The sequence below is a fragment of the Lepus europaeus genome, chromosome 10, assembly GCF_033115175.1.
Source record: "Lepus europaeus isolate LE1 chromosome 10, mLepTim1.pri, whole genome shotgun sequence".
NCBI lineage: Eukaryota > Metazoa > Chordata > Mammalia > Lagomorpha > Leporidae > Lepus > Lepus europaeus.
This window is the reverse complement of record NC_084836.1, coordinates 62,510,633-62,654,811: the sequence shown is the minus strand read 5'-3', so window position 1 is coordinate 62,654,811 and position 144,179 is coordinate 62,510,633.

Sequence of the window (144,179 nt, the reverse complement as noted above, 5' to 3'; positions counted from 1 at the left end):
TTCCAATCTTCTCTTAGCCTTGTAAGCAGAAGCCTAATGAGGTGATTTCACTCCTGGAGCTGGTTGCTGTAAGGGCATCCTTCTCCGCACACATCCTACTCTGCTCCAAGGCTCAATCAAATGGGCAAATGGAAGAAGAGACCAAGAGAAAAAGACAGGTAGCAATAGCAGAAGCCACGTGTGGGCAGGTGCATGTGTTTCATCGTGACTTATCCCTTGTCATAGAGTGGGTGTGTGTGTGTGCACACTTACACATGTGCATATGCCTATATGATGATGCTTGTCTCTCTTCGTTGGTGTCTTTGTGTACTGATGGCTTCCTACCTTTAAACATTCGACTTTAATTTAATCAATATCTGTTTACTGAGTTCTACTTTCTCTGGGGAACTGTGGTGGTGATCAGTGACTTGGTCATGGACAAAACAAAATGAATCTTACTCTCAGTTCTCAATTATGTAAAAAGATTTGCTTGCTTATTTTATTTTTTGCTTGTTTATTGTGATCACTTTAAAGCTGGCAAAAAAATGATAAAATGAAGTTTAATTTAGCAGTTATCCATATTAAAAAAATGACCAACAAATGGACAATCTTGTTTCATATCTACCATTATCTACTACTTGTCCATTCCTCACCACACATGTGTACACAACACACACACACGCACACACACACATGATTATGAAGCAAATCTGAGACATCAGATCACTCAGGCAGGGAAGTTCCAACTTCCCCAACTAGAGTATGACATCAGAACTCTTGTCTTCCCCATGCTCTTCTGTGGGTGTCTTGGTGGTTTTCAGACACTGTAGTGGGTTCCTTTAAGAGCTTTCTCACAGCTAATGCTTATGTTATTGCAAATCCCCATCTCCCCAACAAATTGCGAGATTCAAAAAAGGAAATGGAATAGGGTCTGGGTCTGGGTCTGGGTGTGTGTTGAGACAGACTTAATGATTACTATGGCCTGGTGTGTGTGCCCAAGAGGGCTGCTTTGCATGGCCAATTGTCCATGATTCCTCCCACTTTCCCTCCAGTTATCTCTCTGTACCCTGGAGCTCATGCTTAACTAAAAGTCTCTGGTCCATCTCTCTCTCTCTCTCTCTCTCTCTCTCTCTCTCTAGAGAGAGAGAGAGAGAATGATCCCATTTGCTGATTCATTCCCCAAGTGCTAGGACTAGAGCCTGAAGTCAGGAACTCAATCCAGGTCTCCTATGAGATTGCAGGAACCCAATTGTTTGAGCCATCACTGCTGTCTCTTGGGGTCAGGAGTCTGAGCTGAGTAGCAAATCCAGGTATTCCAATGCAGGACACAGGCATCTTAGCCACCAGGGTAAAACCCAGTCCTGAACCCACATTTTCATTTCTAGCATTATATTGGCAGGATAAAGAGATGTTCCCAAAGTTTGACAAAAACATCTCTGTTGAGAATGACTTGAAGGAATGCCTGCTTGCTCCCATCATAGTCCATATTTGCATACGTTGTTGAGGGTGGGGTCAATGTGAATATGCACTAGGGTTAGTGTGAACAGTGTGGATTTTAAAGCAGGATTCTCTCCTCAGGCATTTTGATGACTAAGACAAAGTTGTCCTGTTCCCCATAATTATTGACTTAACACTTTTATGTTTTACTTGTAAGAAAAGTGGGTTATTGTGTAATAATTCCTTTTTCTGGTTTTCCTTGGGGCTAATATAACTAAGGGCTGAGAAATTTGGATTACAGAACCGTACGTAAGAGAATAGATATTCCCTAAAGCAGTTAGAGACTGATTTTTCTTATCTGCGTGACCCAAAGAGGAGCTCATGCCTGACCTGAGTAGTGGCAGCGTGCTTTTTACTTAGTGATTAGTTCACCTTTTATGAGTAGATTTTAAACCACAGGGAAGAACTTTGACATCTTCATTCACTTTTACAGTTCTGTGTAGTCTGTGCTTAATAAATAATGAAGACAACACTGCTCAATTTATAAAAATAGATCTTACTACACAGAGGGCATTTAGGAACAATGAGAATTAAGTTGCAGTTTGTTCTGTAACTTGTGATTCAGTCATTTCTCAGAAAGTTTAGCTGTTGGAAATTGTTATAACTATGAAAGCAAAAAGCTACCCCCTTTTCCTTTACCGACTTTGAGGAATATGAAAAAATCAAAACAAGGGGGAAATTAAGCTCACGTGTTTCTCACCCCATGACTTTTTTGTTGTTGTTGTAAGCATGAGGTCTCAAACTTGAACTGTCTTCATCATGTATGAAAACACTAATATATGGTGCTTATAATTTTTCAAGCATTACTCAATCCTCACAATGACCCGATGAAGAAAATGTTATAATCTCCCCATTTTGTACATGAGAAAATTGAATGACATATGGTTTATTAACTTGCCCAGCATCACATAGTTAAGTGCCAAGATCATGATTCAGAGCAGATTGTCTGACACTGGAGACCGTGATTTGACTTCTGTGCTTCCTTGATGAGGCTGATGTGACCTGTGCAGAAATGTGGGAGCCAAGAGTTTGTGATACTCATATGCGAACAGATGCTCTGCTAGAACATGCACCTTGGCTTGCGGAAGGGGAGCCAGTGTGCTTCATGAAGATACCAAGAGGGTGGGGACGTGGAGTTTTTCATAATCTCTCAATCTCTCCCAACCTATGCCAAATGAATAGGCAATCCAAGGAAAAGGAATGCGCTTGCTATGACAAGTTTCATCAAAAGGATTTCTTGTGCTCCATTCCAAAAGATTGCTGCCCAAAGCTCTCCTTTGTAAAAATTCCAGAGCCCTCTCCGTTTGGCTGCATAGCAGTTTCAAGGGTTACAGACAATCCCTCTAAAAATAAATCTATTGTGGATCTTTGAAATGTGAAACCAGACCATCTCTAGTTGTACTTTCCTTTAACATTTTTGATTAATGGATTCATGAAAGCCACGTAAAAATCAGCTTCTGAAGAGAAGCATCTTTGATTAATATTGAATTTAGGCACTTGCCTAGTTCTTCATTTGTGGGACACATTTTTAACTTCTGAGGAAAACTTCTGCAACTTTTTGTGTCAGATCCTTCAAGACAAGTTCAAAGCCAAAACAGGTAGCAGCAGTATTAGACTATGGTAATGAAAAAAAGAACACATACACAATGAATCATTCATTCCATAAACCCACTGGCATCCATCAACTTTCCTTGGAAATGAGTTTGATATCACAACTCAGGCTTGTCTCAATTAATAGTCTTTTTGGGAAAGCTAAAGTAAAAGTGAGTATTCGTGGAATGTTCTGACTCTTTGTGTTTGTGTTGTAAATGCCAGGGTGAATTCTCCAAGTCTGAGAGTGACTCTTTCAACGTTTATTTATTTTAGATTTAACAATTTTTTAACTTTATGCCATATTCACATAATTCATATAATATTCATATAATTCATATAATATACACACATACATAATATTTTGGAAAGCAGGGAATATCACATGGGATTCATGATAAGGATCACAAAGTAGGGAAAGAAGGGTACGTCGTTATGTACAGGGAATAAGCCATAATTTATAACTATCGATTTACCAAATAAGGTGGCATCCACACATATTTTATACTCCATATATTAACTTCCACATATGAGAGAAAACATGTGAATTTGTCTTTCTGTTTCTGGCTTTTTCAGAGTAGACTTTCTGGCTTCTGAGTCTATATCCTTTCATATATCCAACTTTCTCTACTTCATGCATTATTTATGAACTATCATATTCTACACAATCCCTGGGGACTTAGCAGGCCTGCAACCCACTGATTGATTCCACATCATGCTACATATTACAACTAATAGGTTTGTCTCACAGTTATCAATAAAAATGTGTAATTTGTGTAATTTGGAAATTTAGAGTGATCTTTTCAGTGATATGGAAAGAGTGTGTGTTTGCAGGTATATACCCATATGCGTCCAACATCTTACAAGTTTTTTTATAGCACTGCCACAGTCTATGAACTAAAAAAGGTTTACCAAGCAAATGGCTGGCCCTGTGTAATACAATAAAGGACAATTTCTTTTTCTTACTGAGTGTTACTAGCATATTGAAGTACAATAAAATTGAGTTTGGCATGTGACACAGTGTTAAGCTACTGCATGTGACACTGGCATTCCATATCAGAGTGCTGGTTTGAGTCCTGGCTGCTCCACTTCATATCTCACTTCCTGTTATTGTGCCCGGGAAAGCAGCAACTGGTGGTTTAAGTACTTGGGTCCCTATTACTCATGTAGGAGATGGATGGAGTTTCCAGCTTCCAGCTTCAGCCAGGCCCAGCCCTGGTTGTCATAGCCATTTGGAGAGTGAAGCAGTGGATAAAAGATTCTCTCTCTCTCTCTCTCTCTGTATCTCATTCTTTGTCGTTCCCTCTGTTTCTGATGTTCTTTCAAATAAATAAATAAACAAAGAGTTTAAAACATTATTGCTGGGCCGGCGCCGTGGCTCACTAGGCTAATCCTCCGCCTTGCGGCGCCGGCACACCGGGTTCTAGTCCCGGTCGGGGCACCGATCCTGTCCCGGTTGCCCCTCTTCCAGGCCAGCTCTCTGCTGTGGCCAGGGAGTGCAGTGGAGGATGGCCCAAGTACTTGGGTCCTGCACCCCATGGGAGACCAGGAGAAGTACCTGGCTCCTGCCAACGGATCAGCGTGGTGCGATGGCCGCAGCGCGCTACCGCGGCGGCCATTGGAGGGTGAACCAACGGCAAAAGGAAGACCTTTCTCTCTGTCTCTCTCTCACTGTCCACTCTGCCTGTCAAAAATAAAAAAAAAAAAAAAAAAATTATTGCTGGTGATTCCTGCACAGAAACACATCTACACAATCAAAAGTTAATTGTTTTTCCTTTGTTGACTTTTAACTTTCATTTGTTTTATTTTTCATCCTTAAAAATCATTTACTTCATGATCTTTGACAAATGGCCTTCATATAATTTGGTTAGGCATATATTTGCCTATACAGACAGTTAGCTTTATTTTTTGAAACAAATTTATTTATTAATTTCAAAGATTGACAGAGAGAGAGAGAGAGAGAGAGAGAGAGAAACAAAGAGAAAGAAATCTTCCATCCTCTTGTTTACTACCCAAATGGCCTCAATTGCCACAGCTGGTTCAGGCTGGAGCCAAGGAGCCCAGAACTCTATCCAGGTCTCCCATGTAGGTACCAGGACACAAAATACTTGAATCATCCTCTGTTGTTTCCCTAGGCACATTAGCATGGACTTGGATCAGAAGCAGAACAGTCAGGACTTGAACCAGTACTCTATCATGGGGCTCTTGTATCGCAGGCAGCAGTTTAACCCACTATGAAACCACACCAGCCCCATAATTTTTCCTTAGTGGATAGCATAGGGTATATCACCATTTACAGGAAGATGATCAGTCATGAATTAATGAAATAGCAATAGTTGAGAGTGGAAATGTCAATAAGCCCACTCTACTGACAAGTTGACGCTGTTGGCTGAGACCTGGATTCATATACATCATGCAGGCTGTTCCTGAAATCTATTTTTATTTCCATTCAGGTAAAGTTGACAAGAAAATTGTGAAATAATATAATATTGCAATTTTAATAATTGCATTCGCTTGGAAAAATATAATTGATCATAACAGCCATTCATTGATAAAATTATGCCCATATTGAATTCTTCCAGTAGATGCCTACATATCATGAAGTGGCATGGAGAAAAACAGTCTCTGGCTGTCGGGAAATTCACAGAGCTCTGATTTAAAAAGTGATCAATTTGAGTCATCCTCTGCTGCCTTTAAGCAGGCTCTTGCCTCAGCTCAGAACTGAATCTTTTCAGGGTTTTGCTAAGGGAGTTTTATTTCCCGCTGTTAGTGGCTGCACTATTATTTTCATTGGAATTTTATTACCCAAAACTGGCTTTCTGGACATTTGCTTGATGACGCACTCTGCCTTCTTATACCCTGGGGTCAGCGTTCCGGCTTCTTGTGCTTCATGTGTAGCCTACTCCTGGGTTCTGGTCCTTGGGGAATTTTATTCTGCCTTCTTTGGTGGCTGAGTGACTTCCTGTGTGGGGTCAGAAGTGAAAATAAATTACCCAGGGATGTGTGAGGATACAAAGTCATTAAGTGTCTCTTTCATTCCACCCAAACCCCAGAGATTCAGTGTCCATGCTTTTACTCATTTCCTCTCCATAAAATGGTAGCCTCATCAAGGCTCTGCAGCTGCTTCTTCAATTGCTTAAGCGGGCGTTCTACTAAGTGAGTGGTCATTAAGTCAGGCCTGTCCACGCAAGGTACACTTCTTTGGGAGGATAAAGAGAATACTACACTTCCTCTTACTATTTTTGTTCAGATTGGCAATGCAAAATTCTCCAGTATGAAACAGAAAAAAAATGCTCAAACTGGTAAGTGTATAGAAATAAAATATTTACAAAGAAAATTATCCACCATAAATATATACAAACTTTTATATGTTTTTGTTTTCAAGTAACAAGTCAAGTTTAAGCAGGTAAATTTTTTAAAAGATTTGTTTATTTATTTGAAAGGTAAAGTTGAGAGAGAGAGAGAGAGAGAGAGAGAGAGGTGAGAGAGAGAGAATCTTCTATCTGCTGGTTTACTCCCCAAATGGCTGCAATGGCCTGAGCTGGGCTGGTCCAAAGCCAAGAGCCATGAACTTCCTCTGGGTCCCCCATGTGGGTCCAGGGGCTCAAGAACTTGGGGCATCCTCTGCTGCTTTCCCAGGCACAGCAACAGGGAGCTGGATCTGAAGTAGATTGGATGCCGGTGGTGCAGGTAAGGCTTTACCCACTAAACCACAATGCTGTCTCCAAGGAGGTAATTTTAGAACAAAAAACACAAAAAATGTTGGAAATATTAATTGATTGGTTTGATTTCATTTTAAAGTATACAATGCTACCAAGAATAGCTTCAGCAAGGGTGGTGTAGTGATGAAGACCTTGCTTAGGGCATCCACATCCCACATTGAAGTGCCTGGTTCAAGCCTCAGCTCCAGCTCCTGAATTCAGATTCCTGCGAATGCACACTCTGGGAGGCAGCAGTTAATGGATCATGTAGTTTGGTCCCAACCACAAACATGGGAGACCTAGACTGAATTCCCAGATCCCAGACTGGTCTTGTACCAGGAGTAAATCCATGGATGGAGGACCTCTGTCTGTCTCTGTATGTATTCCTGCCTTTCCAAAAGAAAAAAAATAAAGAATTATTTCAGAAAAGCATCCTTTTTTTTAAGATTTATTTTTATTTCTTTGAAAGACAGAGTTACTGAGAGAGAGATCATCCATCCACTGGTTCATTCCCTAAATGGCTGCAACAGCTGGGACTGGGCCAGGCTGAAGCCAGGAGCCAGGAAATGCATCTGGGTCTGGCATGTGAGTTCAGGGATCCAAGCACTTGGATGGCCTTTTACTATTTTCCTCATCACATTAGCAGAGAGCTGAAACAGAAGTAGAGCAGCTGGGATTCAAACCACCTTCACAGCAGCTTAACCCATTGTGCCACACCACCAGCTCCTTCCTTTCCATTTTAAAAATTGCGTTCAAACAGATTGGTTAACCATCCTGGCAAGTTACATAACTTAGGAGCTTTTGAATTAATAGAAGTTGTGCTAGTGGTGATTTTTTAAAAAAATAAATAACAAGTGAGCATTTTCCACCTTAGCCACCAACCCTTTCTATGGATTTCTGGGCTAGCAGAGGTCAAATCATTGACTCATATTTCACAACTTCTTTAGGTTTGACTCATAAATCTTAAGTTTCCTTAATTGCCATTTGGTAATGATAATTTTAGAGAGCCATTTCCCTAATGATGGAAAATTTTCCTGATAAATTAAGTGTCAAAACTTGGTAAAAGTTCTTGTATTATCATGGAAGATGAGTAAGGCATTTAAATAAATGTGTTCATGGAGGAGTGAAGATACCGTCAGGTACACATTAGAACTTGGGGATTGATTTTTGAGCCAAAACCATTCTTGAAAGGACAAGAATACTTGAAAAGAAGCTTTGTTTTATTTTTAAACCTGAAAACCAGAAGTGGTTTATACAATGGTACTGCAGGCCCCTTGGTGAATGAACACAATGATAGGGAGCTGGTACTTTTGTAAAGAGTCGCCAATTGTGTAACATCTTCATGCCTATTTGCTTAACATTTACTCAGCACTGAAACAGTCACCCAGCTTATTACTTCATGCTTTGCATGCACAAGGGCTGATCTCCTGTAAACAAAGATGCTTATATCAGAAGTACAACAGAAAACAGGAGAGTGCAAAGACTCTTCGTTGCTGTGTTCTGATGTTATAAACACATTTGGATTGCTATAAAGGACTCTGGAGCTACATAATACCTCCCGAGGGAATGAAAGGCAACTGAGGAAGCAGTGAGCTGCTCTGTGGGGGCCCAGGAGTGCCCTTCAACTTTTACCCTTCGTGGCCCTCAACTTTCCTTTATTTTGTCCTGCTCCTGTCTATTTGCTGCACCATCGTGGGCTGTTCCTGGTTTGACTCCTTTCGGCATTCCAGCTTCTGTGACTGGATTTCTCTTTTTTGGTCAGAAACTCTCATTCCAGGACTTACTTCTTGGTTCTTGCTTTCTGCACTTGACGTCCCTTCTTTCTGGTGTTGGCCCATTTTGTACTGGCTCACAGCCCAGCTCCACTGTTGATGCCAACCGTTCCTGCCTGCCCAGTCCTCGGGGCACACACAGCAATGTAATTGTGGAGGGAACTGAGTTGTAAAGTCCTGAATGGGGAGGACAGTTCAAGAAGTGTTTTACAGCAATTTGTTCTTTACTTATTTTTCAAGGCAGAGTGGGGGAGAGAGAGAGATCTCCTATCCATGGGTTTTCTCTCCAGATAAAACAACTGGGGCTCCGTCAGGCTGAAGCCAGGAGCTGCGAACCCAACCTTATTCTCCAATGTGCACAGCAGCAGCCTACTACATGAGCTACTATCTTCTTTCTCCCATAGTGTGTGTTATCAGGAAGCTAGAATTAGGAGCCAAACTGGGCACTCTGTTATGGGGTGTGGACATCTCAAGCAGTATCTTAACAGCTATGCCAAAGTCTGCCTTGTGTGGTATTTCAAAAACAAAGAAAAATACATAATATTCTTTTTAATTGACATATTTTAAATAAATAGAGCAAATATGTGTGTGTGTGTATATATATATATATATATATATATCTTAGCAAGATTCTCTCTCTCTCTCTCTCTTTCTTGAGATTTAAAAAGATTTATTAGAGTCAAAGACCTCCAGCCAGAGCAGCATGGAGGGGGACTCCCAAGAGAGGAAAAAACCCAAAGGGCCCCTTAGCACTGGGATTTTTTAAGTACAATTTTGAAGGAAAAAAAAAACTTAATAATCAGATTAGCATTAAGTTAACAGGCAGGGACAAAACCCATCAAAAGACCTGATTTACAATTCTTCATCCTGTCTGGCCGGCTCATGGGTAAACAAAAAACCATCCAGAAAGGTGGGATAGGTAACTTGTTTTTACAATAAGCTGTGAGCTCAGGAAAAGCTCCCTTGCTAGTCTTATGGTGAATTTGGAGATTCTTAAGGAAGGAGGGCAGCCTGTTTGTTCTTGCAAAAGATAAAGTTTTTTGAGGGAGAGTCACTGATTAAAAAGGAGATGCTGTTGTTTTTAAATAGATTTTTAACACTTTTTCAGAATATGTGCTAACGTATATGCATTGCAAAAACCTCATTGCTTTAACAGAGGATCATATTCTAATTCTATCTCAAATAGACTAATAGCTTTTGTGAGACCACCACAAAACACACCAAACACCAGAGTAAGGGAAAAGGTTTACTGGAGGAAACCCAATGGACCAGAGGGAAGGGGTGGAGAAGGAGAAAGAGAGAGGTCAAGAGACAGAGAGAGAGGCAGAGACCAGGAGACTGAGAGAGAGAGAAAGACATGTGTTCAGGAACAGGCCCTTTCCAAAAAAGGAAGTTGACTTGGACTAAACCAACATTCCCAGAGCTGTGATGAGAAGTATGAAGAGTGGAGCCTCTGGCTTTACAGCTCTTGAGGACTCCAAAAGGGCAGGGGACTTGCTCCCTACTGGAAACTGCATTTCTTGGCCAATAGCTTTCCAGCAGTGGGTGTCTGGTGCCCAGCCAAGAGACCTTTTGGAAACATTGGGATGTAGCCCTAGCCAGAATCCATCAGTTGTCTCAAGGCCTTCTTTCAGTCCCATGCTAAGGGCTGATCCAAGCAAGAGGGAGGTGTTAGGATAAATGTCAGCTCCAGGGGATTGATCTAGCCTTAATCAGCAAGCCTCGCCCCTGAATCTTAAGACTGGCAGCCATGCTAATTACTTTTAACTGGCTGACAGGGACCTGGTGTTTTTGAGAAAATGCTAGTTACCATGAAGGAGAGCAAGACTCTCCAAAAAAAAAAAAAAAAACAGTGGTCCACACGCTCTAGCGGGATGATCTGACGCGAGCAGAATCCACGTTACATTGGAGTTGCAATGCGAGTCTCAACACCAAAATGTTATGGGAAAATGGTGGTAGAGGAATTATAACCTGGGTTCTTTGTCTCACATGGAAGAAGAATTTCCAAGTGGACAAACAGAGAGATTTAAAAAGATTTATTAGAATCAATGACCTCCAGCCAGAGCGGCATGGAGGAGGGCTTCTAAGAGAGGAAAAAACTCCAAGATTCTCTTCTTTTTTTTTTTTTTTAATTAAACTTTTATTTAATGAATATAAATTTCCAAAGTACAGCTTATGGGTTACAATGGCTTCCCCCTCCCAAAACTTCCCTCCCACCCGCAACCCTCCCCTTTCCCGCTCCCTCTCCCCTTCCAATCACATCATGATTCATTTTCAATTCTCTTTATATACAGAAGATCAGTTTAGTATATATTAGGTAACGATTTCAACAGTTTGCCGCCATATAGCAACACATAGTGAAAAAAAAATACTGTTGGCGTACTAGTTATAGCATTAAATAAGAGTGTACACCACATTAAAGACAGAGATTCTCTTCTAAGGATTATTAATGACTAGTACTTTGATGAAATAATATCTTTAGTCAAAAAACTAATAGGACTTAAGGAAGGAAGAGCACCAAACTTTGATTGGTTTTAAAGACAGTCATGAAGTCCTAACTTCATACATAGCTTAATAAGGCAGAATTCTTAATTAGAGATATTTGCTAAGTTCTATTAGGAAAAAAGTTGTTTTAGATGGTTTAAGTTTGACAAGATGGTAAAAATTTAAAGCATGTTTTCTACCTTTGAAGAGCATCTTCTTTCTTTGGGGAAGATAAGATATAGGCTAGGTAAATGATAAACCAGAAATGAGACATCATATTTAAATCATATACAACTAGAACAAATTTTGGCCTCTTAATTTAAAGACCTTCTTTTTTCATTAAGGCCAAGTAATATATCTTTTCATTCTGTTCCATTTAATCACTAAGTTAAACCACTAGTTTTTATTCTAGGCTTTTGGGAGAGTAAGCACTAAGCTGTTTATAACGTGATTGAAGCTCACTTGTAAGATTTCGGCTAGTGAGTTAGTTAATCCATTTGCTATTCAGACTTGGCATTTTTATGATTGCCATAGGTGTAGGAATGACTAACACATATATATAAAATCAAGAACCATCTATATTACATAGCTGTTTTAATAACACTCATTATGCTACTTAACCTTTATTATGTAATTAGAAAAAGGATGCATTGGATACCACTTATGATTGTGTGATTTCTAGTAACACCCAAGGAAGATAGGCTGAGGAGCTATGAGTAAAAAACAGAAATCAAAGAGGTGCTGCAAAACATGAAGGCTCCTGGTCAGGAAAATGATGTCATTGTAATTCTAAAAGTTAAGAGGTAGAACCAGATTGTCAAGGATGTCACGCACAAATTGATTTTGTGACCCCAAGAGAAGATGAAAGGAAGACTGAGATATGTCAGCAGGATATAAGGGAATCAAGGGCAAATTTACATGGGCACCATAGGAGGGATGCCTTGGTCCTGCTCATTTCATTGTACATTTTGTGCACCTTTCTTGAATAATAAAAGTGGAAATAAACTCATTTTGGAAGCAACTCTCTTGATCTCCATGTAGACAAATTGCAAAGCTTCATCTTAGAATTTATGTTTTAAGTAAGTTAGAATTACAACTTTCCTAGACTTGAGGAATAGCTTGTCTACCAAACAAGTTTGCTTTGAATAAAGCCTCCAAATGCTCTAAACCAAGAGCTGGTATTGCCGGCTCATGTTTTAGAGGACACATTGTTACATCTCACCATAGCCTCTTTTTAGAGGAGGTGAGGACCTTTTAAAGTGGCTGGTTGAGAAGATATTTTGATTTGTCCTCTCCTCCATCTTCCTAATTCCTAGGAAATATGAAAGACTTTTTATGTAGTAACACTAATATCCATTCAATTCACCTATGTCAGATGCATTCACAACTCTGCAGTACAAAATAGCATATAAATTACAAAGGAAATAGTGTGCTTTCTCATTTATATTCTTATCTTCAAATTCTGGCTATCAGCACAAGTTTAAATGTAGAATTGAAAACTGAATGAGACTGTAAGATCACCTCATTCTATGTTTCTTATTTTACAGATGAGGAAACAAGCTTGCGAATGACCTGTCCAAGGTTACAGGCATTAATGATGGAGCCCTGACCAAGGGCTTGTGACTGTCAGCTCAGTTCTCTCTTTATATCACACATCCTCTCAGGCTAAACCATGGAAGAGAAAACTGTCCTAGATCAGGCAAACAGAGCTATTTTCTGCTTGTTGTTTATTTATTTATTTAAAAGTTTTAAATTTATTTATTATTCAGGTTCAAGAGTACATGCGGCCATGTAACAAAACAAATGGCATGTCCATGTGAGAATTAAACCAATTTTTAAAGTTTTTAAAATTTTATTTGTTATACAAGTTTCATGTATTGCATACATACAGATTTAGGAACATAGTGATATTTCCTACCCCACCCTCCCTCCCAAACATGTGCCAAACCTTCTTCCTCCTCCCACTCTCACTCTTAATTTTTACAAAGATCAATTTTATCCCCAAAGAAAATTTTATTTAAGGAATACAAGCTTCATGAATTTCATAAGTACAACTTTAGGAAGATAGTGATTCTTCTCACCATACCTGCCCTTCAACCCCACTCCCTCCCACTCCTCCTTCAACCCCACTCCCTCCCACTCCTCCTTCTCCTCCCTCTTCCATTCCCAGTCCCATTCTCTACTAAGATTTATTTTTGATTGACTTATACCAATTTTTAATTTTCATGAGTAGGGTCAAACTTTTAGTAAGCTTTGGAGAAGGGATAGTACAAGCTGAAAATATGAGTATCAAGTAGGCTTCAAATAATTTGTGGTTATCAGTTCCTTAGTGCATTTAGGGCACGTTAGACATATTTTGAGGCATTGCAATGATACTTTGACAAAGTATAGTAGTTAAAGAATCCAGACTGCCTGGATTAAAATGACGGCTTCACCATTTTCCAGTGGTGTAAAGTTAACTACTCTGTTTGCAAAACAGGGATAAAGGAATAAAGAAACTACCAACCTCATGGGATAGTTGTTGGGGGTTACATGCGTTTCTACAATGGTACTCCAGAAGTTAATGGAAAATAGAATTAAAAGACAAGTTTGAGCAGGCATTGTGGTGAAGTGGTTAAGAATCCACTTGGAATGTCTGCATCCTATATTGGAGTGCCTGGGTTTAAATCCTGGCACCACTTCCAATCCAGCTTCCTGCTAATGTGCAATCTTGTAGGGATGATTCAAGTTCTTGGGTCCCTGCCACCCATAATGGAGAACCAGATGGAGTTCCTTTCTTTCGACTTTGGCCTTGCCCAGCTCTGGCAGTTGCAGGCATTTGGGAAATGAGCCAACAGGTGGGAGATCTTGTGGTGGAATGAGGTGAAAAGGTCATATCAAGATGGCTGCTGAGGTGAAAAGTTCATGCCAAAATGGCCACTGAGGTGAAAAGGTCATGCTAAGATGGCCGCTGACAACAGAAACTGCCTGGCAACAGGCCGTGATTGGATGGCTTCGGAAACCACATGACAACAGAGCCTGACTGACGGCAGGCCGTGATTGGATGGTTTCAGAAACTGCCTGGCAACAAGAGCCTGACTGGCAACAGGCTGTGATTGGATGGCTTTGGAAACTGCCTGGCAACAGGCTGTGATTGGTTGGGGCATAGACAGCCCCTTGATCGGATTGGCTGGTCTTGGCTATATAAGCTGTTGTACCAACTGTAATAAACGAGTCTGCGGGCTGCTTGCCTCAAGCCTGCTTTCACCCGGAGTCTGTGTGGTGACTCTGCGCCTCTTGCCCCCACCACGCTGCTCCTCTCAGAAATGAACCCACTGCAACATTGTTGAGAAATCAATGGCAACAAGATCTCTCTCTATGTCTGTCTCTATCTCTCTGTGTTTCAAACAAATAAAAGTTTTGAAAAACAAATTTAGCTTGGCACAAAATAATTTTGAAATTCATGTATAGTTTTCCCAGATTATATAGTTCCTTTTTTAAAGGAAGACTGTATCTTTTAAAAAAATGTATTTGTTTATTTGACAGAGTTATAAATAGAGAGAAGGAGAGAAACAGAGAGGGATTCCATCTGCTGGTTCGCTTCCCAAATGGCTGTAAGTTCTGGGGCTGGACAAGGCCAAAGACAGGAGCCAGGAACTTCTTCCAGGTCTCCTATGTAATTGGCAGGGGACCAAGCAGTTGGGCCATCTTCTGCTGCTTTCCCGGGAGCATTAGCAGGGAGTTCAATCAGAAGTGGAGCAGCCAGGACACCAACTAACATTCATATGGGGTGCTGGCCTCAAAGTGGCAGCTTTCCCTGCTACTCCACAACACCAGCTCAAATATTATGCATTTTCCATAAGCTTTTTGTAGATCCCTTAAATAAATAAAAATGTTTAGCACATAAATGTTCAATAATGCTAGCTGGTACTCTTATTGAGAACGTAGAAAGTAAACATTTTCTCAAGATATCTGTTGGGAAGGTAGTATGATTTTATAGCAAGAATGTTGGATTTTTTTGTCCGGAAATTTTCAAATTGTATTCCTCTATTTACTGGCTTGTGTTGGACAAGCCATTCAGTTCTCTGGAATCTTATCTCTACCCTGAACATACTGGTAATATTGTTCTTTCTGTTTGTTTCAAGTGGGTAGTTGTGAGAAACTGATGAGTTGATGACTCTTTCTGAAGAGTAGGGCAATTGACAATTGGCCATTGGTATTTTTATTCTTTTCTATTGCATCCTTTATAAGAGATACGACTTGGCTGGACAATGCTCTAACTCAGTGTGAAAATTCAGGGATCCTATATACGCCATATTTCTTGTAGATTCACAATTTTCAGCGATGGGTAGTGGAGATTTGCTCATTAAGTTAGCAACAATGGTTGAGTACTTACTCTCTGTAAGGCACTATGGAAAAAAAGAAATCGCATAGGTTCTGAAGTCTCTGTCACTAAAGAGAAAGCTGTATATAAAAATGCTATTCAAGAATGTTCCCATAATAACTGTTATCAGCTCTGACTTTAATTTTTGTGAGTACTGTGCCATGGGATACAATCTCTAAGATGCTCACATGTATCTCTGTATGTGCCTTCTGCTACATACATCATAGAAGACATGGAGTCAACATCTCTTGCAATTGAATGTGGACTGGGTAATTTCTTGGGTCAGGTTAATATAGCATGCATGAGTGGAACTTCTGAAACACACCATAAGGAAGCTTTTAGCTTCTTATTGAATCTCTTGCAACACTCTTGGGGCATTATCTGTAGAACTTACATGCAGAGGCTACATATATGAGTTTTAGCTGTTAGCTCCAGCTGAGCTTCAAATCAAAAGCCAACAGCAACTGCCAGGCATGTGTGAATGAGCATTTTGGATGTCCAGCCTAGTCAAGCCTTCAGGTGACTCCATTTAACTGCAGTTGCCTGAGAGATTCCAGATGAGATCTGCCTCAGTTAAGCCCAGCCAACACTCAGAAGGTGATAAAGTGTTGTTTTAAGGTAGTAATTTTTAGGGAAGTTTCTTTTACAGCTGTAGATAACTGAAACACACATTATTTTCTTCTGAGGGAATTTATACATTCAATGCAAAAGTAAGTAATGTTCCTGTTGTTGTTCTTAATGCATTTATAACAGCATAGAAAACAGACAAAAGGTCCACTCCCTTCCAGAACTCTCCTATCATCATAGTGCTCCTTGTTCACTCTACTTTGCCCACACTGTTCTTCCTGCTGTTTTACTAAATCACTTGTCATGCTCCTGCCTCAAAGCTTTTGTGTAAGAGGGTCTCTCTGCTCATTCAGATCTCCAAGCAAATGTAAGGGAGGTGCTTCTTGACCACTCTTTAAAAACATACCATTACTCCTACTGCCTAGCTTCCTTACACTGTTTTATTTTTCCATTATTGTACATATTGTCATCTGGCATAGTGTATGTGGGCTTTTTAGTCCCTTTATTAGAATGTAAACCCCGCATGGACTGGGACTTGGTTTTGGTTACTGTTGTATTTTCAGCACCAAGGACAGTATCCCATGTGACAGTAACCAAGTGAGTGTAATATTATTGAATGAATAGATATCCACAATTCTGTTGTTGAGTTGGAGGACAGAAATGTTGACAACAATACAGGAAGAAGGCTTTCCATTATGTTTAGGTTGGGGATATTGCTTCATATTTTATGCTACGTCATAAAGAGAAGAAAAGCAACGATGTTGGGAAATTTCCAGTAGCATATTCTGGAAACAGATGGTCATCAATTGAGCTTAGCTTGGACAAAATGCTGACAATGATCTTTGCTGCAGAGTTGGCCAGGAGCGCTAAGCCCCACATATATCCCTTGTGAGGAGTGACGATTGCTGGGCAGGTGAGAGATAATCAAAATAAAGTCTACAGACTAGAATTAAGTGAGATTCCATTGTAAGAAATTACAGCTAGTGGTTTGTAAAAATGAGACTAAATTCCATGCATGTATTTCTCAGTACTTTGGCTTCATGATTACTCTGTTTGTATTTTTTCAAAAAAAACACAGCTATTTTGATGAGCACTAATTTTTATAAAAATGGGTCAAATCTGTGTTTCTTACAGTAACTATATTCTTGGATATGCCTAATGACTTGAATCAAATTTCTACCCACAGACATCACCACCTCCTAGAAGTGTGCTGAATTGAAAACTATCTGAGAGCAAAAGTGCACAAGATACAAGGTTAGAAATCTCAAGTCATAAAGTCATGGCAATCATAATAGTAATGATGTAAATAAAGCAGAATTTCTGTGTGGGGCAAAATGAGGCACAACAGAAGTTGTTTAGTCCTGCACTTCCAGAATCAGTCCATCTTTTATGCAATGTGAATATTGTATTGGAAGAATGTGGGTTGCTATAATGTTTAGTACCCCAGGCAGAAATATACTTTGTTAATAAGTCATTCAGATGCACTGTTTATCTGCATTTTGAAATTATATGCCTGAAACCCTTGACTGTAATCAAGAGAATTCAAGCTTACACAGCTCAGGGCTATGTTGCTCTCTATCATGCTGATCACTCTCTAATTACTAATTCACTACATCTTAAAAAGGTCAAAGTGGACTCCAAATACTTATAGGTTGGGGTCAAGGAAGGTCATTTTCTCAGATATGCTGTGCAGAATGCCGGCTGCTTATTTTACTTGTCTAGACACCTGGCGAGGAGCACAGATTTTGCTCAGGATTTACAGGCTGGCACTGCCACTAATGCAGTGACCTTGGATGAACTACCTCACCTCTTAGCTCCTTGGTTTTCTTATCTGCAAAATGGAACATCAGTATCATCCCCAAAGAACTTCTGTGTGGGTTAGATCACATAATGCATTATGCTCACTTATCTTATTTCTTGGCATATATTAATTCTTCAATGTATACTTTAAAAAAGAGAGAGTTTTCTGGAGTGGCTGCTGTCTTTTTAGGTCTGTAGCCATCTTTCTTCATCCCATGAAGAAACTTACCTTTCATTACCAGTGGCTCTTCCAATGGTTTCATAAGGTTACTCTCTTGTCACTACTAGACTTATCTCTGCTATTGATAACTCAGAGATTTTACAGTTTTGTCACTTCATGGTCCAAGTGTTCACCTGCAGAGGTAGGCCTACTGTGAAATTTTTTATTATTAAAGATTTATTTTTATTTATTTTAAAGGGAGAGAGAGAGAGAGAGATCTTCCATCCACTAGTTCATTATCTAAATGACTTCAACAGCCAGGGCTGGGACAGGTTGAAGCCAGGAGCCAAGAGCTTCATTTGGTTCTCCTACATGAGCCATCTTCTGCTTCTTTGCTGGGTGCATTAGCAGGGAGCTGGATTGGAAGTGGAGCACAAATAGGATGCTGGCATTTCAGGTGATGGCTTAACCTGTTAAGCTACGATGCTGGCCCCATGCTATGACATCTTAAGAAATCCCTACTTTGCCTCATCTGGTTGTCCCTGCCTCTGGTTGTCTGAAAGTTTCATTTTTTAATAATTTTATTTAAGTTTTACAAGCTTCATGTATTTCATATATACAGATTTAGGAACATAGAGATACTTCCCACCCTACCTTCCCTCCCACCTACTCTACAACTCTTCTTCTTCCTCTCTCTCCCATTCCCACTCTTAAATTTTATAAAGATCTATTTTCAATTTACTTAATGATCATAAAACTAACACTAAACTAAGTAAAAGAGTTCAACAAATAGTATGAAGAAAAAAAACACTGTTCTTCAATGGAAGAGACAAGGGCTTTAAACAATCATTGAACCTCAAAATGTCCATTTCACTCCAATACATTAAATTTTAGGGTCTCTATTAGTTACCTCAGGTCAGGAAAAACATATAATATGTCTCTTTGGGACTGGCTCATTTCACTAAGTATAATGGTTTCCAGTTGCATCCATATGTTGCAAGACAGGACTTATTTATTTATTTATTTATTTTACAGCTGTGTAGTACTCCATAGTGTATGTATACCATAATTTCTGCATCCAGTCAACAGCTGATGGACATCTGGATTTACTGATTTGTAAACTCAGGCGCCTACGACTGACACACAGAGATGAGTGTTTAACATGTTTGCCTCTAATTCTTTAAAATTCCATGTGAATAATTCTGTGGGTCTTATTCAGTGTTTTGTGGGCATGAAAATTGATTATTCTGTCACTTGGCACATGCTCATCATATACTGATAACCTAATATCATGCTATCTAAAGTATAAAGGCGAGCAAAACTTCACCAAGAAAAAGAGCCAAACTTTAAATGTAATATGGTAAACCTAGGTTTATAAGAAAGCAGAAGCAAATGTTATTAGAAGACTCATGGTGCTGTATCTCTTTCTGTTTATGGATAATGAGGACCTTAATAAGATGTGTAAGTGCGGAGATGTGAAGGAAACCTGTGATCATGCAGCTCCTGTGAAAACTACATTATGTCATTAGGGGAGAAAAACACAAAATTCTCACACAAAGAGTAAGCTGAAAGTAAATTGAGCTTTCTAAATTATTAAAGGGACTTGACACAGAGTTTGATCCTGGCTAAGATTGCAGAATATGTAAACAAACAGAACCAGATAAGAAAGTGTAAATGGCCTAATCAATCAAGTAACAGATAACATCATCAAATGAACAGAGCTGATCATCCCTCAGAGAACTTATCAGAGTGTAAAGGAAAGATTGTTGAAGGTTTTATGCATGCCCAGGACACAGTCTCTTACCCTCTCACTAACCAGCCTAGTAATTTCACACCACCTGACAGATAACAGGGAAAATTTTTTAAAAAGCAACTTTACAAACTACCAACAATAATATAAAAACCAGAGTAAAGCAAGGTTTGAATTGGAAATAGAAGATTTCAATGTGAGAGAGACTCATCCTTTGAGTGATAATAGAAAGAAAAATGAATGTTAGGTTGTAGAGATGCAGAAAATGAACACTTGTGTCAGTACCATTGCATTGAGTTCTGTTATCTTGTTCTGTAGCAAATGCACTAATAATCCAACAACTCGAAAAATTTGTGATAATCAAGAGATTGAATCTTTAATTCACTCTGAATCTCCAGTGTGCCAGGTGATATAATAGACATGGGAGATGGTGAGATAAACAGAAGTTCTTGCTTTAAAGGAGCTCTGGTTTATTTGGGAGAGAAAAGTGAATAAATTATAATACAGGGCTATAGGTGCTATGATATATATATATATATATATATATGTGTGTGTGTGTGGAATATATATCTATGAAAAAATACATGTATATATGTATTAGAAAAACATGTTAGATTCTGCAAGGTTTGGCTGTGATTTCTGAATTATGAAGAAATATGGAATTATTTTTAGAAGAGTTTTAGCTGAAGTATTATATTGATATTTGAAATCTATGATAATTTAACATTAAACATATTCTAACAAGGAGAACTAAAGGTTAAATATATATATGAATAAATATTTGAATATATATTTGAGTACAATGCTCATCTTCCCATCCTTTCAGAGAGAAGGGGAGAGAGAGAGAGTGAGAGAGAGAGAGAAAGAGAGAGAAATGCCATTTCTAACCTGGCAAATTCCCCCCTCCTAGAACTCTTTCCTTATTGTGCTTCCCTACCTATCATCTAGGGCTGGGGAACCTTTTCTATATGCGTTTTCTTTCTCTGAAGATCTCTTTAATAAGCCAGCTATAAACTCCAGTGAAGAACTTTAATAGATTAGGTTTACCAATACAAACTTTTTTCCCTAGGCTAGTCATACTTTAATGTCAAACCAAAGCAGAACTCTGGTTCTGAGAGTCCTCAGCAGTAGAGATACTATGAATCCCCAACAAGGATGGATATCAATAAAAACAAGAGTGGGAATAAGAGAGAGAGGAGGAAGTTTGTAACTGTAAAGCTGCATAGTTCTGCATACATTCCTACAGACTTACTTCTAAGGGTACAGTTTAAAAACTTGTCATGGGACCATAAATCTCATTAATCTGGGTGGTAAAAATGCCATCTGAAGTGTAAAAGTGATCATTTAAGTGTTAAAGTGAACATATAAATAGGAGAAAGTGTCTGGTAATAATAATAGAATTAAAAAGTAGAGAATGTTTCAACATGGGAAGCAGTCCACACAGCAGACTCATAGCATAACAATCACTTTAAGTAACACTCTGACCTCAGAAACAGCACTTAAGACTTCCTGGTCTGGCTGAAAAGCCTGTGAGAATTTCAGGAATGAGAATCCAAGACACTGTGGCAAAAAATGCCCTACATGAAGGATCTCTGTGAGTGAGGCCCCAGTGGAAAGAAGACGCTATTTAAGAAGGATGTACTTTTCTCTAAGGGAGGAGAGAACTTCCACTTTGCTTATGGCTTTGTCTGAATACCGATAGAGTTTGTGAATTCAAAAGGCTTCTATAGCCTAGGCAGCTCATGTCAAGGGCCTTGGGTGGTAACTAATGATATACATAAGAGTAATTGTTAAATTAACAATAGGAGTCACTGTGCACTAACTCCCCATGCAGGACCTCTGTACTCAATGAGTTGTATTATGTTAGCTGTAAAACTAGTTCTCAGTTTTTTTTTGTATGTGTGTGTGCATGCGTGTGAAAATTGTTGAAATCTTTACTTAGTATTGAGTTGGTCTTATGTGTACAAAGTTAATTGAAAATGTATCTTAATGGAGAATGGGACTGGGAAGGAGAGAGGGAGGAGGTGGATGGGTGGGATTGTGGGTGGGATGGCAGGTATGGAGAGAAGAATAACTATATTGCTAAAGTTGTACTTATGAAATTTGTATTCCTCAGAAAACAGTATAATTAAATAATGAATAAATAAAATTTAAAAAAATTGAATGGGCATAAATACATTTTTAAATTAACTGTTTTACAACCACTTATTTCTTTTATTCATAATTTTTTTTATCTTTTCAATTAATTTCTTTGCTTCTAACACTCTCATAGTTTAGGATGTTTCTGCAAGCAGAAAAATAAAATCCAGGAAGGAATTAACTAGTCATGTGGTGGTCCCTACCATAGAATTTAGATAGTCTTGAACACTTAGGTTATATATTCCAGGAACACACTCCAAAACTGGATAGAAATATCAACTATCCCTATGTGGGAAGCAATGGGAGTCAAAAGGTAAAATTAGGCTTTCAGAACGCTTCTATTTCTGATTCCACACTTTTTTTTGCTTCATCACATAGACACACTGTGCAGTTCCTATTTGTATCTTTTGCACACAGTTAGCATTATAGCCTTTTTAAACTATATGAGATTGGGCCTCTATCTATATATTTTCTATTGCAAAGTAGGCAATGTAATTGCTGCCTAATAAGCATTTATTGAATAATGGTGAATTTATAAGAAGCTATTTATTGTAGAATTGGAAAAAGTTGAAGTTGGATGTAAAACCTAAATTGGATTCGCTAGCCTTAGAGCACATTGCTTTTGTTCTTGCCTTTGAGGGGTAAAATGGCATCTCAAGTTTTGCATTATTATATGTATTCTTCAGATAGGTTCTATTTGCAGAGATTGACAAGGCTCCACAGATATCTATTGAAAAGACATCACCCAAATCATCAGCGATTTCTCTTTCTGTGGATTGAGTTATACATAATGAATGTTCTCTGATGGTTGCAGGAGCTGTGTGCCTATAATTAATGTTATGGAACCCTGTGGAGTTCATTTAATCAAATCTGTAATGATGGTATTGACTGTAAAATCTAATGAAGTGATACTAAACATAGTTGGTTTGAGATTAGAATGTGAGTGTTCAAAGACATGTTTGGCCCCATTTGTAGCCAAAAATATTGTTAAGGACAAAAGCTTAAAAAGGACAATGGGGAGCTTCTTTGTTTTCATGGATAGAGTGGATTTCCACTATTTTTGATTTGAGTAAATTTTGAAAAGTTACTATTCAAAATCCGTTTATTTTTTACTGCAAACAGGGAAATTTTATGTTCTAAAGAGTTAAAAACAAACTTGGAACCTTAGGGCTCATGTGGGATTTGAAAAACAAACTCTTGTAAAGTCTATCTGCCAATACTGAACATTTTATCGTAAAATGAAAATAAATGACTGGGTATGATAATAAGGGTTGAAAAGGTATATGCAACACACAGAGGAGAAAAAGGAAATGATTCTGAGGAATTTTTCAGAAGACTTAAGAAAGGTGCTAGAATTTCTTTAGCAATAAGATAAAAAGCAAAACAAAATGTTAACAAAGACAGCATGTGCTTGCTGTAAATGTAACTGGGAAAATATATGGTATATTAGCTCAGGAGACAAGATGAGCATTGTTAGTCTAGCCGTTGCACTCACTGGAACTTTTAGAAGTGAATGACCTTGGTAGAAATTCTAATCAGTAATCTGAATCTCCGCATAAGGAAAATATTGAAACTAAAATCAAGGGAATAGAATGAGAGGTATGGAATAAGATGACTCAATACTTTGACCCATAAAGTGGTTATCTGCAAATATTAGTATACGAAATAGGTAGCTTGAAAAGGTTCATTGAAGTGGAGAAAGTATTGGGAAGACAATATCAGCATGGAGTATGATAGCTTATTTCCACGTTATTAAAGGATTCTCATAACCTTAACATCCAATTCCATTAATATAAACAAAATTGCATAAACATTTGCAGAGGCTGAAAAAACAAGGAGGAATAAAGAGCTTAGACATAAGATTTCTCCATCTCCTCAAGCCAACATTTCTCTGATAAAAAAAAAGTCTTTGTTTAAAGAATACAGAATTAGAATAAAGGTACATGTGCCTCTTTTCTGCTCCCTATTCTTTGAACTAGCTACTTATCCCCAGATCATCCAACCAGGTCAAATTTGTATTTGGAAATATAACACTTTTACTTACTTTTTCAATTTGAATTCTCTTATTTATTTGGGAGTCAGAAAGACAGACAGACACACACACACATACACACACACATAGGTGGGAGGGAGATGGAGAGAGGGAGAGAGAGATTGGGTGAGCCCTGGTTCACTCCCCAAATGCCCATAACAGCCAGAACTGGACAGGTTGAAGCCAGGAGCCTGAAACTCAGTCTGGGTGTCCTGTGGCAGGAATCTAACCACTTGAGCCATAACCTGCTGCCTCCCAAGGTGTACATTGGCAGGAAGTTGGATTGGAAGCAGAGCTGGGACTCAAACCCAGGCACTCCAATACTGGATGTGGGTAACCCAAACCATGATTTAATTGTTGCACCACAACACCTGCCCCCACTTCCCTCATTGGAGTTTTAACTGTAGGCCAAATACCCATTCCAAAATATACTTTTTAAAGCCTTGACTAGGTTTTCCATAAGTGTTCAAGTTACAGAGCCAGATAGAGCTTCTCCTGTCTTTCAAGCAGGAGAAGAAATAGCAAACCCATCTCCGGGAAACGTCCTCAGCTTTCCTAATTTCTTTCTGGATGTTTTCATTTTGTTTGCTTGCTTTTATTTACCCCACATCAGAGTCCCATTGAAGAAAAAATATTGCCTCTTTTCTATGGTGAGAAGGATGAATAAGTTACTTACACGCCACTTTAGGCCAAAGTTAACCATTTGTTAGTTTTTAACAAATAAAGGAGTAAAACTATTTGAGGTGTTAACCCTTGATTTTAGTGATATTTTATCTGTTATTTGAAATCTGATCTATTTAACTTTAGTTTAAAAGTTGTAACCTTTGATCTTTTAATTTTAGCTTTTTTAGCCTTTTTTTCTCATATCTTTTATTTTCCTTTATTTATCTTTTGTATTGAGTCTCCCAAAGTTTCCAATACATTGAAAATTACGAATGCTTTTCTCCTTCATTCTAGGATTCTCCTATATTTTATTGATTTCTGATTTGTTTTTATGTTGGTCATCAAGAAACACAATCTGGGGCTGGCATTGGGACTCAGCAGGTGAAGCCATTGCTTGTGCCACCAACATCCCAGGGAGAGCTCTGGTTTGAGCCCTGGCTGCTCTCATTCAAATCCAGTTCCTGCTGATGCACCTGGGAAAGCAGAGGACGATGGCTCAAGTGCTTGAGACCTTGCCAGCCACACGTGAGACCCAGATGGAGTTCCTGTCTCCAGGCTTTGACTTCACTGAGCCTTGAATTTTGTGGCCATTTGGAAGTGAATCAGAGGATGAATGATCTCTCGCCCCTAACTCCCCCCATAGTCACTCTGGCTTTCTAAATAATCTCTCTCTCTCTCTCTGTCTCTCCCTCAAAGCACAACCTGGTGGTGGCAACAAAGAGAAAACCTTCCCCACCAATCAAGCAAAGCAGGACCCTTTTTGCTCAGCTGGACCCCTGGGTCCTTCCAGATGCCACTCCAAGACCTTTCAAGGTTGAGTTGTCAAGATGTCTCATTTCAGAGGATCAAGGACTCCCACAGCCTCCCTCTTCCCAGGGCTGTAACTCTAGTAGTATGGGCCAGTGTTTCACAATGTCCTCATCTTATGTAAACATTTGCTGATTTAAAATTTCTACATTCCTCTCTCCTGCTTTTTCTGAACTTGCAGACAGATGGACACACACACACACACACATATATGCACACACACATACACCATGCTCTCTCAGAAAATTGGGCTTGGGGATGAGAAAAGCACTCTGCTGCACTTCCCTCTCTTTCTTAGGTCTCACCCTTCCTCCCAACTTTGGTGCTCACACCATAAGATTATATATATATATATATTTTTTTGACAGGCAGAGTGGACAGTGAGAGAGAGACAGAGAGAGAAAGGTCTTCCTTTTGCCGTTGGCTCACCCTCCAATGGCCGCCGCGGTAGGTGCGCTGCGGCCGGCGCACCGCGCTGATCCGATGGCAGGAGCCAGGTGCTTATCCTGGTCTCCCATGCAGGTTCAGGGCCCAAGCACTTGGGCCATCCTCCACTGCACTCCCTGGCCACAGCAGAGAGCTGGCCTGGAAGAGGGGCAACCGGGACAGGATCGGTGACCCGACTGGGACTAGAACCCAGTGTGCCGGCACCACAAGGCGGAGGATTAGCCTAGTGAGCTGCGGCGCCGGCCAAGAATATATTTTTATCAGTATTCATTTGGTTGTTGTCATCTACTAGCTCTAGTGTCCATTTCCCTCAAGTCCAGACAAATTTTTCTACAGCTCATTGTCACTTTATTTGATGCTATTCTTGTCTTAATTCTTGGTTGCAGGACTCACTATATAATTTGTGTGGCTTAGTGCAAAATGAGAATGCAGGTCTTTGTTCAAAAATTGTTGAGAGTTTCAGGATGACAACACAGAGTATTAAACCAAGCACAGGATCCTTCTGAGCACAGGTTGCACATCCATAAAGTTGTCCTTGCTTGGTTGGGAACCATGATTCTACATCCTTCTGATGTTCATAGACGAGAAAACATCTGCCCCTTTTATGAATGTGGAGTATTGTAGTGAAGGCGTCCTGCCTCTCTCTGGACTCCTTGTACGTACTTTCTCTTGCCTGAGTAAAGGAGAAAGGAGTAGCCTTGTTGATTAGCAGGAATCTATATCTGCTAACTGTGTTTCATCAGTGGCTGCACTAACCTATTATCTCATGTGAGGATTTATGGCTGGGCTCAGGGAAATCACTTTTCATTTTCAGTTTTCATGGCATGAACCAGATCTTTGTTCCTTGTCCCAACATTTCAAGGCAACGATTTGGGCTACATTCAGTGGAGAGGGCTTATGATACCCCTCTCTGTCCTAAGGTTCACACTCTGCATGGTCACAGTTTACTCAACAGTTCTGTACAAGGGCACCTGTTATTATGTGCATCATCCATAAACAAGCTAGCACTCTGATCTTCATGTGGCTCCTACTTTTTGGGGTTGCATCCAAAATTAACTATTAGGGGTGGGGGTTTGGTGTAGCCTGTAAGACATCATTTGGCATACTTGCATCCCATATCAGAGTTCCTGGGTTTGAGTCCCAACCCCATTTCTCATTCTAATTGCTTGCTAATGAGCACTCTGTGAGGCAGCCAACAATGGCTCAAGTACTTGGGTCCCTACCACCTATGTGGGAGATCATGGATGGAGTTCCAGACTCCTGGCTTTGGTCTGTTCCAACCCTGGTTGTTGTGGCTATTTGGAGAATGAATTAGTGTATGGAAGATCTCTTTCTCTCTGCCTTTCAAATAAATTTTTAAAAAATGAAGTGTTATATATATATATATATATATATATATATATATATTGACAGGCAGAGTGGATAGTGAGAGAGAGAGACAGAGAGAAAGGTCTTCCTTTTTGCCGTTGGTTCACCCTCCAATGGCCGCTGCGGCCGGCGCATCGCGCTGATCCGAAGCCAGGAGCCAGGTGCTTCTCCTGGTCTCCCATGCGGGTGCAGGGGCCAAGCACTTGGGCCATCCTCCACTGCACTCCTGGGCCATAACAGAGAGCTGGCCTGGAAGAGGGGCAACCAGAACAGAATCCGGCGCCCCGACCGGGACTAGAACCCGGTGTGCCAGCACCACAAGGTGGAGGATTAACCTGTTAAGCCACGGCGCCGGCTGAAGTAATATATTTTTTAAAAAATTAAAGACTTAAAAAAAAACCTGATAAGAGCACCTAAGTCTACAAGATGATGTTTTCAGTGTGGGCTTCACTGATGTGAGGTATTGTCCTGAAATATCTAAAATTCAGTTCCTTATTTCTGTTGCTTTTCTCCTTCTTGATTGGAAGTACTTTCCTTCAAGAAACTAGAGTGTAGGGAAAAAAACCCATATGTGCCCATGTTTTAGTTTTAGATCTTCTTATCTCTGACTGGCAAGGAAAACAATTTTGGCAGAGGTGACTATGAATTGACCCCTTTTGTTTCTGACAACCTCAGAGAAGGAAAAACATGACCGATAATAAGAGGTGGTTGCTGCAGGGCCAGCCAAGCTGACAGTCCCAGTCACGTAGTGACCTGGAGCTCAGGGTCTTTTTGACAAGTAATATTCTCTGAGTAAGCAGTGAGGACAACACCAGCAGTTTGTGATTTTAGAAAGCAATATATATAGTTTTGTAGTGGGGAGAGAAGAAGGATGGATACTGCGTACCAAATCAGAGTTAGAAGGAGTAAGTGCTTAGTGTTACACAGGATAGTGGGGTGGCTACAGCTCACAATAACCTGCTATGTATTTTCTCAGCATATAAGAGAGGAGCTCCAAGGCTCCAAACATAAACTAATGACAAAGAAAGGAAAATGGTGATTACCCTGATTTGACCAGTACACATGAATTGAAATGTCATATTGTGCCCCATACATACATACAATTATTATCAATCAAAGAACTTTAGGAGGTATGCTCATTTGGTGTAGCCATTCAGATACCTGCCTTCCATATTGCTGTGCCTGGGTTTGTGTCCCATACTTGCTCCTGCTTCCAGTTTTCTGCTAATGTACACCTTGGGAAGAGCAGGGGATGGCTGAAGTAGTTGGGTCCCTGCCATCCATGAGGGAAAGCCAGATTGAGTTCCCAGCTCCTTAGATTCAGACTTAGCCCTAGCCCTGGCTACTCTAGGCATTTGGGGAGTGAACCAGGAGATGAGAACTCTCTCTCTCTCTCTCATAAATAAATAAAAATGAAGAAACTACCAAAAAAAATGTTTTAAAGGGTCAATAAATAATGAGAGGAAAAAGAAAAAACAAGGAAATACTTTGTGTTATTATTTCCTAAAATTCCAGTGTACCCTCTAGATCGAGGCACTTTAAAAAAGCCATGCTCAGACATGGTACCTGCACTCGCTGGCTGTTGTGAGGTGGCAGCTCAGTATAGCACAGATGGTCTTTCCATGTACATGCAGAAGAGCAATTTCTGGCATCAAAATCATTGATGATTGCATTCCTTTTTTATTGTGGACACTGCTGGTCTCTTTGCTTTGCCACAAGAAAGCAATGTTCCAGAATCTGTATCTCCACTCTCAAAAAGACAAACATAAGGGTCTTTTTTGCTCATATTTACTGTGTGAGCAAATTTAATTCTGACGTTATCTTACTTTTGTCCTCAATTTCCCCTTTTCTCATATTGAGCATCTTATTTTATATTTTATACCGTTGGGTATTGCTTTTCAAAAATAAGTCACTTTAAATCCTTAGTAGAGTAGGAAAAGGTACATGTAAATAAATAGAAAAGAAATTATAAAAACACGGCATGGGATCAGTTGATCTCTACACATAGTTCAGCCAAAGAATTTAAATCACAGGGATTTGAAATCATGTAGAGGTTAGACAAGGCTTGGAAAATTCAAATTTTTATTCCCAAGCTCCATCACTTGTCATTTATGCGTGGCCTTGTGCCTGTCTTGGAAATACACATTTCTGTTCTGAAGAAACTGAGGAACTTGACCTGATGTTCAGAAGCCATGTGAGGGCCAGTTTGGTCAGGTGCAGCATAAATTTTAAAGGTTGGATTCATGGAGAGGAAATTAGTAATGTTAAGTATGTCTTTGGGAGACAGGCAGGCTGGTGTTCCATGCAAAACCATGAGTTGAATATTAAAGCTGCCCCAGTAAGAGTTCCCCAACTGCCTACACATCACTTCTCTCCACTTCAAGCCCTGTTAGAATGGATACTATCACCAATGCTGGGCTTTGCTGACCCAATTAAAAAGTACAATAACTTTCACCCAAGTTTTCTGTTTTCATCTTTTGCTCTACTTCAAGGAAAGTTGCACCCCTGATTTTAACCATAGTGCTTAAATACACAGAGGATGTTCACTGACATTTTGTTTGAAACCATTCCTTTTCAATTCGTTGTCCATGAGAGACCCTCTCTGTCCAACTGGAGCTAGGTCATTCTCGATGCTCCAGCTTTTCTTCCATCCTGTGGGCTCCAGGGCATTGAGATGGTTCTGCTTCCCTCCATCCAGAAAGGTAGTGACATCCACTCTGCTTCACTTAACATTTACATTTTTGACTGTATAAACTGTTTAACTCATTCAACTCCTTGTAACCTAGCTCAGCAAGGGTGAAGCGGGTCTGCTAAAAATATAACATGTAGAAACCAGGACCATAGGTACCATGCATGTGGTAGGTTCATTCCCTTGCCAGAATCAATACCCATTTACTCATATTAATCCCTTGCACATGAACTAAGTTTCTACAAAGTGAATAATGGACAGTGGACTGAATGTTTTGTTTCCCTAAAAATGCAGTCAAGACCTAATCTCCACTGGATGGTGTTTGGAGGTGGGGCCTTTGGATGGTGATTAGAGTTAGTTACATAATAAATGTGAGGCCCTCATGATGAGATTAATGTCCCCTAAAGAGGAGATACAAGATCTCCCTCCCTCTCTTTCTCTCTCTCTCTCTCTCTGCATGAACCAAGGAAAGGCCAAATGAGGAGATAAGAATGAGGCCATCAGCTAATCAGGAAGAGAGGCCTCATGGATATTCAAACTGCCTGCATCTTGATCTTGAACTTCCTAGCCCTAGAACTATAAAAATCAATGATGTTTAAGCAGGTCAGTCTATGGTGTTTTATTATAGTGACACAGGCACACTAACACAGACCAGATTTGCTTATTTATCAGAGCTACCAGAGGCTTATGTAAGAAGAGGAGCGTCTTGAAAGGGTCAAAAAGAAGTGACATTAGGGGCTGGTGTTATGGTGTAATGGGTGAAGTTGCCACCTACAATGCTGGCATCCCATATGGGGGCTGGTTTGTGTCCAAACTATTCTACTTCTGATCCAGCTTCCTGCTAATGCACCTGAGAAAGCAGCAGAAGATGCTCCAAATGTCCCTGCACCCATGGGGGAGATCTGGAAGCAGTTCCTGGCTCCTGGCTTCTGCCTGTTCCAGCCCTGGCCATTGCAGCCATTTGGGGAATGGACCAGAGGATGGAAGATCTCACTCTTTCTCTCTCTCTCCCTCCCACCCTCTGTCTGCAACTTTGTCTCTCAAGTAAATAAAATAAATCTTAAAACAAGAAAAGGATAACTCTATTTTGCCTGTATTTGCATAAACTTGGCCAATTGAGGACAGCACCCTAAGGACCACTTGGCCTGTTGGAACAGCACTGTGTACACAATGGTCTTTAACATGCAGGCTTTTAGTTAGGAAACTAAATGTAGCAAATATGTATAGCATCTTTATTTTTCAAAAGATCTTCAGTACTCTAGTGATAAATAGCTTGTTTTATAAGGGTTGAAATAAACTTCCATAAACTAGCATTCTATTCATTATTTATTATGTAAAATGATTACAATTTTTTTGTGTGTGATGTCCTCAGGAAGTGTGCTATAATGTACTCCTATGTGGGTGCTCAAAAATGAGTAAATATTTTTCTTAAAATTGGGGAAAAATAATAAAAATTGATATTATTTTTCCTAAAATATTTGGAAATATTTATTGGTTTCTTTGGGAATGGATTTATTTTGAGGAGATACTTTTTTTTAATAAAAATTATTTTATTTATTTGAAAAGCACAGTTACAGAGATAGGGCGACACACACACGCAGGAGAGAGAGAGAGAGGGAGAGAGAAAGAGTGAGAGAGAGAGAGAGAGAACCTTCTGTTTTCTGGTTTACTCCCTAGTTGTCTGCAATGGTCAGGAGTGGGCCAGGCTGCAGACAGGAGCCTAGAATTCCATCCAGGTTTCCCATGTGGGTGGCAGGGGCTCAAGTACTTGGGCCATCTTCTGCTGCTTTCCAAGGTGCAGGGAACTGGATTAGAAGTGGAGCAGCTGGCACTCTAACCTGTGCTCATATGGAATGACAGCATTGCAAAAGCTGCTGCACTCAAATGCCAAGCCAAGGTGCATTTTCTTCTTTGTTTTTATTTTTGACACAGAGGAACTATCAACTAAAGAAAGCACACATCTTATAAACATAGTCAGTATACAATATTTAAAACAAAAATGAGTGGAGATATTTCTAGAACTTGCTGTGAATATGTATATATATATGTATATAGATATTCGTCATTAATTTAATTTATTCAGTCACAATTGGAAGGCCCAGGCTCTGAAGAATCAGTGATGATTAAAAAAAAAAAAAAGATTTGAGAAACAGTGACAAACAGATCTCTCATCTGCTGCTTCATTTCCCAAATGTCCGGAGCTGGGAACTCAATCCTGGTCTCCCAGGTGGGGAACAGGGATCCTATTACATGAGCCATCGCCACTGCTTCCCACAGACTGCAATAGCAGGAAGCTGGAATCAGGAGCCAGAGTCAGGAATCAAACCCAGGCATGCTGCTAGGGGATGCGGGTGTCCCAACTGTATCTTACCTGCCAAGCCAAGTGCCTACCTGATTGAAGATTTTTACACATTTTTTTTTAATTTTCATTTTCATTTTGAAAGGCAGAGAGAGAGAGAGCAATTCCATCTGCTAATTCATTTCCCAAATGTCAACAATAGCCAGGGCTGGGATGGGCTGATGCTAGGAGACCAGAACTGAATCTGTCTCTCACATGATTGGCAGAGACCTAGGTACTTTAATTATCACCTGCTGCCTCCTAGTGTGTGCATTAGCAGAAAGTTGGAATCCGAAGTGGAGCCACCGATCAAACCATATTCTGATAACGGCATGTGGTCATCAGAAGCAGCAACGTAACTGTTGCAACAAACAACTGCCTCTTACGTCAGTGATTTGTGATCAAGAATGTGAAGTGTTAAAAGAATTTTTATTGTAGGTTAATTTTGCTGTAGGTTAATTTGATAGTTGGAAAGGGTAGAATTTTGTGACAGAAAGACCAGTGGGAGGCTCTTGTTATAACATAGACACAAAGCACCAAGTGCTTGACTTTAGATAAAAATTGTAAGATTACTAGGCAGAGAGATATTCAGTAATGGAGGAAGCAATGGGATGTATTGGCTGATTGAAAGTCAAGGGTGAGAAGGAGAGAGTCCAGCCTGACAAGAAGTTTTAAGTTTGGGTGATAGGAAATCAAGAAGGTATAAAGGAGTCTCCAAGACATGATGGAAATAGAGCTCTTTTATGGGGATACATATTTTTTTCTCTTAAAAATATTTATTTATTTGAAAGGCAGAGAGAGAGAGAGAGAGAGAGAGAGGGAGAGAGAGAGAGAGAGAAGGTGAGCTCTTCCATCTGCTGGTTCACCTCCCAGATGGCTGCAAATACAGGGACTTGGTAAGCCAGGAGCTTCCTCTTAGTTTCCCATATGGGTGCAGGAGCCTAAGTACTTGGGCCGTCTTCTGTTGTTTTCCCAGGTGCATTAGAGGAAGTGGAGCAGCTGGGAAACGAACCATTACCACTTGGGATACCAGCGTTGCAGGCAGCAGCTTAACCTGCTATGCCACAGTGCCTGCCTTGACTCATATTTCTTAATTTTCATAAAGTTGATGTTGTTAATCAAACCACATTCTCTGCATTTCCTTGCTGTTTATGTTGATTTCACTGCTTCAGTACCAGACCTAGAATTTCAGCCTTAGAACCTAGGCCCTTGTACGCTCCAGCAGGGAGATGCTGCCTTGTAACAAAAGCAGGTGGGCCAGACTATGTGCAAGGCAATCACCCTTTTAACTGTCATTTAATTCTGAGCTTCACAGGCAGAAGTCATTAATAGCTTATCTCCTTCACATGGCTGTGCAAAGGAAGAAAAACTGATAAAAATTTAAAATTGTGGTCAGCTAATTATAGTAACTAACTTTGGAAAAGGTAATTAAAATTCATGTAACAGAGCAAACATCAAAATGGAATTGCAAATGGGTGTGAATATGTTGAAAAGAAATCAATTCATCTGGAACATCGTGTAATCATAAGAAAGAATAATAAAGAGATTTAGCCTGTATTTAGAATCTAAATTTGTTTACTTGAGTCATAAATATTGACCAATGACTAACTCATGTCAATATTTTGTGTTTCTCAGTTTGTAATACTTTGACACTAGCTGTTGAAAAAGTGTTATAAGACTGCATGATCTATCATGTCTTCTTGAGGGGCATGATACCAATATATAAAGAGAAAAACTATGAAGACTGGGATTATCATTAATTTACTGCCTGTCCAGAATGAGCATTCTCTAACAAATGAGACATCATGATGTCTACCCTACTCTGTAAGAAGTTCTCACATACTAGCTTAAGTTAAAATAATACTGTTTATTCAGCATTTACCACGCTACCTAGTCCTCTACATGGTAATTTCACTTATGCGTCAAAAAGACCTGATTTTTCAGTTAAGGCAGGCCTGCATAGTTTGCTCATTCTCCTTGCCTGGGAAAGGCAAGAGGAATGATTGAAAACTGGTTTTCTCAACTCCAGAGCCTGTGTGTTCACCGTGTTTACTTCCACACCATAACCATGCTTCTGTAAGGTCAGTGTTTAAAATGAACACTTGTTCTCACTTTCGTGTTATGGTTATAGGCTTCCTGAGGGTGGGGCCATATCCTATTCATCTATGTAACTTGGAAGTGTGGTGTTGGGTATTAGGTGTTGGTGTTGGGCCCAATCTATGTACCTCCTGTGAGTTCAGGAAAGACTGACAGCTGGTGGCAAAAAGATAGGCTGTGACTCAAGACATTGTGTCTCTGAGTAGGAGTCACCAGGTAGAATCTTGGAAGCTTCTCATTCTATGAGAAAGGACGATGAAGGATTCTAAGCTTGTCCCAGGGACAATAACAGTGGAGACACTATTCAGATCGTGTCAAGGGCTGTGTTACTTAGATTGTTTCTAACTCGGCATGGCTCAGGGCCACTTACCTCTTCCTGGAAAACTCTGAGGAAAGAAAATTGCATCAAAGCCGAGAGCTGCATTTGAATTTCTGAGAAATCTGAAAGTATAGGGTGATGATAATAATAATAACACAGTGGTAGTTAGCTGTGGATATTAGTAGTAGTTATTTGTTTTCCTGCCATGTAAAATAGGAAAAAATGCATCTTACAGTTTTTGAAATTTCATTTTATCTATTTAAGAGGCAGAAAGAGAAAAACAGTGAAAGAGACAGAGAGATAGTCACACAGAAAGAGAATCTCCCATCTGCTGATTTACTTCCCAAAGGCCTGCAACATCAGAACTCGGCCAGAACAAAATCAGGAACCAGGAACTCAGTCTGGGCCTCCCACATGCATGGCAAGGACCCAGTTACATTTGAGTCCTAGTCCATTTCCTCCTAGGCTATACATTAGCAGGAAGCTGGTTTGGGAATCACAGTGGAGCTGGGACTCAAACCCAACCCTTCAGATATGGGATACAGGTGTCCCAACTAGCATCTCAACCACTAGTCTGAATGCCAGCCCTCATCTTATAATTTTGATCGGAATCAAATCTATGGAAATGCCTAGCACATAACCTGGTAGGTACAAAATGAGTATTTAAATATTAACTGTAATTATATACTAGGTATGAAGGTACTTGAAAAAGTTCATGGAAAATAAAATTAAAAGATGTTTATTTCATACAAAAGAATCTTTAAAATCTATGCATATGGGGGTATCTAAAAAGTTCATGGAAATGTTTATTATGAGAAAAACTATGCAAGGATTTCACAAGTTTTTGACCAATACAAACTTACCTTTTATTTTCATTTTCCAGGAGCTTTTTGAAACACCTTCATGTATTCAATCTACCAAACATTGCATATATGTAAAATGGATTGAATGTTTGTGTCCCTCACCCTGAAAATTCATGTGCTGAAATCCTAAACCTCACTGTGATGGTATTAGGATTTAGAGCCTTAGGAGAAAATTAGTTCATGAGGATGGAACCCTCATGAGGGGCATGTACACTCTTTAGAAAAGACACAGAACCTGCTCCTTTTGTATTCTCTGTCATGCAATAAGGCAGTCATCCATGAATCAGGAAGAGGATCCTATTCAGACATTGGATCTTCTGGTACCTTGACCTTGGTCTTCCCACCCTCCAGAACTGTGAGAAATAAATGCTTGTGTTTAAGTCAGCTAGTCTATGATATTCTACCACAGCAGCCTGAACTAAGCTATTACTTCACTTAGTCCTCAAAACGTCCTTGCAGAATAGCTGTGTTTGGTTCTGTTCTACTGCTGAGGGAACACGTTTAAACACGTTTCTTAAACCCCCACAACCATCCATTGGTAGCTGAGTTCATGGCCTGGCTGTTTTCTGCCCTGCTGATCTGAGTGCTGACTTAGTCTCTGGAGTACAATGTAAGTGGGAATGAAGAGTGTTTACTTTTCCCTGGGGAGAGGAGTGGCAGATAAACACTTATTGTGGAAGGTGGTGGATGTCACAGCTCCACTCTGGTACTGCATCAATTCTTGGCCTGTGTTGGGAACAGCAAATATGCTGTTCTGTAGTTGCGACTGGTCCTGGGGAAGAAAAGGCGGCCAATTGGAAATACAGGATAACACTGGGAAGCACATGTGAGACAGCCAGTGGAGCTCTCTTGAATCATGAGGTGTTGACTCTCAAAACTCTGCAGAAGGGATTGATCTGGAGAGACTCATGCTATTAAACCTGTTGTACATTCGCTTTTGTAGCAAACTCCTATTAAATCAAAGAGAAAGCCACTCAACTTCTCAGGTCCAATGTATACATCCAAAAATGAAGGTAATAACATACTTCACCACAGCTGTTGTTGGGATAAGGCAAAATGAGTAAAGGGTGAATAAACTAAAAAATAGCATATTCAAAAGTGTGATTCATCAATCCAATCAATACTTATGTTTCAGGAATATGAGATCATCATTACACAAAATAGACAGAATGCCCACCCTACACATCTTAATTTCAAGTGGGGAAAGAGAGATAGCAAAACTAAATAATATTAAGAAGTCAGGGGTGGATGCTGTGGCATGGTAGGCTAGGTCACCTCCTGGGGCTCTGCCATTCCATACGGGCGCTGGTTCCTGTCTTTGCTGCTTCTCTTCCAGCTCTCTGCCTATAGCCTGAGAAAGCAGTGGAAGATGGCCCAAGTGCTGGGCCCCTGCACTGACGCTGGTACTCAGAGGAGGCCCCTGGCTCCTAGCTTTGGCTAGACCCAGCTCTGGCAGTTGTGGCCATTTGGGAAGTGAACAAGCAGATGGAAAATCTCTCTTTCTGTCTCTCCCTCTCTCTGTCTGTAACTCTACCTCTCATAGAAATATATAAAAATCTTAAAAACGAAGCCAATTACATAGTATTTTAGAAAAAGAAAGGTTATGAGGGATGTGGGGAAGAGCGCAGGTGGGGAGTGCTGGAGTGAGGGTAGCAGGTTGCTGAGTCAAACAGGGTGGCAGGCAGTCTTGTTGGGAAGATGAGATTTGAGCAAAGACTTGGAGAGGTGCAAGAGTGAGCCAAAGGAATGCTGGGAAAATATTGGGAAGGGTTCAGCAAAGGCCTCAGGGAGGCTGCCTGCCTTCTTGTTAGAAAAAAATAAATCCAGGAAGTCTCCATGGCTGGAGAGAGGAGAACAAACGGGAGAGTACCAGGAGATGGGGCCAGAGCTGGGCGCTGGGTCACAGTGGGGCTTGTGGGCCACTGCAAGTACTTGAGCTCCTCTCTCAGATCTGAAGCATTTGGAGAATTCTGAGTAGAGAAACCATGGCCCTACTCACGTTTTAAAGGATTGCTCTGGCTGCTGAGTGTGCTCAGACACACACCCTCATCACACTAATGGATACTAACATAGTCATCAACGCATTTTTGTCTAGCAAATGCTTGTTAAGAATTCTTATGTGCCAGTCATGGAGCTCTGTGCTGGAGTAGCAGTAGATCAGCACGATCAATGTCAGCTCCTCTGGTGAGGTTTAACTTGTGACAAGAATTCCCCTGAACCTGTGGGACCAAAGTACTGGAGCCATAAAATGTTTTGTGTTTGTGGGAGGAGTATGGAGGAAGGGACGGAGACTGCATTAGCAAAACTATAGTGATAAGTCAAATACTATCCCAGAGGTAGCAAAATTTCCTGGAAAAAAAATCCCATATGTGTATATATCAATATGGTAAAGAATACTTAAACTACTAAGTGACAAATTTTGAGTAGTGTCAAATTTGAATGAGAGCTCTACTTAGCTATGAACTGATTTTCAATGGACTGAGCTAGAAAACGAATAGAATACTCCCATGATTGTCAATTCATTAGGCAATTATGACATAGGATTAGCTGAAGATTATAAAGGAAAAATTATATTTGCTAACCCATCAGGTGGTACAGCAGCACTGCTGTGGCATTGCCCGTCTGCCATTATCATCCTTCAGGTTTACTCTGCAATTATCTAATTGCATGATTTCTACTCTCTCAGTAATCTTATCTTATACGATTTTATCAACCACACTTACCCTGCCTCAGCCATTTGAGATAATTATTATGTCTCAATATATGCCTTGCATAACAGCCAGACTCATCAACAGCCCTTCCCTCTTCATCTCTGGAGTTCATTCTTTTCTATAGAACCCTTATTTTTAGTCACAAGAATACAAGGTTTGATTAATCAATCTTTGTGCTAAATCATCCTTTTCCCACAAAAAAAACTTAATTTAGAACATCTAGGCTTAAATAGCCTTTAAAGTACAAATAAATATTGGATGGGTATAGGACTGGGCTCAGAGGTATTTGGAAGTTTTGTTTTCTTTTACATCATTTCCGTGACGTGAGCTCCTCTAGTTAGATTAGATGAAGTCAGACCCAGGCTTTGTTGTGGGGGAGGTATCAGACAGTGGTCTGGAAAGCTGAGCATTATTAAAACAGCAAATACTAGGAGTACTATTACTCTAGTATTGCTCCACTGATGCATAGGCTCTGTTGACAACCAAAGTCCTTATACATACGCAGCCGGGACAAGACTGAGAAAAGTGAGATGTTTAGGGTACAAATAGTAAGGAGCTGCCCTCTTCCAGACTTGTACAAGTGGCTTCATCACTGAAAGCTTCAGGCAGATCTTGCAGTTGTACATCCTTAGATACTGTGCCTTAGACGCCTCGGTTGCTTTTATTCCAATGTTGGCTTTAGATTGTCAACTCGTCATGTTGCTGGCTATTTTGATATGCCCACTAGATATTTTCATGTCTATTTTCCTTTTAAGACTCTGCTCATGGGTATTGTCCCACAGTGCCTAGTCTCCGTGGTGTGTCCCCACAGTACCCTGTTTGTTTGATGCCCATTTCCCTTCAAAGTTCAAAGTCTTTGAGGAGATGCAAGATTTCATGTTTGTGCTTGTGTCCCCAGTGCCTACGAGTCCCCTCTGTGAGTGTTCAACAAGTAAATGAGGAACTAGTGCAATCAAAACATAGTCCATGTGTAAAAGCAGTCGTTTTACACTCAACCATATTTAAAAAGCAAATCTCCCAGATGCAAATGAGTGCTAATTGTGTTCCACATGGGAATGATTCACCATTACTGTCTGTTGACTGTATAAGTGAAATAAAGTAAAAAAAAATGATTTCTAGAAAAGAGATACCTAAAAATGTCAGGCACATTATTATCTAAGGCTTAGCCAGCTGCCAGCTAATTACCGTAGCCACAGGTTCTAAAGTAAACACAGATGTGGCAGGAGTGATTATCACCAGAAAGCGAAAGTACTTCCTCTGCAGACTGGAGAGCAGCCTGATAGTATCATGTAAGAGATGAAGACAGGCTGGAGAGGGTGCGCAGATCGAGTGGACATTGAGGGACCCAGAAACCTTGAGAGCAGGGTGGCAGGGGGCACTGCATAAAGAGGATAAATTGTTCAGTGGATGGAAGGGTCCCCTTCCTGCTGTATCTGAAGGGCTGCCAGGGAACGTTTGTCTACAGTTACTCTAAATTATTGCAGAGCCTTCTATCATAAGTTATAAAACAGAATCAAATCCAAAGTCAAACAAAAGAGGCACAACATTTCCTGAACATCACTACATTATCTAACTAATTGTACATTTCTGATAATACTCCAGCCTAAGTCAGGCACCTTGAACCATAGTTCTACAAATGAGGAGACCAAGGGTCAGGGATATATGAGGAGAAGATGGAGAGCTGAGATTCCAGTTACTTGTGGCAGATCATGTGCTCTGTCCTCTACTCTGAACATCTTCAGCCATCTCATAGGACGGCCCACACTGGCATTGACAGAGTTCCCGACAGGATACAGGGCACTCTTGACATATCTCAACAACCTACCATCAGGCATACAAGAGAACGAGGTTATTCTGTAAGGAGTGACTTGTTCAGTCACTTGGCCAGGTTTCAGCTGAACCTGGACTCTGACCTGACACGTTTTCATAACTTCCCCAGGGCACTTTCCAGAAGTAGAGAGGCGGTTGAAGAGGGTGTTCCTTCACAATGGGGAGGCCAGATTGGATGGCCAGCAATCAGCACCAAGATTCGGTGACCCTGATACCAAACACCCCCATTTTCAACACCCACTACACACACCAATAAGGAAATAAGAGAAGTGCTAAGCTGTAGCATAGTAGTGTTGAGTGCTGGTGGGCCTCAAGGTGAAGTCATTGCAAGCGGGCAGCAGTAGCCAGTCAACAGCAAGGACAGGGGACACAGAAAACACAAATTTGTATAAAACAGTAAACTTAAAATATACTCTGTGAAAAATGTTGCCTCTACAAAACAGAATAGGAAATAATCCTTGCTTGTAGGCTATACTTTTCAGTGAGTTTTTAAGACCATGATCAAAAGCAATATTACCTAATAGGAATGCATTGTTAGCTGATGGGCATCTGTACTCAAATACATGTGCACAATTTCATAGATTTTTTTATTGCATTTAATTTTTGCTAAAAAAATTTAGTCAAAACATCTTTATGAAATCTTGGTAACTAGAGTTCAATACGGTGAAAAGACCTCATGAGGGAGATTGGCTGTTAAGCCGTGTGTACTCTCAGCAGCACTAACTAAGATCAAAACAATTCAGCAAGGCCCACTGGTTTCCTGTCCAAAAATGTGCTGACAGGTTAACATGAGACATGACCACGAAGCACTTAAGACTAATTGGCAAGTCCCATTAACTAATGAACAGAGAAAAACAGAATGGAATACTTATGTAAATGTTAATGCATTCCTACCTCATAAAGACCTCAACCAGAGGAACAAAAACATGTTCAGAAATTGCTTGATATAGAATTCAAACAAAAGGCTTGGGATAGTCTCACCATAATTGAAAATTACACATTTATTGTATGCTCATTTGTTTAAATTTTACCTCTCTATTTAGATTATTTTTTTTTTTTTTTTTTTTTTGACAGGCAGAGTGGACAGTGAGAGAGAGACAGAGAGAAAGGTCTTCCTTTTGCCGTTGGTTCACCCTCCAATGGCCGCCGCGGTAGCGCGCTGCGGCCGGCGCACCGCGCTGATCCGATGGCAGGAGCCAGGTGTTTATCCTGGTCTCCCATGGGGTGCAGGGCCCAAGGGCTTGGGCCATCCTCCACTGCACTCCCTGGCCACAGCAGAGAGCTGGCCTGGAAGAGGGGCAACCGGGACAGGATCGGTGCCCCGACCGGGACTAGAACCCGGTGTGCCGGCGCCGCTAGGCGGAGGATTAGCCTATTGAGCCGCGGCGCCGGCCTATTTAGATTATTTTACTTGCTACTGCCTAACCAATGTCTAGCACATGGACTGACATGGAGTAGCCTTTTGGTGAACATTTGTCAAATGAATGAATGGATAGTTTTATCAGGCAATGATGGCCAAATGCTTCATCCATCCTGGGGATGGGAATTCTCTTGAGCACCCGAGAGCATACTCTGCACCCTGGGCAATACAGGAGACAGCTGATATATACGGTCTCTGATTCCCTTTTTGATACGATCAACATACCTCATATCTGGCAAATTATTATTATAATACAACTATTATTATACAACTGAGTAAATTATAGGTGTTGTCACATCATTTACTTTCTAGATCTCTGGGATCCCTGAAGGCAGGGGTTGTTGGTTCATTATCTGCTTGAACATGTCTTTTGGCACTCTGCACCAGTGCCAGATGCATGATGAATATTTGTTGAGTGAGCAAATGATTACCTTGCTGAGAGTACAGCCCAGTTCAGGGAAAGGAAACGAATGTGCTGCCACTGCCACCTCTTCTGTTGTGGCAGATGTCTCTAATTGATCAAGGAATGCTCGCCCACAGAGGTTGCATGGGAGCATGGCTTCCTTCCCTACCACAGCCCCAGGCAGCACAAGTAATCTGCTGGAGCTAATAAATAGAAATCTGTTTCCTATCCCAGTCTTAGTTACTTGGTTGTGTCTGGGGGGACCATCTATTCATGGATGTTTAACTTGCTGTAATTCAACAACAAACATTTGTCTACTCTTAACTGTTCATTGTGCTATGTGCTGGGGTACAAAAATGTGTATCCTAAGAATATGATTCCCATTCCTTTGAAACTTCATGCTCCAGTGGGAAAGAAAGATCCAAAAACCAGAAAATGGTAGAATATTTGCTACAATAGAAATATGTATATGAGATATAGGAACATAAGGAGAGCGGAACATACATTATAGCAGGGAAAGTGTGTGTGTTGTGTGTTGTATTTTAGTGGGTACATAGGGGTTTAATAAAATGTTTAGAGTGGAAGTGGAATTTCAGCTGGCTTTGGAAGACTGAAATAAAGTATTTTTTTGGGGGAAGAGTAAGGTAAGAGTAGGAATAAAAGCGTATTAAATATAGGTGAGTGGCCCCTTTATAATATGTACGTTAGCACTGTGGTAGGTTTGTAGGTGATGTTGTCTGGCAAAATGCCCACTCAAGTTATAATTTCAGCCTATAGAGAAGATATATGGAGCTCCTCTTCCGAGGTATCTGAGATGATAATACCACAACTGCTTGTCTAACAGGCAGCCAGCTCTGCCTATGTAACCTAAGCAGAGAGCAGAGTGATGACTTTCGTATCTTCTGATTACAAAGGAATTTTGTGCACACAATGACAAAGTTACCTTTCTTTTTAGTTGACTGAAAAACCCAAACCAAAAACACAATCTGGGGACCGGCCCTGTGGCACAGCAGGTTAAAGCCCTGGCTAGAAGTACCAGCATCCCATATGGGCGCTGGTACTGGTCCCAGCTGCTCCTCTTCCAACCAGCTCTCTGCTATGGCCTGGGAAAGCAGTGGAAGATGGCCCAAGTGCTTAGGCCTCTGCATCCACATGGGAGACCTGGAAGAAGCTCCTGGGTCCTGGCTTCAGATTGGCGAAGCTCCAACTGTTGTGGCCGTCTTGGGAGTGAACCAGCGGACAGAAGACCTCTCTCTTTGTCTCTACCTTTCTCTGTATCTCTGTCTTTCAAATAAATAAAATAAATCTTAAAAAACAAAGAACAAAAAAAACAATCTGCTGTTGGCATCAAATCAGACCCGAGTACGTGAAGGTTCTACTTTCCACCTGTGATTGTGTTCTGAGCACCAAGCCCCTATATTTCCCCAGACAACCCAGTTATGGTCAGATTCTGTCTATGTTCTCTACTGTTCCCAAGCTGTTGTGTCAAGAAGAACCAAGAGGAAGGGTAGCTTGGGGATGGGAGGGGAAAGTTACTTTGAGGGTTGGGACTCTTTAATTGACTACCTAAGGAAGTCTGGAGGGCCACTTATTAAAATCAGTGGATTTAGAATTTAACTGCTGCTCCTTCAGTTCCCATCTGAGCCCTCTTCTGTCCTCCACACCAATGACCTTGGGGATTTCCTTCACCTTCCTCACATGTCGCTTCTATTTAGCTAATAAATACTATTAATTCTACTTAAAAAAAAATACCCTGAATCAACTTTTCCACATCATTGTGATTTCCCTATTTAAATTCTCATCTTTTAAAAATCTTGTTTACTGTCCCCTCAGGCCTCTAGGTGGTCCCTCTGCTTCCAGAAAACCCTACACACAACTGCAGAATTATGATCCAGCAAAGCTGTGATCCAGTGAAGGCACAGAGCTGGGATCCAGTAAGTCTAGCAAGCTGACCTCATAGAGGATCAACTTCAAACCTTCCCATGGTATCCACGGATCCTAAGCTCCCTGAGTCAGGACCTGTGACTATTTTGTTCACTGAGAGCAGAGCACATGGTAAGTCATTTATAAACATATATTTTAAGGTTTATTATCTTTATTTGAAAAGCATTGGGGGGGGGAAGGCAAGGAGAGAGAGAGAGAGAGAGAGAGAGAGAGAGAGAGAGAGAGACTTTTAATAAACTGATTCATTCCCCAAATGACCACAACAACTAGGGCTGGGCCAGGCTGAAGACAGGAGCCCAGAACTCCATAGAGATTTTCCATGTGGGTGGCAGGGATCCAAATACTCTGGCAGTCTTCTGCTACATTCCCAGGCATATTAGCAGGGAGTTGGATGGGAAGTGGAGCAGCTCGAACTGGTGCTTATATGAGATGCTGACATCTCAGGCAGCAGTTCAACTCTCTGTGCCATAGTACTGACCCCTACAAATATTTTTTGAATAAATGGATGTTTACAAAGCCTTTCGCAATCTGGTCTGAATATACCATGTCAGAACTTTTCCCACCCATTGTTCCCCACAATGTACCCTAAACTCCAGCCATACCCAATTTCTCACTTTTCTTGAAATGTGCTATGTTTTCTCTTAGACTGGATTTCCTTTCATTTCTTCTCCATTTAGAAAACCCAGACTTAATCTTTAAAATATAGCACAAATCTCTAAAGAGTATAAAGTAATAAGGCTGCAGTATTCCTACTGCCTGTGGCTTCTCTGTCGTTTACATATATCTTTTCTTTTTAAATAAAATGTTCACCTGTTTGCACCACACACCATTTATTACTTTCTATCCTTCTCTTTTTATTTCACACAGCATGGTTGTGAAGGTGAAGAGTTTAACCTGGTACCTAACAAGTTTTAGAGGAGACAAATGACCCAGCAAAGGAATGTTTGGAGAAAACGATTATACCAAAGCCAATCATCACCTGTCTTTATAATTCTAGACCTCAGAAAATCTGAGCCAATCCTCCAGAAAGACTTCTCTGGATTAATTTCTCCATTAGAAAGTTTAAATAATAACAGATGGAGGATCCTGACCTCCTCTCCACCTCACACATTTTGCCATCTTTCTCCTTCTTCTCTATGTTATGAGAAAGTATTACTGTTAATGTTCCTAATCCTGGTTTACCAGAAATTCTCACTTATTTTCCTCTCCCTTCTTCTCTTTCTCAAATATTTGAAACAGAACTGTCAACTGTCAATGCTGAAAAATAAACACGGAATGCCAGATTAGGAAGTGCAACGAACAAATACACATATAGGAGGTAAAATCACCCACCACTACATACCAACTCTATTATAGACAATAGAAGCTGTCAGAAAAATAGATTGCAATGGGCATTTGGGGAACATTGAGATTCTAAAGGATGCATAAATATACAGTCAAGTATAAAACAACAATGAGCTCAGCTGCGGGGCAGATGAGCAAGCCACGGTGTTAACTCTACTGAAAGGGGCAGTGACACTGCCTGTGCACTTCTTTTCTATCAATAGGATAGTTAAAAAAGAAAATAAAGAAAGAGGACTCAGTGGTTTTGTGTCTCTGGAGTTAATGTGCATTCAGAAATGTATTCAGAAGGCATAAGAATGCTATGGCCTTATCTCTATTTGCTAGTTCCTTTTTCTGTAAAATCTTGCATTCTGCCTGTTGCACTTCATTTTTTTTTTTTGGCCACTCTGTTTATTGCCAGATAAAGGGCTTCTCAAATAGCAGCAAGTAAGATAATAGGAAGCAAGGACCATGCAAAGAAGGAAATAAATACAATCTACTATGATTTTATCAAGCACTTCTTATGTGCCAAACACTGTTCTGGGCATCAAAATTATGCAAAAGAAAAACATATGAAGGTGTGCAAATCTTATTTGAAAGATAAGAATAGCACAGTTGAAGTAATTGGGGGTTACATAATATTACATGAATATTCTTGTATATGTGAGCTACATCAGACATGCAGTTGGAATATAGAGAGGGAAGGATGAGTGTTGTGTGGAAGGATGAGTGCTGTATGAAAGAGGAGAATTAAAGCACCAGGAAAGAGGAGAGGACACAGAACAGTGAGAAAAGAATAAAAAGTTGGAATTACAGAGAGAAGAAAAGAACAATTAAACATAAATCTTAATGTAGAATGAATACATGATTAAAGGAAATAAAAAATCTGAAGATGAGGAAACAAGAAGGAGAGCAATTTTAATTATGGGAAAATAATTACAGACAGTGTTTAACTACTTTTTTCTAGTAGAGTTTATTTAGAAGAATCACGTTTGTCTTTAACTTATACTTGAGGTTTGTAACTGAAACAATAAAATTATTAGTCATCATTTATGTTTTTCAGGAAACTAACATCACAATTGAAAAAATGGTATCAGATTAAAGTGGGTTTCAAAGTAACTTTCAAGTTTCTGCTTTGTAGAAAAGAAATCTCACACAAACACTGAAAACAATTGTGTTGCTTGTGCTTAGGGTGATATTCATATGAGAAAAATAGTATTTTGAAATATTAAAATTATGCCATTCCTATAGAGACACACATATACACATCTATTTTTATTCAGAAATGCATGGCCTTTGTAAATTAATAATGTAGCATACACATTAAGTGAACAAAAATTTATGAAAACAAATTGTGATAATGTCAGTATCTGAGGTATCTGTTACTACCTAACAGATTAGCACCAAATTCAGCAGTTGAAAGCAACAAGTGTTTATTCAGTCCCAGGGTCTGTGGATCAGGAATGTGAGAGGGGTTTGCAAGGTGATTTTGGTTCCAAGTTTTTCCTATTACAGTGAAAACTTCAGTGGTGACTGCTGTTATCTGAAGGCTTCACTAAAGCTGGGAAATATACTTCCAAGATGGTTCATTTTCATATGGCTGTTGGCAGGAGGCCTCCACTTTCTGCTGGATGTTGGGTGTTTCTCCCATGTTGACATCTCTTCACAACACTGCGTGAGTTTTCCCATACAATAGTAGCTGGCTTCTACTAGAGAGAAATTCAAGAAAAAGGAAGGCAGATGTCACACTATCTTTCGTAACTTAATCTTGGTAGTTGTATACCATCTGTATTAGTCAACTTTTCATCACTATAGCTAAATTATCTGAAAGAAGCTACTTAGGAAGGAAGAAGGTTTATTGAATGCAGCTCACAGTTTTGGAGGTTCGCAGTCCAAGATCAGGTGGTTCCATTGGTCTGACATTTGATGAGGGCAGTGGAAAGCAGAATTTGTGTGGAGGGAAGATCCTGTGGTGATCCAAGAAGAAGAGAGAGAGAAGAAGAAGAGGATTCAGGAGAGGGAGAAAAAGAGCATGCTAACCTATATGATCTCTCCTTAAAGGTCACCAAGATTCAATCAGGCGACCACACTCCAACAACCTAATTCAATCGAATCATTTCCAAGAGCCTCCACCTTCAAATGACACAGTCTCTGTGGTCTCTATGCTTACTCCATTAACCATTAACAGACTTTGGAGACTAAGTTCCTAACATACAGGCCTTTGGGCAGTACCCAAAGTAGTAAATGAACTATAGCATCATTATTTCTGCCATACATATGCTATTTGTGGGAAGTGAGTCACCTAGTCTAGTTCACACTCAATGGAAATTAAGCTCTACTTCTTGAAGAGAGCAGTATCAAAGAGCTTCTGGATGCAATTTTAAGGCCACCACTCACATTATCTTACATATATGTCTACATGTATTAATTTGCTCAAGAAATGAATGACAATTTCTTTTCAACTGCAATAAAATTCATGAGGTGTCAGGCAAAACGTATTTCTATACCCATAAAGCCTTTCCTCATCCCCTTCACATCCTTTAGATAACACATTACAACACTCACATTCTTCACTCTATATTAGGTTAAATGATTTAAATGTCTCAGGGGTAGGGAACATTCCTCCCACGGACCATATAAAGCCTGTGAAATCACTTGGTGTGGCCCTGCCCTGGACAGCAATAAATCTATATATAACAGGCTAATTTTTAAGTTGATGGTTTTGTATGGCCCACAAATGATGTTATAAATATCCAAATGGCCCTTGGCTGAAGAATGTTTCTCTGCCCCTGGAACTTAGACTTTAAGATTATATTATTTGCTCTTGAATTTTAGGGTGTAAGAAATATAATTTAAATATTTGTTTCACAACATTGGATAGAGCCAACAAATGTCATTGAGCATTTGGTAAAATGCAAATTGATCTGTCTATTGGACCAGTAGTGTTAGTTATTTCCAAAAATTTTCAAAATATTTTTATTTTAAAAATTTATTTATTGATTAATTTTTGTTTTATTTGAAAAGAAGGCTGACAAAGACAGACTGAAAGAAATCTTCCATCTACAAGTTTGCTCTGAAAATGTCTGCAACAGCTAGGGCTGGGCTACCCAAAAGCCAGGAACTAAGAACTCATTCTAGGTATCTCACATAGATGGCAGAGCCCCGTGGACTTCAACCAATATCTGCTCTCTCCCAGAAAGCACATTAGCAAGAAGCTGAAATTGAAAGTAGAGTTGGAACTTGAACCCAAGTTCTTAGATATGTCATGCCAACGTTCCAAGTGGTATCCAAAATATACCAAATGCCAATCTCTAAAACAAGGTTTTTTTTTAAATTGACATACAAAAATTATACATATTTATGGGCTCCGATGTAATGTTTCCATACATGTAAGCATTGTAAAATATTAAAATCAGGGTAATCATATTCATTTCCTCAAACATTTATCATTTCCTTGTGGTGAAAAGCAATCTTTGTAGTGAAATCGAAGTCCTTTTTCTAGATTTTTTGAGATATACAATACACTATTGTTCTTTGTAGTCACCCTACTAAGAAATAGAAAATAGACTTCTTTCTTTCTTTTTTTTAAAGATTTATTTTATTTATTTGAAAGAAAGAGTTACAGAGAGAGGTAGAGACAGAGAGAGGTCTTCCATCTGCTGGTTCACTCTCCTGATGGCTGCAATGGCCGGAGCTGCACCAATCCAAAGCCAGGAGCCAGGAGCTTTTTCCAGGTCTCCCACATGGGTACAGGGACCCAAGGACTTGGGCCATCTTCCACTGCTTTCCCAGGCCTTAGCAGAGAGCTTGATTGGAAGTGGAGCAGCTGGGACTAGAACTGGCACCCATATGGGATGCCGGTGCTTCAGGACAGGGCTTTAACCCGCTATGCCACAGTGCTGGCCCCTGACTTCTTTCTTCTAACAATAACTTAGTATCTGTTGATCAAAATTTTCCCACTCCTCATTCCTCCCAACTCTTACAACTCTTGATAACTACTATTCTACTTCCAACATCTATGGGATCAATCTTTTTAGATTCTACACATGTAGTCAGACTACGAGGTATTTGTCTTTTTGTATGCCTGGCTTATTTTGTAATTGGAGACCTTTATTTAAAATTTCAAGGGTTTTTCCCATGTATTTAGATAATAATTCTAAATATTGGCTGCTTATAAATGAAACAGGCAACATGGTACAGTTTTTTAGTATTTATTCAGTGAAAGAAATATGCAGGAAAATGAGGGCTTTATTTAGGGGAGAAAGAAGTCTAGAAACTAAGTTGGGTCCATACCAGGCAGAGAGCATGTGGAGCAAGAGTGCACTTTGGAGCAGTCACAGGTAACATAGCACTGGCAGGAAAGCAGAGAGTGGTGGCCAGAAGGCCATGTGCTGGAAGGCATGGGACAGCAAGAAAAGGGCCCACCATGCTCAAGGCTTTTTATTCACTTCCAAAAGGGGAGTGGTTACATAGTCTGATTGGCAGGTGAGTGTACAGGTGAGGTCAGATAGGGGCATGAGATCATGAAAGGGGGCAGGGCAAAGGCTTGGTCTTCAGTTCACAAATCTAATTGATCTAATCCTATCTGCCTGTCTATATCAATTTTACTTAGCAAAATGACCTTTGGTTCCATTTGTGCTGCTGCGAATGTCAAGATTTCATCCTTTTTAATGGATGAATAGCATTCCAATATGTATATGGGTCACATTTTCTTTATCCATTTACCAGCTGATGGACACTTAAGTTGCTGCCAGTTCTTAGTTATTTTGAATAGTGATGCAATAAACAAGAAAGTGTTGACGTCTCTTTGGCATATTGATTCCGTCTCTTTGGCTATATATCCAGTAGTGGAATTGCTCAATCATAAGGTAGTTCTGATTTTAATTTTTTGAGGCACATCCATAATGTTTTACATAATAGCTCTACTCAGCTTCCCAACATGAGAACCCACCAACAGTTATTATCTACTATCTTTTGATAATAGCCATTATAACTGGAATGAGGAAATAACTCACTGTGGTTTTGATTTACATTTCCCTGATGATTTAATATATAGAGCATTTTTTCCATATACCTGTTGGCCACCTGTATATATTTAGGTCTATTGCCCACTTATAAATTGTGGAGGTTTTTTTGCTATTAAATTCCTAATATGTGGATTTTTGAAATCTATGCATAGTTTTCTCATAAAATGCATTCCATGAAATTTTGAAGATCCTCATATATATGATCTGAAATAAAATTCTTGTACTGTGATAAAATTCTTGTAATTCCAGTTCCCTGTGAACTTCTTTGAGTGTCTTCATATTCTGGCTATTAAGTGTTTGTCAGATGCATAGTTTGCAAACTTTTTTCCCATTCTATAGATCGCCTATTCACTCTGTGGATTACTTCCTTTGCTGTGCAGAAGCTTTGGTTTGATGTAGCCCCATGAAACTTCTGTTTCCCATGATTGTTGTGCATTATACAAAAAAAAAAAAAAATCTTTCACAGCATCCAATGTCCTGAAGTCTTTCACCTCTGTTATTCTAGGAATTCAGAGTTTCATTTTAAGTCTTTAATCTCATTTTCAGTTGATTTTTGTATCTCATGTGCCAAAAGGGTCTAATTACATTCTTCTGCATGTGGATATCAATAAACAGTGCTGGGAAAGATGGCTTTCTGTCAACCAGGAAAAGTGCCTTCACCACACACCAGATCTGCTGGTGCCTTGATCTTGGACCTCAGCCTAGAAATGTGATCTTTATGCTGTCATCCAATGTGCCAGGACTCTAAAAAGACATGCTCCCCAGTTAAAGCTCTTACTGTTCAGTATCACCCAGGTAAAGATGACCTTGTTTGTGAGGACCTACTGTTCTGCATTGCATGCTCATTCAAGAGGTAAATGAAAGAGAAATTTCGGAAAACATGAGCGGGACATTTATGATCCTTGATTTAGTATGCGTGACAGCTTTATGAAAGGCTAAACCTCCAAGTCCCCAGTTTCTTTCATTCACGCTCAAGGGATTTGTTAATATAAGTCCTATTAAGGAGGTAAATCCTCTGTGTATCTGAGAGAGCACAGACTAACAAACATCAATTTACTCTCTACTATTTGCAAGTTACCTCCTTGGTAGGTGCCTACCTAATTCTTCTGGAAAATGTATTCACTGAAGCTCAAATTTATATGCCATCTTTAATTCGTTTGGTTTAAATAAACTGCGCACAATAGCTTCTTCAGAGGATACATTGGTAAGAAGAACAGAAACTTAAAAAATGTCTCTAGCAAGATCCAAAAGGTATAACCCATAGCTCTTAATTGAGTGAACTACCTTAGGTTTATCACAGTTTTACCAGACTTAAACATGCATGAATGGAAGAATTAGAGGCACCTGAAAGTAATTAAGATCCCCATTCCCCCCTTGAGAGGTGTATAGCACATTGGAACTTGGGTCATGGAGACCTGGCTTTGAATCTCAGCTCTACTAATTGTGGAGCCTTGGGTTCTAGACTTAATCTGTCTTCAAGTCTCAGTTTTCCCAGTTGTAAAACAGAAGAAGGGAGAGGGGATAATGGTAAGAGGGAACTAAATGGTAGCCATTATAATTTTTTAAAAAACCAGTATTTTGAAGGCAAGTAAATCAGTCCCACAGTCTTGGGAGTTACATAAAAGTTATGTCTATGTGTCTAGGCTACAGTTTTATTTTGGTAAGTGCTTTCATTGATTAATTTCAGGAGGCATCTCTGTCACTGTCTCTCTCCCTCCCTGTGACTTTGACTTTTCAACTAAACAAATAAATAAATAACTCTAAAAAATTTCAGGAAGCATGCCTCATGCTTCAATTGCTCGTGGTGTAAGATTCTGCTTACATTGGCCAGGGATACATCAATGTTTTAATTTGGGTTGGGGACATCAGTTGAAGCAGACAAATGCACATGCGGCAGAAGAAGAGGGAGAGGGTGCTATATCCCTTCTCCTTCTGTCAAGGGAAGTGCAGGGATGCCCGGAGATGAAGCTGAGCAGTACAAGGTAAGATGCTAGCATCTATCCACACATCCCATATCTTCGCACCTAAGGCATTGGGATGCTTTGCAAACATGAGGTTTGCTATCACTCTGTAAACCTTCTTGGAGACAGCAAGCACTGATTTCTTATGTTATGTGCACTATTGCTGTTTTCGTACCAATACACCTCTATATACTGTTTTAGAATGAGCATGTCCCATTGCATAGGTGTTCTTGATCCAAAATCATTTAATCTAAGAACAGTTAATACTAGAAGTAAAGCCGCAACTTTGTTTTATAGCTTCTAGGGATTGTAAATTTTGGTTTTCTTTAAGCCCTAAACTAATCTTCTAATGTTTGTTGAAATATAATGGACACCGGTTTATCGATACCTGGAAGAGTTAATTTCCCTGACAATTTGTCTCTGTAGGCTCCATTTCACATAGGCAGGAGCACAGGTTAAGACACTGCTTGCCTAGCATATATAATGTGAATGCATATTGAAAGGAAGTCCCCTGGTTCCTGCACCAACTTGACTGTGGCTGTCTTAGAAAGCCAGCCAAGGGATATATTTTTCTCCTCTTAATAAGTGCATTATAAAATGGCACTGCATTTCTTCTTCTCAGAGGCGAGAAATGCTCAGGGTATTAAAATCATCAAAAGCAGAAAAAGTTAAGTAGTTGCAACAGGTACAGATCTAAGGCAAAGAACTACATCTAGCCGTGGAATCTCGGATCAAATATGCCTGCTTTTTCCTTTCGCCCTTCGGGGTCGTTCTTCTGATAAATAATTCACAGACTGCAGTGCAAAGTAGTTTGCATACTGACAAGATTAAAAAGAATGCTTTGTCTGGGTTAAATTTACAATCTGAAACCTCCCTTTAAAATGTCAAGAAGGTAATTAATTTAAGAAGGTTTGCCGAGCAGAGTCTCTGACCCTGTCAGAAAAATTTCATTTCCTAGGGGTGAAGGGGATGTCGCATTTATCTTTCCCAAATGCCTGTTTTGGTTTCCCTTTTAAGACCATTTTCTCCCATTCCTAATACGCTTTTCATAGTGCTTTTCTCTTTAAGCAAAAATGAACCCAGTATTCTTTCCTGGTGGATTTTCTTCAAGATTATCTCACATAGCCTGCAAATTACCTCTGAATGTAGACTGGAGAGTGGGTCAGACCTTTTGACACAAACAGAAGAAGTGCATTTCTGCAGAGAGCGTGCTCCCCCGCCTGAACATTCAGAGAAGCATTTTGAGTAGCAGCTGGAAATGCATAAATTCAGCAGCATGAAAATTTGCTTTTGGCATAGCAAAACATCCTGTCCCACATATGCTCACTAGTGTGCATTCTTATGAATGAATGCTCAGGACAATCAGTGGGGTTTTTGCAGTTTCACTTCCAGCCAAGTGTACTGGTATAAAATTTCCTTAGCAGTTGTGTCCCCAAAGCTACTACTCCCTGAAGGCCTTTTTGAAAGAGATTAAACAATGCACTGGGGTTTGGGGTGCTAATCCAGAATGCATGTACCATATGTACACACACACACAGACACAAGGCACAAAAGTGGTGAGTGGCCCACCATAAGTATGCTTTCTCTCTCTCTCTCTCTCTCTCTTTCTCTCCTCTCCCTCTCTCCTTCTCTCCCGTTCCCTCACCCTCTCCCCACCTCTCTCAGATTGATTGATTGATTTGAAAGTCAGACTTACAGAGAGCAAGGGAGAGACAAAGAAAGAGATCTTCCATCTGCTGGTTCACTCCCCAGATGGCCACAATGGCTGAGGCCACGAAGCAGGAGCTTCATCTGGGTCTCCTGTGTAGGTGTCAGGGTTCAAACACTTGGGGCAACTCCTACTGGATCAGAAGTGGAGCAGCTGGGAGACCGGCTCTGTGGCATAGTAAGTTAAGCATCTGCCTGCGGTGCTGGCATCCCAAATGGGCACTGGTTTGAGTCCTGGCTGCTCCACTTCTGACCCAGTTCCCTGCTGATGGCCTGGAAAGGCAGTAGAAGATGGCCCAAGTGCTTGGGCTCCTGCACCCATGTGGGAGACCTGGAAGAAGCTCTTGGCTCTTTGCTTCACATCGGTCCAGCTCCAGCTACTGGGACATGAACTGGTGCTCACAAGGGATGCTAGGATTACAGGCAGTGCTTTACTTGCTAAGCTCAAACGCCGGCTCCTGCCCTTTCTCTTAAGAGGAGTGTTTGCCAGGGGAGCAAAACTAAATAGAGGTCATTTCATTGATACTAATCGGGAATTAATAATTTCATCTCTAATTTACTTTAAGAAACAAAGGTCTGCTGAAATGTGTCATAATGCTTAATGAGAAGAAAAATAGCTTAAAATGTATGAAATTTAAATAAGAATTTTCTAATTTTAATGTAAATCCAAGTCAGAGACTTGTTCAGCGGAGATGATTTTGGATGCCGAGTTACCTTCCCTCATTACCAGCTCTCGACCTGATGAATGAAGCGTTTGTGTTGCTGCGGTTCAGTTTCCCCGGATTTTCCTTTTATATCTTGTGTCACCCTGAAGGGGTCAGGAGATTCTATGTCACTTTGACAGCTGTGTTCTCTGAGGCTTTAGAAAAATAGGCACCAGACAAATTATTTTGCAGATTTCTAACTCATCACCATCACACTTTCAGAAAGGAGATATCTTTTTAAGGGTACATGTTGTTAGGATTTACCTTTCATAGAATTAATACTGTCAGTATATTAATACTTAACAGTCTTCAATCCTTTCATTTATTTAGTCATCTTTAATAAACATTTTAGCTGGTTTCAATTCTTTTGAGGAGCTGTGGTATTGTAAGGAAAATGGGAGCAGAACAGAGAGGAGATGGGACATAAGCTCACAGCCAAAACAAATTTATTAAAGAAGAAAAATAAATTCTCAGAGGTGGCTAACTGCCAGGGTGCACACAGACGGAGCACGTGGCAGAGGTCCCAGTCTTCCAGTGGGTTGGGTGTTATATATCCTAGGGTGGGCTAAGGGTCTGGAGGAGAGGTTTGGGGCAGTAGCTGGAGGTGAGTTTCTTCATACAGGTTCTCCAGGTTTAGGGAGACTTACAAACGTGGAAAAGAATGTAGAAGGTGGGGTGGGGAAAACTATGGGGTGTGGGATTGAGCTGGTCTCTTGAAGCAATGCAGGGGCAAAGGATTCCATCAGGGAATTTGGTTTACTTTCAGGAAGGAATTAAGATGGCTGAGGCTTATGTCTTGAATTCCATAAATTCAAAACAAGTAAGATATGAGATGGGCATTTCATGTAGTGGTGAAGATGCTGCATCCCAATCAGAGTGCCTGAGTTCGATTTCTGGCTCAGCTTTCTTGCAACTTTCTGCAAATGTGCACCCTGGGCAGCAGTAGGTGATGGCTGAAGTAGTTGGGTCCCTGGTATCCACGTGGGAAACTAGCATTGAGTTCCAGATCCCCAGCTTTTGCTTGGCCCTGTTCTTGCTGTTGTTGGCACTTGGGGAGTGAACCATTGAATGGAATGTTGCTCTCTGTCTCATCTTTCTGCCTTTGAAATAAATAAAAATGAATAAAAATTAAAAGTAAGATATTTTCTAGTATAAAGGCCTATAAGCTCACAGTTTAAAATGTAATTTAGGTTTAAGACAACCTATATTTTTCATTACTATAATGATTATTTCTAGAAAGCCCATGCCATTGTAGTGTTTTCAAAGGAAGAGATGGTGAAGTGCCTTATAAACTGATATTGCAGGAATGTTTATTTTTGGGTAAATAACTTGATTTTAAAATCTTTAATTTTAAAATTTAATTTTAAAAATTTTGACAGGAAAAATTGTACATATTTATGAGGTGTTATGTAATGCATACACATGTATGCATTGTGTAATGTCCAATCAAGATAAGCATAACTAATTTCTTCAAGCACTTAGATTTTTTCCTAATGAAAACACCCCAAGTTCCATCTTCTGCCATTTTAAAAATAGAGAAATGTAGAGTAGATTAACACTCTACACTCACTCACCTGTGCAATAGAGCCCCAGAGCTTCTTCCTCCTATCTAACTAAAACCTAGTACCTGTCAAGCAGCTTTTCCCTGTTCCTCTCTTCCACCTTCCCTCCCCAGCCTCTGGAAGTCACTTCTTTGAGATCATCTATTTTTAGACTCCACATATGAGTGAGATCATGCAATGTTTATATTTCTGTACCTGATTTATTCACTTATATGATCTCTAGTTCCAACTGTGTTGTTGCAAATAGCAATATTTTATCCGTTAATGGCTGAGTAATATTATGTTGTGTGTATGGACCACATTTTCTTTAGTTATTCATTAGTGGATGGACATTTATGGTGTTTCCAACTCTTTCTTTTTAAAAATTATTTATTTGAAAAGCACAATGACAGATAGAGGGATATATATATATATATATATATATAGAGAGAGAGAGAGAGAGAGAGAAAGAGCTTCCATCTTCTGGTTCATTCTCCAAATGGCCAAATGGCAGAGTTGGGCTAGGCAAAAGCTAGGAGCCTGGAACTACATCTGGGTCTCCCACATGGGTGACAGGGGCCCAAACACTTGGGCCATCTTCTGCTGCTTTCCCAGGAGCGTTAGCAGGGAACTAGATTGAAAGTGGAGCAGCTGGGACTCCAATTAGCTCTCCAATATGGGATGCTGGTGTTACAAGCAATGTAACTCGCTAAAGGGAAATGCTTGTATGTGTTGGAGAGAGGTAAAATTTGGCTAAAAGAATACCATCATGATATTGGCCAAAGAATTTATATTTTCAGGAAACAGGAAGCCACATTGCTCTAGACTACAGCATTAAGAATAGCCCTGGTTGTAAGCCATGGGTTTCTGTGAGATCTTCATTCCCATGTATTAGCAAAAACTTCCGGTGCTGGAACCTTCATTCTTGTTCCCTCTATCCTTCCTTCTTTTTGGACTCTTCAGTCTGTCCAATTCCCTCATCATTCTGCCACAAGAGAAACATGCCCATCAATATCTCACTGAAAAGCATAGTGGTGGATTCTGCCAAATTTCTGCACACAAAAATATGTATAATTATATATTGAAACTGACTCATCATTCAATAAGAGATATCTATTTCTTCTTAAGATTTTCCAATTATCCCTAAAGAATATTTGAATGAAGAAAAACCATACTCAGTAGCAAAAAATAAAATACTCTGTCTCAGACATGCTCAGTTTATGGGAGACTGTATAGATGAGGGATTGTGTGATTTTCTATAGCCAGATTTAATTTGCTGTGAAAATGAATATGGAAGTTTGGAACACAGGGAGAGCAGAAGAGGTTGGACAATCCTGGAGGGTGAGAGGAATGATCCTTCATGATATTTGCAATGCTTGACCGGTAGCCCAGGTGATGGAGTGGAAGTGAGAGAGTGTGCTTTTAAAGCTGTGCCACAACATTCGTAATTTCTCCAGCAATTTTCAGCCATTAGCCATCTCTGAGATTGTCTGAAAAAGCAGAAAGTGGGATTTCCCAGGATGGAAAAGACAAAGCTGTGTATCAGAGAAAGAGGAAGAGGGCATCAATCCTTTTCTAGGAGCATTGCTGATGCTGCCTTCCAGCTTAGGTTTAGAGGGATATGGTCTAGGATAAGGGCAATGGTTTGAAAGAACTGAACAAGGAGGGACATGGACCTGGAGGTGATGATGAAGAAACCCAAGCTCAGGAAGGGTGAATGAGAAAGATGTGAAGAATGATCAAATATCTGGTAGCAGAAAGTGCTGAAGTGTGGCTAGGCTTCTGGGAGGTGAACATACAGTGAAGATGACAATAATGTGAGTATCAAAGCCTATGGAACTGTGATGTCAGAATGCTGGAGGAACATCAGCATGAGCATTGAAGGAGGCTAGGACGATAAAGGAAATGTTAGAGTTCTGATGGAGGAGGAAAAGCTCCATGGAACATGAACAATTAGAGCAGTAGATGGCGTGAACTTTAGAAAAGAGATTATTGAAACACGACCATCAAACAGCGATTTGCAATGATGGTTGGGCACAAGGATGATATTGACTCCTTTTTCATCCCAGAGAGATTCAATGAATAACACTGACCTCATACATATTTAAGCAGCCAGTATATAACACGTAGTGGATTAGCCAACAATGGACAGATTCAGTCTGTTCTTATGCACCTTATAACCTAATGGGGGAAGACAGACAATAAATTTTAAAGAAGATAATTATAAAGCTTGGTAAGATTTATGAAGAAAACAAGCACCGTGCTCAGGATGGTCTGACTTGGTTATACTTGTACTCTACGTACCAGAGGGGGGCATTGCTCCGCAGATGATCAGTCCTTCTAGGATTTATCCCATATCAGATTATATCCTCCCTTTCGTGAAGTCCTTTTTTCTGTTATACTTGGACTACATGCCAGATTCCTTGGCAGAGTCTAGAAGATATCACATGATCTGACTCTTTACATCTCTCCAAACTCTTCTCTCTCCACTTCCCTCCTCTGCTTTCTCACTCCAAGCAACCTGACTTCCCTTCTCTCCTCAAGGTTTCTGATTTTTTTTCCCCAGCAGTCCCTGGACACCAGTCCTCCCACAATCCTGCACTCACACATCTACCTTCTCCCAGCTTCTTCCCTTCTTTTCAGAGAAGAGGATCTCTCTCTCTCTCTCTCTCTCTCAGCATTACTTAAGGTTTAAAAATATTTATTTACTTGAAAGGCAGTTTCAGAGAGGCAGAGGCAGAGAGAGAGAGAGAGAGAGAGAGAGAGAGAGAGAGAGAGAGAGAGAATCTTCCATCTGTAAGTTCACTCCCCAAATGGCCACAACAGCTGGGGCTGGACTGATTTAAAGCCGGGAGCCTGGAGCTCCTTCAGGGTCTCCCACATGGGTGAAGGGGCCCAAGGACTTGAGCTATTTTCCACTGCTTTCCCAGGAACATCAGCAGGGAGCTAGATCAGAGGTGGAGCAGCTAGGACTCACTTATGGGATGCTGACACTGCAGGTGGCAGCTTTACCCACTATGCCACAGCACCAGCCCTGACTGAGTTTTCTAAAAGTTGTGATTTGAAAGAGTAGCAGAGATCTTCCATCCCCCTGGTTCACTCCCCATATGTTCATAATAACTAGGACTGGGCCAGACTGAAGCCAGGAGCCTGGAATTCATTCTAGACCTCCCAACTATGTGCAGGGACCCAATCTCTTCAGCCATAACCTGCTGCTTTCCAGGTTATGCCTTAGCAGGAAGCCGGAAACTGGAGCAGAGCCTGGACTTGAACACAGGCATTCCGCATCAACCATTGCATGAAACCCTTTTCCCTCTCTGTGTTATCTTTGCTTCTCCTGTCCTACTCTCTAAATCTTATCCACCAGCCAGACCTGTCAGTTCAGTCTCCAACACAGCTTCTCAGATCCATCTCTTCTTTGCCTTGTTTGCCACCGCCACGTATCAGTTCAAGCTGTCACCATCTCTCATCTGTAACAATTTCCAGTCTGGAAACACTGGTGGAAGGTCAACTGTTCCTTTTCTAGGTTCAGCTCTTCCTACTTTTCCTAAACGGAAATATCTGATTCTAAATGAACCTGCCAAACGATGACTATGAACTTGTGCTCAGATAGAGGCAAACCTGCCCTGAACTCTTACCTCCCCCATGCACAGGGAGCAGGAGTTGCAGAATGGATGTGTTTATGAACTTGTTAGGCTTTAGCATACTAGGTTGTCCAATGGATTGGTTGTTCTGGGGCTTTTATATCAAATACAAAGACACATCAAAAAGTTAATAGAAAATGGAATTTAAAAGAGTTTATTTTTGATGCAAAAAGATTTTGAAGTCTATGCACAGCTTTTTTCCGAATTCACATTTTCATGAATTTTTGAAGACCTCCTATATGCCCGGATTACAAAATTCATTGTACAAAAATGAACTTATCTTTTAATTACATTTTCCCTGAACTTTCTGATGTACTCTTGTATTACAAATATTCAAAAGCTAGCTTTACCACTTACAGATTTTGTAGATTTGGACTGGTGAATCAGATTCTCTGTGCCTCAATGTCCTCATAAAGAAAATGGGAGTACTGCCTGCTTTGAAAAGCTTAAGAGGAGAATGTGAGTGCCCAGCAGTATGCTTGGTTCATTCTAAGCATTCAGTTGGTGTTAATTCCTTCTATTTTGTTTTTCCCAGATTTTGCCTCAGAGACAAGGATGTAAAGCGCTGAGAGCCATCCCAGGTGTTTTATATCTTGGCCATCACGGGCACTGGGACAACCCCTTGCAGTAATTCCAAATTCAACCCACATGCCCTTAAAACAGGGGAACATTGAGTTTGGTAATTCTCAAAACTGAAGAACATTACACATGTTTGTTCTTTGCTTATATTATTGCATGATACTTATTTCTACATTTCAAAGGATCACACAATTTCAGAGCCAATAGAGCCCTTATAGGTCATTTTGGGGTAGAGTGGAAATAGCACTGCCTAGAGTCAAGGGCAAGGATTCAAGTCCAAGATTTGCAGCAAATTTGCCAAATGTCTTCTGGAACCTGCCCTACCTACTTCACTGTATTGTGAAGCCACGGGCAAGATGAATCAAGGCTTCATGTGTGTGCCTGATGGTCAATTGTGATTATCATTTTACTTAACAATTAGTTTTTGCTTTGTTTACTACTTTTAGACCCTCTTTTCAATTAGTGAGAACAGTTAGTCAGTGTAAGAGGAAAAGAGGTGTCTAGAGAAGCCAAAGGGTTTGTGGGAGAAAGATAGTGAACCATGGAGTCTCTGTGATGTAATTAATTCTTTTGGTTTCCTTAAAAAAAACTTCATTGATTGCTACTGTAGTAGTTTTGGAAATTGATTTGTGCACTTGCAGTTGTCATGAGCTGTGAAGCTGACCTTCAGGGAAGTTTCCAGTCCATTCAGGTCTGTTCTCAAGAAAGTAAATAATGTGGGTAATGGGTACGGCAAATTAAATAATATTTATGACAGCATCTTTAACAAGTGCATGGTTATTAGCTATATGTTGCTTTTGATTTGCCTCAACACTGACTTTTCAAATGAAAAATCTGAGTTCAGAAAGTTTTGAGATTTGGACAGTAGTATTCAGTCTTATGTTCTAAAGATTTTGTGAAAATTCAGTGAGATATACAACCCATGGCACAGACCCCAGGATATAAGAGGCATTCAAGAAATATTGCCAGCTAGTAGTGCTGTTGTTCTGCTTCTGCTGTTGATGCTGCTGCTGGTGCTTGAAGACTGTGTGAGACACTATTTATGTACTAACTCCCAGTCCCATGCTCTTCCTACTGCACTTTCATTTCCCAACTTCCACTGAGGGAGGGAGAGCTCATGGTGTCACTTCAATTCTGAGTTTGAAGACCTGAGAACCAGCAGAGCTGAGAGAAGGAAGTTAATGCTCAGCTCAAACAGTCAGGCAAAGAAAAACAATACTCCCTTCCCTTCTCTTCTCTTTTTGTTCTAGCCAGACTCTCCACACATTGAGTGATGCCTACTCACATTTGGGGAGGACAGTATATTTTACACATGCTACCTATTCAAAGATCAGTCTCTCCCAGAAACATTATCACAAAGGCACTCAGAAACAACATTCAATAAGACATTTGAGTAGACTGTAGTCTATAAAAAATTAACTATCACAGCTACATAGGGTGAAAATGTCTACACACACTCATATTTAGGTGAACCATATAAAATAATAATGATATATGCCAGAGGATAATTGTTATTTTTACAAGGATGTTAATGTTCAGAAGACTTACTCATATCTTTTATTTACTTCAGTGAAGACAGGAGAGTAACAGAACTCATAAAATCAAGATCATCCTGACCTGATGTATATTTTTATCTCCAACTGCAGATAGGTCCATTCAGCTTAAACCAGTCTGGAGCAAGGAGCATCCATATCTTATTTGCAAAAGACCACCTACTGCCTGCACATGCACACAGTAGCCTAACACAACCGATAGTTACATTTCCGGGGTGGCAGTAGTGAGCAACACTACCATTTAGCATGTATCATGTACAAGAAAAACAACAGCACCTATGCAGAACACTGGTGTTGGGTGCAAACTGAGGTACCACATCCTGCACAGGATAAAACAGGATATCATACTGGGTGCAGATCTAAGTGCCATGTGCTGAGGGTGCACCACAATGCCTCCACATCCAATAAAATCCCTTGCCAAGCTCCTCTCATTGAGCCAGTAATGTCTCCCTAGGGTTCGAGCATAGCCTTCAATAAAGCTGTTGGCCTCTTGCTCTCCATTGCAAGGGAGTTACAGAGTCTTGAGTTGTATCACAAATGATACTGTGCATTGATTTTAATACTCATTTAATCATTAAATGGGGAATTTGAAATTCAAAAAACTAATTTAAATAAAAACAAATAGGAAGTGATGGAGCCAAAACCTGAAAATTCTCATGATGACTTACCATATCAGATGGCCAAAATAGATCTTTTAAAAATTATTATAGTGAAATGCAAATTACATTACAACTCATATCATAAATGTATACCTTGATAGATTTTTACTTGTGAAAAATCAATGCAGGCACTATTGTTATAGAGAACCAGAGGATTCTTTCATGTATGTTCTCAGTCAACAACCTCTCCTCAAGAGGATGACCATTCTCTAACTTATTCCATCACAAGTTTAACGTCACCTTTTCTTAAACTCCATGTTAATAGAATCATGAAGCACACACTTTACTGTGTGTCTGGCTTTTTTGTTTAACATATTGTGTTGGAGTTTCATCATGTTGGTTTACAAGTACATAGCAATAGTTCTATCTTTTCATTATTGTTTAGTGTTTCATTATCTTAACATTCCACAATTTATTGTCCATTTAACTGTTTATGGACATCTAAGCTGTTTCCTGGTTTATTCTATTATTAATGAGTTATCACAAGCATTCATATTCTTGTCTTTTAGTGTATAGACACACATGTCTCAGAGCATGTATTTCATACTGAATTGCTGGGACATAAGGACCCTAAGGAGAGGGAAGTCAAGAAAGAAGGGTGCCAGTGTTGATAAGATGTCATATAGGATAGTCATTCCCAAAGCCCATTCTGCATCTCAGGGTAGAAGCAGCAAGATGAAATCCTCCCAAATTCCTCTTAAATAGAGTTCTGGGTTGAATTCTCCCAAAGAGAAGCACTGCATGGATTTGGAAGAGGAAGAAAGGAAATACCATTTTTCTTCAGTTACAGTCCCTGGGACTATCGGAAGACATGAGATTTACAGTAACTCCCAGGTGGGCTCCTGCAAGTCATCTGCCTTGGGGCTGCAGTAGGGAGTTTGTCAGCAGGAGCTTCCTAAGCTTCTACCTTTCCAAATTTCTAGATGGCCATATTTTAGCTTTTGTAGATACTCTCAAATAGTTTCCCAAACAGGCTGTACCAATATATGTATTTGTATTCCTGTTAGCACTGTATGGGAGTTCCACTTCACATCCTTGTGAACACTTGACTTCGTCAGTATTTTAAATTTAGCCATTCTGGAGGGCACCAAATAGTGACGAGATCTTGAGACAGACGCTGTATTTGCTGTAAACTCAGCCTGACACCACCTTGTTATTCCCACTTATTTTAACGGCAGGAACATTTCTGTATGTCCGAAGCCGGGCTGAGGAGTAGCATTTGTTTGTTTCTTTTTTGTTTGGTGACATAGACCTTGATTCTTTCTATCTGGTTTGGACTCAACTGCTGGATCCATGTGGATTCTAGCTTATCTATTTTAGGCTCTATTGTGTAAAATTGGCAACTCACTGGGCTGGTATGGAGCTCTGTTTTCTCATTTATGAAATGAAAAGCTTGGAATAGCCACTCTAAGTCCTTTTTGGCTCTGTTGATCTGTGATTTCTTTCATTCCCCTAATGTGTGTAGCAATTGTGCTCTCTTTTCATTATTGTATATTCTGGCCTACAAAATAAGAAACTTTTACATTCTTTCCTATCTTTCTTAAGCCACCTTGCTTAGTTACTATTCCAAAACCTACTAATGACTCTTATTTTTGCCCCAACTTTGTCCTTTTTCAGTTAGATGAGTTGGCGTATTTCCTAAAGCTTATTCTTTTATATCATATTTTTGATCCAAATGTCCTACCTTTTCTCAACTATGTCAAATGCTTCCTCCATAATCTTACTGAGTTCTTTTCCCATTGGTCACTAATGACAAGTGACCATTTTGGTAACTCTAATGCCCTCTTTTAAGGAATGCTCCTAAAAGACATCTCTGCAGTGTTATCACCTTTCCTGCTTAAGTTTCTTAAAGTCCAGGAGAGTTGTTTTTCTTTCTTTCCTCTCTCTTTCCTTCTCTCTTTCCCTTTCTTCTTTATTCCTTTTTGTGCCAGATCATTATCAACTTTGTGTCATTCCAAAACTCTCTTCTGTATCTCAGGTAGAAGCAGCAAAATGAGATATTCCAGAATTCTTCTTCCAACAGAGTTCTGGGTTGGAGTCTGCCATAGAGAAGCACTGTGTGAGATTTTGAAGGAGAAGAAAGGAAAGGATAATTTTTGAATTAATTTATTTTGAAAATTATTTATTCAATTTACCTGAGAGACAGAGAAAAAGAAAAACAGAGACAGAAATAAGTCCTTAAATGCCCTCCAAGAATCCAGGAGATGGGCACTCAACCCAGGTTTCCAATGTGGTTAGCAGAGACTCAATCACTTCATCCATTACCACTGCCTCCTAGGATATACATGAGCGGGAAGCTGGAATTGAGAGCAGAACTGAGATTCAAACCCACGTCCCCCAATATGAGATGCAGATATTCTAATTGGTGTCTTAAGTGCTAGACCAAAGGCCCATTATGCAACTCTTTTTGAAACACTACCCTGATTATAGTAAACACAGTTGTTACATACAATTTATTTTCCACGAAAGTTCTTTGACATCAAGTTAAACAATAACATATTTTGAGTACTCTATGTAAACTTCATAAAATGTAGTACTATTTCATTATACATTATTTAAATAAATCAATAGATTGTATAAGTATAGAATAATTTGCATTACTTAACAGTAGCCCTAGGAATTCTCTCAAATACAATATAACCCTTTTCTTTAAAAGATTTTTTATTTTTATTTATTGACAGAGTTACAGACAGTGAGAGAGAGAGACAGAGAGAAAGGTCTTCCTTCCGTTGGTTCACTCCCCAAATGGCCACTACAGCCAGCGCTGTGCCAGTCTGAAGCCAGGAGCCAGGTGCTTCTTCCTGGTCTCCCATGTGGGTGCAGGAGCCCAAGCACTTGGGCCATCCTCCACTGCCCTCCCGGGGCACAGCAGAGAGCTGGACTGGAAGAGGAGCAACCGGGACTAGAACCCAGCACCCATATGGGATGCCAGCATATGGGTGCCAGAGCAGAGGATTAACCTAGTGTGCCAGGGCTCCAGCCCCAATATAACTTTTTTTAATATAAGTTAAAATCTCCATGGTATAAGAATGTCCATGGTTAGCATCTATAACATATTTTCCAAAACAATTAATTGAAAAAATTAATGATTTAAGTAAGGAATTTGTGTACACATGCTAAAAATGTCTGACATCTTTTTACATGTGGCAGATGTTGTAGGTATTTCCATGCAGTTGGCTTTCTTTACTATATATCATTGACAAAGTTCACATTCAATGCAAATCCCTGTGGCTCATAGATTTCCTGCCTTATTCATCTGCTCTCACTTGGATTGCATCTTTTTACCTTTTATTCACCTCTCTCCTCCACCAGAAGTTCTTCTGGTCATCCTCCTTCTCCTAATTTATCACCATCTTTATTGGGCCTGCAATATTGTGATGACAAGAAGAGAAAAAGAAACACTGGAAATCCATGGAGGAACAGATATTTTCTCTCCATAAATTTCAACTCTTGAGTCCTCTTCTCCACCTTAGGCTGTGATTTTTTAGCAGATTTTTACAAGTGTTGGGTTTATTTAGGCAAGATATCATCAAGAAATAAAATTGTGATGCAAACCAAGTTTGTAATTTGTCTAGGGGCTCTTATATTTTCTCTGAAGTAGGCTAGATCAATACCCTAGTAAGTTGTCAGGGACATTACATTGAGGTGATATCTTTATGAACAAATAAACTAGCACTTTTATTCAGTTTCATGAGATAATTTGCTCTGCTGTGGGAAAAGGGGGACACAAGAGATAAAGGCAAGTTTCTGGACCAACATCTCAAATACATGAATTTGAGATGTTGATAATTTATGCTTCTGGAAAACTCAACAGGACTTCATTTACAGAATTCTAAAATTCCAATTAGATCTATTACCTGTGCATTTCATTACTTCTCGGGCTATAATTGCATCTCAGCACTAGATTTTCTTTTTGTTCTTATGCCTTTATTTCATGTCCATTTATTCATTCTACAAATGTCTAATGGAGACTTGCCATGCAGGTTTTGAACATGCAGCAGAGGACAAAGTCCTTGAAAGGAAGCTCAGTAGAAATATCTGTCAGGATACAGACATTTTGATGTCCACAAGAGAACATTAAAGTAGGATGAGTTCCTAGAACTCATTGGCTTTATACCCTTCTCACTTATTTGTTAATTAATAAATACAAAAAAATGTAGGTCATAATATGCACATATAGATAGAGGTGTTTGTTCTCCCATAAAACATTTATTGAACACCTACTGTTACACACTGGACTGGGTGCTAGTGATGAACATCACATAGTCTCACCATCGAGGAAAGATGGGAGCTGGAGGAAAAGCAAGCATAGAAATATGTAATTTTTTTTGACAGGCAGAGTTAGACAGTGAGAGAGAGAGAGACAGAGAGAAAGGTCTTCCTTCCGTTGGTTCACCCCCCCAAATGGCCACTATGGCCAGCGTGCTGTGCTGATCCGAAGCCAGGAGCCAGGTGCTTCCTCCTGGTCTCCCATGCGGGTGCAGGACCCCAAACACGTGAGCCATCCTCCACTGCCTTCCTGGGCCACAGCAAGAGTTGGAATGGAAGAGGAGCAACCGGGACAGAACCAGCGCCCCAACAGGGACTAGAACCCGGTGTGCTAGAGCCACAGGTGGAGGATTAGCCTAGTGAGCCACGGCGCCGGCTGAAATATGTAATTATCACACAGCATAACTGTCATGAAGGAGGCATCTTTGAAACCCTATGGAAGAAAACATAAAGAACCTCCACCCCCATTCTGTGCTGTCTTGTTGGGAAAGTGTTACTACCATATTTCTGGTGAAAAAAGAACTTATTTGATAGAAAATCTCTCCATTGACCTTTCAGGTGACTTATTAGGAGTTGAATGATTTCTGAGAGTTCTTTGGATAGTCATCTGTATATCATAAAAAGGGTGTTCTGTTACTAGTGAAATTAACAATGAAAAATTAGAGTCACCTAATATGCACATTTCCAGTTGCAGTTCTCAAACACAGTTCTCACACTGTAAGCAGTATCCTTTTCATTGTCTATTTACTGATTTTTACTTAAATTTATTAACTTATTTTCATTTTACATGAAAGGGATAGAGAGACAGAGAGAGAGAGAGAGAGATACCATCTATTTGCTGGTTTATTCCCCAGATGTCCACAACAGGCCAGGCTGAGATAAGGAGCCTTGAACTCAATCTGCATCTCTCGTATTGGTGGCAGGGACCCAAGTACTTGAGACATTGTCACTGCCTCCCAGGGTGCACATTGATAGGAAGCCGGAATTGGAAGTGGAACCTTGATTCAAACTCAGGCATATTATTATGGAATGTGGGGATCTTAATGGTTGCACCAAACACCCACTCCTCCTGGTCTATTTAGTGCATTTTCTAATGTTCTTATTTGGTAGTAATTTCAGTGTTCAAAATGGCCCCAGAGAAAACTGGATTTCCACATGCAGAAGCATGAAACAAGACCTTTACCCGACACCTTTCACTAAAATCCACTCAAAATGGACTGAAGACCTAAATCTATGATCTGACAACATCAAATTATTAGAGAACATTGGGGAAACCCTAGAAGACATCAGCATAGACAAAGTGTTCTTGGAAAAGACTCCAGAGGCACAGGCAATCAAAGGAAAATCAACAAGTGGGATTACATCAAATTGAAAAGCTTCTGCACTGCAAAAGAAACAATCAGTGAAGTGATTTACACTGACAGAATGGGAGAAAATATTTGCAAACTATGCAAATGATAAATGTTTAATAACCAGAATATACAGAGATCAAGAAACTCTACAACAATAAAACAAACCATCCAGTAAAGAAATGGGCAAAGGACTTAAACAAACATTTTTCAAAAGAAGAAATCCAAATGACCAACAGAAACATGAAAAAATTCTCAGGATCGCTAGCAGTCAAAGAAATGCAGATCAAAACCACAGTGATGTTTCACCTCACCCCATTAGAATGGCTTTCATAAAGAAATCAACAAACAACAAATGCTGGCAAGGATGTGGGGAAAAAGATACCCTATTTCACTGTTGGTGGGAAAGTAAACTGTTAAAGCCACTATGGAAGATATATGTGGCGATATCTCAGAGGTCTTCTGAATATAGACCTACCATATGACCCAGCCATCCCACTCCTGATAATCTACCCAAGGGAAATCAGCATATGAAAAGGCTATCTATACCTCCATGTTTATCACAGCTCAATTCTCAATAGCAAAGACATGGAATCAACCTAAATACCCATCAACTGAAGACTGGATAAAAAAACTATGGGATATGTACACCATGGAATACTACACAGAAGTAAATAAAAATGAAATCTGGTCATTTGCAACAAAGTCGATGAAACTGAAAAACATCATAGTTAGTGAAATAAGCCAGTCCCAAAGACACAAATTCTATACGTTCTCCCTGACATATGATAACTTATAGAGTACCTGAAAGATAACATATAGAAACAAAACTGGCACTTTGATAAGTAATAATTATGAACAGCCTCTCTCTTGACTGTTGAGGAGCAGCTTCTTATTCTATATTTTTGTTTATCATTTCCTTTATAATATTTTCCTTATCTTTTTCTCTTTCATATGATTCATTGAATGCTATATTTAACATAGAGTTACATGTATGATTAACAACAGAGTTGATTATGTATGCATAAAGTTAATTGAAAATAGATCTTAGTAAAGAACGAGAGTAAGAATAAGAAAGGGAAGTGGAAGAGGGGTGGGAGTGAGGGTGACAGGGTGGGCACAATGGGATGAATCATCAAGATCATAAAGTTGTAATAGTGAAATGTATGAAGTTTTCAACTGAAAAGCAGTGTAGTCCTACATACATTCATATGGACTGACTTCTAAGGGTACAATTTAACAACCAGCCATTTGACTCCAAAATTCCTTAAGCTGGCTGACAAAAATAGCAGCTTAACTGCTAGAAAGACCAAATGGATAGGAATAAGTGATAAAGTGACCATAGGGATATGATCAAGAGTTAAAGTGATTATATAAATAGGACTAAGTGTTTGGAAACAATAAAAGACAGAATTAAAAAGGAGTGACAGCTCCAACATGGGAAGCAGTCCATACAGCAGGTTCATAGAATGACAATCACTTTAAATAGCACTCCAACCTCAGAATCAGCCCTTAAGGCAGTCCAGTCTGGCTGGAAATCCCAGGGGGAGAATTTCAGGCATGAAAAGCCAAGACACTTTGGAAAAAAATGCCCTACATAAAGAACCCCTGTGGATGAGATACCAATGGAAAGAAGTGGCCACAAAGAAGGAGGTATTTTTCTCTGAAAGGAGGAAAAGACTTCCACACTGCCTATACCTTGTCGAGCTAGTGGATCCAAAAGGCTCCCATAGCTGAGTCAGTTCATGTCAAGAGCCTTGGGTGATCACTGATGTCATGCATAAGAGTGGTATTTGTCAAATAAAGAGCAAGAGTCACCGTGCGCTAACTTCCCATGCAGGACCTCTGTCCCCAGAGTTGTATCATGAGCCTTAAGAGTAAAACTTGTTTTCAAGAATCACTTCCTTTTAGTGTATTAAATGGAGGATATTATCATGTTTCATAAGTTATAGCTATGTCTAAGAGCTCACAAAAGATGTGTCATCCTTGGATTCTTTTTTAAATACAAGATTCAAAAAGGAAAGAAGGGGGAGGAAGGAAGGGGAAAGAGTAAGGGAAAAAAAAGTGAAACCACCTTCAAAAAGCAATAGCAAAGAACAGTCCTTATTTAGACTGTTGAGGAACAGTTCTCTTAGTTTTTTAGTCCATTCTTCATTTTTTCTTTCTTTCTGTTTCTTTTTCTTTCTTGGACCAAACAGGTGAAGGAGGAGGGAGAGGAGTGGAGGAGTGAATGGGAGGATAGGGGCAGTGGGAAGAATTACTATGTTCCTAATGTTGTATTTATGAGATACATACAAATAAAAAAATAAGTAAATGGTCACAGAATGTAATATTGAAGTGCTGTCTATTGTTCCTAAGTAAAGAAAGCTGTGATGTGCTTTATAGACAAAACTACATGTTAAATAACTTCATTCTGGGATGAGTTACAGTGCTGTTGGCTATGGGTTCAAGGGCAAGAGATCAACAATATATATTACATAAGATGTGTTTATGTAGAGATACATGTAAAACAGGGGTGATGAAAATGTGATCAGAAACTTTAAGGAACCTAACCCTGTATTTCCTCTAGGAGCAAAGGTTGGGCATTTACTAATTCAATGTTTATGGCAATTTTAAAGAGCATAACTAGAATGAATAGTGAACATTGACTATTTTTTATTAGAAACTAAAAGAGGAATCATTGACAAGTCTATTTGCTATATCACAGTAAGTGTACTCTGGGAGGAGAATTGTGAAATTTGTATGCTCTTTCCTAATGAATGAAATGAACAAATATAATTCCTTATGAAATAAGATAACTGTTCATAACTAATTAGATCCTACTTACCTTCATCAAAACATATTTTCTTTGTTTGCATTGATGTTAAATGTCAAGGCAGTGTGACAAAGGAAGGCCATCTCCTTATTAACCCTGCAATTGTGGGGAATGAGGGCATTCTTCTCATAGTGGAGCTTTGAGAAACACTCATAATTCACAGAAGGGGCCCTCTGAAGGCATTTCCAAGAATTATCACAAAATTCTGTCATCTCCTGCAGTGATGAAAAAATACATATTCTTGTGAATATGATTAAAGTGTATTGGAATCTAAGAAAACCATCACTAGCCACTTCGGTTCTCTTCACGCTCTTCAAATGTAGTCTCTGGAAGAAAGTTGGTTCTGACAGATGATTTCATGGCATTTTTCTCAGTGTGGGATGTATTTTAGAAGCAGTGTATCAAAACTTTGACCTTGGCTTCATTTTTTCCTTTATTGTTGATTTAGAAGATTACTGGCATTCTAAAGTCTTCTGAATATTTTCTCTAATGTACAGCAAAAAAGATGCAGAAAGGACTTGGGACACAGAGTAGAAGAATAAATCAGCCTAGGGGAGAGACAGTTTGCAAATCACTCTCCTCTTCATGGTTTTGTCTCATTAGGGAAGAAGGGATAGGCAGGTGTAGTAGCATTTACAGATCAGGAATTGTATTTTCTTTCTTGGCAGTGAAGATCTTTGGGTGTGAATCCTTCCTCTGAGAACATTATGCAGGTTTTAATTATACGTGAAGATCCTCCTTGCATGGGTTTTTGCAGTTTACAGAAAGCATACATACTAAAATTAGAAACTGCTTAACTTTAATATTTTATTGACTTCTCGGGTTTATTGTAAAAAACTTGGAGGAGTGCATGATATGATGTTTATTTCCTTGATTGATTAGCACGAACATATGGCTTGAAGTAGATTTGTGAAATACAGCCAGTCACAGGTGCCCGGTACATTTGATAGGCCAAGGACAAAGGCATGCGGTCTGATATTTGCAAGGACTAATGAGCAATATTTGTGATCGCATTTGCATAAACCTATTATTAACAAAGCCTGTTTTCTAAATACAGATGTCCTGAGGTTTTCTGATAATGCAGAGGGATAAACATAATAATTTCAGAATATGCAATAATGATAATGACCATGAATGTTTGCAATCATTTCATGTCATATTATTTCATCCTTCCAATAGTCCTGTAGAGTTATCAGTAAATAAGTATTTAGTCAGTGTCTTCTTTGAACAATTAATTTTTGAAATGTTTTTATTGTGGTAAAACAAGTAACATAAAATTTCCCACTTTAACCATTTTACGTTTTCAGTTCATGGGCATGAAACAGATTCACGATTTTGTGCAACCATCACCATTATTCAGTTCCAGAGCATTTCTCCTTCCCCCAAAGAAATTCAGAATTTACTAGAGAATAGCTCTCCATTCATCTCTTACCCTAAATCCTAGTAACTTCTATCCTATTCTCTGCCTCTATGCACTTGGCTACTATAGGTAAGTTGTGCAATATTTATCATTTTGTGACTGGCTAATTTCACTTAGCATGATGTTTCCAATAATCATCCATGTCATAGCATATATAAGAATTTCAAGACTGAACAACCAATTATTTCTTCAGGGCCTACTAGTGTTCAAGACCCTATTTGAGACCTGAGATTCTTAGAGAGAGATGTTTATGCTCACCTCTCCCCAGTGGATTTCACATTTTTGGAAGCTTGATCTTGACTTCTGGCTTTCAAATAAGACAGTTTTTTTTTTCTTTTTCAAGCCCAAACTCTAAAGTTGAAACTCAGATGGCTATTCTTTGGGTAATGCCATAAATACATAATCATTAATATTTTATACTAATCACTACAAATTAGCCCACCCAACAATGTTGTGAAATAGTGTAATAGAGATGTCCTTCAAAGAGTGCTTCCAAGGGGGTTGTTTAACGATCTGCAAAGAGAGTGTTGTGGCATTCTGCACAGGGGAAAGACACTTTTCATTTCTGTCCATTAAGTAGTGATATTTTCTGCCTAATGGAATATATCAAATTTTTCTTTCTTCTCAGGATGAGAGAGAGCACCAAACAATCAAAAAGGTTATTTCCATGATTAATGAAGCAGGCAAGCAACATTTCTCAGAGCATATCTGAAGAAGGAATCTCCATGGAATTTAAACAATTAATACTATCTATTTGAATAAACTTATAAGCAAATACTAAAGACTGAAATAGATACAGGGATGCAGGTATACTGCACAGAACATCATGGAATACATAGAGTAGCAGCATAATTAGGACAATGTAAGGACAAAATATATCCCAACAGGACCAGAAGAGAAATCTCTTGACCTGAATGGTCAAGTTTCTTAAAATTTCTAGTATATAGGAATGAGAATTTGTTTTCAAAGCACTGCTCTAATAATCTAGGTCTGTTATACTAATCCAGGTTTTAGTAACCACACAGAAAATGAATTTCAAAGTCCTAAGTTATTTAATTCCTCCCTGTTACTGGCTTTCAAATTTTAGCATGCATCAGAAACCCATGCCACCTGGAGGATTTGCTAAAACTTAGGTTTCTGGGCTCTGTTCATAGAAATTCTGGCACGTAGGTGTGGAACAGAGCCTGAGATATGCATCTAAGTTTTCTTGCCTTGGGACCATATTTTCAGAACTTCTGGGTGTTTCTATGTATGCAGACACCCGGATCAGAGGAGTTGAAGTTTAGTCAAAATTGTGATAAGTAGATGACTTTACAGATTTGCCCATCTTTTCTATCTTATTGTTACCGTGTTAATCAAAGCCACCATCATTTACATTTGTACTATGACAGTCTCCAAATTGGTCTTTAACTTCTTGTTTTGCCTCCCTTCAGCTTTACCTCTACCAGACACAACGGTTGTCTTTTAAAATTCTAAATTAGATGGCTCTATTCTCCTGTCTAAAGCACTTTGAGCATGTTCTATGTCACACTCAATCTTTGTGTCATGGCCGTCCAGAGCTCTTGTGATCTGGTCCCTGCCTATCTTCCATCACCATCTGTATTCTGCTTTCTTCCCTCTGATTCACTAAGCTTCAGTCAAAGGTGGCAGAATGGGGAGGGAGCTTACTGCTCTAGTCTAGGGGAAGGTAGTTGGAAAAAAAAAGTGGAGAGAGTGCAATCTCAGGGAAGAGTTACGGGGAAAACTTTAGTGGAAACTCCACATTGTGGATCTATGTGGAGGGTGTGGATGTGTAGCGTGAACACACACACAACACAGGACCCCACTAGCTGAGAGCCTCAGCACCAGCTTTGGAGAGTAAAATAAGACCAGAGTGCAGCAGCTCAAGCCACTGGCAATAAAGTTGTGGGGAGAGCCTGATGTGAGTCTGGCTTGGAGCCCTGTAGGGGACAGTACCTACAAACTTGGAGGGAGCACGTTTCTCTATCCCCGGCCACCAGACAACAGTGTCCTGTAATTAGCTGAGAGAGGGCACCATTTTCAACATAAGTAACAATTGCCCCAGCTTGTGTCTGCACTCCCAGCAACCAGCTGAGACAAGACGTCTTAGTCTGGCTGGGAGAACTGAAAGGGGGCTGGGTGCCTGGGCATTTGGGAACATGCGGGAGCATGTGGCTGCATGGGAGGACACAGGGTATGGCTGGGTCTTTGATCAGTTGCTGTGGACAGTGCCACATGCTCTGAGCTCAATGATTGCCTGAAAAGGGTCATTGCTCCAGTATCCATGCCCACACTGAGGACTGCACATATCCTTTTTGTGGTTCTAGATGAATATTGCACCTGCTGGTGCTAGCACCCAGGCATTGGTCTTGGAAGAGAGGAGGTGACGGTGAGACTACACCAACAGAGCTGATCAAACCCTCCCCTCTGATTAAAAAATAAAAGGACGTTTTACAACGCCAACTTGGATGTCACCATGGACACGCCTCTCACCCTGGAGCACTGAAAAGAGCTTCCTGGCCATACCTAGCATATGTCTGTGGGTATTCACTGAATGAGCAGACACTCCACTAAGACACAGAGGCATAGTTCAAAGATAAAAACCATCAGAGGGGAAAAAAAAGCCAACAAGTATCTCTACAAATGCCCAAAAATAAACACAGAAATTAAAAAAATAATAATAAGGAAGACAACATTATGCCCCCAAAGGAACACAGCAACACTTCAATACTAGAATGTGAAGATGAAGAGATTGAAGAAATACCAGAAATAGAATTCAAAAATTGGTTGTAGGATTATTTAGAAGTAATCAGAAACAAATTCACGAATTAAAGAAATCCATACATGACATGGATGGTAATTTTTCCCATGAAATTAAGATTTTAAAGAGAAATAAAAATGAAATACAAGAAATGAGGAATGAAATAGACCAAATAAAAGAAAATGTAGCAGAAAGCCTTAGCAATAGACTCGTGAGGCAGAAGAAAGAATATCTGAGTTAGAAGGCAAATCCCCAGAAATTGTACAGTTAGACCAAAAAAAGAATAAATTAGACAAATTAAAAACAATGTTGGAGATTTATGGGGTACTATCAAACAACCCAACATGTGGATCTTAGGAGTTCCTGAAGGCATGGGAGGAGAGGATGGATTAGAAGGCCTATTTTAGTGAAATAATTACAGAAAATTTCCCCAGTTTGGAGAAGGAAAGGGATGTACAAATACAGGAAGCACATAGAACTCCCAAAAGACATGACCGGAAAAGAGCCCCACCATGATATATTGTAGTCAAACTTTTGGCAGTAAAACATAATAAAAATATTCTAAAGTGTGCATGAAAGAAACGCTAGATTACTTTCAGAGGCTCTCCAATTAGACTCACAGCTGACGTCTTCTCAGAAACCCTAGAAGAGAATGGCAGGATGTATTCCAAGTCTTAAGAGAAAGAAACCATCAAACAGAACACTGTACCCTGAAAAGCTCTCATTTATGAATGAAGGTGAAATAAAGACCTTCCCCAACAAGCAGAAATTGAAAGAATTTGTCACCACTCATCCAGCCCTGCAAAAGATGCTTAAGGATGCGCTCCACAAAGGAACATAGAAACATGGTCATCACTAGGAAAGAATGTGAAAGCAGAAAATCTCCTAGTGAAAGTATGAAAGAAATCCAAAGTAAACAATAGGAATATTTATGGAAAAATAGAAGGGCCAAGTCATTACTTATCAACAGTAACCTTGAATGTAAATGGCTTCAACTTTTTAAATACACAAAATTTCTCCCTTGGGCCTTCTGAATCCCGCACGCCTACTCCATTCCTTTTTCAGCCATAACCTCTCCCCACCTTCTCTTTGTCTGGTATTACTTTTTCTGCAGATGTCAACTTAAAAATCTTCTCTGAGAGATCTGTTCTGGCCATACACATTCAAAGTAAATTCCTCCTTTTATCCTGCTTCTTGTTATAATTCTTTTACTTTTCTTCATAGCCTTCACTCCAATTGTAATTGCGTATTTACTTGTTTACTTATATAATTAAGCTCTAACTTGTTTGAGAATGCAGCCACATCAGCATAGTGCCTGAGAGATAGCAGGTGTTCAATTTGTTGAATCACTGGAGGCACAGGAACAGGAAAGCTGTTACTGAATGTGATGTTATTCTCTGGGTTCAAGTAGAGTGAAAAGTCTGTGACTTGGAGCCCTGCTATTTCAGCTAATGTTCCTTGATGTCTTTTCTTTGAGTTCTACTCCTGTCTTTGGTTGCTAAACTTTCAGTGGCCTGCTTCAGCATGATTAGTGACAAAATCACAAGGCTTAGCATCAGTGCTCATCTCCTACCCCATGCACAATTCTGAGGATTCCTCTAAGAAGGCTCCTCAAGGAGCTGAGGAAATTGAGACCTGTTTTAACTGAATAATCACAGGGTCTCCATTTATCTGAGGTTTCATTCTCCATAGTTTCAGTTATTCAAGGTTAACCATAATCTGAAAATATTACATGGAAAATTCCAGAAAGAAACAAATTATAAGTTTTAAATTGCATGCCACTCTCCATAGCATGGCAAAATTTCATGCCCTCCATCTCTTCCCTGATTGGGATGTGAATCCTCCCCTTTGCTCAGAGTATACATGTTATATATGCTATCCACTCTTTAGTCATTTAGTGGCTGTCTTAGTTATCAGAATGGTTATCATCATATTGCAATGTTTGCTTTCTTTTCTTTTTTTTTTTCTTTTTTTTTTTTTGGCAGGCAGAGTGGACAGAGAGAGAGACAGGGAGAAAGGTCTTCCTTTGCCGTTGGTTCACCCTCCAATGGCCGCCATGGCCGGCGCGCTGCAGCTGGTGCACCATGCTGTTCCAAAGGCAGGACCCAGGTGCTTCTCCCGGTCTCCCATGGGGTGCAGGGCCCAAGGACTTGGGCCATCCTCCACTGCACTCCCTGGCCACAGCAGAGAGCTGGCCTGGAAGAGGGGCAACCGGGACAGAATCCGGCGCCCCGACCGGGACTAGAACCCGGTGTGCTGGTGCCGCAAGGTGGAGGATTAGCCTGTTGAGCCACGGCACTGGCCGCAATGCTTGTTTTCAAGTAACCCTTATTTTACTTAATAATGATTCCCAAATGTGAGAATAGTGATGCTGGATATTTGAATATGTCAGGGAAGTCATAGCTAAAAGGTGGACATTCTCAACTTAATAAAGCAAAAAAAAAAAAATTAAAATTGTATGCTGAGGTTGCTAAGATCTATAGTAAGAATAAATTTTCCATGTGTGAAGTTATAAAGAAAGAAGAAAAACTTGTGTTAGTTTTATTGTCATACCTCAAATTGCAAAAAAAAAAATGACTACAGAACATGAAAAACAGTATATATGGGGTTCAGAACTATCCATGATTTCAGGTATCCAATGGGGTTATGGAACCTATTTCTCAAAGAGAAGAGGAGACTTTTGTAATAATGTGGCCACAACAAGGAAGAAATGGTCCTTTGGCAGTTTGCACTACACCAAAGTTTACATTTGGAGATTTTGTTTACATTGGTGTAAGGTGAAGTTTAATCATATTCAGTATATTCCAGAATTTGGGATGTCTGTCTTAGGAAGAGAAGTGAATGAACTTGAGTGAAAAACAAGAAGAAAGAAACCATAATCTTAGGAAATAATGAAATTTGCTCCAATTTATTCCAGGGGGAACAATATATTTCAGCCAGAAGTTATAGGAAGTATATTTGGGGCCAAAATAAAAAAGAGTTTTCCAAAAAGTGTATTTCTTGAGAAATAGAATAGATTTGCCTTGTGAGGAAATGAATGTCACTACTGGAAATATTCAGGCAGAAAGAGTGAAGGAGGTGGTATGAAAGAAGGAATTACCATTTATTGTGAACTCTCTCTCTCCATATCTACCTACCTACCTATCTAAATAATTATACAGAGGCCAGAGCAGACCAGAGGATGCAAGTCAAGGGAGTGCCCAAGTCCCATCTCTAATCTTCGGTGGCCTGAACTACAAGTCTATAGTCACAGGCATGTTCTGTAGTAGTTTTTCTAAGGTAGACAATGCCCATGAGGAAAATTATATTCTCACTTTAAAACTTTCTTTCCCTTTGGTCTGAAAGGGAGGTTTTTTCTACTTACTGTTTGCTTCGCTGATGGCGAAGTAAATCTAGCTATGAGATTATTATTTAAGTTCTTATTTTGGCTATGCTATTACAGAAAAATGTTAGCCATCTCTTTTATAAGGTCTAAAGATTAAATTGTGTGTCCTACAGATTCCTTCATAATAGAATTAGTTTCCTACCTTGAGGAGAATAGAGAAATGAAAGAACAAGTTGTGCTTAGAATAGAGAAATGAGGGAGCAAGTCCTAGATCACTTGCTGACAATAGCAATATTACATGAATACTTAGCAAACCGTTTCAACCATTAGATAACAACTTAAGAAAACATTTACCAGAAGGTCCAATGCCTTCTATAAATTTTAAGAATCATGTATTTGAAAACACCTCTTAAATATCTAACATGGTGTAGTTTGTTTAACCAGTAAACTTAAGCACAACCATCTAAAATGTTTTAAGTTTCTTTCTACCAACAAGTATAAAACATATGATACACAGATTCAGGTCACTCGAATTAAAATGTATCTTTGATTGATTTTAGCAGCTTAAATTTATGGACAATCTTATCTATAAGCCAATTAAAATAAAATTCTTAATAAAATTTCCCCATTGGACATACAATATGTACACACATATAACATAACATAATAGACCAATATAGCAATTTTAATAATAGCTTTTAAAATCTTTAACTCTTTTTGTCGATTGCCAATTGATTTGAATTGCTTTTTGTTTTTAGTAACCTCAGTTAACCCTACTTTCTCTCAGTTGGTACTGTTAATACATTATTGGCTTCATCTGTTTACAGAGCCATCCCAAAGTACTGAATACAATAGAAGTGGCTGGAAAAAGTCCATAGGAACCTAAAGGAGGACAGCTAAACACAGAACCAACAACGCTTTAGTTTTATGAGCAGCAAATCATATATAACTGTGGATGACAAAAGACTTTAAGTTGCCATGTTTAAAATTATAAACTCATCAACCAACAAGAGAGGAAAAGAAAGCTAGGCATCAGAAGCAATGGATAGCAGGCCTATTAATGGCTGATCTGTACAGTGATCTGCCCTCAAGGAGACCCAACAGGCCAGTCTGCTACAGTGGCTTGAAATGTGGTAAGCCTGGGCTTCAGCAGAAGTCAACTTGTGAAGAGCCCTAGCAGCTGGATCACTGGAAATGGACCTGCCCTGGAGTCGAAGGATGCCCAGGTCAGAGCCACAGACCTTATTGGCTCTAAGCTGAAAAGCCCTTCACTCAGCCCAACTTCCAAAGTGACCCCTGCAGCTGAGGGGACGGCCAAGTAGGGTCAGCAACATTGCAGGCAGAACTGTAAATTTCTTGTTAGAGATGCCACCTGCCTTTACCTGGCCAGCTCTCCTCCCAGGCCAGCTAAGTAATGAAAGTCAACAGAGTGCCTTCCCCTAGGAGGTTCACACCTCCCTTAGGATGTACCCCATGTGAAGAGATAGATAGGTCTAGGCCTCTTAACTTACAAGGCCTAAAGCCCAACAGATTATTATCAAGCCCCTTCTATCAGGTTCCATTTGCCTCTCAATCAGAAAACTTAATTTTAGCTTAGACAGCACCTTTCTTATCTCCTCTAATAATGACTCTGTCCTTTGTTCTAGACCCTGTCTAGCACACTTGGGCCTCATTCCTTCATAATCATAGCCTCTACTCTACCTCCAATGGCTCTACTCCCAACCTGTGTGTACTGATGGTCCTCTTCCCCACTTAATTCTGTATAATTGTTCAGACCTGGTTAATACCACTCTTAGGATCATTGGTTACTATCCTCACTCTGTCTTTTATGACCTTGTCTAAATATGATCAGAGTCGGCGAACTTGAAAGGCTTCCATAGCCTTGGCAACTCATGACGACAGCCTAGGGTGGTTACTGGCTGTCAATTTGTTGGGTCAACAACAGGAGTCACTGTGCACTTGCTCCTCAATGTGGCATCTCTGTCCTTAATGCACTGTACTTTTTTATTTAATGCTATAACTAGTACTCAAACAGTATGTTTCACTTTGTGTTTCTATGTGGGTGCAAACTGTTGAAATCTTTACTTAATATATACTAAATTGATCTTCTGTATGTAAAGAGAATTGAAAATGACTCTTGATGTGAATGGCAGGGGAGAGGGAGCGGGAGAGGGGAGGGTTGCGGGTGGGAGGGAAGTTATGGGAGGGGGAAGCCATTGTAATCCATAAGCTATACATTGGAAATTTATATTCATTAAATAAAAGTTAAAAAAATAATTATATAGAGGCCATCTTGTTTTCTTGCCAGGAGGCTCTTCCAAACTTTTACTTATTTTTGGAAACCTCTTATTGGAGGTGGTCATGAGAAATGTTGGGGGAGCAGTAGATGGTCATGGTTCAGTTGATTAACAAGATTTTATTTTGCTGACTTCTATTCACAAACTGAGAAGAGAGCCCTAGATATCAAGATATCAAGGAAGAAGCTGAAACGCTTAGGGAGATTGATTCAGGAAATAAAATAGTATAGATGAAGTGGCTGCTATGGCAGAGAATTTCTGAGGGAAAAATAGAGGGGATTCGATGACGTCTCTGCTGATGAGTCTACAGTATGAAATCTTTTTTTCCCCATCTCTCATGTAATTTCTGCAAAATATACATTTCTTTATTAATGAACTGTGGCTTTGGCTACATTTTTTGGAAACCAGTAAGTGCTGAATGTGGTCTCAAAATTGGCTCAGAGCAACCAGCCTGGATCATGGAAAAACAACACATCTGTGTTATGCATTTCCATTAATCTCATAGCAACAGGATGCAGTGGGCCATGCTGTCTCCATTTACAGATGAGACAAATGAGGTATGGGGAAGTCTAAGTCACTTTTTCTAGCTCACTAGATGATCATCTGATTTCTACCATATCAGAGGAAACATGAAAGAAATTCCTTCTTTGGATGTAAAGTTAATCCATATTACTTTCACAAACTTCTACTTCTTAAAATTTCATGGTGCAAGAAAGAATATTCCAAAGTCACTTCCCTGTTAGTACAAGAACAATGAGTAGGAGCTATGATGGACATAGAGATTTCGAGGTAGTTATTTCCATGTCTTGGTGTTTTTGGCAGTACTGACTTCATAGGTATGTGACCAGCAGAGTCATATTAGGCCTTGTGCTTATTAAGACCTTAAACTTGACTTCATGCTCTGCTGTTATTTTTACATTCTCAACAATTTTAAATGTTTAATATATTTTTAATAAGGTACCTATATTTTCATTTGCACTAAGCCTCATGAATTATGTAGCAAGTCTTGGCTACAGTCAAAGGAATTTTACCCAGGGGCACTAAAATATCATCCAAAGGGTCTGCCAATAAATATTTCAGTAGCCACAGAAACTTGGTCTTGGAAGGGGTCTTGGCATATCACTTAATCTAGTAGTTCTTTTCACTTTCTTAGTATCAGTATCACCTGAAGAACTTTGGAAAAATATCTATTCCTGTATCCTAATCCTAGAGGTTTAAGACATAATTAGAGTAGGCTGGGGTTTCATATTTTTTTTTTAATTTATATTTAGTAAATATAAATTTCCAAAGGACAATTTATGGATTACAATGGCTTCCCCCCCCCATAATTTCCCTCCCACCCACAGCCCTCCCATCTCCTGCTCCCTCTTCCATTCCATTCACATCAAGATTCATTTTCAATTTTCTTTATATATTAAAGGGAAAAAATCTCTCCAGTTGACTCTAAAAACCACTGGACTAATCACTGGTCTCTACTATATTATAGTTCAACTTAACCTATTGTACTTCATTTATTCATTCAACAAATGTCTAGGAAGGTTCTGCTGTATGTAGAACATCATAACTAGTCTTATACAGTCTTCTAGGGTATAGAAAGATGAATAGAGCCGGCGCCGCGGCTCACTAGGCTAATCCTCCGCCTTGCGGCGCCGGCACACCGGGTTCTAGTCCCAGTCGGGGCACCGGATTCTGTCCCGGTTGCCCCTCTTCCAGGCCAGCTCTCTGCTGTGGCCCGGGAGTGCAGTGGAGGATGGCCCAAGTGCTTGGGCCCTGCACCCCATGGGAGACCGGGAGAAGCACCTGGCTCCTGCCATCGGATCAGCGCGGTGCGCCATCTGCGGCGGCCATTGGAGGGTGAACCAACGGCAAAGGAAGACCTTTCTCTCTGTCTCTCTCTCACTGTCCACTCTGCCTGTCAAAAAAAAAAAAAAAAAAAAAAAAGAAAGATGAATAAACCAAAGTCATAGCCACCAAAACTCTAACAGGATGGATTTGCTAGCTGTTTTGACCACCTAGTCCATATCCTTGTTCTGAGAGGATCACTTTAGTCTTCATTCTCTTTCTTTTGCATCATCCTGAAACTTTTAAGTTACTGAAAGTAGAGTGCTTTACATGAATGTCCTTTCTCCAGATACTGCCCTTTTTACACTTAATATTTTTAAATATGGTGTAGTCAGATACTCCAAGTCCTGACCTGAGAGACTCTACTGATCCCAACAGTCAGAGAAAGACCACTGCCCTGCCCTACCCTTCAACCCTCGTTGGCTGCCTCTCCTAACTCAGTGCTGATTCCAGAAAGGAAGGTGTGATCTCTGAATGAGAGACTTTGAATGAGAGACTAGGGCATATCTAGGGATATTCTGTGGGGTTTGCAGAATACATGATTTTGAGGATATTTCTGTTTTTAATGTAAAGAAGACAAAATTTTGAATTCAAACCTAGGTGAATGACTGAATGAGAAAATAATTCATAGTTAATTACTAGAGTCTTGGCAATCAAGCATTCTTAAAGACCTTTAAAAGCAATTTACCAGATGCTTCCATGGAAATATTTCCTTATTGCCAGCTGTCTTTCTCCCCACCAGCACCTAGAACATTCTATACTTCCTAGTAACTTCCATTGACCATGAGAATCTGCGCAGGTGCAAGAAACTGAGCCAGAAGCTTTTAATACAATCCCTAAAGACAAACATTATATGTTATCCTTGATTTGTAGTAATTAGTAGAGTACAAAAATATAATGTATAAGAGCAAAATTGACATTTTGAAATTTGATTATTTTTTTTGACAGGCAGAGTGGACAGTGAGAGAGAGACAGAGAGAAAGGTCTTGCTTTTACCTTTGGTTCACCCTCCAATGGCCACTGAGGCTGGCGTGCTGCGGTCGGCGCACTGTGCTGATCTGAAGCCAGAAGCCAGGTGCTTCTCCTGGTCTCCCATGAGGTGCAGGGCCCAAGCACTTGGGCCATCCTCCACTGCACTCCCAGGCCACAGCAGAGAGCAGGACTGGAAGAGGGGCAACCGGGGCAGAATCCGGTGCCCCAACCGGGACTAAAACCCAGTGTCTGGGTGCCGCAAGGTGGAGGATTAGCCTATTGAGCCACAGTGCTGGCCTTGATTATTGTTTATAGCCCTTGTCTGTACTGCTGAGGAACGGTATTTTCTTCTTGTCACTATTTGTTGACTTCTTTACTTAGTGGTGGGTTAAGCTTTTGGTTATAAAATAAGCTCCAAGCATGTCATTTTAAAAATTAAAAGAAAGAATAAAAAAAGAAGGAGTAGGTAGGGTGGGAGCATGGGTGTGAGGGAGGGTAGGGTGGGAAGTAGACTGTGCTTCTAAATTTGTATATATGAAATACATGACAGTTGTTCACCTTATATAAATAACAAAATTATTTTAAAAGAAACAAGGTGAAGTAATTTAATACTATCCTGGTCTCATCAGCCAGAGCCAGGAGGTCTATTCACTTTGGCTTACTTATAAGGTGGTACATCTTGCTAAAGTGAGTGTCACTCTCTGCTGAAGACAACATAGTCATGTCTCATAGGATGATAGATGGCTCCTCCTCTGAACAGATCTCTAGTTTTACCACTTATGAATTATACACCCCAGTATTATACTGCTTTTTCCTGGTTCTGACTTAAATTACATTTGTGTTAGTTTCAAATGACTCATCTACTGCCATGCAGATGGTAAAACATCATCTCTTGGCTCCAAAGTTATTCCCCAAAAGAAGAATGTTCCAGTTCTTACTGCCACATGCATGCCCTTGACTCTGAGGACAGCATGTGTCAAAGACAGACCTTGTTTACCCAAGTCCTCTGCAAGGGCTGTGCATCCTGTGGATGCACTGGTGGCGTGCACCAGCACACATGTACCATCAACACGTCCTGGAGTGGCTTCCAGGATGTGAGACTGGACAAAGAGGGCTGTGTCTTGAATGTAGAAAGAATCCATCCTGGCCAAGTGAACCAGGTAAACACCTAATGGTGGGAAAGATGTGATATATTTTAAAACTATCATTGTTGCTGAACCACAACAAAGCTAGAAGAGGATGGCATCTAGGATTCATCTGATTCAATGTTTTCCAGAACATGAGCGAGGATGAGAAAAATGGCTCCTTAGTGAATAAGAAAGTCACTGGGTAGAATAACCTTTTATTTCTCAGTGAAGGTTCTGTTCTTAGTCTCCTGGAGTCTAATAACTATTTGCTATGGCCCTGATCTCTAGCTAACATATCTTTTCATGTTGACTTGGCTGGATCTTCCTCTTTCAGCTTTCATGAGCTTTCTGGATTATTGGACAGAAAGGGATAAAAAGGGATAAAAGGAGCAAAAGGAAAAGCAATTGAGAAGGTGGGGACAAGGAATTCCAAGGACAGTTCAGGTCATCCAAACTTAAAGAGCTCTTGGGTCCCTAAGGAGATGCTTCCAGTCTCTGGCAAGCATCTGATAAGCACAACACCTTGATTATTTTATTTTATTTTATTTTATTTGAAAAGAAAACAACTCAAAATACCCCAAAGGAAACCAAAAGACCCAAAAATAAACCAAAAAAGTTTTCTTTTTTTTTTTGATTTAGTAAATATAAATTTCCAAAGTACAGTTTATGGATTACAATGGCTTCCCCCCCCCCATAATTTCCCTCCCACTCGCACCCCTCCCATCTCCAGGTCCCTCTCCCATTCCATTCACATCAAAATTCATTTTCAATTATCTTTATATACAGAAGATCAGTTTAGTATATATTAAGTAAAGATTTCATCAGTTGGCACCCACACAGAAACACAAAGTGTAAAATACTGTTTCAGTACTAGTTATAGCATTACTTCACATTGGACAACACATTAAGGACAGAGATCCCACATGAGAAGTAAGTACACAGTGACTCCTGTTGCTGACTTAACAATTTGACACTCTTGTTTATGGCGTCAGTAATCTCCCTAGGCTCTAGTCATGAGTTGCCAAGCCTATGGAAGCCTTTTGAGTTCGCCAACTTCGATCTTATTCAGACAGGGTCATAGTCAAAGCGGAAGTTCTCTCCTCCCTTCAGAGAAAGGTACCTCCTTCTTTGATGGCCCTGTTCTTTCCACTGGGATCTCACTTGCAGAGATCTTTCATTTAGGTCTTCTTCTTTCTTTTTTTTTCCCAGAGTGTCTTGGCTTTCCATGCCTAAAATTCTCTCATGGGCTCTTCAGCCATATCCGAATGCCTTAAGGGCTGATTCTGAGGCCAGAGTGCTGGTTAGGACATCTGCCATTCTATGAGTCTGCTGTGTATCCTGCTTCCCATGATGGATCATTCTCTCCCTTTTGATTCTATCAGTTAGTATTAGCAGACACTTGTCTTGTTTTGTGATCACTTTGACTCTTAGACCTATCAGTGTGATCAATTGTGAACTGAAATTGATAACTTGGACTAGTGAGATGGCATTGGTACATGCAATCTTGATGGGGTTGTATTGGAATCCCCTGGCACGTTTCTAACTCCACCATTTGGAGCAGGTCTTATTGAGCATGTCCCAAATTGTACATCTCCTCCCTCTCTTATTCCCACTAACTAAAAAGGTTTTCTTCAGAAAAATAAAATATGAAAATTAAAACAGTGATGCCAGCATTGTGGGGTGGATTAAGCTGCTGCCTATGTTGCTGGCATCCCATATCAGAGTGCTGGTTTGAGTTCCAGCGGCTCTACTTCCAATCCAGCTCCTTAATAATGCTCCTCAGAAAACTTCAGAAGATGTCTAAGTGCTTGGGTCCTGCCACTCCTGTAGGAGACCCAGATGGAGTTCCCGGGTCCTGGCTTGTGGCCATTTGGGGAGAGAACAAGCAGATGGAAGATATCTTTCTCTCTCTGTAACTCTGCCTTTCAAATAAATTTTAAAAATAAAAAAAGAAAAGTAAAGCAAAAAAAAGACAATTTGACTTTGCATTCCCAATGGAACAGTCATTACAATGGATAAGGATATGCTAATTGGAAGTATGATTTGCTAGTAATAAAAATGCCATTAAATTCATGCTCAGAATGTGCCCCTCAGAGGCCCGTGGATTCATCATAACAGCTCTCAAGGTAGGTGCTGGTTTTTCAGTTGGGTTATGTTTCCCCCAAATTCAGGTGGACCAGGGACCTCACAATGTGGCCTTACTTAGAAGTGTGAACAGGGTCTCTGCAGACATAATCAAATTAAGATGCGGTCATACTGGTTTCGAGTGGACCCTACTCCAATGACTGATGTCCTTTAAGGGGTAAATGTGGACATGGGTGGGAGAGGGATGCCACAGGAAGGCAAGGTCAGAGGGGAGAAGAGCATGTGAGGGTGGAGGCAGAGATCAGAGTGATTTGTCTGTAGGCAAAGGAATGTCAAGGAGTACTGGCAATCTCAGAAGCTAGAAGAGGCAAGGGAGGATCCTGCCCTAGAGCCTTTGGGAGAATACCTGGTTTTCAGACTCCTGGCCTTCTGAACACTGGGGGAATATGTTTCTGTTGTTCTGAGTCACTCAGTATGTGGTCATTGGTTATGGCAGCCTCAGGAAAGTCATACCCAAATGAAGGGACTGCAGTTGAGGTCCTTGTGAGTGGGCTACACAATCTGCATACAAAGGCCCACACGGGCACTCATGGGAAGTGACTGTACTTATGATTGCTAGAATTGGTTTCCTTTTGGAAAGATCCTCAGGATTCCAGAGGGAGATTAACAATGAAAAGGATAGAGATCATCACAAATTGCATGAGCAAAATATATATTCCTATTTGTTTTTATTTTCACTTCATCCTAAAAAGGATTTACAGTGCCTTTCATAGATGTAAACAAGAGAGCACAATAAAATAAATTTTAAGAAATAAGAAAAATGAAACAGAGGGAAGAAAAATAATGGTAGGAGGCAGAGGCCATAAACCTGCATTACACGGTGCCCTCTCTCTACCTTCCCACCCCAGCCGAGAAGACAGAGCCTCTTGGTAGGAGCAAGACATTTCAGGAGGAGGTTATGCCAGATCTGTATTTTTCTCTAAGTTTAGCAAATTCAATGAAAAAAAATTCAGGCTGCTGCTTCAAGTGGAAACAAGCTCTAATTATCCTTCTGATTTTCATATCATTTTCAATAAGTCAGCATGGCTATTGCAGTCATTCAGCCAGAAAGAAGGAAAGGGAAAGGAATTACATTTGCTGAGCTCTCTGCATTCTGTTAAGCATGCGTTTGTAATGTTTTAAAATAATTGTCTTTGCAGCACTTGTTTGTGGGAAAAAAAAAGAGAATGTGTGGACTGGTTTAGTGTACGGTTGTCTGAGTCATCACACCATGCATGCAGACTTACTATCAGAACAGAGGCAATACCATCTAAACCAGCAAGGGTGTTAACTGTTTAATTGATACTGAGTGAGGTTCGCGTGAGAATTGTCTTCTTTTGTCCCACGCCACATGAAAAATTGATCCTGCTCTGTCTAGAGGAGGGACAATATGAATGAACACTGGAAATACCTTTGCAGGAGGCCATTCTAAAGAACAAATCAGGGTGGCTGTCTGTGTGAACTGCCACCTGCAGAATCAACCCACACTATCACATGGACACTAACTATGTAAACTCCATTGTGTTTGCCCGTGCCATAGAGATAGGAGCCTTCAATAGTATTTCAAATACTACACATAAAAGAGTAGTTTTGTATAAAAGGAAATTCTAATCACATGGCTCTCTGTATTCATTGGTAAAATCAACTCTTCATATGGAGACTATTTTAGCTATTAAGGTCAAGGAAGAAGTTATGTTCTTAGATGAATGCTTTTGCTTATATAATTGTTATAGACAGAAGAGAACAATATAGTAGATGCTTTGCCAATTGATTGATTTTCAAAGGAACACTTTTTGGTTTAAATAGAGGTTTCCTACCACAGTAAAATGTTCCCTTTTAGGTTATTTAGTCTTCATGTTGCTGATGTTCCTTAAACAGGGATCTAGGCTTTCCGCAGAGTGATTACTCTCAACGAAACATCAACTATGGTGTTTTAGTAAAGACGACACACAAAACAAGCTGCAGCGGGGGCGGGACTGACACAGGATGTCACGCCTGGCTGTGACAGCTCCTGTAGATGGCAGTGGAGCACTTCCACAAAGCATCCAGCTGGGTGTGCTGGGGCTGGGGACCAAGGCTGCAAAGGATAAAAGCTGCAGTGAGCAGGCTTGCCCTCCAGCCAGCAATTTAACTAAGTTGCTGGTTCGCTACTCGATTTCATACTCGCCCTCTAAATGAATCTTTTCTGAACTCAGCTAAAGTACAAACTGTTCCTTCATACAACCCAAATTATCGTTTTGGTGAAGTGGGTTTTTTATTTTTTTATACCTTCTTTTTTTTGGATTTCAGAGTTATTTGGACGGGGAGATTTGACTTAAACATTCCTTTCCTTGAAGTGCAAAAGCAATTAGCTTAGCTGCTCTCTTTAAGAGAGAATGAAAATCTCTTAACTCGAGATGATCATAAACTAAATTTATCATACAAGTCAGCACAGCACAATCCAACATAAAGATCTGTCAGAACAAACTGCATGACCAGATTTTCGTGCTTCTACATCCTGTGTTTTCTCTTGCTCACATTGCTTTCTCTCCTTCCTTTCCTCTTTAACCTTTTATTAAAAATTGTCCTCCACTATGCTCATGGGGCTTGGATGACTGGAATTCGAAAAGCAATCTAGCAATGACGGATTTGGGTAGTTTGTAATGAAATGAAAGTATGATGTCAATTATTTTCCTAATTGCTTTGACCTTTGAAGTTTGATCAGGGTTATATTTTACTACTGAGCTACAGAGATTCTGAAGGAATGTGTGGGTTTGTGTCAGTCATTTCGGGCTGAATTTTCCTCTTCCTCCTCTCCAAAGCTGCCCATTCCTTCAGCCGTGCGAAGGAAATCTTCATAAACAGTGTTAACTCCACACATTGGTGACATACTTGCCACATTAACAGAGCTGTGCTCCAGGGAAACAGAATATTTGTTTTAATTGTAAGAAGAGCTTTCCTCCTGTGATTTGTATCATACACTCACAAAATGAACATATACCAGGAAATGATAAGTTTAGATATGAGTCAATGATGCTTCAGAATCTGCTGTTGATATAATTGGTCCAGATAGGATCCTGCATGTAACAGGAAATCTGAATATTTTGTTAAAAAATGAAAGCTAAAATGGAAGTAAAAGATGACGGATAAACTAAGGGGAGAGAAAACAATGACTAACTGGAAAAGCTCTGGAAAATATCAGGAAGATTTCAATGGGATGACAATTCAGACATTAGGAGACCCAAGTCAGTAGGAAAAGAGGTAACCAAGGGTTCTAGGATTATTCTGTTAGGTATGGGAGTAGGGCTAAAAAGGAGATCAAAGAACCTGAAAAGATAAGAGCAGGGCATGTCACCACGCATCAGGAGGAGATTAACAGAGAGCCGATGGCTGGTACCACACTGAGTGGTAAAAGAAAGATTGGGCAATCTGGAAATTATGGCAGACAGGACACAATAACACAGCTGACAAATGGGCTACGAGGAGAGAAGGGTTGAAAGATGTAGGGGTGGGGACAGTCTGTAGCTCGTCAGTTAGGTATCCGAGCAGGGCTTCTACAGCAAAGCCAATGTTTTATTGTCAAGACTTGATTCGAAGCTGTGTTTGGATGGACTAAGAGCCCATAACAGGAATAGAGTATTCTTTATTCCATGATAAAGAAAATCCCAGCCCAAACCCAAGGACCCTTAAGGGCTTGCGTGGATTAATGTGGATGATACCTTCTGAGTCAAAGGCCTAATGAAATTGGCACTAGTCTGATCAAGAAGTTGATTAAAAATTACTGGAGCCTCCTCCAAACCAGGGTATAGGATTAAATTAGTTGTCTTTGTTGGGCACTGATGATGAAAACAATCCAGCAGAAAGCAAGAGCCCTTCTTAACAACTGGAATAGCCCATTTAATGCTGACATTTTGAAAGGGGAGGGTTAGGTTTTTTTATTATTATTATTTAAAGAAACTCTTGAACACTTAAAAATTTAAACTACTAAGCAATGGGGTCAATTTGCCTTCTATCAGCCATCTCACTCAATATTTATCTGAGGTTCAGAGACAAGTTGAGGTTTCAGGCACTGGGTGAGACCCAGCATGAAGTGAGAGGTGGGCAGTAGGAAGTGAGTAGTGGTGGATGAGTAGTGGTGGACAGAGGCATTGCTTGAGGCTCAGGAATGGAATAAGTGTGAGAAGTGCTCACTGCATTCACAGATGGAGATGTGTCAAACTGCTAACCCCCAAAAGAACATGTCTGAATGTCTCACTTTGATTCTAGGAGATTAGTTGGATGGACCACAATGGAAAAAGTCCTATTAGGCCAGGTCATTTTCTACTTGAGTTTAAACTAGCATTGGTGATTGATTTCATTTCTTTAGTGTTTCACGTGATAGGAATTTTCTTCTTCCCTCTCTCCTTTCTTTCTGATGTCTTCTTTCTTTTCCTTTAAACCTCTGCTTCCTTCTCTTCTTCCTTCCGTCCTTCCATCCTTCCTTTCTTTTTTCTTTCCTTTCCTCCTCTCTCCCTCCCTCCCTCCTTCTCTTCCTTCCTTTCTTTCTTTATTTAATTTAAATTGCAGAATGACAGGAAGGGAGAGAGAGAGAGACTTTGAGAGAAAGAAAGAGAAATCTTCCATCCACTCCTCAATGGCCAGGTCTAGGAAGCCAGGAGTCAGGAACATCATCCTGGTCTCCCACATAGGTGGCAGGGACCAAAGAACTTGAGTCATCCTTGGCTGCTTTCCAGGGCACATTAGCAGGGACCTGGATAAGAAGCAGAGTACCTGGGACTCCAAGCATTACTCTGATATGGAATGCCAGCATACAAGGGGGCAGCTTAACCTCTTGCCACCACACCAGACCCCTTCTCTTCCTCTCTGCTTCTTTCTTCTTCCCCCTCTCTTCCTCTCTGCTCCTATTCTTTCTTCCATCCTTCTCTTTTCTCCTCTCTTTTTCTTCCTTCCTTTCTTCTTCCTTTACTTCCTTATTCCCTCTTCTCTTGCCATTTCTTTTTTCCATTCAACATTTTTGAATCTCACATCATATACCAGGCGCTTTGCTAAGCACCTAAAAAAACTTTGCATCCTTGAAGAAATTCTGGACAGTAGAGAAATGAAAGGAACAAATGTTTTGGATGAGTCAAAATATCGCTTTCTCACCTGCCATGCCCTGTTTATTTTACACATTGAAGAGACGTCACTTAAAAGGCAATCATGTTTACCTATACAAGTTTTTCCACTTACAGCAATGGGACAAATGCTATTTATACTTAGAATTATAATTACACACAGAGACTAAAGTTATTGTCTTGTGATCACTCATCTGTGTGTTCTCAATGTTTCGGCTAAAAGTAATAAAGTCATAAAAAAGAATCCTCAAAGACCCTTTGTGTTTAATATGATGACTTAATGCAAGATATAGGCTTTCAGGAATACAGTTTTGCTAAAATTTAATTTTAGAAAAATTATTCTCATTGCAGTTTTGGAAACCTACTGTACAATCTGAAAATCGCATAGCTCAAATGTTATAGTTAATACTGTTATTTCATCACCATGACAATGTTTGCAGAGGGATATATGATTAATTCTTCTTTTTACATTTGGTAGTGCTTCTATATATTTTCACCAAAATCCCAATTATCTGGTTTTGTCAGGCCACCAAGCCAACCAATGTGCCCTTATGCCTACCCAGCCATGGTAGCAACCACCATTTATATACATACGTTAATTTGCTTAATACCAAAAAAAGTCCCGCAAAGTGGCCATTGCTATAGATTCCATTTGACCACGGATCTACTCTAAGTCAGTGTTGTGTTCACATCCTTTCACCAACTCTGGGATAGATGTTACTGTGGCGTGTCATGTCAGCCCACTAAACATTAAAAACACACTCTGGGCTTATGTGGGGATCCATCCTGGGAACCATAATTGGTCAGGAGTCTCAGGCTTCCTGATTACTCTCTGAGCCAAGCAAAACCGTGGCAGCCATCCTCAACTTCTGCCTTGGAGTTCCAGCATCACTTTTCTGTCTGCCTTAAAACTAGAAGACTATTTTAAGATCTTTCATGATATTATAATGTCATCTTCTCTGACATTATAAATATATGTATATATACATATGTAATCATGATCTTGATCATCTATCTATCCTTAAGGTGATACACAAGAATGGACACTAAATCTAAGAGGACTAACAATGTATTTGGAGACAAGGGTTAAAAATCGAGGACTAGATGTGAAAATTTTCTTCTCCTAGGGACTAATTGAGTATTCCTAAGTAATCGCTTTCAGTAGGTACACAAAACCATATGAGACATTCTCAACTTAACTACCTGCCATTAAGAGAATTCTATAAACACCAAGATGAGACTTGGGCCAAGGAACAATTTCAGCTACTTTAATAGAACACTAATTAACCATTTTGCCTGGCAAATGCTCCCTATTCTAAGATATAATCATAAAATAGCTTTTACGCAAAATTTAATGAAAACTTTTGTCTGGAGGTTTTGGTACCCACGGGTACTCATATATACTAAGGATCAGTTTATTCCTGAATATAATAATACATGAATATTAAAATTAATTTCTCCCTAATGTGGTGAGTTTTACATCTGTAGATAGATCATAAAGTAAATTTTGCTCTGTGGCTCAAATCATTTGCTCATGTGTTAAATAACTATCATGCACTTATTGAATACAGACTTCTAGGCTGTTCCTTGGAGACATGAAGATAAATCAAACCATCTCTTCTTTCTAGGAGTTCATATTTTGCTTGGGAGGAGATGGATTGTTAGAGAATAAACAAGTAAGTGTTCTCACTCATCAATATGTGAACTTGGACAAACTTTGGTGGGCTGCTTCGTAACAGCATTCATGTGAAGGCAATTGTACATGGAATCCTCTGTATGTCCCGTTAGCGAGGCAATGTCAGCCATTTGCTGAGAATTATCTTCCTGAGGATGTTCTAATAGAGAATAGGCTTGGGAAATAGGGATAGTATTTCCCTAGGGGGCAAAGAGTAGATTTGTTCACTTTCTATTCTAACAAAGATAACATGTTATTCTAGGGCAAAGTCCAAGGTCGTTTTTGCTGTCAGTGTGCTTTAAAAGAATCAGGACTTCAAATAAAATAAATAAAATAAAATAAAATAAAATAAAATAAAAATCTGTCCCATCTTAAAAAAAAAAAATCAGGACTTCTAAACTCAAGACTCCTTCACTGTGTGTGATGCAAGTCCACTGCAATTAAGAGGATTCATCTTGATGGTTGCACTTCACCTCCGTATGATGTGAGGATAGGGAACTGACATAGCATAAAGCTTATGCTACTTGTTGTGTTGTGAGTTATAAAGTCCTTTTTCTCTGACCCAGGGATCTCATTTCTTCTGCCAAGTCTATGAAACTGTAGTTGATTTTCTAGTCACTTTGCAAGATGAAAAATCTCAGATTTTTCACAGTTCTTGCCACTTGAATTCCTGAAGTTGGAATGCCTTTGAAAATTATAATTTTTCCAGTAGGGCCTGATGGAGAACGGTATCTCCTATTTACCCTTTATTTTTGGTTGGGTGATTTTGTCTTCGCCCTGCACATGTATAAATGGAAGTTTGGATTGCCAAACTTATCTAAATGGCCGCTGTGCCCTTTTCTCAAAGTGTGGGGTTACAAAATAAACATTTGGAGAGGAAAATAGAATCATGTTATGGTAAACTAGCTGCAATGTTCTCATTTGCTAATGTTCCCATTCATTTGTAATTTAGTCCACTACACTATGAGAAATATCTTCCCTATTCTACTCAGAAGTGGATAATGACAAATTAAATAAATTATTTGGGAATTTGTTAAAACAAAGGTGCAAACAAAATAATAAAACATCGCTTTTATCTGTTTTTGATAGGTAATTTAGGAAAATAAAATTAATTTTTTAAAATAAGATTAATAGCATGGTTTTGGATTCTAGAAATTAGTGGTCAGTGACTCTCTGAACTTTTGTTCTTAACTTGTGATTCATTCTTTTCCCGAACTAATGTCGGATTATGTGTACAGTTTCAATATCCTTGTAAAGAAGATAAGAGAGGATATGGAAAATCTTGCATTTTGTTAAAAATTATAGGTATTCTTTAGGAATTCTGGGTAAAAATATAGGGCTTAAACCAGTGCTCAGTAAAGGTAGGCTGACCACAGCCAGTAGATAAGATCAGTTATAACATTTGCTTGATGTAACAACCAAAGTAATATAATGCATGAGACTCAGTAAACTGAATGGTTCCAAATGAGATTGGAAGGCCAGGGTCAGCAGGGGCTGTGGGCACTTGTGTCTATGAGGAGTTGCCCACTCCCTGTTGCCTTGTACCACCACCACACCACCACCATCCTCCCACTTGGGAGGGGGCTGTTCACCACCCTGTGGTAAGGGACAAATCCCTGGGGCTGGAACCTGGTATGAGACCTGTGAGTAACCCATCGCCCTTTCCTCTGTGTATCCTCACTTCCTCAGGATAAGCAAAGGAAAGCATTGCAGCCCTTGGTAGGGAGAAAAAGAAAGGAAAAAACATGAGGAATATTTAGAATGTGAAGGTTTGTAAATTGTCTAGTCCAGAATAATGTTGTGACATAGTGTGGTTTCTATAGAGATGGCTTTTTAAAAAAGATGTACTTATTTATTTAAAAGGCAGAGTTACAGAAGGAGGGAAAGAGGGAGGGAAGGGGGAGAGAGAGAGAGAGAGAGAGAGAGAGAGAGAGAGCGAGCTTCCATACATTGCTTCACTTCTCCAAACTCTCCAAACTGCTGCAATACCCCAAGCTGGGGCAGGCTAAAAACAGGAGCCTAGAGTTTTTTCCCTGTCTTGCATATGGTTGCAGGGCCCTAAGCACTTGGGCCATCTTCCATTGCTTTCCCAGGCCATTAGCAGCTAGATGGATTGTAACGTGAATAACTGGGACTTAAACTAGCACCCCTATGGGATATTGATGCTGTAGGCAGTGGCTTTAAGCACTATGACACAATGCTGGTCATGACTACTACGTCTTTCTTTCTTCCTCTTCCTCTTCCTCCTCCTCCCTCTTTTTTTCCTTCTCCTTCTCCTCCTCCTCCTCGTCCTTCTTTTCTCCTCCTTCTCCTCCTCTTCCTCTTCCTCCTCCTTCTTTCGTCCTCCTCCTCTTCCTTCCTTCTCCTTTTTCTTCCCTTTTTGTGCAAGCTCTGTGCTTCTAGAGTGTGGGAAACGACATAGGGAGGGTGGCACCTGGCAAAGGAAAACTGTAGTGTTATTTGTTCAATTTCAATAAAATTATTTGTATGTCCTAAAGAAGTCTCTGTATTAGCAGACAAGGGACAAGGAAGTAGTGGTGAAAGCAGAAGTCACAAGCACTGATTGTGAATTGTTGTATGTCCTAAGAAGAGAAACAGAAGTGGCCAGGATCCTAATCTCTGAATTTTCAACAATCACTGCAGAAATTGTGATTTTCTGTAGGAACGCTACAATTGATTTAGCTGGGACCTTGTCCCACTACTTCTCTAGTTTCCTATGATGGCTATCTTGTTTCCAAAACAGTGAACTGGACTGGATAAAATAGGAGCCTTAAGGGCTCTCTATGCATCCAGCTGAAGATCCTCCAAGAGAAGCAGGACACAGGACTCTCACTCCTTTCCCTAGGGTCAAGCTTCACCTCGACTGGAATTTGCTTCAAAAGATGAATCCAAGTAAAAGAAATTTCTCATTACAGCCTACAGCAAAGCAACCTGGCTGTTGCAGCAAGTTGGGGAGTAAACCAGTGGATGGAAGATCTCTCTCTCTCTCTCTCTCTGCCCTTCAAATAAATACAAGAATGTAAAACATTTTTAAGAAGTCACTTATTCTAAGTTTCCTTTGTCCCATTTTCCCTTGAAGTCTGGGGGCTTGAGGAATGGAAGAGGGGGATGCTGTTCTTTCAGGAGAATCTGTGCAGTTGGTCCTTATCCCACCAGCTCCAAGGGGATAAGTAAAATAGAGAAAAGAAAAAGAAAAGTAAACCAAAAGAAAGGAACAAAATCCTAGAACAAGGTAAACTGGGAGAGAGGGAGGGGAGAGGGAGAGAGAGAGGGAGGGGAGGAGAGAGAGACAGAGAGAGAGAGAGAGAGAGAGAGAGATAGAGAATCTACCTGTTCATTTCACAGAAAACTCTGCTTCCTCATACCATGACTTACTTGGGTGTGACTTCTAGACAATCAATATGGTGTGTACCATATCTGAATCTTGAGCTCCTCCTACAGGAAATTCTTTGATCTGATGACTTAAGTAAGAGGATTACTGTTCCCCTTAAAGGAGAAGGTAATCCTAGTCTGATGTCTTGGATGTGCCTTTGAGAAACTACTGCTCAATCTTTGTTACTGCTTCTGCAATGCCATTTAGGCCAAGGAAGCAAGCAGTTCATACTCCCAAGGCACCTCGTAAATATCCACTGCTTATTTTCTTCAGAAGCTTCTGAAAAGTTTCAGGATATTATTTTAATTCTATTTACATGGGGACAGATGTCATCTTAATTAGATAATGAAGGAAATTTCCAGTTCCTCATGACCCAGGATGAAGTTAATCCTTTGTTCTCATTGGGAAATCAACCCCTCCCCTGCAAATGGATCTATTCTTGCATCCCTAAAGAAATGATTGACTCATGGCACATAAGAAGTCATCTCTTCTTTCATTTCTTCATGTCATTCTTCATTTCCACCCAAGGGGCTTCTTTCGGTAGTCTGGTTGAGATCTGATCTCAACTTTGGTAGCCTCTGCTTAGGCATTCCTTCATGAGGGTATCTGTGCCTCCTTCTGAATCTTCAGAAGTGAATTAACTTTACTCCAATTCTCACAGTTTTCCAAAATGCTATAGGTGCAACAGGATACATAGGAATGTATCAACAGAAAGCCATATCTGCAATATTTGGGAAACATGAGTATATTTCTCAAAAGCAAGTAGCCATACCATAGTTTATAATGTAAGATTAATTTTCCCAAAATCATAGCATTTACCAAGCAAAATGTTAATTTTTCCATGCTTGATAACATGTCACTTTCTAGACAGGTTCTCTGCATTGGCCACATAGTAAAACTACCTGGGGAACTTTGAGAGAATATTGCCTCTTGGGTCTACATAGGTATTTGATTTTTTTTTTTTTTAGTGTGGGAAAATCACTGATGGAAACACAACAAAAATCTGTTTCCAACTGAAAGCTATACATGGATGACATTACCTAGGGGGCGGTGACAGACTGAAAAAGGAAAGGGACAGTCAGGGTCTCCTGATTTCAATTCTTCTATGGTCCCATGAATCCATGCGAGTTACCCAGAATTCAGTGCCTGCTAATTGAGCAATTACAATTTTGAATAAATTTGTGATGAAGAAGTTCACTGTGCTTTAAGGTTTTTGTATTTCAGAAGGAAAAACAAACCTTAAAGGTCCCCGTGTCAGGGAGTCTTGTACATGAATCAGCCTGTCTGAGCAGTCAGTCCCCGTGCTTCTCCCTTTGCCAAATTCCCTTTTATAGAAAAAGCAGGGAAACCCCAAAGAGGGTGAAGTGTGTTCATGAGAAATATCTGTTAGAAAAACAAAAAATTGAAATTCATCCATCCCTGAAAGTTTGCATTGAAAGTTAAAATGGCTTTCATGCTTAGTGAAAATCATCTTATCATCCTACAAACAGACTCAAACACCCAAAAAATACTGCAACCTTGGAACTCCATGCCTTCCACAAGGACAGCGGTGATATTATCCATTCTTTTATGTTGCTTCAGAAATGAGACTTGAGCCCTTTCTTATTGATACAGCAGTGCACTGGTGGGGTTCATTTCCTTAATGTGCTAGAGGGAGAAAAGCAAGACGCAGTCCTCAGAATGTCTCAAGTTCCTTGTGCCAGGGCCACGTCCATCACAAAGCTTACACACAGATTTCAAGTTCCTTCCTGTGACTCTGTCAACAGAGACAGAGTTTCCTAAGTTGGAATCTTGCTATGCTTGCAGAAAAGGAGTGGCAAAACAATCAATTCTCACTCTTTGATTTTAAGAGAAATGGTTCAGCAGTTGCAAAATTCATTCCCCCCACACCCGTAGGCCTGTAACACTCTTGGATGATGTGGTAAAATTATCTGTTGCAGACCATAATTGAGGAAAGCATTGATTAATTGATCTGTGACTAGCTTGTGAGGTGCTATATGGCAATTAGAAATATGTGGTATGCAGATCAGCTTTTAATTATCTTCATCTAGGTCCCTATCAGTGGAAGTACGTGATGAGGCACAGACATTAGGTCTGTGGCACAGGAAGAAATAGTTCACTTTTTATACTACAGATTTAGAAATTATTTAAAATGTTCATCCTGAAAGTTTAGCATGAATCTCTGCCTAGTGAGGCTTTGACCTATGTACAAGGAAAATGGTCCTAACAACTTGAATTTGTGCAAACCTATGAAATTTACAAACCATTTTCTCGTGCATTATCTCATTTGACTCTCACAACGAATCTAAGAGATAGGCTGGGCAGGTATTACCAGTCCCCTCTCACAAGCACAGAGAGTAAGGCTATGAGATTCTCCACCTTCACTCCCACTCCGATATGCTCCATTTTAGTCTGCAGAGTATGGAGAGCAAAAGGGAGTCTGAAATTATTCAGTGAATTCCAGCTGGACAAGCATATTTAAGGCGTTAATTGCCACTCAAACAACATCATACTTATCAACATTGTTTCTTACCATTAAACACGCTGAAATAGAATTCGGTATTACAGTGTGAAATATTACTACCCAGATATGTGTGTGCTGATAAGGCTTATCTTCTCCAATTTGATTTTTCTGTACTGGAAAAGCTCAAGATAATAAGCCATTAACCATAGTTATTAAAATTTTTCCCATCGTATTCACAAAACTCTTGGAAAAAATGTTACTATTGACACAGAACCTGTGTGAAATTAGTGTAGGTTCTTTCCACTCTGGGAAGCAAGAATTGATTACTGAATATTAATATTGAGCAACATGTGTGCCACACAATCAAATAAGAATTACAGTGCATTTCCATGTGCCTCAAAGCATGCTGAATGATGTGGGAGTTTTAAACAAGCTCCTCACTCACGGAGTTTTGATCTTGTCACGTTTTGCCATTGAATACTCCATGCAGATCTCACTCCTTAATGTGAAGGGAAAAGTTGGGAACATATGAAAGAAGAACTGTCCTGGTAATATCAAAGACAACAACATGGAGAAATAAATACAGTTTTTTTCCCTGCCCCATTTTCCTGGGCAAATAATTCAGAGCTTTACAGTCTGAACAAAAGTTATGTGCAGGAAGTAGGCATGGAACCCAGTGATTAAGATGCCCACAGCCCACATTGCTTAGACAGTGCCCGGGGTTTGATTCCTGGCCTCAGCTTCTGACTCCACCTTCTCGCCAGTGCAGACCCTGGGAGGCAACAGCAATGACTCTGGTAATTGGATTCTTGCCACCCATATGAGAGAGGTGGACTGCATTGCCAGCTCCTGGCGCCAGCTCTAGAGTGAATCTGCTGATGCAACCTCTCTTTATGTGTCTGTCTGTCTGTCTCTGCCTCTTAAATGAAAAAAAAAAAAAATACTAGGAATCTGCTCTAAGAAAGCAAGATTTTCTTTTTTTTTTAATGCTAGTCTGTGAGCAAAAGTGACAACTGATACTGTTCAATGAAAGGTCAGAAAACTAAAGCATGCAGCTGGATTTGTCCAGGGTTTATCTCCTCTTTGATAAATGAAACAATTGACCTAAGTCACATAACCTGAGGCTCTCCATGTCTTACTAAACTGCAGTTATAGAGTTGAAGATGATTATAATGATTGTTTTCTTCATGCCCTTCCCACAACAGTGGCTTGCAGAGATTTTAAAGAGAAGCACAATTTCCAAAGGAGGATCAGTTTTCTTTTCATTAAAAAAATTTGTAGGTCTGCTTTTTCTAGAAACTAAAAAAGATTAATACTAGGAGTGGTTCAGAAATAAGGACCCCTGACTTTGAAGGGAAAAGAGACAAAAGAATCCAGGTAAGGAAGGGAGAGCTGACGTGACTGTGATGCCCAGGCTGCCTAAGAGTCAAGGGGATAGCTAGAAAGGTAATTACAATTTTTGTTCCCCTGTGAATAATTGAGGGATTAGTGGTCCCAGTGAGGACAAAGAGACAGTGTCATTAGAGTAGAACTCTTTCTTCAATTCCAACAGAAACTGACAAAGAGCTCTTCCTAAAGACAAGATTTTATTCTGAGTCCTAGCATCCCTGGCCCCAGTACCTCTGCTCCACTCACCCATTTACCTGTAGGTACTGCTGAGGTCCCCATTTTCTTTCTCATCCCCATGGCTCTTCCACCTTTTTCAGGGTGCTTGCAGGGACTTTCTACCTTTCTGCTTGTGTCCTCACTTGTCCTGAAGGAGGTTTGGAAGCAACAGAATCACAGGCAGATACCTGATGGCCATTGAAGAGCACAGCAGTGCTGACCTTTGGCTGAGTGCATCAGGGGTGGAGCTGGGGAGAACCTGCCTTGTCTGTGGCATGGAGAAAATGAAAACGGCAGGGACAACAGGGCATGATTCCTAGTTCACTCGTCTGATAAAAATCTCCAGGTAGGGCTGACGGGAGCTGTCAGCACAGACCTGAAATTGAGTCTCCCAGGAATGACCAAATTGTTTGTATTAAATGAACTTTCCTGCTGACAATCATTACAAAGACGAAGAAAGACCAAAATCTAGCAAGAACTAGAGGTGATGCAACCTTTCAAAGAAGACAAGTACACTGGGTGAAATCCACATACAGAAGGCTCTCCCCCTGAAGGCCTTTTTCCCGTCTTCACAAGGATTATGTGAAAGTCTAACTGATCTGAGAAATTAGAGTGCTAAGTTTGGGATGCTACCGGGTCTGGAAATTGAGGCAAAATGTCTCTGAAAATAAGGAGTCAAATAGCCTTGAAAACTCACTTTCTTTGATTTTGGAGCTTTTCATAAAACCATAGCAATCAAGTCAAGGCATTATCAGCATAGGAGAAAGCAAGAAACCAAATGAATTTATTGAAAAAAAGACTTTTTTCCCAATAAATATGCTGCAACAACTGAATAAGCACACAAAAAACTTCAATATCTACTTTGTATTATATACAAAAATAAATTTGAGGTAGACTGCAGATCTAAGTACAAATTCTAAAACTATAAAGCTTCTAGTAGAAAACATGAAAATATATTTTTAACCTTAGGAAATGCTAAAGATAGATTTAATTATCAATAGATACTCATCAATCTTTATTTTACTCAATGATTTAGAATTCATTAAGCCAATATTCAATTTAATGTTCATTTTTCAGATTTGACCAAGAGGGACCCCCTGAAACTGGATTCAATGTCATTTTGACACCTCCATTATTCTTTGAGTGCATCTTCATTTTGTGACACAGAAAAATGTTATAGATTTGTTTTGTAGTTTCCTTCCCCAGGCTCTAAAATCAGTTATTTCTCCAAGGACCCCTTATTTCTTTGAGTAGGAAAATGGTATAGAAACAAGTTCTGGGCCTTTACTTTGCCTAGATAAATGGTTTTTGTATCTGATTTCATGGTTGATGGGACAGGAGATGTCAATATACACTGAGAATATCCACAGGAGGATGTTCTCCAGTTTTGCAGAGTATCATCCCTGGATTCTTTGAGAAGGTGACTGTATCCCTTGAAGGAGCTCACAGCTGCACTAGAGAGGCAACACAATAGTTCTGAGAGAAGATAGAGCTCTACAAGAAGTGTATTTGTATGCTTCATGTGTAGCCTCCAGTGGCCATGGCACTCTAGAACGGAGAGGTTATTTGATTGGCAGTGGTTAAGAAGGGGCAATTTTGAGAATGGAGGGCATGCTATAAACACAATATGGAGGGGTGGTAGTATCCTCTGGAGACAGAAAAGAGATAAGATTGGTGGATAGAAGAAGCAGACAGTTGTCAGGATGATGGGAATCATTCAAACAAAAAGATATGAGAATTTTCTATAAAGCAACCAGTTCACCTTATCACATCGGCCTCTACTCCCCCACTCAGTTAGAAGGCCTACTCTCAAGGAGAGTGAGCAGACTCCCATTCATTTTTTTTTTGACAGGCAGAGTGGACAGTGAGAGAGAGAGACAGAGAGGAAGGTCTTCCTTTTCCATTGGTTCACCCCCCAAATGGCCGCTACGGCTGGTGCGCTGCACCTATCCGAAGCCAGGAGCCAGGTGCTTCCTCCTGGTCTCCCATGTGGGTGCAGGGCCCAAGGACTTGGGCCATCCTCCACTGCACTCCCAGGCCACAGCAGAAAGCTGGACTGGAAGAGGAGCAACCGGGACAGAATCCGGCATCCCGACCGGGACTAGAACCCAGTGTGCCAGTGCCGCAGGCAGAGGATTAGCCTATTGAGCTGCGGCGCTGGCACTCCCATTCATTTTTACCAAAATTGATTGTTTAGCTCTGGTTTGGAGGCACACTGAGAATTAGATAGAGAAATCCCTACTTGATGTACTTCCACAGGTAGCCCCAGTGTTTCTAAGTTAGAAATGGACTGCCCAGAATTGGATACTCGTTGCTTTTCTTTTTCTAAGTGATTTATTTGTTTATTTGTTTGATGCACACAGTGACAGCAAGGGCCACACACACACACACACATATCTTCCATCTATTGGCTTACTCCCCAAAGGCCTGTCACAGCTGGAGCTAAGCCAGACGAGAGCCATCTCCTACATAGGTGGCAGGTAACCAAGTACTTGAACCATCATCTGTTGCCCTCTCAGACATACTAGCAGGGAGATGGATCAGAAGCAGAGTAGTTGAAAATCAAACCAGCACTACTATATGGGGTGCAGGAGTCCTAAGCAGGTACCACAATTACCACCACCCCACGTTCATTTTGGGGGGGTCAGTAAAAGATACCCAAATTTTTGTTCTATAGTCTCTAAACATGGCACCCCAATGACACCCCAAATCAAGTTTAATATACCTTGAATTAACTTTTCTTTCAAATGTAGCTTTGCCAATTTCCTTTCATTTCTTTTATGGCCCTTGGGCTTTCTTCTTGTTATCCCTAAGAAGAAAAGCCATAGACATCATAAAATGTTTCAAAAGCTTGAAGTGGAAACCAAGACAGTTCGGCTTGGAGATGAACTAGAACTGCAGAAATGGCAGAAGAAACATGGAAGTCTCTCTCATAGTGCTAGTTTTAGGAGACACTAAATCATGGATTTTATAAATTCTTTTTTTTTTTTTTATTTTTGACAGGCAGAGTGGACAGTGAGAGAGACAGAGAGAAAGGTCTTCCTTTTGCCGTTGGTTCACCCTCCAATGGCCGCCGCGGTAGCGCGCTGCGGCCGGCGCACCGCGCTCATCCGATGGCAGGAGCCAGGTGTTTATCCTGGTCTCCCATGGGGTGCAGGGCCCAAGGGCTTGGGCCATCCTCCACTGCACTCCCTGGCCACAGCAGAGAGCTGGCCTGGAAGAGGGGCAACCGGGACAGGATCGGTGCCCCGACCGGGACTAGAACCCGGTGTGCCAGCTCCGCTAGGCGGAGGATTAGCCTATTGAGCCGCAGCGCCGGCCGGATTTTATAAATTCTAATGATGATAGTGATGCCACTGTTGATGTGAAAGTCAAGAATTAACTTGGGACAGGACTGTGCAAGGATGAGTGCTTATTGAACATAGTCTGAAGTAGGTATATAGCTAAAGAGACCCTATAAAGTAGTTGTTGCTATGTGAGTTTTACAGATGCAGAATCCAAAGCTAGTGACATTGCCTTAGGTTGAATTTCCCTGGAGATATATTTCAGTACAAAGACAGTTAAGTAAGCTAAACAGCACTGTGAAGCGCTGAGGGAAGCATGGCTGGGCAGAGGAGAAAGCTGAATTGGGTTGATGTAACTGACATCACAGCAAATCCCTCTTGGAGCTCTAGTGGCAGCATGACCTTTAAGAATTGTGTCATATCAGTGCAAAGGTGCTGGCCCTTGAAATATCCACTCACCAGTCATTGGATGTTAACTGACCCAATGAGAGAGTCAGACCCATTTGATTGAGGACAATTCCTAGCTCTGTTATCAGCACCATTCTTGCGAGCCAAGGTAGTTACTGAGTGCCTTAATCTTGAAGGGTGGAACTGGATGGCATATCACACCAACTACCATAGTCTATTTCTTGGATTCACTTGTTGCCTATAATGAGATCCCCCAATTTGGGAACAATTGCTTTTCTTAAACAGCTAGTTTATTTCCTAAGGAAACTCTTAAGACAGCCCCTTGACACTAAAAATATCTGACAGTTACTGTAATCATCTTCTTCTTCTATTAACTCTTTATATTCACCTCCCCCTCTACTAGTTTATGTGATATAACTTTCCCAGAAGAATAGAACTTAATCCTCAACCCTGATGATTCTGAGTCCCTGAGTCATCACACTTGTCTTAGACCAGGATGCTTTTAATTGTACATTTTCCATGATAATTATATAGGGGAGAACCAAGAGATGCTCTGTGTGTTATCTGGATGCAAATCATATTCTTCCTTGCCCTTACTTTATAAAAGTAATCCTTTTATTACCTCAAGATCAGGGTTGGCCAGCGCCATGGCTCACTTGGCTAATCCTGTGCCTGCGGTGCCGGCACACCTGGTTCTAGTCCCGGTTGGGGTGCTGGATTCTGTCCTTGTTGCTCCTCTTCCAGTCCAGCTCTCTGCTGTGGCCCGGGGAAGGCAGCGGAGGATGGCCCAAGTGCTTGGGCCCTGCATCCACATGGGAGACCGGGAGGAAGCACCTGGCTCCTAGCTTTGGATTGGCGCAGCACTCTGGCCGTAGCAGCCATTTGGGGGGTGAACCAATGGAAAGAAGACCTTTCTCTTTGTCTCTCTCTCTCTCACTGTCTAACCCTACCTGTTAAAAAAAAAAAAAGATCAGGGTTAATGACTCTTGCTAATGGAATGCCCCTTTTCCTTACTTATTGGTCTCTTGGCACAAAGGGCTCAAATAAATTGCATGGCAGCTATAGCTTAAAGTGAAGTAGGACTCTAAGCATATCCCTTGTTGTAAGCACTGCCCTGGGAATCAGAACTTCCAGATGCATACAACCTCAATATGCAGTGTCAAGTAGCACAAATTCCCTAGGGAGGCAACTGAAAATAGTGATAAGAGAGGCCTATTCCAGTACCACCTCTTTGTTCCCGGACATGAGTATTTGACCTATTGGAGCACACCACATAACAGTCGTTGTTTTAGGGTGCTCACTTTTTCCACCGTGTATCACCTCCAGAGTGGTGCCTAAGTAGAGTCTTCAAAAGGCCATTTCACTGCACTATCAGGCCTATAGCTGTTAAGTGGGCCCCTTGATCTGGAATAATCTTAAAACAAAAGCCCTCAGATAGTGGTGTTTGGCACAGAAATGTGATTAAAAAAGGCAAACCTGGGGTGTTCCGGGCAAGATGGCCGAATAGGCAGAAGCACACTTAGTCCGGGGGGAGAGAAAGTTTAATATAAGTGGAGATACTGCAGGGTCAAGGAAGAGTAGGGGATGAAACAGCAGAGGAAACTCTTCCGGAACTAGTGATTCACAGTGGACCTGCGTGGAGAGCGTGGGAGCCCAAGTTCGGGACACCAGCGGCAGAATCAACGCACCAGCGCTGGAACGCGAGGTGAGCCGAACCTCCATAGCCCAAGATACCAGCGAGCAAGCGGAAAGAGGAGGCTAGAGGGAACGAGGCTTGAAACTCCGTGGGGAAAAGTTCACCAGGCTAACTAGAAGAGAGAGAAAAAAAAATAAAAAAAGTGACTGATACGGACACAAGTTTCTCTCTCTCCGCTCACCTCTCAAAGGCGAGCAAGACAGAGCAGGCGCCATTTTGGACATACGTCATAAGCTGGGCGACCTCAGGTCTGCACCGGCCCTGAGCCTAGCAGAAAAACCTGACTCTGGGGGGAGGGGTGAAATAACAGGAGATTAGCATCTAACTTGGCAACCCAGTGGGAGACTGCAGGAAAATTGGAGCCCACACTGAGGGCAGCAGAGATTCCCTGTGTGGGCCTTGGGAAAGAGCTTCCGATCTCTGGCTCCTGTGGGTATATCATTTGCCTGCTAACTACCTCCAATTACATTCAGCTGTGCGGAATTACTTCCCTTTTGAATCAAAAAAGAGAGAGATTTACCACACCTGACCTGGGAGTGTCATCTTTGACACACCCTCAGCCCTGAGGAACCAAACACAGCTCTCAGTCCACACTCATCTCAAGCCTCTAAGGCACCACTGAAAGCAGACAGTCCACTTAATATAGAGCCATAGTGTAACAAGAAAAAACACCACAGTGAAGAAACCAAATATCTCCAACATGCCAAACAACAAACGCAAAAACCAAGCTAACAAGAATAAGGAAGACACTATGACACCCCCAAATGAAAAAGACACCCCAATTCAAGATTATGAAGATGAGGAGATTGAAGAAATGCAAGAAGCAGATCTCAAAAAATTGCTAAGAACATTAAGAAGTTCTCAAAAACAAATTCTTGAACTACAGAAATCCTTCATGGACAAGATAGAAAATCTCTCTCATGAAAATGAAATATTAAGGAGGAATCAAAATGAATTGAAACAACTAGTGGAACAAGAAATGGTGATAGTGATAAGAAATCATAATGAAATGAAGAATTCAATAGATCAAATGACAAACACATTAGAGAGTCTTAAAAACAGAATGGACGAAGCAGAAGAGAGAATATCAGACTTAGAAGACAGAGAACAGGAAAGGAAACAATCAAATCAAAGAAAAGAAGAAGAAATCAGAAATCTAAAAAATACTGTCAGGAATCTACAGGATACTCTTAAAAAAACCAACATTCGGGTTCTAGGAGTACCTGAAGGCATGGAGAGAGAGAAAGGATTAGAAGGCCTTTTTAGTGAGATACTAGCAGAAAATTTCCCAGGTTTGGAGAAAGACAGAGACATCCTAATACAGGAAGCTCATAGAACCCCTAATAAACATGACCAAAAGAGATCCTCACCACGACACGTCGTAATCAAACTCACCACAGTGAAACACAAAGAAAAGATCCTAAAATGTGCAAGAGAGAAACGCCAGATTACTCTCAGAGGATCTCCAATTAGACTCACAGCTGACTTCTCTTCAGAAACCCTGCAAGCTAGGAGAGAATGGCGAGACATAGCCCAGGTGCTAAGAGAGAAAAACTGCCAGCCCAGAATATTATATCCTGCAAAGCTCTCATTTATGAATGAAGGTGAAATAAAGACCTTTCAAAGCAAACAGAAACTGAAAGAATTTGTCGCCACTCGTCCAGCCCTGCAAAAGATGCTTAAAGATGTGTTACATACAGAAACACAGAAACACGGTCACCAATAGGAAAGAAGGTAAAGGTAGGAAACCTCACACCAAAAGATCACAGGAATCTCAAACCATATATTAGAAAGTATCTTTGGCTAATGGCAGGGCAAAGTTACTCCTTCTCAATAGTCACATTGAATGTTAATGGCTTGAACTGTCCAGTTAAAAGACACCGATTGGCTGATTGGGTTAAGGAACAAAACCCATCCTTTTGCTGCTTACAAGAAACCCATCTATCCAACAATGATCCATACAGGCTGAGAGTGAAAGGCTGGAAAAAGATATACCACGCCAACAGAAATGAAAAGAGAGCGGGCGTAGCCATCTTAATATCGGACAACATAAACTTTACCACAAAAACTGTTAAGAAAGATAAAGAGGGGCACTATTTAATGATTAAGGGATCCATTCAACAGGAAGATATAACGATTATCAATGTATATGCACCTAATTACAGGGCACCAGCTTATTTAAAAGACTTGTTAAGGGACTTAAAGGGAGACTTAGACCCCAATACAGTAGTACTGGGGGATTTCAATACTCCACTCTCAGAGATAGACAGATCGACAGGACAGAAGATCAACAAGGAGACAGTAGATTTAAATGACACTATAGCCCAAATGGATCTAACAGATATCTACAGAACTTTTCATCCTACATCTAAGGACTTTACATTCTTCTCAGCAGTACATGGAACCCTCTCTAGGATTGACCACATACTAGGCCATAAAGCAAGTCTCAGCAAATTCAAAAGAATTAGAATCATACCATGCAGCTTCTCAGACCACAAAGGAATGAAATTGGAAATTGGCAACTCAGGAATCTCTAGAGCACGTGCAAACACATGGAGATTGAACAACATGCTCCTGAATGAACAATGGGTCATAGAAGAAATTAAAAGAGAAATCAAAAATTTTCTGGAAGTAAATGAGGATAACAGCACAACATACCAAAACCTATGGGATACAACAAAAGCAGTGTTAAGAGGAAAGTTTATATCAATAGGTGCCTACATCAAGAAATTGGAAAGGCACCAAATAGATGAGCTTTCAAGTCATCTCAAGGATCTAGAAAATCTGCAGCAAACCAAACCCAAACCCAGTAGGAGAAGAGAAATAATTAAAATCAGAGAAGAAATCAACAGGATTGAATCCAAAAAAACATTACAAAAAATCAGCCAAACGAGGAGCTGGTTTTTTGAAAAAATAAACAAAATTGACACCCCGTTGGCCCAACTAACTAAAAAAAGAAGAGAAAAGACCCAAATCAATAGGATCAGAGATGAAATGGGAAACGTAACAACAGACGCCACAGAAATAAAAAGAATCATCAGAAATTACTACAAGGACTTGTATGCCAGCAAACAGGGAAATCTATCAGAAATGGACAGATTCTTGGACACATACAACCTCCCTAAATTGAGCCAGGAAGACATAGAAAACCTAAACAGACCAATAACTGACACAGAAATTGAAACAGTAATAAAGGCCCTCCCAACAAAGAAAAGCCCAGGGCCAGATGGATTCACTGCTGAGTTCTACCAGACATTTAGAGAAGAACTAACTCCAATTCTTCTCAAACTATTCAGAGCAATCGAAAAAGAGGGAATCCTCCCAAATTCTTTCTATGAAGCCAGCATCACCTTAATTCCTAAGCCAGAAAGAGACGCAACATTGAAAGAGAATTACAGACCAATATCCCTGATGAACATAGATGCAAAAATCCTCAATAAAATTCTGGCCAATAGATTGCAACAACACATCAGAAAGATCATCCACCCAGACCAAGTGGGATTCATCCCCGGTATGCAGGGATGGTTCAACATTCGCAAAACAATCAACGTAATACACTACATTAACAGACTGCAGAAGAAAAACCATATGATTCTCACAATAGACGCAGAGAAAGCATTTGATAAAATACAACACCCTTTCATGATGAAAACTCTAAGCAAACTGGGTATGGAAGGAACATTCCTTAATACAATCAAAGCAATATATGAAAAACCCACGGCCAACATCCTATTGAATGGGGAAAAGTTGGAAGCATTTCCACTGAAATCTGGTACCAGACAGGGATGCCCTCTCTCACCACTGCTATTCGATATAGTTCTGGAAGTTTTGGCCAGAGCTATTAGGCAAGAAAAAGAAATTAAAGGGATACAAATCGGGAAGGACGAACTCAAACTATCCCTCTTTGCAGATGATATGATTCTTTATTTAGGGGACCCAAAGAACTCTACTAAGAGACTGCTGGAACTCATCGAAGAGTTTGGCAAAGTAGCAGGATATAAAATCAATGCACAAAAATCAACAGCCTTTGTATACACAGGCAATGCCACGGCTGAGGAAGAACTTCTAAAATCAATCCCATTCACAATAGCTACAAAAACAATCAAATACCTTGGAATAAACTTAACCAAAGACGTTAAAGATCTCTACGATGAAAACTACAAAACCTTACAGAAAGAAATAGAAGAGGATACCAAAAAATGGAGAAATCTTCCATGCTCATGGATTGGAAGAATCAATATCATCAAAATGTCTATTCTCCCAAAAGCAATTTATACATTCAATGCAATACCCATCAAGATCCCGAAGACCTTCTTCTCAGATCTGGAAAAAATGATGCTGAAATTCATATGGAGACACAGAAGACCTCGAATAGCCAAAGCAATCCTGTACAACAAAAACAAAGCCGGAGCCATCACAATACCTGATTTTAGGACATACTACAGGGCAGTTGTTATCAAAACAGCATGGTACTGGTACAGAAACAGATGGATAGACCAATGGAACAGAATAGAAACACCAGAAATCAATCCAAACATCTACAGCCAACTTATATTTGACCAAAGATCCAAATCTAATCCCTGGAATAAGGACAGTCTATTCAATAAATGGTGCTGGGAAAATTGGATTTCCACGTGCAGAAGCTTGAAGCAAGACCCATACCTATCACCTTACACAAAAATTCACTCAACATGGATTAAAGACTTAAATCTACGACCCGAAACCATCAAATTATTAGAGAGCATTGGAGAAACCCTGCAAGATATAGGCACAGGCAAAGACTTCCTGGAAAATACTCCAACAGCACAGGCAGTCAAAACCAAAATTAACATTTGGGATTGCATCAAATTGAGAAGTTTCTGTACTTCAAAAGAAACAGTCAGGAAAGTGAAGAGGCAACCAACAGAATGGGAAAAAATATTCGCAAACTATACTACAGATAAAGGATTGATAACCAGAATCTACAAAGAAATCAAGAAAATCCACAACAACAAAACAAACAACCCACTTAAGAGATGGGCCAAGGACCTCAATAGACATTTTTCAAAAGAGGAAATCCAAATGGCCAACAGACACATGAAAAAATGTTCAAAATCACTAGCAATCAGAGAAATGCAAATCAAAACCACAATGAGGTTCCATCTCACCCCGGTTAGAATGGCTCACATTCAGAAATCGACCAACAACAGATGCTGGAGAGGATGTGGGGAAAAAGGGACACTAACCCACTGTTGGTGGGAATGCAAACTGGTTAAGCCACTATGGAAGTCAGTCTGGAGATTCCTCAGAAACCTGAACATAACCCTACCATACAACCCAGCCATTCCACTCCTTGGAATTTACCCAAAGGAAATTAATTTGGCAAATAAAAAAGCCATCTGCACATTAATGTTTATTGCAGCTCAATTCACAATAGCTAAGACCTGGAACCAACCCAAATGCCCATCAACAGTAGACTGGATAAAGAAATTATGGGACATGTACTCCATAGAATACTATACAGCAGTAAGAAACAACAAAACCCAGTCATTTGCAACAAGATGGAGCAATCTGGAAAACATCATGCTGAGTGAATTAAGCCAGTCCCAAAGAGAAAAATATCATTTGTTTTCCCTGATCGGTGACAACTGAGCGCCAAAGGGGAAACCTGTTAAGTGAAATGGACACTATAAGCAACAATGAACTGATCAGCTCCTGTCCTGACTTTAGATGTACAATGTAATACTTTATCCTTTTTAGTATTTGTTGTTGTTGTTGTTGTTCTAGTACTATTGGTTGAACTCAGTAATTAACACACAATTATTCTTAGGTGTTTAAATTTTAACTGAAAAGTGATCCCTGTTAAATCTAAGAGTGGAAAAAGAGAGGGAGGAGATGAACAATTTGGAACATGCTCAATCGGACTGGCCGCAAATGGCGGAATTAGAAATGTGCCAGGGGATTCCAACACAATCCCATCAAGATGGCATGTACCAATGCCATCGCACTAGTCCAAGTGATCAATTTCAGCTCACAATTGATAGTTCTGATAGGTCTAAGAGTCAAAGAGATCACACAAACAAGACAAGTATCTGCTAATACTAACTGATAGAATCAAAAAGGGAGAGAAAGATCCAACATGGGAAGTGGGATACACAGCAGACTCATAGGATGGCAGATGTCCTAAACAACACTCTGGCCTCAGAATCAGCCCTCAAGGCATTCAGATCTGGCTGAAGAGCCCATGAGAGTATAGCAGGCATGGAAAGCCAAGATATCATGGAAAAAAAAAAAAAAGACCTAAATGAATGATCTCTGTGAGTGAGATCCCAGTGGAAAGAACAGGGCCATCAAAGAAGGAGGTACCCTTCTCCGAAGGGAGGAGAGAACTTCCACTTTGACTATGACCCTATCGGAATAAGATCAAAGTCAGCGAACTCTAAAGGCTTCCATAGCCCTGGCAACTCATGACTAGAGCCTAGGGAGATTACTGACGCCATGAACAGGAGTGTCAAATTGTTAAATCAGCAACAGGAGTCACTGTGTACTTACACCCCATGTGGGATCTGTCCCTAATGTGTTGTCTAAAGCCAAGTGATGCTATAACTAGTACTGAAACAGTATTTTTATACTTTGTGTTTCTGTGTGGGCACAAACTGATGAGGTCTTTACTAATTATATACTGAATTGATCTTCTGTATATAAAGAGAATTGGAAATGGAAAAAAAAAAACAACCTGGTGTTAAAATGGAAATGGCATAGAAAATTAATTAATTTGAAAAAAAAATTATGTAGGATCTCTGTCTTTAATGTGCTGTACATTGCTATTTAATGCTATAATTAGTAATCCAATGGTAGTTTTTTCACTTTGTGTTGCTATATGGGCAAAATGTTGAAATCTTTACCTAATATATACTAAACTGATCTTCTGTATACAAAGAGAATTGAAAATGAATCTTTACATGAATGGAAGGGGAAAGGGAGCGGGAAGGGGGAGGATTGCGGGCGGGAGGGAAGTTATGGGAGGGGGGAAGCCATTGTAACCCATGGGTTATACTTTGGAAATTTATATTCATTAAATAAAAGTTAAAAAAAAAAAAGGCAAACCTTCTGAAACAGGGCACCCTTTCTAGGAGCACAGAAGGGAATTTTACTCATTCAAATTGTGATAGCAGGATGGGTAATAGGATGGCAAACTGAGTCCCTGCAGCAGCAGCGATGATAAGGTTGAGGTGAAATCCGGGGTAGATGCTGCAGGAGCAGGAGCAATCCCGAGGGTGGCATCACTGGGACCATTAGATGGCAGACAGCAAGACTACTACAGCAAGCGAAGGTTAAGTGCTCCAAAGAGAACCTGTAGTTAGAACAGGAATTGGAGTTTCCCTGCTTTGGAAAGACAAGGGAACCAGCCGTTCTCCTCCAGTCTGTTAGCATTTTCACTGCTGTTAGTCATACTCCTGGACTGTTTGCCTGCATTTTCTGGCTTTGGAAACCTGGGTTGTACAAAGTTTATTCTTTAAGTCCATCCTGGGTGGTGTTTATGGTAGAGGTAAGGGTGAAGACAGAATGGGATCCTTGGTGTGACTTTGGAGCTAGAGTGTGGATTCAGAGAAACTGCTCACTTTACTTGTACTTCAGTTTCTGCAGCTTGAAAAATCACATAGAAATCCATCAGATGCTTTGGGTATGTTGAAAGGTCTGATTCTAACACAAATATTTTTAAAAGGAACATGGGAAATGTCAAAAATTGTCAGCTCAGTGAATATCTTTTGGTGATAATGCTTTCCAGCAGTAAATTTCCACTGGTTCTCTCTTATTGTCAGTTGAACAAAGCACTTGCATGCTTTGCTGGTTTCTAACTAATGAGTTGGCTTTGCTCTTTTAAGACAGTAATATATAATATAGAGTATCTATTGAGTCAATAAACCTTTAATCAGAAGTGTCTTAATGACAAACAGCACAGCATCATATGAAATAAGGTTAAAGTTTCTTAAATTGAATCATACTTCTGGTTTTGAATTTTTCCACAGGCAGACAATAATAATAAAAGGGATCATGTCACATTTGTTGTGCCTGAGGAAATACAAATATATTTGTTCTACATTTCCTTCTCTTTAGAATTTGAAGTAAAATGGCCTAAAACTCCTTGTTAAGGCATTTAATTGTGCAATTTTCAAGACTATAAATGGTAGGGTCAAAGAGCAGCTGTTTTTTTAAAAAACTCTAATAGTTAAACTAACTCCTGACTTCTTGTGTGATTTCTTTAGTGATGATTTCAATGTTTTTATAACAAGAACACTGATATCCTTTCTGAGATTGAGTTTTATTTAGGATGTGAGTAGTTTTCTATTTTCTCAAATATTTGCTATTTGTTAAGCGAAGTATCTTCCCTTCTCCATTCTCTGTTTATACCACTGGGACATGTAGAATTTTAAAACCTTGTTGGATCTGATTGTGTCTATTGTCACGAGCCACCTAGAGACTTCATATTTTGCTTATTGTGTAAGTGAGGCATCAACATCAAACTTTTGTGTTGTCATTTTCTCCCTATTGGCACTCTGATCAGTCTACTTTAGACAGACATTCTTCTAATGGAATATACCTGTCTAAACAATCCTTGTTTAAAAGTTTATTTTATTTATTTGAAAGGCAGAGTTACAGAGAGAGAAGTAACAAAAAGAAAGAGGTCTTCTATTCACTGGTTCACTCCTCTAACGACCACAACAGTTGGGGCTGGGTAAGACCAGAGCCAGTACCCCCAACTGCATTTGGATCTCCCAGATGGGTGACAGGGGATCAAGTACTTGGACCATCCTCTGCTGCTTTCCCAGGCACATTAGCAGAGATATGGATTGGAAGCAGAGCAGCTGGGACTTGGTCTGGTAAGGGTTGCCAGCATCACAAGTGGAAGCTTAACTTTTCACGCCACAGCACTGAATCCTGTCTAAAGAGTCTTGATGACACATTTCTGTGAAATGTGAGAAATTTTGCCAGGTCATAGCAGCACATTGATGACCTGAATAGAGGTCTCCTAACTTCTTCCTCCCCTCTAACACTCCACTAGTTCATAAAATTAGTTTTAGTCATGGATTAACAACCTGGATAGTTTCTAATTGCTCTCCCATTCTCTATTCATTGCGCTTCCTATTCTAAGATCGAGCTTTCTTTTTTCTTTAATTTTTAAACTTTTATTTAATAAATATAAATTTCCAACATACAACTTTTGGATTATAGTGGCTCCCCCCCTCCCCCAATGTTGGATTGTTTTCTCCTTCCAGATGTGGGCATTTGGAGAGTGAACCAGAAGATGGATGATTGATATCTCTCTCTCTTTCTCTGCCCTTCAAATAAAATAATTTTAAAAATATAAAGCAAATCTAGGATATGTTGAGACATAGCCTGGAGAGACAGGATTTTCCTTAAAATCTTATGTAGTCATCTTATAATGCTCTAAAACAACTAAGAGGCCTTTTCATCAATGTGTGAACAGACCTGGGATTAGAGGTAGATAGTAAGTCCCCTGTGTAAGAGAAGTGAGACTTTGGGAGTATGCTCTAGGCCAGGATTCCACAAATTCCAAAGTAGCCCAACACCGGCTGCTAAGGCCAGAAAGTTGCTTCCCCATCTGCACTGCCAAATCCAAAGAGGATTTGCTCCCAGCTGCTTCAGTAAAACCTTGTGTCGTGTGGTCCACAGTGGATGAGAGACTGAGAAATGTCAGGCACAGTAGAAATGCAAGCCTCTTTGTGGACACTCCCTTGGGAGCAGACCTCGTCATTTCCCATGGCTTTAAATACAACTTCCTATTTTATTCCTTTTAGTACTTTTTTGTTCTACTTAATACCATTGGTTGAACTCTTTAATTAACACACAATTATTCTTAGGCATTTAAATTTAACTGAAAAGTGATCCCTGTTAAATATAAGAGTGGGAATAAGAGAGGGAGGAGATGTACAATTTGGGACATGCTCAATCGGACTTAGCCCTAATGGTAGAGTTAGAAACGTGCCAGCGGATTCCAATTCAATCCCATCAAGCTGGCATGTACCAATGCCATCTCACTAGTCCAAGTGATCAGTTTCAGTTCATAATTGATCATAATGATAGGATTAAGTGTCAAAGTGATCACATAAACAAGATTTGTGTCTGCTAATAATAACTGATATAATGAAAAAGGAGAGAACGATCCAACATGGGAAGCGGGATAAACAGCAGACTCACAGAATGGCAGATGTCCTAACCAGCACTCTGGCCTCAGAATCAGCCCTTAAGGCATTCAGATTTGGCTAAAGAGCCCATGAGAGTATTATAGGCATGGAAAGCCAAGACATTCTGGCAAAAAAAAAAAAATGACCTAAATGAAAGATCTCTGCGAGTGAGATCCCAGTGGAAAGAATGGGGCCATCAAAGAAGGAGGTACCTTTCTCTGAAGGGAAGAAAGAACTTCCACTTTGACTATGGCCTTGTCTAAATAAGATCAGAGTTGGCACTCAAAAGGCTTCCATAGCCTTGGCAGCTCATGACAAGAGCCTCCAGTGATTACTGACGCCATAAACAAGAGTGTCAATTTGTTAAATCAACAACAGGAGTCACTGTGCACTTATTCCTCATGTAGGATCTCTGTCCTTAATGTGTTGTACTATGTGAATTAACAGTATAACTAGTACTCAAACAGTGCTTTATACTTTGTGTTTCTTTGTGGGTGCAAATTGTTGAAATCTTTACTTAGTATATACTAAATTGATCATATATATATATATATATATATATATAAAGATAATTGAAAATGAATCTTGATGTGAATGGGATTGGAGAGGGAGTGGGAGATGGGATGGTTGCAGGTGGGAGGGAGGTTATGGGGGGAAAAGCTGCTAAGATCTAGCTTTCTAAAAACCATTCTACCAAAAATGCTTAATGTGTCTGACAAAATGTTTTAATATTACTGTACTTTTCAAATGCATTTTGATGTTGTTTGCATGATGCATTACTGGGGGAAGGCTAATCAGAACAGCAGAAATGAACAGATAATGTTCTGTAAGCATTTTTTAGTTCAGGACATTCTGGTTATTTCTGTTCTTCTCGTGAAGTGGAATCCCAAATTTCCAGGTGGTATGTTTCACACTTCATAAACCTGTATTCTCTCAAGAGAGGGTTTATGCCTATCTCTGATAAGTTGGTGAGAGAAGATCAATGGTAGGCTGTCCTATAAGAAACTGGCCCAAGTTCTATCCTAAATCAGTATATGAAAAAGCAAATTTACTTTGAATGATATAAGCAATTTTAGATTCCCTAGGGAATGTGTCTCAATGAGTAAAACCAGCAAACAAAATGGATTAAGGGCTAGACATCAACTCCCTTGGCTAAATTCAGAGAAATATTTAGTGGTCATAAAGGAAAAATTTATAACGTGAGTGCTGGGTAATCTGACAGCAAAGAACTTTCCTGTCCATGGAGCCAGGATAGAAGTTCCTCAACCAGAGGTTCAGGGATAGGATTGAATGGGCCAGGATCATTGGAGAGTTGCTGTGCAGCTTGTATCTTGGGGGCAAGTCTGAAGGGACTTGAAGGGTACCCTTGCAGAGCCTGAGATTCCAGAAACATGAAATGTTTGGAAATAGGATGTTTGAAAATACAGCTAATGAAAATGAGGTCACACTAGATTAGGACAGGACCTAATGCAATAGCTGTTATCTCTATAGAAGGCCATGAGCACCTGCAAAGTCAGAGACAAACAAGAAAGAAGGATACATGATGACAGAGATGGACATTGAAGTGGTGCATCTACAAGACAAGAAATACAAAGGATTGTCAGGAAGCATCAGAGACTGGGAATGGCCAGGAAGGATTTTTTTCATTTAGCCTTCAGAGAGAGGATGACTCTAATGGTGACACCTTGAGGTTTAGACTTCTGGTCTCAAGTTATGAAAGAATAAATTTCTATTATTTACTAATTTAAAAACAACTATGCTACAAACACAGCACTAGAGCTTATCTTTTTAACAAATTAAGTGTATAGTTGTTTTAGTCCATTTTATGTTTCCATAAAAATATTTGAGGCTGGGTCATTTATAAAGAACAGTAATCTATTTCTTATAGTTCTGGGTGTTGGGAATTCCAGGACTGAGGGGCTCGTGTATGGTGAAGTCCTTCTTGATGGGTCATCCCATGGCAGAAGGCAGAAGGGTAAGAGAGCACGGGTGTGCAAGAAAGAGAGAGTAAGAGGAGTTCAAACTTGCTTTTATAACAAAATTGTTATTGATAATGAACCAATTATCAATAATAGTGATATCAATTTATTCATGAGGGAAGTGGCCTGATGATATCATCATCTATAAAAGGTATTACATCTCAAAAATGTCATATTTGAGATTAAGTTTCCAACACATGAACTTTAGGGAAACCATTGCAACAATACAGTATTGTTACGTATAAGAGACTTTCAAAAGTTAATGTAAGATGTATATTAAGAAAAAAACTGCATGGATTTCATTTTTTGTGCCCAAACAAAATAATACTAACTTGTTATTACTTACCTGAGCAAAATTTAGTCTCAGGCACCAAGAAAGATAAGACATCAGACTGAAATTATCTCGTTAGAGCAACCAGAGTTCCACTAAAATTAAGGCAAGAATGAACAACAAATTTATGATGATGCCTTGATGGAAGAATGGTGCAATCATTGATGGTTTACAAAAAGTTTATGTGGACAATGCCTCAAAGAAATCAGTGGTTTAGAAAGAGATAACTCATTTAAGAAGTGATAAGAGGATGTTGAAGACAAAGCTCATAGGAGCCGGCCATTTACATCAATCTGCAAGGGAAAAAAAGCAATCTTTTTATGCCTTAATTGAGGAGGAAAATTAACAGGAGAAATAGTAGCTAACACCATAGACACTTCAATTAGTTTAGTATACACAACAATTCTAATTAAAAATTAAAGTGCAGCAAACCTACTGCTAAATTGGTGCCTAAACTTTTGCTAGATCAGCTGCTAACAAGAACACAGCCTTCAATGGAAATTTTAAACAAGTGGGTTCAAATCCCTGAAGCGTTTCTTCAAGAAGGGTAATAGGAGATGAAACTTAGCTTTACCAGAGTGCTACTGAAGACAAACAACAATTAAAGCAATGACTACCAGGAGTAGTAGTCCAGTCAAAGCAAAAGTAGATTAGCCAAGAGAAAAGTCATGCAACAGTTCTTAGGGATGTTGTTGACTTTCTAGAGGGCCAAAAGACAACAATGTCTTTTTTTTTTAAAGATTTTATATATTTATTTGAGAGTAGAGTTACTGACAATGAGAGGGAGAGACAGAGAGAAAGGCCTTCCTTCCGTTAGTTCACTCCAATGGAATGGCTGGAGCTGCGCTGATCTGAAGCTAGGAGCCAGATTCTTCTTCTCAGTCTTCCCACACAGGTGCAGGGGCCCAAAGACTTGGGCCATCTTCTACTGCTTTCCCAGGCCATAGCAGAGAGCAGGATTGGAAGTGGAGCAGCCGGGACTAGAACCAGTGCCCATATGGGATGCTGGTGCCGGAGATGGAGGATTAAGTACTGCACCACGGTGCCGGCCCCAACAGCATCTTTCTTTTTTGAGTGGGCCTTGAGAAAATCAGCTGAAGATTTAGAAAAAAAAAAAATCTTAGGAAATCTTCACTAAGGAGTCTTTCTTGACCATCACAATGTTCTTGTTCACTACTGTCATCACAGAAGGACAATGTTGCAAGTGTTTTGTTAGGAAATCATTAGGTATCCACCTCAGAGTTCTGATTTGGATACTTTGACCTAAAGGACTCCCATGTTTCTTCAGTTAATCATGTAAAAAAACTGCTGAAATCTTTACTTAATATATGTACTTAATATATACTAAATTGATCTTCTGTATATAAAGATAATTGAAAATGAATCTTGATGTGAATGGAGTGGGAGAGGGAGTGGGAGTTGGAAGGGTTGTGGATGGGAGGGAAGTTATGGGGGGAAAAAGCCATTGTAATCCATACGCTGTACTTTGGAAATTTATATTTACTAAATAAAAGTTTTTAAAAAATCAATAATAAAACATGAAAAAAAAACTGCATTGATATGGTTAAATTCCAAGGATCTTCAGTTGTTTGGTGATGGACTCAATGGCTGCTGTTGTCACTTACAAAACCATCTTGAACTTGATGGAGATTATCATGAGAAATGAAGCTTGTATTTTTACATTTTTATCTTTTAATTCATTTTCCACACACTTTTTGAAGTCTCTTTATATAACTGCATGATTTACAGATCTCTACAATTTTTTCATCTTGCATGACTGATTCTCCATGCTCATTGAACAGAAATTTCCCATTGCCCTCCACTTGCCTGCCTATTCCTCCACCAGTCCCTGGCAACATAATTCTACCACTCAAACTAGTATGAGTTTGCCTACTTAGATACCTCATACAAGTGGAATCATGCCGTATCTGTCCTTCTGTGGCAGGCTTATTGCACTTAGCTTAATTATTTTGTAGGCTCATCCAGGTTGGAGGATTTGGCGAGATTTCCTTTATTAAGGCTGAATAATTTTCTCTTGTATGTATTTACCACATTTTTTCCCATTCATCCATTGATGACCCTTTAGACTGTTTCTACCTCTTGCTTACTGCACACAATTCAGCAATGAACATGGAAGTGTAAATCTCTCTTTGAGATACAGAAATAATAATTTTAATTTTTTGTATAAATACATAGAAGTGATATTTCTAGGCCATATGAGAATTCCAGTTTTAATGTTTTTTGAAGAACCTTTAAACTGTGTTCTGTAGCAGGTGCACCATTTTACATTCCTACCAGCGTTCCAATTTTTCTTCCTTGCCAATGTGTTATTTTCTGTTTTTAATTAACATTTGTTAATTTATTTTCATTTTATTTAAAAGTGAGATATCTTCCATCTGATAGTTCACTCTGACAATTCTCTCAACAATCAGGGTGGGTCTAGGCCAACACCAGGAGCAAGAATCCATCTGGGTCTCCCACATGGGTAGCAGGGACCCAGGTGCTTGAGCTATCATCTATTGCCCGCCAGGGTGCATATTAAGAGGTAACTGGCTCAGGAGTGGCGTTGCTGGGACTCAGATGAGGCACTCTGGTGTGGGATGTGGATGTCCCAGGTGATGAGTTCAGTCATTCTGCCAAATTCCCATCTCTTATTTTTTTTTGAGAATGACATTCTAACAAATGTGAGGATACCTTATTGTGATTTTGATTTTGATTTTCATGATGATTGGTGGTGTCAATTATTACCTTATAATCGATCACTTATGTGTCTGCTTTGAAGAATTATCTATTCATAGCTTTTGCTCATTTTTGAATTGGGTTATTTGGTTTTTGACTGATGCCTTGTAGGAGTTTACTATGTTTTTATTTCACTTTTTATTCACTTATTTGAGGGGAAGGAGAGAGAGAGGGAGAGGGAGCTCATGCTTCTCTCTTCTCTCATTTGGTTCATGCTTCAAAGGCCCACAAGGGCTGAGGCTGGACTGGGAATAGACTGGGACTGAAGTTGAAGCAAACCTGGGAACCTGAAACTCAAGTCAGTTTTCCAGCGTGAGTGGTAGGAAATCTGTTATTTGAGTCATTATTGCTGATTCCTGATGTCTATATGAGCAGGAAGCTGATGCAGAAGTCCAAGCCACACATTAAACCCAGACGCTCTGATATGGAACGTGGGAAACCTAACCAGCATTTTAAATGGTAGGCTAAACACCTGAGCCCCTTATATATTTTAGATATTAAGTCTCATCAGATGTATGATTGAAGTATTTTCTCTGCTTCCATAAATTCCCAATCTCTGTCATTTTAGGCCATTCAGTTTGTGGTAACTTGTAATAGAAGCACAAAGAAACCAATAGATTATGGAAAATGATCCACATAATCCTGATTATGCATAATGACTTTTTATGTTCCATAGAAAAAATACATGAGAGAAATAAATCAAATTTATTTGAAGGAGGCCAGTGAGAGGAGTGAAGTGACCAACAGGGACTGGGGAGAGACCTGAGTTGGGGCAGATCAAATGGGGATGGAGGTCATGCAGAGATCTCTATGGTTGGAGCCTGGGCCCAGAGTCCTGGCCAGGGTTTGGGCTGTCATGTGGTGGCAATGGGAAGCCCACTGAGCATTTTTGACCAAGGGAGTGACTTTATTGATGTTTATACTAGAAATGTCACTGGCTGTATGTGGAGGAGCACTTTGAATATATCTCTGCAAAGGTGGGCATACAATAAAGTCAATCTAGGCAGCTTAAACAGAAAAAGAATGTTACAAGGAGCCTCCGGGAGCTCACAGAATCTCTGTGAAGACTGGAGAGTTAGACTTGAAGGCTTCACATCTCCAGTTTGGCCAACTCCAGTGACAGCGCTGGCCACTCTGCTGGGGACCCTGTAGGACGTAGGTCGATTCAGGTCTCACAGTCTGCAGTCAAGTGGCGGACTCAAGACTAAGGAAGATCCAACTTTGTGCTTTAAAATCACTAAAACATAGATTCTGATCTGTGTGAATGCATTAATATTATCCTTTTCTTCTGATAGCTAAGAAACCCAAGCGTAACCTCACTATCGTTTTTTCTTATTATTATGAAGGGATTTCTGTAAAGAGTTCTTTCCAATGCTTTGATTGTTTTTCTAAAGTGTTATCAATTCTTGCATGAACTTTAGTTTTGAAATATTTATCACTTTTCAGGTTGCCTGCTTTTCTACCTGAGCGACATTTATGAAAACAAACCGCATGCTTCTCCTTGGATGTGTTTTTCTTTAATAGAAACCTTTGGACAAAACCTTGAGTTTAAGAAATCTTAAAAGTTGTCTGACTTAGCTATTAATATCAAGATGAACAAGTCCACCATTCCATGGTTGTGTAAGGTGCTACATTTCCAAAAACACACAGCTGAGATATCGTGTAATGCAACTGAACGTGCCTGAAACAAAGGTAAGAAGGCTCTGGTAGTGTCCTTGCTCATTTCTCTCCCTCTTTTTTACATGAACACACAAATACATATGAGGGACTTCAGAAAGTTCATGGAAAATGTGTCTTATGAAAACTATGCATGGATTTCAAGTTATGTTTTTGCACTCAGAGTCATCTTTTAATTCCATTTTCTATGAACTTTCGCCTTGGTAGACCATAGCACTACTTGTGCTCTGTTAACTACTGCTTTCAACCTCAATGAATTATTGAAAAGTGAGACATATCATGAATCAAAAGATGCTTTTAACCACAGTATCTTCCCCTCTTAAATTGTGGGTTCTTGTGCTCCTATTCTCCCCTGTATCTCCAGTGTCAACCCACAAGGTGAGGTGTCATGCTAGACACCTGTGGTGCTATTGCTCTCCTGTACACCTTTCCTGTGATGCCTGGAACTATTTGAGACACCTTAATGTGCATTGAATTTTCTTACCCATCTTATAATCACATTTGTTCTATGGGCACTGTTGATCAGGAAGCTATTTTTTGTGTCTGTTCGAAGAGATAATAGGTAGCTGACTTTCCATTCCTCTCATTCCTCTTGTTCCACGTGGATGGACTAGTGAGGTATTATTGACTTATGAGGCTCAGTTAGAAGTCTAGAGGGCCAGGGAGAACCACTTATTTTTGAGAGGGGTGCTAAGGGACAATCAGAGTGAGAGTGAAGGCAAAATAAAGTTGGAACCTGTAGTTATTTTTCTGTTATGCGCCGTGAAGTTACCCAAATGAGCTGGGTGGGTGAATAGTTAACGTTACCATGTCACATATGTAATGTGTATTATCTGCTTTTAATCTTCATACCACTTTTATCATCATAGTAAAATTTTAATTAAAAATAAATGAACTGAATACTCCACCAGAACATTTAAAATGCAGACCATCAGGCTGGAAGCCCAAGCTCAGCTGGAGATACAAACAAAACAAAACATTAAAAAAAAAAAAAACCACAACAGCTGAGCTATCTCTTCACTTGTACTTGAAAAGCATAGTATTTTAGTGACCAAGACATTCTAAAAATATGATTGTGGTGAGTCCCAAGACACACAGAGATGGAGACGCATCCCTCCTTTTGTAGTTCAGTGTGGGGAATGTTCCTTGAGTACACAGACTAAGATATTCTCCATCTCTTTGATCACTGGTCTCCCTGGGCTTACTGACTTAACAGTGCTTTCTTTCAGTCCTAGACAGCCCTGGGAGGCAACTGACTCAGACTTGCATTTTCTTCTGCTATCTCCTAAGTGCCAAAAACATATGCTGCATTTTGATCAGATTCAAAAAAATATGAGCAATGTTCCATACATTCTGGAATAATTGACATTCAAAAAATGCTATTTCAAAAACAATGTGCAATGGGATTTCAGATAATATTAGAAGGTAATAGACACAATTTAAGCAGTGAGGTAGAAATACTTCTGGATTCCGGACCAAATGGTCTGGATTTTCTGGAGGGTCAGATTTGGCATCAATAAGATCCTGCTATTATCCACAGATTGTTCTAACATCTGTTTTAAGCAAATAACCACTCAGTCATATCCTGCATGCCTTGGTCTTTAACAATTGAATTGTAAGATTCAAGTGTTAATGCATTTTAATTTCACATAGTTTTAGTTTAGTTATGAAGAAAAAAACACATAATTTTGGAATCCCTTTGACAATGGGTTTGGTATTTATTAATAGTCTACTTATTCAATGTACCATGAGATTCTCATTCCATGAAAACAGTTAAACATTGAGAAATAAAGATTGCCAAACCAAGGTCCTAAACAAAGCCAAATTAATTGTGTCCCTTGTCTGGCAAAGGAATGAAAGCCTCATCAGTCAGCTACAAATTTGGTGGGTTTCTCCAAGAGGAAATTGAAAAAGTATGAAAGAAGGAATCATACCAAACTTATCAGCGTGGTAAATGGGTTTGACGGTCTTATTTCCTCACCTGGCACAGACACGCTCTCCTGAGTGGTCACTCACAGATTCCCCAGGGCTGATGCTGGGGACTTGATTTCCGACCGTTTCAAAATGAGTTATGTAAGATTCCAATGGGTCTATGGTGGTCAGATATGATTATATGCTCATGTTTGAAGCAAATAGGAGTGCCTTTTTTGTTTCTTAATGAAATGGATTATGCTGAAATAAGAAATCACCATGATTTTGGATATTTTTTAAAAAAATAGAGTTTCCAGGCTTTGGATTAACAGTATTAGGGTAGTGTACTCATCACTCATTCACTTATTTCCTTATGTAATACTTTTTCATAAATATTTATTGAACTCCTACTATGTGTCTGACTCTACTGGATGCAAGTGGTAACAAATATTATCCAGATGTTGTGGAGATCAAATTTCCTATTTCACAAACTCTGAGAAATCTAATGCTTTTATACAGAGCTTGCATGCATTGGTAACTCAGAAACAATACCTGTAGCTGATTGTCTGCATTGACATGAACTTACCCTTCAAAACTCTGCATTAACCTGTGTTTACCTTTACAGGGAATTCATGCCTAGAAGAAATCTGTTTATTCAAATAGTGTACTACCTTTGTACTCCTTGGTAGGGTAAACAGCTTCTTTCTCAGCACAATAGATTATTCAACTGGCTTTATCAAAGAACGGTTGACTCTCTGAGGCTCCCTTCAAAACTCTTTCCTCACTACGTCTGCCTATTCTAAATTGTTATGTCACAAATTCTGCCCAATTCGAATCATCTTCCCACAATGAAAGGCTCATTTTAAGCCTATCTGTTCTTTGTATTATTTATTTCAAGACACTATTAAGACACTACCATGGTAGTCATATCTCTTATTGCATTGAGCAATAAATTTGGCTTTGCTTAGTCTATATCTTTTGCTGGTATCTTTGGGGAGTCAGCAATCAATAGAGATTATATCCTGTAAGGTCACTCTGATTTCAACTTCTCGATTCGTACTGCACTTTGAGTGCCGCCATCGACTCCCTTGTCTTGTTTTTGTTTTATGCTCCCTGGGAAATAGAACTGTCTCCCTTCCTTGTTGTTTGGCCCCTCCTACCCCTGCCAGCAACTAGAACAAACTCCATTCTCCATTCTCATGAAGTGTTTGTGAGTCAACCATGATTTAGAAATATGGTGGCATGAAGGTTCTTAGAGATGAGCAATAACAACCTAAAGTCGAATGTTGGACGCCCATGTTCTTGAGAATTCTTCAACCTCCCACTCTCCACATTAGTGAGAATGTCTTCTGTAATCAGTCCACCATGGGGTAAGTACAGAAATGAAGAGGAAGCATATGCAAACAACTGATCGGGGACAATTGGAAATTAGCAGCCTCTCTACAAACAAATGACAAATTACTGGTTTTTTCACCACAGATAGTTTGAGAGACATTTTCCAGACTTTTGGATCCTCTTTTTAGTGTTACTCCCACCCTTATGTGCCCCAAGAAAACTCAATTTTTCTCATCATTTTGGCAGAGCAACTTCCTCTCCATTCCTCTTCTCTGAGTACACTTTTGAATATGCAGAGACACACACTTCAAGCCTTCTGCTAAATAATGGGATGCACACTCTAGTTCTCCTTTGCAGCAGTGCAAAGATTTAGGAAAGGTCTTAAAATTTCAATATTTTCTTTCTCCTGCCATATAAAAATACTCTGGGAGAACAAAGTCCATAAAAAACCCTATTTGCCTAATGGAAACCTGGCATTCTTCCTAATGGTTAGAAGACAGTACAGTCACTTTTGTCTTTAAATGATCTTTTGGTCTTTTTCTTTCATCATGAATTAGATATCATCCTTGACCTTAAAGAACTCATCATTCTGTGAAGAAGTTGCCATGTAAATGTACCATGGCAGCACTAAACAATAAATGCAAACAGTGAGAACTCTCAAGGGTCAGAGGGACACTGAGAGTGGAGGGGAATATGTGCCTGGGGATTTGGGGCATCTGTGCCTTTATATCACCGAGTCGATGTTCAATGAATGAAATACAGTGCATGAAATTTAGAATGTAGATATGTCATAGCATCTATAATATAGGATTTATGCTATTTCCATATTTAGATAGCTGTAATTCATCCTCCAATGGTGTCAATATGTGGTAGAGATAATATTGAGAATGGAATGATGACAAGAGGCTTGTGGTTACAGAAATATAACAATATTTAATTGAATTTCTTAAAGATGAGGGATAATTAAATCATTCATTATCTTTTGCCAATGAATTAACTCATAGATAAATCTCAAATGATGGAATAGTTTTATACAGAATTTTGCTAAAGATTTAATATTTTCAACTGCATCAAGTGTGCTATTTCCTGCTCAATTGAATGATTAACATGGCATAAAAGTAACAATTTCTTGATTATTAAAATCCTATTTGCTGCAGATTACAACTAGAATCTGTTTTGAAACTATAACTACATAGTCTATGATAATAAACTAACACTGTAGCTATCTTAAAACCTTGACAATAAGTTTATTAGAAAAATTTAATTCAAAACTTTGCATAAAAATAAACAAATGCAGCTACCAATGTTTTTCTCATTAAAACAACTTTTCAACGCTGAATCAAATAACTCACTTTGCCAGCGAGTCTGTGGCCTTTCCCCTTAAATCCTGTGAGCAAAGCAGGGCACGTACGGAGAGAATATCCAGGAGATCTAACTATCGTGGTCCTGAAATGGAGGAAATGGCTTAGCTGGAGCTTCAGGTAAAACTGCCACCATATTGGGGTAGGCATTTGGCACAACGTTTAAGATGTTGCTTGGGAATCCTGTATCCTACATCAGAGTGTTTGGATTTAGGTCTGGCTCCACTTCTTTTTTTTTTTTTTTTTTTTTTTTTTTTTTTTTTACAGGCAGAGTGGACAATGAGAGAGAGAGAGACACAGAGAGAAAGGTCTTCCTTTGCCGTTGGTTCACCCCCCAGTGGCCGCTGCGGCCGGTGCACCGCGCTGATCCAAAGCCAGGAGCCAGGTGCTTCTCCTGGTCTCCCATGGGGTGCAGGGCCCAAGCACTTGGGCCATCCTCCACTGCACTCCTGGGCCACAGCAGAGAGCTGGCCTGGAAGAGGGGCAACTGGGACAGAATCCAACCGGGACTAGAACCTGGTGTGCTGGCGCCGCAGGCAGAGGATTAGCCCAGTGAGCTGCAGCGCTGGCCCTGGCTGCACTTCTAAGCCAGCTTCCTGCTAATGCAAACTCTTGGAGGCAGCAATGATGGTTCAAGTACTTGGGTCCCTGCCAACCACATAGGAGACTCGGATTGAATTCTGGACTCTTGGTTTGGGTTGGCTCAGCCCTGGCTATTGCAGACATTTGGGCAGTGAATCAGTGGGTGGAAGATCTCTCTCATCTGTCTCTTTTTATCTGACTTTCAAATGAAGTTAAAATAAATAAATAAGTGAAAATTGAAAAAACCCACAACCATCAACATATTCCCAGTGTTCAACTGCCATCCTGACTTTACCTTGTATGCTTGAAGAGTAACACTCGTTTATGAGGGTAAGTAGGAAGCAATTGTCTGTAACTCTGTGTCTTCATGCTTAGAAGAAAGACTTTAGAAAAATATACAGGAGTGATTGCAATGGCACCAATATTCACAATTAACACATTAATATGCATATTTCTGAAATTATTCATTTTATCATAGAAAGTTTCAGATTTCAAAGAGCCAAAAAAATCAGTAATATTATTACCAATCCAGGATGCATATGGTCAATATTTTGTTGTATATATTCTGTGATCTATCTGTATCTCTGTACTTATTGTGCTCTGTATATGTAAATGTTAAGAAAAGAATGCCAATATTTAAATATGCTTTTGGCAATGTGCCCTTTCTCACTTAGAAACATATTATTAACTTAATGGAGATAGCTAAAAATCTTCATTATTACTGATTGAATTATATTAGAAAACACAGCTTGATCCTACAGTCATAAAGTATTCATACTAATTTTTAAAAAATCATTTTATTTATTTGAAAGGCAGAGTTATGAGGCAGGGAGTGTGCATGCACACAAGAGAGAGAGAGGGAACTTCCATCTGTTGTTTCACTACAAAATTCCAAACTTCTGTCTGCTGGTTCTGTCTCCCACATGGGTGGCAGGGGCACAAGCACTTGGGCCATCTTCTGCTGCTCTCCCAGGTGCATTAGCAGGGAGCTAGATCAGAAGCAGAGCAACTAAGGCTCAAACTAGCATTCAGCTGGGATGCCAACATTGCAAGTGGTGGCTTAACTCAAAATGTGCTACAATGCCAGCCCCAGGCTTTGTACTAATTTTGTTTCCCAGAGTTAAATTGTCATGAATACTGAATATATATCACATAGAAGGCAGGGGGTAGGGAAGCTTATCAAGAGATTGTCATTTATTTAACATGCTCCAGCAGCATAATTTTACATTTTTATACTTTATTTAATTTTGAATTATTTTAATGAGACTGTTTTGGTTTCAAGAAACAGTTGCATTTGTGGTTCCTCAATAAAAAGTGTTTTATTGTAATGATGTTTATGGGCCAGAACTGGACCTACTGGAGCATAAAGTAGCCATAGGACAACTGCTGTTTCTACACATCTATTTCAATTACTTCTTTGCTATTAACACTCTTCCTCCACTTCATCATAATTCCTGATTCTCACATATAAGAGGCCTTCAAAAACTCATAGAAAACCATATTATGAAAAAACTATACATGGATTTCCCAACTTTTTGCACCAAAAAGAACATCTTTTAATCCTATTTTCTTTGAAATTTTTGAAGTACCCTCCCAAGGTTATATGATGGCTTTTGCTGTCACTGTTAATGTTCTAAATACATCGTATTGATTACTGGTCTGCAACCAGCAGCTCTAACCTCTTGGCTTCCCAATTCCTTATTCCCAAGAGAGTCATTTTTTTATGCCTGCTCATTTTTTTTTAGACCTAACTAATCAGATCTTTGTCCAGCATCTATGGATACTCACACTTGGGGTGGTTCAGTTCTTGGTTCATTCAGTTCTGGAAGGATGGAATCAGACTTTTCTGGTATAAAGTTTGCTCTTTGTGCTCAGAAAAGGCCTATAGATGGAACACCTTCTTTAAGAGGGAGTATGGTCAAACACTGTTGATATACATATCTTTGTAGTTATCTGATAAATTCACAGAAATGAAATTCTTAAAGAGTATATGCATTTTAAAATATTTTAGTGTATACTGGAACCAACCCAAATGCCCATCAACAGTAGACTGGATAAAGAAATTATGGGACATGTACTCCATAGAATACTATACAGCAGTAAGAAACAATGAACCCCGTTCATTTGCAACAAGATGAAGGAATCTGGAAAACATCATGCTGAGTGAATTAAGCCAGTCCCAAAGAGACAAATATCATTTGTTTTCCCTGATCAGTGACAACTGAGCACCAAAGGGGAAACCTGTTGAAGTGAAATGGACACTATAAGAAACAATGACCTGATCAGCTCTTGTCCTGACTCTAGATGTACAATGTAATACTTTATCCTTTTTAGTATTTGTTGTTGTTGTTGTTGTTCTAGTACTAGTGGTTGAACTCTGCAGTTAGCACACAATTATTCTTAGGTGTTTAAATTTTAACTGAAAAGTGATCCCTGTTAAATTTCAGAGTGGAAAAAGAGAGGGAGGAGATGTACAATTCGGGACATGCACAATCGGACTTGCCCCAAATGGTGGAGTTAGAAATGTGCCAGGGGATTCCAATACAATCCCATCAAGATTGCATGTACCAATGCCATCTCACTAGTCCAAGTGATCAATTTCAGGTCACAATTGATCACACTGATAGGTCTAAGAGTCAAAGGGATCATACAAACAAGACAAGTGTCTGCTAATACTAACTGATAGAATCAAAAAGGGAGAGAAGGATCCAACATGGGAAGCAGGAGACACAGCAGACTCATAGAATGGCAGATGTCCTGACCAGCACTCTAGCCTCAGAATCAGCCCTTAACGCATTCAGATCTGGCTGAAGAGCCCATGAGAGTATTGTAGGCATGGAAAGCCAAGATACCATGGAAAAGAAAAAAAAGAAGACCTAAATGAAAGATCTCTGCGAGTGAGATCCCAGTGGAAGGAACGGGGCCATCAAAGAAGGAGGTACCTTTCTCTGAAGGAAGGAGAGAACTTCCACTTTGACTATGACCCTATTGGAATAAGATCAAAGTCGGCAAACTCTAAAGGCTTCCATAGCCTTGGCAACTCATGACTAGAGCCTAGGGAGACTACTGACGCCATAAACAAGAGTGTCAAATTGTTAAGTCAGCAACAGGAGTCACTGTGTACTTACATCCCATGTGGGATCTGTCTTAATGTGTTGTCTAATGTGCAGTGATGCTATAACTAGTACTGAAACAGTATTTTTACACTTTGTGTTTCTGTGTGGGTGCAAACTGATGAAATCTTTACTAATTATATACAGAATCAATCTTCTGTATATAAAGATAATTGGAAATGAAAAAGAAAAAAACCCTGGTGTTAAATTGGAAATGGCATAGAAAAATAATTAATTTTTAAAAAAAATATTATGTAGGATCTCTGTCTTTAATATGCTGTACACTCTTATTTAATGCTATAACTAGTACTCCAACAGTATTTTTTCACTTTGTGTTGCTGTATGGGGGCAACCTTTGAAATCTTTACTTAATATATACTAAACTGATCTTCTGTAAAAAATAAATAAATAAATAAATAAAATATTTTAGTGTAAATCCTCAAAATGACCTTCAGAATGTGATATTAATGAATTTAAATAATTTATTTGTTTGAAACCCAGAGTGATAGAGAGATTAGGAGATCTTCCATCTGAGGAGTCAATTCCCAGATGGCCACAACAGCCAGAGATGGGCCAGGCTGAAGCCAGGAGCCAGGAACTCAATCTGGTTCTTGACCCATCATTCACTGCTTTCCAGGTATATTAGCAGGGAGCTGGATTGAAAGCTGAGCAGCCTTCGCCTGGGGTTTAGTTTTTTTTTTTTTTTTTTTTTTGTTCTAGTACTATTGGTTGAACTCTGTAATTAACACACAATTATTCTTAGGTGTTTAAATTTAACTGAAAAGTGATCCCTGTTAAATATAAGAGTTGGAATAAGAGAGGGAGGAGATGTACAATTTGGGACATGCTCAATCGGACTTGCCCCAAATGGTGGAGTTAGAAACATGCCAGGGGATTCCAATGCAATCCCATCAAGGTGGCATGTACCAATGCCATCTCACTAGTCCAAGTGATCAATTTCAGTTCATGATTGATCACACTGATAGGTCTAAGAGTCAAAGGGATCATACAAACAAGACTAGTGTCTACTAATACTAACTGATAGAACGATCCAACATGGGAAGCAGGAGACACAGCAGACTCATAGAATGGCAGATGTCCTGACCAGCACTCTAGCCTCAGAATCAGCCCTTAAGGCATTTGGATCTGGCTCAAGAGTCCTTGAGAGTATTTTAGGCATGGAAAGCCAAGACACTCTGGGAAAAAAAAAAAAAAAAAAACCACCCAAATGAAAGATCTCTGCGAGTGAGATCTCAGGGGAAAGAACAGGTCATCAAAGAAGGAGGTATCTTTCTCTGAAGGAAGGAGAGAACTTCCGCTTTGACTATGACCCTGTCTGAATAAGATCAAAGTTGGCGAAATCAAAAGGCTTCCATAGCCTTGGCAACTCATGACGAGAGCCTAGGGAGATTACTGACGCCATAAACAAGAGTGTCAAATTGTTAAGTCAGCAACAGGAGTCACTGTGTACTTACTCCTCATGTGGGATCTGTCCTTAATGTGTTGTCCAATGTGAAGTAATGCTATAACTAGTACTGAAACAGTATTTTACACTTTGTGTTTCTGTGTGGGTGCAAACTGATGAAATCTTTACTTAATATATACTAAACTGATCTTCTGTATATAAAGAGAATTGAAAATGAATCTTGATGTGAATGGAATGGGAGAAGGAGTGGGAGATGGGAGGGGTGTGAGTGGGAGGGAAGTTATGGGTGGGAAAGCCATTGTAATCCATAAACTGTACTTTGGAAATTTATATTTACTAAATAAAAAAAAAAAGAAAGCTGAGCAGCCTGGACTTGAACTGGCACTCCAGTATGGGATGCCACGTGTTGCAAGTGGCAGCTTAGGCTTCACCACAACACTGGCCCCTAATTTACAGTCCTATCAGCAGAATCCGGGTCACTTTTCCCTGACCTGCACCATCACTGCTTATTTTACTGTCCCCATTTCAACCCCACAGTTGTTTTTCCTAAATGCTCAGGAAATAAATTTATTGAGTAGAGAGTTACAAGATCCAACCTAAATTTTTCTATGAGCAGCCAGTGCCATGTCTTTCAAAACAGTGAAGAAATTTTGGGTTCACCAAAGGATTTTACCTATTTGCTAATGAGTTGGAAACTTGTTTTTATACATTATGGGTCATTTTATTATTTCTACTGTGGTATATCTATCCAATTTTTTTTCCTAATGAGATATTTATAGTTTTCCCACTGATTCATAGTTTTATGTGTGTTGAGTATCCTAACTCTTTGTTAGTTAAATATAGGCAAATACCTTTTCCCAATTTGTTGCTTGTTTTTTCCTGTCTTTATGTTGTCTTTGGTGAAACAATTTTTGATTTTAACTAGTATATTTACTAGCCTTCTCCTTCATGGCTTATCTGTGCAAGTCTGTCTGCTTTGCTTTTTGTAAAGCAGCTTGGTAAGTGCTTTGAGAGGTAAGTTGAAGTTGCACATATCTACAACAGTAATTCTACTCCAAAGTGTGTACCTCAGATAAATTCTTGGATTTGTGTACATGGAGGTATGTACATAACTGTTCATAAAGGACACGTTTCTAGCAGCAATAAACTAGGAACAACTCAGATGTGTATCATGAGAACAATGGGTGTTTTGATATTGTGACATTATTCAATGGAGTAGTAAGCAGCAATGAAAATTATCAAATTGCAGTTATACGTTAGCTACCTGTAGTTGTGCAACAAACCACCCAACAAATTAGTGGCTTAAAGCAGCAAGAACTTTTTTCTATTGTTCCATAATTCTTTGGGGCTAGAGAGGCTGTTTGCCTGCTGCTTTTGACTGGGCTCCATCATGAGGCTGTGTAACTGTCAGGTCAATGAAGACTGAAATAAACTGCCACAGTTGTGGTGGCCAAATATCTTCCCCCAGGCCTGGATTTCCTCACAGCACAGTGGCATCAGTGAAGTGTTAAGGGGGTGCAAGAAAATGATGCAAAGCCTCAGGTTGCATGATGTCACTTCTACTCAATTCTATTGGTCAAATCACTGGACCACCCCAGACTGAAGGAATGAGGAGATGGGTGGATTCCATTCCTCAGTGGGGAACACAGCAAAGAGAAATAACTAATGGAAATGGACAGAAGGAGGCTTGATTAATGAGGGTGGCATTATTTTAGCAATGTGCTATGATATATTTCAGCATTTTGTGATCATACTTGTCTTACTCTCTCAACTTTGTCCACATTTTCTGTTAAGCACTAGACATCATTGTCCCAAATTTGATCAATTTTTAACATGCAACCTCTGAGCTTTAGGAGAGTGGTTCCCAATGATTTTCTAGATCCTGATACTCTGGAAAAATTATTGTAATCTGTTATTTGTATCTACTTGACATGTTTCTTAAGATTTCAATATTCTTTGTGATGGCTACTTTTAAGTGACAATTTTGTCGGGTTGTTGTGCTCAAATATTTGGTTAGATATGTCTTGTTGCTGTGAAGGTATTTTTTTTTATACAAGAGTAACATTTAAATTAGTTGACTTTGAGTAAATCACGTTGTTTTCCATTATGACTGGGTCTCATTCACTTAACAGAAAGTCTTAAGGCAAAAACTGATCTAGGAAAGAGGGAATTGTGTTAACAAACTGCCTTTGGACCCAGCTGCAGCACTAGGTATGCCCTGGGTCTTCAGTCTGCTGACCTGCGTATTTTAGAGTTGATAGCTTCCATTGCATGTACCAATTCCCTACAGTCTCTCTCTGTCTCTCTCTGTCTCTCTCTGTCTCTCTCTCTCTCTCTCTCTCTCTCACACACACACACACACACACGCACACCCTATTCTTATTGGTTCTATTTCACCAGAGCACCTTGACTAATCACTAGCTTTAAAGAAACTGCTTCCTTCCTCCAGTTTAATACACTTGTCTTCTTCATTCTGTTTTCATTGCTCTCTGCCCCAGTTCTGGTGGTATGAATAATGTATAGTTCCAACCCCTTCAGGTCCTCCATGTTTCTCTGAGCAAATGTGATTCCTAGAGACAGTTTCTAGGCACATGTCTCTTTCATTTCCTTTCTAACTTTTGGGTCTGCAATAATTATATGGGCTTTTCTTTTTTTGATGGCAAACACAAAAGATAGCATATTCTCTTTATAATAAAGGATCTTATTCTTCTTATCTGCTTGTTAATAAATTGAGCATTTTATGTGAGGGGCACCACTATTTGTATTTTGAATTAGAAATACATTAGAGGTTGTGTAATTATTAAATAAAGTCTGTCTAAAACTAGATGGGGTAACCTGAATAGCTATTCAATTTCAAGCTACTGACCCAGACTTGGAACCAACAGTTTTTAGGGTAAAACTTCACTACAGCTTGTTATCATATGAGACTTTTAACTCTCTTTGCAGATTAAAGTCATAGCTGAGAGCTATAGAAATCCAAGAGAAATAGTTACTGAATCTTGGATGAAGGATGAAGGATGAACCTTCAGTGCTCATTTGCAATCCTGTTCCTCAACCTTTGTCTTGTTTTACTTTCCTAAACATTAGAAAACCAACACACTCATCTTTTCAAATTCCCTTTCTTCTAATGATGGCAATGGAATACTCTAAGGCCAATGAGATTATTGCAAAAACTGCCTGGAAAGGACTTCTTTCCCCAAATTATCTACAAAGAGATCATGAGGAAGTCTGCTGGAATGTGGTTGCAACACTGGAGGTAAAGCAGCCATAGTGGGATCATGAACACAAAAACCAAACTTTAAAGTTTGTGTTGCAGGAAGATACAATAGAGTCCTTAACCTGACTGCTGAACCACATTCAGCCTACCTCATTCTTACTGTTTGGTATTATTTGGCAAAAATAAATGTTTTCTATTTAAGCCACCTTAGTTTGGATTTTCTGTGGCATGAAGTCAATAAAATTCTAGTTGATATAAAAAGCACTTTAGAATCTAGTAAAATAAACAACTGAACAAAACAAAAATGCAAACCAAACATTTCAGTGGTATTCTTATTTGTGTTTTTGAAACTCTTTTAAGTGTTTGCAAGATTTCATGTCTATTTACTCTTTTGATCTTTGTAACCATCCTTGGAAGAAAAATAGTCTTTATTATCTTCAGTATACAGATGAAGAATCTGGAGCCAGAAAAACCATGTTTTCTTATGTTTTAACCTGCCATGTGATTGTGCATAAATAAGAATCCTGGCCCCCAACAATGTATTTGACTGTTGTCCCTGACACATGGCAGAAGCTCATGGAGTAAATGAAGGTAAACCATATTGTTCATAACAAATATATAACAATATTTAACAACAACATGTTAGGATCTTTTCTCTGGACCTATAGAATCCTGTGAATCCAAATGTTCTTTAGTATTTATTTAATGCTAGGATTCAAGCAAAAATGTAACTGGAGAAGCATCCTTTGCTGAATAATGAGAGAAATTAGTTTATTCATTATTCTAAAAGAGAATAGTAAATGAATGCACAATTCTTAGATAAAAAATTCAAAGACAGTTTCCTTATATTTAAGAATATCCACTGGTGAAAATATTTTTTCATTGATTTAATTCTCTCCCCCAAGTTTCTCAGAAATAATTATTGGGTGGTAGAATAGAAGTGACCTTAGCTGACTGCTTGGCTCAGTTGATGGGGGTTCTGCATTAAATGGCAAATATCTTGGATGTGATTTCCTTGTAGCAGTGGCTCTATGAAACTGGTTCATTTATTGTGTAAGCCATCCCACACATGTTTTTTATAAATAGTCATAATCATCCCATGAGGTAACCCATGTCATTCTGTTTCCATAGACAAGGAAACCTAGACAGCATGGCTGCAGGAAAAACTACCTCCATGGTCCAGTGATCTCCAGGACGATAAAGGAAATTGGCCCAAGGAAAATTCACTCCTAATCCTGCAGAGTATTTCACGGCTCGTGCTCTGTTCTACTGTGACTACTCAGTCATGGTATCTTAGTGCAGGAAAGATGGGGTCTTTGTAGTATTTGCAGGAGAAATCTTTGTTCACAGAACAGATTAGTCCATTCATTGAAAGCATTAAGCAGACATCATAACAATCCCAACTAGAACATGCAGTACAGGTGTTTCAATGAAATTCCTTCACCAAAACTGTGACTCCACTCTGTCATTAACTTTAGCTGTATCTTCCATCTTAAAGAAGTAGGAAATAAAGCAATTACTGGGGAAACCCAACTAATAATTTGCATAGGAATTATAACTGTAGCACCTCCCCCCAGAGTTTTCCTTAATAGCAACTTCCTTTACAGCTTCCCCCCAGAGTTTTCCTTAATATCACCCTACATTTGTATTGTGCTTTACAATGGACTTTGACATTTTTACACAAGGAGGTAGATATACAGTGAGAACAGGTATAAATGAAATATTGGTCATGATAAAGATTAGGCTCAAAAATAGTTTTCACCTTGATTAAGAGAGTTATTTCCAGTTAATCAGTTAAGTACTACATATCCTTATCTATAAATGAGGCTAATAGAAGTCATAAAATGCCTCATCCATCTGTTAGCAAGCCAAAAACCAAATGTTATGTGGGAAGTCCATTATAAGTTACAAAATTTGGCAAATCATTCTTGGCCATCACTTTATTTTACCCTCACAGAATCTCTGTAAAGCAGTTAGCATAAAAACCATGTATTAGCAGTATTCAACCACGTAGCTGCAACAAACCCCACTGACGTCGCCAAAGAAATGAGGCCATGAGCAGCACCACAGATATTCATAGGACACAGGGCTTTTAATCATGGACTCATCTGATCACTGTGACACGGTATGCCAGTCAGACCCAGAGACATGGGCACGTGTTTCTCCAAACTGACACGCTGTCCCATTTCTGCCATCACATGCAAGACTCACATGGACTTACACACTTCCTTCACCAGTGAGGGAGCTGGGAATTGGATAATTTCAATGATTCACCTAATGCCAACATAAGTGCAGGAGCCAGGATATGAGAAGAGGGCTTCTCCTCCAAGGAACCAGGCATTTGTTGCATCGCTAGCCCAATTCAGAAAGAGAGAACCCTATTTCCCAACATCAACTACTGTTCTCTTACATTATGTCTGTCACTATATGGTGTTTGTTGGCCAGAGTAAGCTTTGGCCAGAGACTCTGTGCTCTCCCTCTTGGAAATACCGTGGACCAGGAAATCTGATAACCACAGAATTTCTGAATTTAAAGATTTTTTTTTGAGAAATTACAGATTCATTTTAATTTATTTGAAAGGCAGGGAGACAGAAACAGACAGAAAGATAGAGAGAATGTTCAATTGGCTAGTTCATTTCCTAAATGCCTGGATTAGCCAGGGCTGGACCAAGCTGAAGCCAGGAGCCAGGGACTCCATCTGGGTCGCCTGTGTGGATGGCAGAGATTCTTTCTAACTCCATCTTATTAGAGAAGAACTCAGAGGGGTTAAGCGACTTCCCCTAGGCTGTTCAGCTAGCCTGTGACACAGGTAGACCAGATAGAGGTCTCGGCTGCAGTGTTCTGAACTCCTTTAACTTTCTGCCCTCCACTGTGCACCATCCTTAGAAGCCTGGCTGTTGTGCACAATGGAGTGGGCCCTGTCCTTGAGTCACATAACTAGGGAGGGGTGAGTCAACGCCTCCATAGCCTTGGTTCACGCAGGGAATGACAGGTGGACAACAAAGGAGCATTATTTAGACCCCGGGCACGTGACATAAGTGTCCTCTGTGAAGTATTGGTTTGGCTTTTCTGTGATAATAAGAAAAGGAATGAAAAGAGCCAAGAGGAAAAACTCTTTTGTTGCCAAGCTAATAACTCACATCATTGACATATAAACGATTAATGCAATATTTAAAAGAGAAGCTGTAACCTTGCATGAGGTGATCCATTGGCTAAATAGGTCCTGTGACATTTTGAAAAAGCACAAAGTAGCAATGGCCAGACAAGAGGTTTTTAATGGGAACCCAGAAGGCAGCGGCCAAACCCAGACAGGAAAGCAACATTAGCAATCTCAACACTGGTTGCCCAGCCAGAGGGGCCAGGACCTTTTATTTCTCTCTGCTGTGTGCTAAGGTCCAAATAATTGCCCTGGACTCACTTTGGATTGTAGGGGGTGCCCCGTAAGAGGTTCCTGCGGTTCCAGCACAGCCGAGTCACTCCAGGACACTCTTCTTTGCGAGAAAAACCTACAGTTCCGGTAGATTTCTTTGCTGTTTATCTGGGCAACACTGAACTGGCCACTTTCCCTTTCACTAAAGGGGAATGAGAGAGGACAGGACACCGCCAAAAGGAGAAAGCGGTCTTTATCCTTAAGGTGGGATGCAGACTGGAAGGAGGTGATCATCCCAAGTGTGATGCTTTTCAGTGCAGACTGGGAGCAAAGCAAAGGCCAGCTGTGCTCCTGCCATAGGATGGCTGACGTCTGTGCACAAACTCAGCTGCAGAAAACAGATGGCTGCTTATTGGAAATATTCTAGAACTTTCAACGGAAGTGAGATAAAATTATTGCTTTCCATGGCTGAGGAAACTAAGGCCCAGGGAAGAGTAGAATCTTTCCCACATTCTAGGTGGTTAGGGGAACCCAGTGTTCTGCCTGCCAGCCTAGGAGTTTTGTTTTTATTTACTTACTTTCTTTCTTACGTATTTTATTTGGGAGGCAGAGAGACAGGGAGATCTCCCATCTGCTGGTTCTCTTTCTCAAGGCCCAAAATAGCCAAATTGGCAAAGCTGAAGCCAGAAGACAGGAACTCAATCTGCTCTCCCAAGTGGGTGGCAGGGGCCCAACAGCAATGAGGCATCACATGCTGCCCCCATGGTGTACAGAATCGGGAAGCTGGAACCAGCAGCAGAGCTGAGACTTGGACCCAGGCACGCTGGTATGGGGTGCAGGCATCCCAGGTAGCATCTTAACATGGCACCAAGCGCCTGCCTCTGTCTAGGGCTTTGCTACAGCTTCGTACAAAATATGTAAGTTACTAAGAGGGGAAGCCTTGTCCTTCATTCTGTCTCTCCCCCTCCCTTCCGTTTTCCTTTCTATTTGTTTCGCATTTATTGAACACCTACTACGAGCCAGGCACTGTTCTAAGTCCCAGACATACCAGGCTTGATGCAATTTCCTCTGTTCCCTGTCTCCATATCCTCAGCTCCTAGCATGTGGTAACTGCCTGTAAATATTGAGTGAAAACATAAGGCTATGTCCAAGAATGAACAGGTTAGCCCATTCTTTGGAGTTAAATAATTACATGTTGGTCAGACCAATTAACTAAGCTGGAATAAATTAAATTGCCATAGGTAAACTTCATTAAGAACAATACAGAGAGAAAAACTTGATTTATCATCATTGAGAGAATTTTATTATTTACAGTTAGAGGAAATTATTTACTGCTCAAAAAGTTTGTGAAGATAGGGGCTGGCTCCATGGCTCACTTGGTTAATCCTCCGCCTATGGCGCCGGCATCCCATATGGGCACCGGTTCTAGTCCCGGTTGCTCCTCTTCCAGTCCAGCTCTCTGCTCTGGCCCGGGAAGGCAGTGGAGGATGGCCCAAGTGCTTGAGCTCCTGCACCCGCATGGGAGACCAGGAAGAAGCACCTGGCTCCTGGCTTCAGATCGGCATAGTTCCGGCTGTAGGGCCACTTGGGGAGTGAACCAATTGAAGGAAGACCTTTCTCTCTGTGTCTCTCTCACTGTCTATAACTCTACCTATCAAATAAAAAAAAAAGTTTATAAAGATTTAATATTCCATCTGATAAAGTCTCTGCTTTCTAATAGAGTTTCAAAGAAAGGGGCATATTAACTTGTTGAATATATCTTGTCTTAAATAGTGTTTCAGTAAGAAAGGCAGATGGTTGATAAGTTAGAAGCTGTTTTAGTCCATGATAAGGGATGGTGCTTTCTGCACTTAACCTGTGACTCCACAGCACAGAGGCTGCTGTAAGGCAGCTACACAACGTTTGCTTTTCTTGTTACTAACGGGGAAAGGCACAGTGTCTGCTGTGGGTGACTCATGGAGATCAATTCGTAACTTGGATGAGGGCACTATTATCACTGCCAGCATTCACAGCCAAGGTGGATGAGTTTGGTTTGGAAATGACTCACCTGAATATATGCTGTAAACCTGAATGTGACTGCCAACATTATTTTCATATTTCAGATTAATAGGACCTTGGCATTTTCAGAGCAATAATGGCATTTGACTCTCCCAGTTAACTAATCACTTGTATTCTCTTTACTGCCTCCCCATGTGATCACACTCAGCTCCTTCATCTTCTGCCTTGAATCAGCAGGAAGCCCTTCTCCTTCTCATCAGCGGCACATTTCCCAGTGCTAATTTTAACTTTGATGAAGAACCATGTGATGGGATGAATAACCAAAGACTTTCCTAGCTGAACCATGCTCAGTTTAAATAATTTAGCTAAAGCAATTTAATTGGGGAAAAATGTTTCTGCTGATAATTGGAAAAATAATAGGTCAAAAATACTCTAAGTAGTTTATTGATTTGTCCTTACCAACAAATAATATTACTGAGGTTTTGCGATACTTTGTGCATTTTTAAGAGGTTTTGTACATTTAAAAGTTTGTTCCTGTTCTGATAATTTGCTACTATCTCAGCTTTCCAGCAATTTGCCTACTCTGTAGTGCTTCCTCCAAATGGGAAAAGCCTCAATGCACCACAATAGGAAGCAGGTTAAACAAAATCATGTCTTATGTGTACAATGGAATATTATTTGGTTATTCCAAAGAATGTTTTGGAAATGTAAAACTTGATGTGCAATGTTTGTGATTGTTATCAGCCTTAAAAAGCAAGTTACAAAGCAGTTTTGACAGGATAGTTCTATTGAGAGAATAATAGAGTGTGTAACACATAACAGATAGCACAGAAAAGTATGTATCAAAGAGTTAATAAGTGGTCATGCACAATAATGGACTCATATTTTCCACTTGGTTGTATTTCTTACTTCCCTATATGATCAATAATTGCTTGGATAACAAAATCATAGAAACAAATATTCAAAAAAATAAAAAAAGAATATAGACATTTTTGTCTAGCATTTTTTTCTTCTTTAAAATTTCTATTTTCTGAACTACCTGTTTTCTTTGATTTCCAGGGTCTTAAAACTTAGAAAAGTGATTTAAAATAATGTTTCCACCACTAGTTGATGTTTTATTATTTCTCTGCTCTGAGTAATGGTATGAACTGGAGCATGGTCATTTTACCGGTGATGGATATTTCGTTCTCTTTCAACATTTTTTTATCATTATTATAAAGGTTCAAAAAAGACACAAAATAAATGAGAGAAGTTTTGAAAGAGAAAATTGCAGAGAAAAATTATGAAACACTTGCAATTTCATAAATAACATATAAAAGTTTGCCAGAACTGCCCTACAGTGTACCAAAAGTACCAGTGAAAACAGTGACTCAGAAGACTCACTTTCAACCACATGGTGGCTTTGGCCAATATATTCCTGACTAGCCTGTTTTTATCTACTTCCTTCTGTGTGTCCAAGGCGTCCATCGAGTTCATCAGCCACCAAAGCTAATGGGCATCTCCTCTGCTCACATTAATGGCTTGGGCTTATGGGGACAAGTGACATGGAATATCATAGCAGTTTGCTTAGATCTCCTCCTTAACCTGTACCTCAGCAGCAACATGATAAAGTCCATGGCTGACATAGTTATTTAAAGATATTCTAGAAAAGTCTGAGATATAGTACTTGAGATTGGCCTTGATTTTATCTAAGAGGGCTATTTATTATACAGAAAAGAAACGGGACTAGGTGGATTAGTGTACACACACACACATAGGCACTAGCTTTAAGCACATGGCTCAATTTCTCTGAATCTGTTTTTCTATTAGCAGCAATAATAGCCATTTTACACAGCTGTAGGGATTAAATGAGACAGTATAAGTGAGGTAGACAGAATAACGGCCACCAAAGATGTCCTCATCCAAATCCCTGGAACCTGTGACTGTGTTACTCCATATGGCAAGGGCCAATTAATGTTGCATCCAGAACTGAAGTTGCTACTCAGTTGACCTTGAGAAAGGGGAATAATTCTGAGTCATCTGGGTATCCCAAAGAAGTCATAAGGCACATTAAGTGAGGAAGAACAGGCAGAAGAATCATAACTGAAGTGTTATCATGTGAGGAAGAATTTACTGGACAATGCTAACTATGAAGATGAGAGGGTGCTAGGGTGTACGAGAGGTCACTAGAAGATGGATTTCCTTTATTTCCTTCTAGAGTTTCTAGGAAGGAAGATGGTCTTTCCAACACCTCGATGTATTGTGTGATGATAAATTTGAGCTAGAAGCCACTAAATTTATGTAAATTTATTATAGCAATTGGAAATAAATATGGGTTCTGGTACCCAAAAGTGTGGTGCTTTCTGTGTAAACTGTTAAAAATGTTTTTGTGATTTTGAAATTGGGTAGTGAGGAGAGGCTGGAAGAAGTTTGAGGAGCAGGACAGAAAAAGGCAAGGATGCTGTAAAGGAACATGAGCAGAATGTGGTGACAATGACGCTGCTAGGGAAGACACAAGAGGAAGTAAGAATCAAGGACCGAAAACTGAGATCACCTCAGAGGTTACCTAAATTGTCATCAATATACTATTAGTAGAAACATAGGTTTAAAGGCATGCTAATGAGGGCTCAGACGGAAATGAAGA